The sequence below is a fragment of the Salvia miltiorrhiza genome, chromosome 7 (genome assembly GCF_028751815.1).
Source record: "Salvia miltiorrhiza cultivar Shanhuang (shh) chromosome 7, IMPLAD_Smil_shh, whole genome shotgun sequence".
Lineage (NCBI taxonomy): Eukaryota > Viridiplantae > Streptophyta > Magnoliopsida > Lamiales > Lamiaceae > Salvia > Salvia miltiorrhiza.
The window spans coordinates 8,618,490-8,758,012 of NC_080393.1; the positions used below are offsets into that span (position 1 = coordinate 8,618,490).

The 139,523-nt window shown below is 35.7% G+C and overlaps 20 protein-coding genes and 1 non-coding gene across 44 annotated transcripts; 7 read left to right on the forward strand and 14 right to left on the reverse strand.

Annotated features, from left to right (window-relative positions):
- Positions 1-1,979: 1,979 nt before the first annotated feature.
- On the forward strand, positions 1,980-5,810 carry LOC130992322 (uncharacterized). Of its 10 annotated transcripts, none has more exons than XR_009091269.1 (6): positions 2,003-2,049; positions 2,922-2,986; positions 4,460-4,567; positions 4,793-4,857; positions 4,982-5,118; positions 5,257-5,810. XR_009091269.1 is itself a non-coding variant. In XM_057916908.1 (6 exons), exons 1-5 carry the CDS (start codon positions 2,019-2,021, stop codon positions 5,098-5,100), a joined length of 417 nt encoding a protein of 138 aa, XP_057772891.1. In that variant the 5' UTR covers positions 2,003-2,018; the 3' UTR covers positions 5,101-5,118; positions 5,257-5,810. The 10 variants fall into 10 exon arrangements, 6 of the variants coding, with proteins under 6 accessions (XP_057772889.1, XP_057772891.1, XP_057772890.1 ...); XR_009091268.1 differs by having other exon boundaries at positions 5,366-5,810; XR_009091270.1 differs by having other exon boundaries at positions 5,439-5,810.
- Positions 5,811-7,565: 1,755 nt separating this feature from the next.
- Positions 7,566-12,874, forward strand: LOC130992324 (peptidyl serine alpha-galactosyltransferase). The gene is given in 9 exon segments (XM_057916912.1): positions 7,566-7,944; positions 7,946-8,070; positions 8,524-8,694; positions 9,588-9,831; positions 10,321-10,521; positions 10,602-11,080; positions 11,181-11,345; positions 11,459-11,702; positions 11,798-12,874. Coding segments are annotated over 9 exon segments (2,523 nt in total). The 5' UTR covers positions 7,566-7,773; the 3' UTR covers positions 12,521-12,874.
- A 1,986-nt stretch (positions 12,875-14,860) lies between these two features.
- On the reverse strand, positions 14,861-16,075 carry LOC130993781 (uncharacterized). The gene is made up of 2 exons (XM_057918818.1): positions 15,142-16,075; positions 14,861-15,063 (listed from the first exon to the last, which is right to left on the reverse strand). Exons 1-2 carry the CDS (start codon positions 16,073-16,075, stop codon positions 14,861-14,863), a joined length of 1,137 nt encoding a protein of 378 aa, XP_057774801.1.
- A 520-nt stretch (positions 16,076-16,595) lies between these two features.
- LOC130992325 (protein ABERRANT PANICLE ORGANIZATION 1-like) lies at positions 16,596-18,623 on the reverse strand. The gene has a single exon (XM_057916913.1). The coding sequence runs from the start codon at positions 17,987-17,989 to the stop codon at positions 16,919-16,921; it is 1,071 nt and encodes a 356-aa protein (XP_057772896.1). The 5' UTR covers positions 17,990-18,623; the 3' UTR covers positions 16,596-16,918.
- A 1,598-nt stretch (positions 18,624-20,221) lies between these two features.
- Positions 20,222-22,094, forward strand: LOC130992328 (uncharacterized). The gene is made up of 3 exons (XM_057916917.1): positions 20,222-20,526; positions 21,318-21,528; positions 21,609-22,094. Exons 1-3 carry the CDS (start codon positions 20,432-20,434, stop codon positions 21,894-21,896), a joined length of 594 nt encoding a protein of 197 aa, XP_057772900.1. The 5' UTR covers positions 20,222-20,431; the 3' UTR covers positions 21,897-22,094.
- Positions 22,095-22,690: 596 nt separating this feature from the next.
- Positions 22,691-25,182, forward strand: LOC130992326 (uncharacterized). The gene is made up of 3 exons (XM_057916914.1): positions 22,691-24,016; positions 24,091-24,368; positions 24,787-25,182. The coding sequence occupies exons 1-3, from the start codon at positions 23,357-23,359 to the stop codon at positions 24,866-24,868; spliced, it is 1,020 nt and encodes a 339-aa protein (XP_057772897.1). The 5' UTR covers positions 22,691-23,356; the 3' UTR covers positions 24,869-25,182.
- A 211-nt stretch (positions 25,183-25,393) lies between these two features.
- Positions 25,394-26,744, reverse strand: LOC130992327 (zinc finger CCCH domain-containing protein 39-like). Its single transcript, XM_057916916.1, has one exon. It carries the CDS (start codon positions 26,397-26,399, stop codon positions 25,788-25,790), a length of 612 nt encoding a protein of 203 aa, XP_057772899.1. The 5' UTR covers positions 26,400-26,744; the 3' UTR covers positions 25,394-25,787.
- A 3,230-nt stretch (positions 26,745-29,974) lies between these two features.
- On the reverse strand, positions 29,975-33,808 carry LOC130992330 (uncharacterized). 2 transcript variants are annotated; one of them, XM_057916923.1, is made up of 9 exons: positions 33,620-33,808; positions 33,095-33,283; positions 32,370-32,452; positions 31,674-31,733; positions 31,320-31,553; positions 31,176-31,238; positions 30,814-30,882; positions 30,517-30,562; positions 29,975-30,414 (listed from the first exon to the last, which is right to left on the reverse strand). In XM_057916923.1, exons 1-9 carry the CDS (start codon positions 33,627-33,629, stop codon positions 30,344-30,346), a joined length of 825 nt encoding a protein of 274 aa, XP_057772906.1. In that variant the 5' UTR covers positions 33,630-33,808; the 3' UTR covers positions 29,975-30,343. The 2 variants fall into 2 exon arrangements, with proteins under 2 accessions (XP_057772906.1, XP_057772907.1); XM_057916924.1 differs by having other exon boundaries at positions 32,370-32,449; positions 33,620-33,779.
- A 1,455-nt stretch (positions 33,809-35,263) lies between these two features.
- LOC130996466 (U6 spliceosomal RNA) lies at positions 35,264-35,366 on the forward strand. The gene has a single exon (XR_009092637.1). It is a non-coding gene; the product is annotated as a U6 spliceosomal RNA (small nuclear RNA).
- Positions 35,367-35,982: 616 nt separating this feature from the next.
- Positions 35,983-46,435, reverse strand: LOC130992329 (transcription factor IIIB 60 kDa subunit-like). Of its 5 annotated transcripts, none has more exons than XM_057916921.1 (19): positions 46,229-46,435; positions 46,080-46,149; positions 45,870-45,951; positions 45,170-45,242; positions 44,464-44,549; positions 44,307-44,383; positions 44,030-44,086; positions 42,518-42,630; positions 41,969-42,048; positions 41,802-41,888; positions 40,799-40,879; positions 40,072-40,260; positions 39,830-39,994; positions 38,687-38,770; positions 37,804-37,884; positions 37,421-37,558; positions 36,832-36,921; positions 36,357-36,407; positions 35,983-36,240 (listed from the first exon to the last, which is right to left on the reverse strand). In XM_057916921.1, exons 2-19 carry the CDS (start codon positions 46,139-46,141, stop codon positions 36,094-36,096), a joined length of 1,743 nt encoding a protein of 580 aa, XP_057772904.1. In that variant the 5' UTR covers positions 46,142-46,149; positions 46,229-46,435; the 3' UTR covers positions 35,983-36,093. The 5 variants fall into 5 exon arrangements, with proteins under 5 accessions (XP_057772904.1, XP_057772902.1, XP_057772905.1 ...); XM_057916919.1 differs by having other exon boundaries at positions 35,983-36,252; XM_057916922.1 differs by having other exon boundaries at positions 35,983-36,252; positions 38,687-38,758; positions 46,229-46,420.
- A 3,559-nt stretch (positions 46,436-49,994) lies between these two features.
- LOC130992332 (acetylajmalan esterase-like) lies at positions 49,995-51,630 on the reverse strand. Its single transcript, XM_057916925.1, has 4 exons — positions 51,227-51,630; positions 50,922-51,125; positions 50,661-50,812; positions 49,995-50,546 (listed from the first exon to the last, which is right to left on the reverse strand). Exons 1-4 carry the CDS (start codon positions 51,474-51,476, stop codon positions 50,079-50,081), a joined length of 1,074 nt encoding a protein of 357 aa, XP_057772908.1. The 5' UTR covers positions 51,477-51,630; the 3' UTR covers positions 49,995-50,078.
- A 575-nt stretch (positions 51,631-52,205) lies between these two features.
- Positions 52,206-54,362, reverse strand: LOC130992334 (putative Peroxidase 48). The gene is made up of 4 exons (XM_057916929.1): positions 54,023-54,362; positions 53,629-53,817; positions 53,369-53,534; positions 52,206-52,771 (listed from the first exon to the last, which is right to left on the reverse strand). Exons 1-4 carry the CDS (start codon positions 54,314-54,316, stop codon positions 52,308-52,310), a joined length of 1,113 nt encoding a protein of 370 aa, XP_057772912.1. The 5' UTR covers positions 54,317-54,362; the 3' UTR covers positions 52,206-52,307.
- Positions 54,363-55,505: 1,143 nt separating this feature from the next.
- Positions 55,506-56,441, forward strand: LOC130992333 (late embryogenesis abundant protein Dc3). 2 transcript variants are annotated; one of them, XM_057916927.1, is made up of 3 exons: positions 55,513-55,631; positions 55,835-55,999; positions 56,033-56,441. In XM_057916927.1, the coding sequence occupies exons 1-3, from the start codon at positions 55,578-55,580 to the stop codon at positions 56,270-56,272; spliced, it is 459 nt and encodes a 152-aa protein (XP_057772910.1). In that variant the 5' UTR covers positions 55,513-55,577; the 3' UTR covers positions 56,273-56,441. The 2 variants fall into 2 exon arrangements, with proteins under 2 accessions (XP_057772909.1, XP_057772910.1); XM_057916926.1 differs by having other exon boundaries at positions 55,506-55,631; positions 55,835-56,441.
- A 7,627-nt stretch (positions 56,442-64,068) lies between these two features.
- LOC130992335 (acetylajmalan esterase-like) lies at positions 64,069-65,731 on the forward strand. The gene is made up of 4 exons (XM_057916930.1): positions 64,069-64,498; positions 64,600-64,803; positions 64,921-65,072; positions 65,197-65,731. The coding sequence occupies exons 1-4, from the start codon at positions 64,093-64,095 to the stop codon at positions 65,662-65,664; spliced, it is 1,230 nt and encodes a 409-aa protein (XP_057772913.1). The 5' UTR covers positions 64,069-64,092; the 3' UTR covers positions 65,665-65,731.
- A 660-nt stretch (positions 65,732-66,391) lies between these two features.
- On the reverse strand, positions 66,392-71,239 carry LOC130992336 (periodic tryptophan protein 2). The gene is made up of 8 exons (XM_057916931.1): positions 69,884-71,239; positions 69,391-69,642; positions 69,212-69,304; positions 68,647-69,018; positions 67,985-68,329; positions 67,573-67,800; positions 67,258-67,461; positions 66,392-66,747 (listed from the first exon to the last, which is right to left on the reverse strand). The coding sequence occupies exons 1-7, from the start codon at positions 71,108-71,110 to the stop codon at positions 67,291-67,293; spliced, it is 2,688 nt and encodes an 895-aa protein (XP_057772914.1). The 5' UTR covers positions 71,111-71,239; the 3' UTR covers positions 66,392-66,747; positions 67,258-67,290.
- Positions 71,240-71,821: 582 nt separating this feature from the next.
- On the reverse strand, positions 71,822-76,961 carry LOC130992337 (uncharacterized). Its single transcript, XM_057916932.1, has 9 exons — positions 74,860-76,961; positions 74,508-74,622; positions 73,631-73,667; positions 73,443-73,512; positions 73,242-73,346; positions 72,800-72,950; positions 72,540-72,622; positions 72,301-72,394; positions 71,822-72,205 (listed from the first exon to the last, which is right to left on the reverse strand). The coding sequence occupies exons 1-9, from the start codon at positions 74,867-74,869 to the stop codon at positions 72,133-72,135; spliced, it is 738 nt and encodes a 245-aa protein (XP_057772915.1). The 5' UTR covers positions 74,870-76,961; the 3' UTR covers positions 71,822-72,132.
- A 12,371-nt stretch (positions 76,962-89,332) lies between these two features.
- On the reverse strand, positions 89,333-92,106 carry LOC130992338 (uncharacterized). Of its 3 annotated transcripts, none has more exons than XM_057916934.1 (8): positions 91,630-92,106; positions 91,399-91,537; positions 90,672-90,794; positions 90,492-90,536; positions 90,254-90,300; positions 90,015-90,104; positions 89,714-89,765; positions 89,333-89,602 (listed from the first exon to the last, which is right to left on the reverse strand). In XM_057916934.1, the coding sequence occupies exons 1-8, from the start codon at positions 91,714-91,716 to the stop codon at positions 89,586-89,588; spliced, it is 600 nt and encodes a 199-aa protein (XP_057772917.1). In that variant the 5' UTR covers positions 91,717-92,106; the 3' UTR covers positions 89,333-89,585. The 3 variants fall into 3 exon arrangements, with proteins under 3 accessions (XP_057772917.1, XP_057772918.1, XP_057772916.1); XM_057916935.1 differs by lacking the exon at positions 91,630-92,106 and adding an exon at positions 90,932-91,238 and having other exon boundaries at positions 91,399-91,515; XM_057916933.1 differs by having other exon boundaries at positions 89,333-89,765; positions 91,630-92,101.
- A 1,454-nt stretch (positions 92,107-93,560) lies between these two features.
- On the reverse strand, positions 93,561-98,897 carry LOC130992341 (putative cytochrome c oxidase subunit 5b-like). Of its 2 annotated transcripts, XM_057916943.1 has the most exons (6): positions 98,448-98,897; positions 98,224-98,303; positions 98,088-98,138; positions 95,588-95,654; positions 95,415-95,494; positions 93,561-94,048 (listed from the first exon to the last, which is right to left on the reverse strand). In XM_057916943.1, exons 1-6 carry the CDS (start codon positions 98,596-98,598, stop codon positions 93,977-93,979), a joined length of 501 nt encoding a protein of 166 aa, XP_057772926.1. In that variant the 5' UTR covers positions 98,599-98,897; the 3' UTR covers positions 93,561-93,976. The 2 variants fall into 2 exon arrangements, with proteins under 2 accessions (XP_057772926.1, XP_057772925.1); XM_057916942.1 differs by having other exon boundaries at positions 93,561-95,494; positions 98,448-98,817.
- A 1,624-nt stretch (positions 98,898-100,521) lies between these two features.
- On the reverse strand, positions 100,522-105,640 carry LOC130992340 (uncharacterized). Of its 6 annotated transcripts, none has more exons than XR_009091272.1 (8): positions 105,226-105,640; positions 105,024-105,103; positions 104,884-104,934; positions 102,949-103,065; positions 101,937-102,044; positions 101,640-101,704; positions 101,383-101,519; positions 100,522-101,203 (listed from the first exon to the last, which is right to left on the reverse strand). XR_009091272.1 is itself a non-coding variant. In XM_057916937.1 (8 exons), exons 1-7 carry the CDS (start codon positions 105,374-105,376, stop codon positions 101,401-101,403), a joined length of 720 nt encoding a protein of 239 aa, XP_057772920.1. In that variant the 5' UTR covers positions 105,377-105,640; the 3' UTR covers positions 100,522-101,203; positions 101,383-101,400. The 6 variants fall into 6 exon arrangements, 5 of the variants coding, with proteins under 5 accessions (XP_057772920.1, XP_057772921.1, XP_057772919.1 ...); XM_057916937.1 differs by having other exon boundaries at positions 101,383-101,548; XM_057916938.1 differs by lacking the exon at positions 100,522-101,203 and having other exon boundaries at positions 101,252-101,519.
- A 591-nt stretch (positions 105,641-106,231) lies between these two features.
- LOC130992342 ((6-4)DNA photolyase) lies at positions 106,232-111,550 on the reverse strand. Its single transcript, XM_057916944.1, has 14 exons — positions 110,703-111,550; positions 109,766-109,837; positions 109,514-109,594; positions 109,209-109,388; positions 109,067-109,138; positions 108,723-108,809; positions 108,546-108,644; positions 108,396-108,479; positions 107,783-107,869; positions 107,604-107,675; positions 107,408-107,521; positions 107,101-107,188; positions 106,928-107,023; positions 106,232-106,590 (listed from the first exon to the last, which is right to left on the reverse strand). The coding sequence occupies exons 1-14, from the start codon at positions 111,048-111,050 to the stop codon at positions 106,415-106,417; spliced, it is 1,656 nt and encodes a 551-aa protein (XP_057772927.1). The 5' UTR covers positions 111,051-111,550; the 3' UTR covers positions 106,232-106,414.
- A 21,488-nt stretch (positions 111,551-133,038) lies between these two features.
- LOC130992343 (cytochrome P450 734A1-like) lies at positions 133,039-136,068 on the reverse strand. Its single transcript, XM_057916945.1, is given in 6 exon segments — positions 133,039-133,925; positions 134,282-134,672; positions 134,748-134,905; positions 134,907-134,993; positions 135,056-135,279; positions 135,589-136,068. Coding segments are annotated over 6 exon segments (1,569 nt in total). The 5' UTR covers positions 135,872-136,068; the 3' UTR covers positions 133,039-133,499.
- Between the last annotated feature and the right edge of the window lie 3,455 nt (positions 136,069-139,523).

Consider the following 139,523-nt stretch of genomic DNA (forward strand, 5'->3'; position numbering starts at 1 on the left):
TTTTTTTTTTACTCCCCCTGCCCTGTCTACCCCCCAGACCCCCGACCCCACCCACCCCACCCACCCCCAAGCCAAAAAAATTTACTTTATTATTTTATTTTATGGCACTTATGGCACTAATAGTGCCATAAGTGCCAACGAAAATTTTTTTTTACTCCCCCTGCCCTGTCTACCCCCCAGACCCCCGACCCCACCCACCCCACCCACCCCCAAGCCAAAAAATTTTACTTTATTATTTTATTTTATGGCACTAATAGTGCCATAAGTGCCAACGAAAATCCAAAATAAAATAAAGTAAAATGGTCTTTTTAGCACTTATGTCACTATTAGTGCTATAAGTGCCAAACATGCAGAACAAATATAGAAACAACAGCATCATCTAAACCCAAAATGGAACATTTAAACCCTAAATGGATAATCTAAACCCTAAATGGAACATATAAACCCTAAATGGATAATCTAAACCCTAAATGGAATATCTAAACCCTAGGGGAAATGTTTAAAAAGTTCATTTTGGCTTGGGGGTGGGTGGGGGGTAGGGTCGGGGGTCAGGGGGTAGGCAGGGCAGTGGGAGTAAAAAAAAAAATTTATTGGCTTGGGGTGGGTGGTGGGGGGGTGGGGGGGTAGGGGAAGTAAAAAAAAAAAAAAATTGGCTTAGGGGTGGGTGGGGTTGGGGGTCTGGGGGGGTAGACAAGGCAGGGGAAGTAAAAAAAAAAAAAAAATTTGGCTTGGGGGTGGGTGGTGGGAGGGTGGGTGGGGTCGGGGGGTAGACAAGGCAGGGGAAGTAAAAAAAAAAAATTGGCTTGTGGGTGGGTGGTGGGGGGGGTGGTGGGGTCGGGGTCTGGGGTCTGGGGGGTAGACAAGGCAGGGGAAGTAAAAAAAAAAATTTTTTTTGGCTTGGGGGGGTGGGTGGGTGGGTGGGGTCGGGGGTCTGGGGGTAGACAAGCAGGGGAAGTAAAAAAAAAAATTTTTTTTTGGCTTGGGGTGGGTGGTGGGGGGGGGGGGTGGGGGTGGGTGGGTGGGTGGGGGATGGGTGGGGTCTGGGGGTAGACAAGCAGGGGAAGTAAATTTTTTTTTTTTTTTTTTTGGCTTGGCGGGTGTGGGGGTGGGTGGGTGGGGGGTGGGTGGGGTCGGGGGTCTAGAGGGTAGACAAGGCATGGGTTAATCCCTAAATCTGGATCCGGGTCAAAGGAAGTTGTTGGATCTATTGGGTTAAAGGGTAGATTAGGTAGAACACATAAAAAATGGCCAAATATTGATATTTTAAATTTGGGTAAATATCATGAAAACCCTTGAACTATACCCACTTTATCAAAAATACCCTAAAACTTTCGAAATATTCTCTAAATCCTCAAACTATCAGGTTTTTATCAAATATATCCTGCATTTATTTTTCGGTTACCAAAAACGTGATGTGGTTCGCCGGATGCCACAATGTAATTTATATTCTATTTTTTTTAAATGATATGGAAAAAACGACTTCGTTTCGTACCATATTCTACAGTGTTTATCCCTAATTCTAGGTTATTAGCGTGAATTTCAAACACAATAGGAGTGAATTTTAAATTTCATAGTGGATTTTTTTAAAATGATATGGTACGAAACAACGTCGTTTTTGCCATTGCATTTAAAAAAAATATAATATAAATTACATTGTGGCATCCGGCGAGCCACATCACGTTTTGTGTGACCGAAAAATAAATGTGGGATATATTTGATAAAAACCTGATAGTTTGAGGGTTTAGAGAACATTTTGAAAGTTTCAGGGTATTTTTGATAAAGCGGGTATACTTCAGGGGTTTTTATGATATTTACCCTTTAAATTTTGTGGACAAAATTTAAGTTTCAATCACCAATAGGGCCATCCGGCCCTATTGTTTCTTGTATTTTTATATATTAAAGTCATAATAAATTTTTAATAATAATAATAATAAATTTAACTTGATCCAATTCTCATATTGTTTTACAAATGAAAAGTATATAAGTACTGTTACGGTAGAGAGAGAGAGAGAGTTGGAATGATGGGGCGAACTCTCAAGAGCGCGATTCGTTGTTGTAAACACAAATTTTTGTATTTCAATTTGATAAAATACAAAACGCGTTACAAAGATAATTTGATAGATTTGAAGATAGATTTATGCGGGTTGCAATCTCTAGTTAATCCTCTGATTCTTCTCTTCCATTTGATTCTTGAACAAGCTCGAAGATTATTGAAATACTTGATTTGATGACGTCAATCCAAGGGACTTAAGTCATGATTTTGGATTGAACGTTGAACTTGATTTGATTTGAGAACATTCTTAGAATTTGTAAGAATGCCTTGAAGCTTTTGAACTTGATTTCTTTGGATACTTGAAGATCACTTCAAAGATTCGCAGGAATACTTGAACATTTGAAGAAATACTCGAAGATTTGAAGATACTTGAATACTTGAAGATTTTGAAGGATACTTGAAGATTTGAATGCTCAAATACTTGAAGATTCGAAGGATACTTGAAGATTTGAATACTCAAACGATTGAAGATTTGAAGGAGACTTGAACGTTAGATAGAATTCTTCAAGATACTTGAATACTTGAACTCTCCAATTCCTCGCCTCTTCTACTTGTGATACTAGAGAGAATTCTTATGCTCTTCAATCTTCCGTTCCTTCACGTTGTAATAATGAGCACCCCAACACCTCTATTTATAGATTTTAGAGATGGGCTTCGTGGGCTTTATGGGCTTTGGGCCTTCATGCATGGGCCTTAGGGCTTTAGGTGTCCATAAGCCCATTAATTCATTTATATTAAATATTAATTATATATCTATTTAATTTAGGAATAAAATCCCATTTAATAAAATAGAAAATATAATTGAATATTTAATTCATGAATTTACACGTGGCACGATTTAATTCGACGACAAATTTAATTGTCTACAGTTGTGTACAGACGGCGGCCGAGTGCCCTCGCCTCACCAAACTCTCACTTCACGCTCCTAAATCAGTAAGGATTTTTTTTTTGTTTATTATTTTATATTTCCTGCTAGTTCTTGTCGATACACATTTAATCACTTAAGTGTCTTGTTAATTTGTCGTTGATTGCCTGATTTTGCTTTGTTTTGTTATTCATTTATTTATTTTGAAACTTTATTGTGTGTAAATGGATGTGTGATGAGGAAGTTGAATCCTTATCCAGTAGTAGAATTGTTTCATCATTTTAGCCAGGGGCGGGGCTAACCTACGGAAGGCCCGGTGCGAAATTTAAAACCAGGCCCTTTTTATAGCTAAAAATGTATTAAAAATATATATAAAATATATATATTACCGAGCGATAGTTTTTTTTATTATTATTATTTTATCACACAATAAGCATGTAAAAACTAAAACATTTACTTGAGAAGTGTTGCTCTCCTTGTAAATTTTGAAACAAAATCACTAATAACACTTTGATCATCAATTTCACACGCCACTTAATGAAGGAAAAGAGCCACAAAACAATAAAAATATAAAATTATAACTAAACAAAATCACTAATAACACTTTCATCATCAATTTCACACACCACTTAATGAAGGAAAAGGGCCCAAAGCAATAAAAATGTAAAATTGTAACTCTCAAGAATCGAACCTACATCATATAACTTGAAGAGAGCATCTTTCCACTGAACTATTTAATAAAGTTATTCATTTATCAATTATTTAAGTATATATAAATATATAGACCTATATATAATCGGGGGCCCTCAATTTTTCGGGGCCCTGTGCGGTCGCCCACCCCGCACACCCTCAGAACCGCCACTGATTTTAGCATAATTGAAGTAGCTATAGGTGTTGCCTCAATGACTTTGAGCCAAATCGAAGGAGCAAGAAGCACAGATTTTGGACATTCTTGAAACTCATCCACGTTCTTTTACTCGATCTATGTTGAAAAGTGTTCTATACTCTATAGGATGGTTTGTTAACTAAGGAAATGAATCCCTACTTTTTACTTGCGATACCAGTTACATTTCTCGTGGTTGAAGTTACCGGTACTTTTTATCGTTCGCGGTTGCTTCGTTGAAGAAAAGCATGATGCGTGATTCCGATTCATGGTGGTAATAAATTAATAATGCATAGCACCACTAGCTAGAAGTAATAAGCATGTTAGGAGTTGGATACTTCAATTATCAGCTTGAGAAGATGTGTTCTGAGATTATCTTGCTTGCAGATTCTGCAGCTTGTGTGGATTCATTAAGCATATGCTACTTTTTTTGTAATATTGTAAGAACTTCTGGTGTACAAATCATATGATATTATGAACATCTCAAATACTGACAATTTTTTGTAGTTTTCATATATCAGTTTCATTAAATGAAATCATAAGTGAAGAATACAGCTCAAGTCATAGTTCTTGTGTAGACTATAATGGCTTCAATTTTTACTGTGTCATGTAAATATTCTTATCATATTTTTGCTTTGTTGTATGAACATTCTCCCAGGTGGAGGTGGAATTTGATAACGGCAGTGCATATAATCTGTCAGCTGAATACTTGCGAGTATATAGCCCTGCAGTTGACAGTAAGATCAGATCAGTTGGAGGAGAAAAGGTAACTAAAATTCATACAGCATTCTTCTCAGCATCCATTATAGCAAATGATACAACAATACGAAGACTCATATGATGGTTAAATGACTTGGGAGTGGAAGGGTCAAAAATTTGTTTGTATATTAACTTTGGATGTGGTGAAAAAATAATCATAGCTGCATGAAATTGGAACCTTTTGACCCTCTGCTTATTTTTCCCTTTCCATAGTAACTTGAGCATTGATCAGGTTATAGCTGGGAGGCGTGATGTTGGGATCATGTCTGCAGAACCTGTGGGAAACTATGGAGTGAGGTACTATAATTCAATTGATCTTAAGAGAAGCCATTTACAAGAAGTGTTCCTTATGATATACTCATGGCAGTGTTGTCTGTCTGTGATTGATGTAGATTACTTTTCGATGACTTGCATAAAACAGGGATCTTCACATGGGATTATTTTTATTATCTTGGTAGCAACAAGTTTTCGCTCATGAGAAACTACATCGGAACGCTAAAGAAACACGGTCTTAGTCGTGACCCAAGAACAAGGAAGTGAATTTTGTAGCCTTTCAAGGTATCAGTTTGAATGCTGATAAGGACACAAATCTTGCATGATTTTGTAAATCTACTTTGACATTGTATAGTTCACATGACGCATAAATGAACCACATGTTCTTTTAAAAAATTGATTGATTCATTCATTCATTTGCAGAACTACTTTATGCTGATTGGTTTTGTTTTGAGGAAGCCAGATGAATTGAAATATTGTCTTACTGAAAAAAGGAACTCATCCACTTCTTACTTGTTTTTCCTCAATCCAGTTCATTACATGCATCTTCATCACTAAGGATCTTGATTATTGCACTCTTTGAGTTGAATTTGGAGTATCTTTAGATTGTTATATGCTGGAAAATTTTGAAGGAGAAGATCGACTGAGGCCCTTCAAAGATATGATGTTCGTTCTTTTCTATTATCATGACGAATTGTCCAAATCAATATTCAAGATGCTGAGTTTCAGAGTTTTTGATCTGCTGGAGGTGAAGACTTTTTTTTTTTTTACATTTTAGATTTCATCAATGTGGACGGTCTCAATTAATTTATGGAAGTATCCTTTGAGGATCCAGGTAATCACTTCATATAAATGCGCCTTGTATAGTTTGATTTTAAATGTTGGGGAATCCAAATTCATTATTTTTGAATAACACGTCATATTAATGCCACAATTTTAAGGCAATGCAGCTAATGAGATTTTACAATTTATTTATTTGTTTCAATTTCGTATTAATTAATTACACAGATAATATCAATATTTATCAATATCAATATGGTCAATATCATATGTATATTTTTATAAGGTTAAGTTATGCAAAATAACTCAAACTATCGACTATTCGACTTACTCAAAAAATATCTTATACCATACTTTGTTAAGCATATCTTAAATGAAAACGATAATTATGTTGATCATGCAAAAGTCTCACTGTTGCTGTTCGACTTCTTTTTCATCTCTTATAAATGCCACATCAATGATTTTTGCACAATTAATAGAAATTAACGATTTTGTATTAATAAAAATAGATGAGTGTTAGACTAAGATAAAAATTTAAAAGTGCGAATTTTATTGAAATATTATTCAGAGTAATAATGAATATATTTTGAGATAAGTCTGATGCTCTGAATTGTTTTGAACAATTTAGATTTAGTTTCTTAAGAACTTATAAGTTGTAAAAGTGTTTTGATAATTGAGCTTATGAGCTAGAAAGAGAATTTTTAAGTTAAAGAGATAAAATTAGAATGATATATGATGAAAATAAAAAAGCATAGTTGAATTATTTTTATAAAATAAGTGTTGATTATAAGATAATGAGAAAATAAGTTGGGGTAGAAGAACTTATTTTTTTAGGGGGCTTATAAGCTATTAGATCTTATTTTCACACCTTATGATCTATTTGAGAGCTTATTTTATAAGCTTCTAAACAGCTTATAAGCAGTGGCGGAGCCAGGAATTAAGTTGGGAGGGGGCTGAATAGAGAATTTTTTTTGGGACATTTTGTATATTTAAGACATTATTTTATTAAACGACAAGCATAATAGTAATAATAAAGAACAACATTTTCATAGATTATATAATTTAAATATATAACAAATTAGTTTCAATACATTACAATTTTTTTGGAACATTCTGTATTTTTAAAGCATTTTTTATTAAAAGACGAGCATAATAGTAATTATAAAGAACAACATTTTCATATACTATATAATTTCAATATATTACAAATTAATTTCAATACATTACAAACTTTATTTTTTGTCATTTCGTACATTTTAGACATTTTTTTATTAATAGACAAGCATAATAACAATAATAACGAACAATATTTTCATAAATTATATGTTTTCAATAAGTTACAAGTTAGAATCAATAATAGTAAAAGACAAGCATAATAGTCATAATAATAAATAATATTTTATAGATTATATAATTTTAAATAACACAATTATCCTTAAATTAATTATAAATGGAAAAATATAACAAGCTAATCAACTTTTGTAAAATAAATTTCTTTTATAATATAAACATATATCTATATATAATTAAAAAAGAAAAACTTCAAAATTTGAGAGGGGCTTCAGCCCTCCCCCAGCCCCCTGGCTACGTCCCTGCTTGTAAGCTATTTTAAAGAGCTTATGCACCAAACACGCTCTTCGTCTTCTTAAAATAAAATACGAGAAGATCATGTTTAGTTTGAATTATTTACATGGTCACAAAAAACTGCGAAAATAAAATTAACTAGTTAGATGTAGGACTAATATCTATGAATTCATCAAATTTTGATAGTGCATGTAAACTTTAAAATTTGATGTGATCGGTTGGGATTCCGATCAAACTCGCGAGTCAAATAATTGCCGTGGTTTGATTTATTAAAAGAAAAAAAAAGAGTAACCTATTAAACAGAAACGACGTCGCTTTCATAAGTCAACGAGAATAATGCTCCCCTGTACATCACACTCTGTCAGCAAAGCTAGATCACCTCTGCGAGACTGCGACAAACTTATAACATTTCTTCAAATTAATTCTCACAAATTCAGCACTACAAATTTCATCGCAATTTAATTCCCCCAATTAATTATCCACAGAAAAATGATGAAAGAGAGAGCTGACTTTGGCAAAAAGTCACATTTCAGATCCTTTTAGAGAAAGGCCATTCCGGTTCTCGGCTAGGCGACAATGTCAGTGGTGAAATTTCTGTGTGTGTTGGTGGCGGCGGCGGCGGCAGCGGAGGCGGCGGCAGTGGCCGGGACTGCGCCGTACAGAATCCACACGCTTTTCTCGGTTGAGTGCCAGAATTACTTCGATTGGCAGACGGTGGGCCTCATGCACAGCTTCCGCAAAGCCAGGGCAGCCCGGCCCGATCACCAGGCTGCTGAGTTGCACTGAGAAAGAAAGGAAGAATTATAAAGGCATGGACTTGGCGCCCACGTTTGAGGTCCCTTCTATGAGTTTGCACCCCAAGACTGGTGATTGGTGAGTTTAATTTCAATTGTGTGTGTGGATATCAATTAGGGCTATTTGACTTTGAGTGTATGAAAATGTCATCTTGTCTAATGATCATGAACTTAATTTCTCCATCAGCTTGCATGCTATGTTTTGTTGTTCCTGATTTATATGCATTCATTGCTCAGGATTGGATTCTTGATATTGAAAAGTGGGATTTTGTTTCTTTTATCGCTCCCTGTTTGTAGATTTTAATACGGTAGTGGATTTAATTTTTATCTTGCTAGATTCAAGAAATCAGATTCTGTAAGTGAAGGAATAGCTTTGGCTAACTTGACATGACTATTTTACTTTCTGAAGCTACACATATCTAGCAGAGAGAGAGAGAGAGAGCATAATGTAGCCATTGTTAAAGATCACACCTTTTTTCTGCATAGAGATTTTCTCCGGCTGTTGACTTCTACTATTTGGTTCTTATGGCAGGTATCCGGCAATTAACAAACCAGCCGGTGTAGTCCACTGGCTTAAGCATAGCAAAGAAGCAGAAAATGTTGATTGGGTGGTTATATTAGATGCTGATATGATCGTCCGGGGTCCAATCTTGCCGTGGGAGCTTGGTGCTGAGAAAGGCAGACCAGTTGCTGCATATTATGGGTAATTGTCGTTGCACCTACTAATAACCGAGTTTCATGATTATTTCTTTTGATGGGAAGCATAGTAAGATTACCTAGGAACTTGTCAGTTTTTAGAGACTGGAGTATTAGTCATCTGTTATTTTGTTTTGAATTCTTGTTAGATAGGTGAAATAGTTAAACTTGCACGTTGGAGGTAATTTTTTCCCCTTCTTCTTTCCCATACTTGTTTTGTCAATCTTTTGTCCTCCTTGCTCATGAGACGTTCCCCATTAATATTGTTATGCGTCTCCTAGGGCAGCTATTTGCTGTCGGATACAACTCGTGTATCCCTATAATCTCACACCTGGACTTTTGCTGGTTGAGATATTGATGATGTGAGATCCCACTAATCAAAACTTCTATGGTGATGAGTTTCAGTTTCTTGCCATCACATGATGATACGTTTATCAAGCTTGGATGTCAAATCGAAAGCTATTAGTTTATCAGTTTGCTAGAGTAGTGAGAGAAATACTAGTTTTAGTAGTGATGCCTTTTCTGATTCTTTATCGTTGAAAAAGTTTTCAGGCTTAATCAAAATCTACAATCAACTTTAAATCTGTTGTTACCTTTTAGGTATACATATAATAATGGTTTATTCAAATTAATCAACTTACCATAGGTCGTGTTTCCCTAATTGCAACTTTGCTGTGGCGTGTTACCCATCACACATGGTGAAGATAGTAACTGCAGTCATTATTAGGTTTAGAGAGTTGAATTTTCAATTAGAAGAATCACACATCCCCGACAAAAGAAATGTCTCATTTTCTTTTGTTTATTTTCTACCTATAAACATTCTCTTCAGAAGGAATTTTTCTAGTTGTCATGTAACATTTACGGTGATAATATATCATAATAAAAACATTTCTTGAGCAGGTACTTGATTGGATGTGACAACATTCTTGCTAAATTACACACAAAGCATCCTGAACTTTGTGACAAAGTTGGTGGGCTTTTAGCATTTCATATTGATGATCTTCGAGTTTTTGCACCCATGTGGTTATCAAAAACTGAAGAAGTACGGGCAGATAAAGCTCACTGGGCTACCAATATCACTGGTGACATATATGGAACAGGGTGGATCAGTGAAATGTATGGATATTCATTTGGCGCTGCAGAGGTAACATTTAATCCTATATTCATCAATTATCAGAAGGTGTTTCCTTCATTTCATCCTCATAGTTTCTAATTTTCTCGAAAACCATTTGTGCAATGTTCAAAAGTACTGAAGGTCTAATAAACTGACCTATGAGAGAGATAGGAGAGGAAACATTAGATGGTTTTAAAGGAAAACAGAAAACTTATGTGTGTGTGTATTTTGCAAAATGTTCATTTATACTCTTGAATTTAAATGCTGTCTGACCACTCTGAATTGAAACCTTGGATTCATCCCTGTATTATGAGATGGTCATGTATATGTGAGAAGAAAAGAAGGTTCCAGAAAAGTTGGTGAGGTGTGATAGGGGAAGTGAAGTTTCCTATTAAGCGAAGCTATCTTTCTCTCGTGAGGCTTTGTCATCCTTCACGCATAAATTGTGCTATTTCTAATTTCATTATACCTTTATACATAAATTGGTATACCGATGACTTTGTGGATCGCTTGTATCAGGTGGGACTTCGTCACAAGATAAATGAGAACTTGATGATTTATCCAGGCTATGTTCCTAGAGAGGGTGTAGAACCCATCCTGATGCACTATGGCTTACCTTTTAGTGTAGGGAATTGGTCATTCAGTAAGTTAGAACATCATGAAGACAGTATTGTGTATGATTGTGGGCGCCTCTTTCCCGAACCTCCTTATCCTAGAGAGGTATGCTCGTATTCATTAACTGAACTTTGTATTTTGAGTTATGCTCTGTAAAGTCTTCACTTAAAATATTTCTCTTGCAGGTGAAAGAAATGGAAAGTGATCCAAACAAAAGAAGGGCGCTATTTCTTGATTTAGAATGTATAAATACCCTGAATGAAGGTTTATTGTTGAACCATGAAAAGCATGGCTGTCCGAAGCCAAAGTGGTCAAAATATTTGAGTTTCTTAAAGAGCAAAACGTTCGCAGAACTAACACAACCAAAACAACTGACTCCAAAAAGCCTCGAGATGATGGAGGAGGTTCACGAACAGAAGCAAGATGTTGGTGAGCCGGAAAAGCCTTACCCGAAAATACATACTATTTTCTCAACAGAATGCTCCCCTTACTTTGATTGGCAAACTTTGGGGCTTGTCCATAGTTTCAACAAGAGCGGCCAGCCAGGGGAAATCACAAGGCTTCTAAGTTGTACGGACGAGAACTTGAAGCAATACAAAGGACGTGATCTAGCTCCCACTCATTATGTCCCGTCCATGAGCCGGCATCCATTAACAGGAGATTGGTAATGCCTTCTTACCGAATAACTTTGCTATGATATATGTTGCAAACTATATATGAAAGAGAGAATCGACAAATATTTGATGCATAAAATACTCGTGCAGGTATCCAGCAATCAATAAACCAGCTGCAGTCGTGCATTGGATTAACCATGTAAAGACCGATGCAGAATACATTGTGATTCTGGATGCTGACATGATAATGAGAGGACCAATCACACCGTGGGAGTTCAAAGCAGCCAAGGGCAGACCCGTTTCGACTCCCTATGAGTAAGACTTTGTCCCTTACTGATTCGTCATGAAGTGCTAGTCCAACCTTTATAAAGTTTTTAGGATGAAGGATTACTTGATGTTTACTTGAAATTTGTTGGATGCTACAACAGCTACCTAATTGGCTGCGACAATGAGCTTGCAAAGATCCACACTCGTCACCCTCAACTTTGTGACAAGGTTGGAGGTGTGATCATAATGCACATAACGGATCTCAGAAAATTTGCGCTGCGTTGGTTGCACAAAACGGAGGAAGTCAGAGCCGATATGGCCCATTGGCCTAAAAAATTCACCGGCGATATTTATGAAGCTGGTTGGATCAGTGAGATGTATGGTTACTCCTTTGCTGCAGCAGAGGTAATTCAAGCACTTCTTTAATAGTTTAAAGCAGCTTCCTTTTTTAATAACGTTTTAAGCACATGTGGTAAAATGTGGTAAATTTCTCGATGCAGTTGAATCTACGGCATATCATAAGCACGGACATCCTGATATATCCCGGATATGTTCCTGTACCCGGTGTGAACTATAGAGTATTTCACTATGGCCTGGAGTTTAGGGTCGGTAACTGGAGCTTCGACAAAGCTAAATGGAGACATATGGAAGTCGCTGACAAATGTTGGTCTACGTTTCCTGACCCTCCAGATCCATCAACCCTCGACCGGTCTAACGAGGAGTCGTTACAGCGCGACTTGCTGAGCATAGAGTGCGCAAAATCCTTGAATGAGGCTCTACGTGGTTATTATAGAAAGAAATGCCCCGATCCCAATTCCTTGCTCCCTCCAGCACGAGAAACGCGCCATCCTCCTTCCTTGACGACTCCAACTCAGAAGTCCCCAGACCCTCCCGCCCTGCGCCTTCCAGAGCATGAGACGGTCAGTGAAATAACAACCGGGAGGAAGATCGGGAAACTCGAGAAAATTGATGTCTCGAGGCAGGAAACAGAGGTGAAGAACGAAACTAATGAGCTGTCTCCGCCAGCGGAGACGAACCAGGCCTTCACTTCGATGAGAGTCTGGATAATGGGCCTCTGGGCGTTCTCCATCGCCGGTTTTGTGGTAGTGATGTATGTGATGGTCTCAAATCGAAGAGGCCAGAGAAAGCGGGGGAAGACGTATAAACCCAAGAGACGAAGCTCGTATACAGGATCGTGGGAACGCAATGCTGAGATGTCGTAGCGTCTCTTGGTATATTGTGATGGACTCATTGGCTTGCTAATGCGCACTTGTTGCTTGCAGAGATGCCGAGTGGAGCAAAGCGCTCATCATCTGAAGCGTAGCGCCTTTCGTTGCAGAAAGGCGGACGTCCATGGCTGGCTTGTCTCTCCGGTTGGTAGACGTACACGGTCGTCGGAACAGGGTATGATTTTGCTTCCATTTTTGTAATCGGAGTTTTTAACGACGATCTAGAGACTACGGTATACTTGGGACTTTAATTCTCACGGAAAAGATATTTATACAGAATGAATAATGTCACTGTGAAAAACTTTCTTGCTTTCTTTCTACTAGAAATACAGAATGTGTTTCTTTTCTTTTGTGTTTCTTTTCTAGTCATTTTTCTTTACTTTTTTTTTTATATATAGAATTATGAGAGTATTTATTATAAAATCAAGCAATCCGCACGCAGGCGAAATCTCTATACCATATAAATGTAGAAAAATTATCCGCACGTAGATTGGATTGAACCCAAAATCTATTACGAAGGACAAAATTTAAGGGTGAAAAGCTATCTACTATCTAGTGTAGCATCATCTCATCTACCTGCGATTCACTATTTTAGCAATTACTATATTGATATTATATATATTTTTAAATATGTTTATTACACCAGGTATATTTGTCGCATGCACAAGTATGTGAATGATTGGATGCGGATTTAATCGAGTGTAGCGAATAGCAACAAACACTCTTCTTTTCTAGTGGTGAAGGTCCAATTTTTATTGCACACGATCAACTTGATTTACACCGCATTATGAGATCACGTGCCGAATTACTAGCCTTGTTTTACAGCACTAACAAAATTTTACTGGTCGCACGTAAATACTATATGAACCTAAATAATATTGGTATATACTCTCTATGTCCATAAAAGAATAATTATTTTTTTTATTATTTTGAGATATTCACAAAATTTAATAGTATATATATTTTTGAAAATCTTCTATCATATATTCTTTTCTCTACTCACAATACAATTAATTATCATTATTATCACTATTTTTTTAAAAGAACTTTTTCTTCATTCACACTACACTATTATTTTGTGGATGGAGGAAGTATAATAAATAAATTCTATTATTATTTTATAGATTTTTTATACAAGAGGGTTCTTCTCTTATATCAAATAGTACATACTATGTATCAAATAAAAAAGCATACTATATATATATATATATATATATATATATAGTGAGAACTACAATTTTTGTAAGAATATGAGAATCATTAAAATTACTGCACTCGTTGTAATAATTAATGCATCCCTTGCTAAATTTACTGCATTAAAAAAAAATCGCTCCTTTCAAAATTTGAACTCAGGTGTTGTATTCATCTACCAAAATGATGCATTCACCATAAATATTAATGATCGAAGTTGAAAATAATTCTCTATTTTTATTTTATTTAGTGAATTCTTACCTAAATATCTCCTTGGAGAGAGATAGGAGAAATAGTCCAATTCAAATAGAAAAAGAACTTGTAGCCACACTTCTGAAAATAGAAAAATGGTGGTCACTTTTAGTGTTTGATGACCTATTCATCCTTAATGTTATTATTTAAAAATTATGTGATATAGTTTCACTGTGGATTAAGATTAAAATTCAAAATCATATTTTAGTAACATATTAGATTTTTGAACTTCTTAAAAATCAATATAGATTAAACATTGAAAATAAGTTGAGCTTATTTCTTTTCAATGTTCAAATCTAACTTCGAGGGTGTTCGGCTGAGCTTATAAGCTCTTTAAAACAGTTTATAAGCTCCTTCAAAGTGTTTGGCAAAATAAGTTCCTAATGAGCATATAAGCTCTAAAAATAAGCTCTAAGAGTTTATAAGTTTCCCAAAAAATAAGTTCTTCTAGCCCAATTTATTTTCCCACTATCTTATAAGCAACACTCATTTATAAAAATAATTCAATTATAATTTTTTATTTTCATTATATATTATTCTAATTTCATTTTTCTTCGATTTTCTCTCTCTAACAAAAATTTTCTCTCACTAACTAAAAATTCTCTCTTTAGCTTATAAGAGCATCCACAATGCTTGCACCCATAGTGGGTGCAATAGAATGGGTCCCACTTCTATTGCACCCACTCCAACAATGGTATTGCACCCACCTGAGTGCAATAGATTTTAATTTCATTTTCTCTTTACTTTTATTCTTTTTTCAATTTAAATTAAACAACTTCAATTTTAACAACATAAAATTCATTCAACTAAAAATCCAAACATTACAAATAAAATTAAAAAAACAACAAATATTTAAAACATCCAATTTTTGAAAAATTTAAAGCCGTCGAACTACGGGTCAACCGGACCAAAGCGTGCCCATATATGCTCAACCAAATCGTCGCGGAGGCGAGCATGCAATCGTACATCCTTCAAGCTTGCATTCCGTGCCAAATAGGCGGCGAACTCCGGTGGTGCTCCGGAATTGAATTGTGTTTGAGGGGTAGAACTTGGTCCCTCGCCGTCGTCACCGTCAAAATTACTTGCATTTCCACCTTCTTCCTCAACGATCATGTTGTGCAATATGATGCATGCAAACATGATCGAACTCATTTGCTCCGCCTTCCACAAACGCGACAGTCCTTTAATTATACCCCACCGAGCCTGAAGAACACCGAAAGCTCGTTCCACATCCTTCCTTGCAGCTTCTTGCATCTCCTTGAACCTCCGCTTCTTCTCATCGTTCGGAAACTGGAAGCTCTTCACGAACACCGGCCAGTCCGGATAGATGCCGTCTGTTAAGTAGTATCCTCGAGTGTGGTGAGAATTGTTGGCGAGGAAGTGCACAGCCACTTCATGCCCCGCTAAAACATCGTTGAATAGCGTGGACTGGTGGAGCACGTTGATGTCGTTGTTGGACCCAGCGACTCCAAAGAATGCATGCCAGATCCACAAATCTTGTGAAGCAACGACCTCTAATATAATTGTTGGCTCGCCTTGATCCCCTCGAGTGTAGGCGCCGTGCCAAGCCACGGGGCAATTCTTCCATCCCCAATGCATGCAGTCTAGGCTCCCCAACATTTCCGGGAACCCATGGCGGGCTTCGTGCATTGCAGTGATGCGTTGCACATCGGCAGTTGTTGGCCGCCTCAAATACGTGCCGCCAAAGATACGAACGACGGCCTTGCAGAATTTCTTCAAGCATTCCAACGCCGTCGACTCTCCTATACGGAGATATTCGTCACAACAATCAGCAGAAGTTCCGTATGCCAATTGTCGAACAGCGGCAGTGCACTTCTGGATCGGGGAGAAGCTTAAGCGGCCAACAGCATCCGAACGTTGTTGGAAGTAAGGATCGACTTCTAGCGCATTGACAATGCGTAGAAACAACTCCCGGCTCATCCGAAATCGACGGCGAAAGAATTGTGGCCCATAAACAGGCTCGACGGCGAAATAATCGCGATGGAGGCGCTCGGCTCCACCTTCACGGTCACTACGAATCACTGCCCGCTTTTTTGTCGGGCGTGGTGGAGGTGGATCGAAACGATATGAACTTGCCACTGTCATAAAATTCACAGCACATCTCATAAAAAATAAATCGGGAGCTTGAGTAGGATCGGGAAGAGGAGGAAGTTGTGCGGGATCAACATGAACTTCTTCGTCGGATGAAGAATTTGAGGAAGAATTATTGTTGGAAGAATTGGTGGATGAAGACATTTTTTTTAAGAGTTGAAGAGAATTGGTGGATATAGTGTTTGTGATTGAGGGAAGGGGATATATATAGGTGAAAAAGGAAAAAAAAAGAAAAAAAAAATCGGCCGAAAGACCGTTGAAGGCAACGGTCAAATGACCGTTAATTTTTTATTTATTTATTTTTTAATTTAGGAAAGGGGCGCGTGTTTACACGCCCCCTCCTTCGCTCCCACAAGCCACGAGTGCGAAGCAACGCCCCCCTCCCCCCCCCCCCCTTCACACCCGGGAGCGGCAACGGCAGTGGGTGCGATAGGTCGGGTTCGATCCGGCCATCGCACCCACCGCTGCGGATGCTCTAAGCTAAATTATCAAAACACTTTAACAACTTATAAGCTACTAAAAAATTACATCTTATAAATTTTTGAAACATCTTATAAGCTCCAAGATCTAGGGCAGAAGTTGGATATACATTTATTTGGACTAATACATTTCCTAAAACATTCTTGATACAATAAGCTAAGCAAAGTCTGGAATCCGATGGTCTGATTTCCTAAGTTTGCTAAACTTTTGCTCAAAAAAATTGCTAGAACTTACAACAATGATTAATTATTTTGTGCATCAATCACTGCCAACAACTTTCTCATGCCATGTGCCCAAAGGCTCCAACAACTTCCCCATCTCATATGCCCAATCACAATGTGGATCTTCAAATTCTAATTAAAACGTGGTTCGAGCGAGATTAGGTTGAAGCAATATCCCTTTGATTGGGAAACTCATAATCTTGGTTCCATCAATGGAATAGCATCCATGAATCCAACTCCATTTCCCTTGACTCCAAATTATAATTCCGGATCCAATATCCTTATACAAACAAATTGTCCCATCAACCCCCACACACTTGACACACCCCCAATTCAATTTCTCCCCCAACAACCTAATTCCCAATTCCGCCGGAACTTCCCCCACCACCCCCCACCCATCACCGCCCCCTCCCAGCTCCCACACGCGCCCCCCGCCGCCGCACGTGCCCCCCACCACCGCCAGCCTCCCCTCCCTCCTCACCAGCGCCGCGAACTCCAGCCTGTCCGCCATCGGCACGCCCACCTCCCGCCACGTCTTCGACGACATGTCGAACCCCATCACGCTGTACGCCCGCGCCGACGTCATCCAGTACAGCACGCCGTCGCCCGACCACACGCTCTCGTTCGGCGTCCACACCGTCAGCCTCACCGCCAACTCCACCGGCATCGCCCCCACCACCCCCCACCCCCCGCCGGAGCACGACGAGTCGTACACCTCCACGCTCGCCTCGTACACCGCGCCGCCGCCCGCCGACTCCGACATCCCTCCCGCCACGTAGATTTTGAAGCCCCGGTCGCCGTCATCCTCCACCACCCCGACCGCCGGATTGGTCCGCGCCACGCGCAGGGCGGGGAGGGCTCTGAACTGGTTGGTGAAGGGGTTGCAGATTGCGAGCTGGAGCCGAGCCGCGGAGCCGAGCTTCAGCAGAATCAGGCCACCGATGGCCGCGATCGGCCTCATCGGGGTGGTGGTGCGATCAAGATCTAGGACGTGCCAACTGTCTTTGACTGGATTGTGTGCGTAGCAGGAAAGGCCCCAGCCGCGAGCCGGCAATGCCACGAACCACGGCGGGTGGCAGTTGCGGGAAACCGCCAGCTCCGAGGTGGCGCGCCAGCTCCGACAGGCGGCGCGGGCCCGTGCCAGGGAGTCCGGCGGGAGGTGGGAGAAGATGTTGAGTAGCAGATCAATTGGGAGATTGCTCCACATCTTAAACAACAATGATGGGATTCTGCAAACTGTATGAATGATGAGAAAGTTATTTTTGTGTAGGGATGTGTGCTCACATGAACTCAAAGGGGGGCCCACGTGGCAGTGTCAAGTTTCTTCGTATTCTGGCCTTTTTTGTTGGTTATAAATAGCGGTTGTTGATGGAGATGAAGGGCCATATCAAGATCGATAAGAAACAATTGTGGGGTTTCCTGGAAAGTGATGGTAGCTTTGTCTATAATAAGAAAGGGCAAGTTGCAGCAGCAGCACTCGACTATGAAGATGATGACATAGATTCTCGCTTTTGCCACTTGGACACCAAATCGGCTTTTTTTTGGCAATGAGGTGGTGAATTTTTTGTTACAGGAATTTACAGCAAGGTGAACTTAGTTTTACACACCAGTTCGACTCATGATATTCAATTTTCAAAACAAATTATTCACAATTACAGGTTTCATACATAATAATAATATATAAATATTTAAATTTTTAAATTGAAATACGTTTTATAGTGATTGGGGGTGTTTAAATAAAAAAATGTTACAAAAGCAAAAATGTCAAATAAAACATAAAAAGATATTAAAAAGTTAAAAACAAGTTATTTATACATACCAAACTAATTATTTTCTTAAATAAAAAATGCTACAAATTATGTATGGCTTCAATGAAAGGAAATGTTTAATTTTTTATAAAAAAAAAATGAAATGTTCATTTTTTTACATAGCAACGCATTATGTATCCTATATATGTTCAATGAAATCATTTAAGTGCATAGATTTAAGGAGATTAAACATTTAATTTTATGTTCATGAATTTAATTTATGGCCTAGAAAACTGAAAAGACATTCAATTTATATTCACAATATATTAAATTTAGCATTTTAAAATAACAAACTTTTATAAGGGGCATTTAAGGTAAAACACATTTTCAGTATTTTTTTTACTTTTTTGCCCCTACTGATCCGGATCCGGATCAATTTGATCCGTAAGGATTTATCCTTTCAAAATAATAAAATTTGTTGGCAGCTTAATTACCTTACGATAATATTCTTGACGTTAAAATCAAGAGAGAATAAATAAGTAGGTGATTGATTAGAAGACATAATTGATTGCAATAGTATCATTATCACCTAATGACTTTTTAGATAAGATATTGCTGCACCCGCTTCTTGCCTAAGTTTGAATGCAAATTCCATTGTAGATAAGATTAGTGCAACACGCAACTCTAACAAAAGAGAGATTACGGCAAACACGCTTCTTATATAAGAGCATCCACAATCGTCCTTTCTCAATCACAACTCATAATCACTTTTTCAGTTTAAATATTATCTCCAATAATATAGTTCCTCAAACTTAATTATGCGTCAATCCTACAATCAAATTTCTCCAACAATGATTCCTCATAATTAATTATGTGTGAATCCTACTATGTTTTTGTTTTGGTTGGTGGAGGCTGTGTTTTTAAAATTCCAATGAGCCGAATTTCATGCAATACGATGGAGGCTTTTGCACACTAATCACATAAATGTTGATGGTTTGATAATTTTATAAGACTAAAATAATAATTAGTGAGAACTTAAGCACCATTGATCTTAATGGTTTGGCTACTTGCAACCGCACAAGAAAGCCATATGAAATGATGTAAATACTCTTGTCCAATTTAAAATTCACCAATTTAATAGGTTCAAATCAAGTCGAAATCAATCTCCAATCTCCATTCAATCAATCTCAATTATTATGCTTAATTGGGCCGAAATTAATGAATTTTTCATTAATCGGTTATTAAGTGTTTTGTTTGGCCCATTTAATAAAAGTGCTATCACATAGCTTGATATTAGCCCAATTGGTTACAAGATTTGTGTAAAATTGGGCTTCAGACTGAATTGATTTTAATACTCCTAGACCTAGTCACAGTCCCTGTCCAATATATAGGTTGGGACTTTTAACACTTTTTTCGAAGGTCTCATACATATGGAGTAGTATTGTTTCGTAGTTATTAGTACTAATTAAATTACTTATGTCATATTTAGTGTACATTATAATCAAGTATATTTTCCATTTCATCAATTGGTGATAATAAATTTATTTCCTTATATAACTTTGAAATATTCAAACTACATGGAGTATTTAAATTAAACAATAAATCATCAAGCATCACAGTATCTTACCATAAAGATGGTTCTTTTCAATTCAGTACATTGAGAATTCCTAAAATGAGTTTTGGACAAAGAAATAATTAATTATGAAAGTTTTTAATAATTTCATTAGCAAGTAGATGCATTTTCGTATTTCCCCCGCAAAATTCTGAACTTTTTTTTTTTTTTTTTGATGAAAATTTTCTGAACTATATTGCTATTGGCTTTAGGATCCACATACAAATTTCCGAAAGGAATTAAAAAAGAAAATAAAATTAGGTTTTACACTTTCCAATTCTCCTGCAACATGGGGTTCTCATCAAAAAAATGGGCACAAATCATATCTAATTTCGCCTCCCTTTTGTATTTTTTCATAATCATTGTGCAAGTCCCACTATTCAGGTATGTCAGTTACCTATTCATATTATTCAATGGAAGTGTTTATTGAATGTTATGTTAGGAAATCTAAAGTGGATTTAATTATATTCCAAGATCAAAAATCAATATTTAAAGATTAGGGTTCTGAATTTGGCATTATGGCTCACTGATTATGATACTACTATCATTTTTGAACGTTGGAAAAATGATAGTAGTGTCATAACAAAGTAGTGACCTTAAAATAAAAATTATGGTTTTTGGCCCACAACCCTTCTGTTTCATTTTCTGTCATTTTTTATAATTTTTAAAATAATATTGACCTTAAAAATTGCTGATTTAGCTGCCATTTGGGAATTTATTCCGAATTGGTAGAATCTTGATTTTTATATGGACTATTTCTGTCGAATTAGGCAAAGAGATTCAAATAGTATCAATTGTTATAACGCACTCAATTTTGTGATTGGCATTTATCACCCTTGATGATGATGATGATGATGATGTAACATGATTTTTTTGTCTTGTACTACTGTTTAATATCTATTGACAAATTTTTGTGGTGTTAAACTGTTTAATTTAAATGATGCATTAAGAGGCTATATTAGTGGCAGTGCTGAACAATGCAGTCTTTATGGTTGTTTATTTGCACTATTGTGAAGCTTAATACACGATGTCTGAAATTTAAATGTATCTACATTCATGACAAAGTTGTGATGAAGTTGTTGAGCTTCTTGAGTTTGATTTTTAAGTTATCAGATTCAAAGTATTGTGATTGAAGCATGAGTTGATAGTTGTTAGTTGTTTTCATGGATGCTCAGAGTTCCATGTAGAATCGGCAGTTGCCAAACACCGGTGGAGGTGATGGCCTGCGCGAGTGAATTCCTCCCCGAGTTTGTGGTGAAGGCCCTTCTCTATCCGGGAGCAGTTAAGCGGGCTCTGATGGAGGGCGCAGCCGTGCCAAGCCCTGATCAACTGCTGCATCCTTACAAGTTTAAGAAGGGGAAAAAAACTGATCTCAGACAGTTGGAGGTTTAAGTTTGCATGATTGAGTTTAGGTAGGCTAGAATGAATGTGTTTTGTGATGTCTGGTTTAATCCATTTGAGCACAGGTTATTGTAGGCAGCTACCTGTGTGTCGCGGGGGCTTTTGTAGGGCTGCTAAGGCGCGGGAGAATGAGTTACCTCGGCTTAACCCTCATCCTATGGGGCATCGCAAGGGAAATGTTTTTTGGTGGGAAACATGCTACTAAAGCTCCTTGCTTATTTCCACAGATGATAATCACTATGGTTATCGCCTTCTTCTCCATGAGACGGGATGTCAGAAAGCTTCTCAAGTGTTGCATTCCCGACTGCGTTGCTGAACGCCTCAAGAATCGCTCCAAAGCCAAATACAGTTGAGTTTGTGTTTTGGTTCAAAACTGCTCATTTTGCTCTGTTTTTGGCAGAATATATGCATAGGATATTTTTCTGTGTATTTTCAGGGTAGAGAGTTGTGTGATATCAGCAATTTCTTGAAATTGTGAAATACAAAGATTAGGCATTCTTTTGTGTCATGTCCAAACAAAGAGCATGCCAAGATTTTGGGATCCCTAAAAATCTTGACAGATTTTCTTTGGATTCTTGTTTTCTAATCACAAGTTGGGCCAAGATTTTATGTAATATGCATTGTCTCCCAAATAAGCCAAGATGACTGAGACAACAGCAAGGGACAGTGGACAGTGACATTTGCCAACAAAGTCTGCCTATTATTACCTCTTAGTTTGCAATTATTTACAAGTGACTTACATATTGAAGAATAATTTGGTTAGGAATGGAATCATGGATAGATTTCACAATTATAATAACAAAAATGAGCAGCAACAAAATAATAAGCATGATAAGGGCATGTGATAATTGTAGAAAAAAGTTCAGAAGAGATTCCAATTATTATGACATGTCTGCTCTACTCAACATACCATACTTGCAATTTCAGCAGTAATTCTTGTGGTAAACTCTCTCTCTCTCTCTCTCTCTCATCAATACTTGGATTAACCTCTTGGAATAAAAGGTTCTTGCTTCAAATTAGTTAATATGGGCACGTTCTTGTCTAGATAAAATCTAGTAATAAATTCAGAAAGGGGGCCCACAGCTTTAATTTCAAGCGTTGGAATTCAACCTTTTTAAGGGCCTCCTCGCCAATCACCATGCAGTCAAGCATCATGTTAAAAGAAAACTTCACAAAAATAAACCAAGGAATTTGTTTTGTAGCCCTTGGTTCAAAATGAGTGGAATTATTTCAATTTTTTTTATTTTTATTTTCTTACTATTCGGAAATTAATTTCTTGATTGAAGACATACATGGTGAAGATCTTTTCCACATGATAAGTAGTGGTTTGTAAGGTTTTGTGATAGAACCCTCTAAACTTGGAGCTATTTTTCTCTAATCACTTTCTTCAACCCCACATGCCCTTTACTCTCTTGTTTGAATTTTCATTCATTTCAAGATTTTTTTATTTTGCTTTTTCTATTTTCTTTTCTTAAAGAGTTAATTTTTTTTGCTTGAGATATTAAGAGCACGTTGTTAGCAATTCTTGAGAAAAAAAGGATTTTCCTTTAAAAGCCAAGCTCATTAGAAACAAAAACTCTGATTTCTTACCTGGGATCAAATATGATTTCCCAGTTTTTCATTCTTAAGATTTACAAGTTGATAGGCTTGTGAATCAGTGTGCAAAACAACCTTAACTTCTCCAAGATTCTTTAAATTCCTGTGGGATTCTTGCTGAATATTCCATCAGATCAGACAGCAATGAATCAGTGAAACCAGCTAACCTCAAATTCAGCACAAGTGTTGGATTTAGTGTTGGCTCACAGTTTCAAGGATGTCATTGTGTTTCCAACCATTCCATTATGCATCAAACATAAAATGTTGTGTGAGCAAACACACAAGCCAGAGCCAAGGCAAGAAGAATCCATCACTAGTGAGAATTGCAAGTGCTGAGACCACCTCAACTTCCTTCTTCCACAAACCGTCGTCTGATGCACTCACCGGTCAAGGCAATGGCATCGGTATAATTGGAGGCGTGTCGATTGATTCCACCTTGAATTTCGCTAAAAAGTTGAAGGACTTACTGTTGGAGGAGGAAGGAAGTAGCCCTCCTTTCATACTATGTTCTGATCCATCTCTAAGCAAGGAGCTTTCATCCCTTGACAGAAGCTCCTCTCCCTTCTCCTCTGCCAAAACTGAACGCGCAGAGGCTGACTGCAGCGCCATTGTGGAGAATCTGAGGCGAAAACGAGCTTTTCTTGACAGGTCCGGAGTGTGCTGTGTGGTGATGCCCTGCCATATCTCACATGCTTGGCATGATGAGATTAAAGAGGGATGCTCTGTCCCTTTCCTTCACGTTGGTGAGTGCGTGGTCAACGAACTCAAGCAAGCTGAGTTAAAGCCATTCGAATCTGGAAGCCCTCTTCGTATTGGTCTTCTTGCAACAAACCAAAGTTTGCTACCCACAGTTTATCAAGAGAAACTTGAAAAGGAGGTTAGTAAAAGAAACATAATTTATATTCAAATGAAATTTGTCTGTTTCTTACAGTGATGAGCTGAATAAAGCAGGGTTTTGAGGTTGTCAAGCTGGATAAGGATACGGTGGAGCATACCGTGATTCCTGCAGTAGAAGCATTGAACAGAAAAGATTTCGAAGGGGCACAGAATTTGTTCAGAATTGCTCTGCAAGTTCTGCTGATGAAAGCTGTGAACAGAGTCATCCTTGCTTCAGATCATTTGGAGCAGCTCTTGCCACCGGAAGATCCGTTGTGGACTAAATGCATAGATCCAATGAATGCTTTAGCACGCTCGTCTCTCAAGTATGCTCGACCAGCAGAGACGGACGGGTAAATAGAGAAACCATTCTTCTTGCCTAAAGGCATACATATATATATATATATACACACACATCTACGCAAGCCACACTAGAATGTTAATCAATTCAGAATGATGCTTGATACCAACATTGGACTTGATTCATTTGATATATGAGTATGATATAGTTCTATTTGATGCTGGATTTTTGTTGCCTGCTGATTATTATCTAACCACAATTTGTAAATCACCAACATAAGTTTAGACTTTGTAAAATGTACGTATGCATCCCATTGCAAAATGTTTTCAAAATTATGAGAGCTACAGAACTGAAAGCAAAAGGCATCTCAAGACTTGACTGCAACAAACATTTTGCTTCAAGTATCTGGATGAACAAAATGGTGATTTCCTATCTCTGCCATGACGCACATTGACAAGGGATATGTGCAGGCCTGAAACTAGCTCCCAACTGCACTCAACGGGACATGGAAATCGTGCCCAACACCCACCCAATCAGCATAGATTTGACTGATCTTTGCAATGTCCCACTCCATGATATGGACTCCGCCTTCCTCTTTAGCAGTTTCGATTCCAATCTTACACGATCCTGTAAAGCTGGGTCTTGAACCAAGCATCAACCTGGAATCACGCCTGCTTTCCAGCTCTGCATAGTAACCAGGTTCTTGAAGTTCTGTCCATCAAAGTAATCTGTGTTAGCATGCATCCATCCATCTTCCTCTCATAAGAAGAGAACATAAATTAAAGTAAAAGAAATGGTTACATAAAGAGACAGCTTTTGCTTGAGGCACTCTCATATAATTCTATGATAATATCTAGTTCATTCAATGATGAGAATGAGATTACTCGGCTATAAACATTTGCAGCACTGCAGATGAAATGTTCCATAAGAGGTAGGTAGGAGAACAGAATAGGGGTATTTTACATTCATACTCAAGGATGCAAAAGCAGAATATCCAGCATGTTTTCCTTCTTCATCCTCGCACAAATATTTCGAAGTAAAACTATATGTTCGTGTATGCACTTTCTTCTTTCATTACTAGATGCCCCGAAACATACCACTAGCACCAAAGAATAATAAAGAGCTGCGGAAGGGGAGGAAACAAGATCTAGCAGCACCAATTAGCTACCATAATTAGAATGAGGTGCAGGCAACAAAACTTCAACTGCAACAGTATTCTGATTCAAACATATCCATTTAAACGAATTGCTACTCAAAAGATCTAAAACACATGAAAGGTAAGCAAATCTTGCCCGAAAATAACTGCCCGCCCCAAACTTTCATAACTTCACTACTCTTTGAACATGTCCCTGAAAATAATACATGTCTGAGAAAACCACTAGTCTTATTATTTTCACTAATCGAAAACGTTTACTCCTAAAATAACAAGACTAGCACATTATGTGTCTCCCATAGTCTGTGCAACTAAAGCCTAAGTTGTCACTCTTGATTCATTCACCACATACACATAAATGCAACAGAACAGAGAAACAACATCATATAACCGATAGCAATTTAATCTTGAACATAGCAACAAAGAAATGGTTAGCACTGATAAACCACCTTCTATGCCATGAGCATAGGTACATTTCTCCCCATAAGGGCAGCTACCAGACCTCTCCACCCACTTGGCACAAAGCCTCGTCTTATAATGGCGGCTGCCGCCGCTTCTCAAATTCCTGCACTCAATCCAATCTCCGTCGCCTCTACCACTCATTCTGTTCAATCCAGCCTCATCTCTCCCAACATTCAGATCACATCTATGAGGATTATGGCGTCTGATTTCATTCGGATTATGAGCATAGTGGCAGTTTTCACCGTAATAACATTTGCGCCTTTGGAATAGAAGGCACAATTCTGATTTGTAAGGAATGGAGAGCTTTGACCTGTTTACTGATAGGGGAATTCTTGGCCTTGGTCTCTTGAAGCCAAGATCTGGAAAGGATTGTTGGTTAGGGTTTCTTGGCTGCGGACGGTCATCATATGCAATTTTGCCGCCAAAATTAACTGGCGCAGAAATTTGACTATCGTCAAAATGATTCATGTTCACGTCAAACAAAGCACACCCAAATGGATCTTGAGCATGAAAACTCAAGTTTGATTTAGAATTGGCAGTTTTTCAGAAATGAGAAAATGGAAACATTTTAGCAGGAGGCAACTACTCGATCAAATAGAATGTTTTGACGATGATGATGAGAATATTTGTGAGAAAAGGGATTTCTTCTGTTTTGAGAGAGAGAGAGAACTGTGAAGAGAGAGAGTGAAACCCTTAATTGGAAGGTGGTATAATGTACGATCATGCAAAGCGACGCAGCTCCTTCAATAAAGCTTCACTCATTTGTCTCTCCCTTAACTGTAAGCACATTTTGCATTTTACAGGACGATGAATAGGGCTTTTTGGGGTTAATTAGTTCAAAATACATGCATTTTGTTTTAATTTTTATTTTGATTTTGCAAGCTACTTTTATTTTTATTTTTTTTAGAAAAAGCTACTTTTAAATTTTATTTTCAAATACTCCCTCTGTCCTATTATTTATGGCACATACCTTTTCGACACCGAGATTAAGAAAAGTAAGATTGTAATATAAAAGTATGTAAAGGTATTTGGACTCATGTGATTTATAGTGTAAAAGTGTGTAAAGTTATATAGATCCATATAATTTATAGTATAAATTATGACCAAAAATAGAAATAAATCATTTAATTCAGAACACTCCAAAATAAAATACATGTCATTAATTACGACGGAGGGAATATACTACAAATTTTACAATTATTTGTAACTTTCTCTTGATTTTGCTTTTCTACAAAATCGAGGCTTAACTTACTTTTGTTTTGTACAATTAACGATGCCATTTTATGTTTTTAAGTCATTTTCAAAGTCTATTCTTATTTCGCTAGATTGAAAGGTGAAATTAGGAGAAAAAACCCTTCGTCGACGAAAAATTGTCTAAGAGGAGGGTGATATTAATTTTAAGAAAACTTGTGTTGTTTATTTAGTGAGTGAAAAAAAAAACTCACAAATTAAAAAAAAATAAAAAATAAATAAATTAGTGAGTAGAGAAAGTGATCTAAAAAAAAGTTAATTAAGTTGGTGAGTAGGAAATGGATCCACAAGTTATTAAGTGGAAAAATAAACCCATAAATTATTATTCCCTCCGTCCACGATAAGTGTGATCTTTTTGTCATTTTCACTCATCCACCATAAGTATGATCTTTCCATTTTAGTACATAATTCAATTGTAGTTGATCCCGTTTCAAGGTCCATATCTGACTTAGGGCCTGTTTGATATGAGTTTATAGGTAGGATAAATTAAATTAATACAGGTTAGTGTGATGTTTGGTATCATGTTCTATTAATGTGGTCAACTCCTACTTAATCCTACTTCTACATGCTATTTTGTGGGAATAACCCATACTAATAATCCGGCCCTCCCCCATTGGATAACTTTAATACTGCGAAGTTGGATAAAAATTCTGCTACCCTTTCTCATGCATATCGATGCAAATGCCCAAGTAATGGTGGACACACATGATATTTTTAAAATTATATGAGGATAGTTTTGGTATTAGATAATATAATCCAACATAATCCTATGGATATCAAACACAATATAGGATTAAGTAGCCATGATATCAAACACCTATGAAATAATATAAATCCACACTAATCCACACTAATTTCTCAAGATAATTTTAATCCTAATCAATCATAAACTGCAAATCAAAAGGCCCCTTAATAGCCTAACCATATCGAAGGCTACCCAACTACAACAACAAAGAACAAAGCTTTTCCTATTCCTACATCACCACAGATTGAGGATATCAATACTCCTACGGAAACAACTACATCAACATCAGGACCCTCTACTATAGAAAGAAAACCAGCTCCAACACCTAGGGCTGTAAACGAGCCAAGCTACTCGTGAGCTATTCGACGTTCGACTCGATAAAAGCTCGTTCGATAATTTAATGAACAACTCGTTTAGCTAAACAAGCCAAGCTTGAGCATGACGATGCTCGGCTCGTTAGCTCGTGAACAAGCTCGTGAAGTGATTTATCTTAAAAACATAAGATTATTCATTAAATGTCTTACTATATTTTATAGTATATGTAGTAATATTTGGATTAAGTATCTAATTAACATCATTTATTTACAAGAAAATAGTAAATATATTATATTTTTGTGAATAAAATTACTTATATATTTGAAAATTAACTTATGTATTAGGAAAATAACTAAAATTTTAAATAAAAATTTAAATTTAAAAAGCTCGATTAGGCTCGGCACTATATTCGACTCGATTAAAGCTCGATCGATAATTAATCAAACAGCTCGATTAGCTAAACGAGCCAAGTTTGAACAAGACACTATTCGGTTCGGCTCGGCTCGATTACACCCCTACCAACACCACGGTAGCTACAGGATTGAAAGTATCGGCATATCGAAGCAGCCCTATATATATCGAGGCGGGTTAACCGCTTTCTGAGTCCAATCCTTATATTTTACTCTCATTTACACATAATATTTACAAAAACTCATTTCACAAACCATTTATTAATACCTAAAAGATCAATTTTAGTGAGTCCCTTTATCCACTTTATACATATCTCCCAATATTTTCTTAGAATTTGTGCCATCTCCTCCAGGCCACACTTTATCATGGACTAATGGAGTACTAAAAATAAATTAGAACATTTTTTTGTAATTTGACCAAAATTACAAATTAAGATATTTTTTTTGTGGACGAATGGAGTAATATAAATTTGTGTGTTTGAAAACGAGATTTGAAAGTTACGCATAGAATTAAAAGTGAAATTCGTGTATTTTAAACCAATTAATCTCCTATGAATTTGCAATTTTATACGACAGGCGATAATGAAAGTGATATTAGGGGTCTAATATTAGTGAAGTTTTAAATATAATTTAAATATTTTTCTAATAGACCGATTTAATTCCAGAATAAAATAAAGCGCGATCATGGCACATTCTGATGCATCCAGTGCATCATCCACCCTGATTAGAGTTTAATTGTGCTTAACAAATCATAATTAAGAATTAAACTCTAATTGGATATATTATTGGATCCTAATCAGCATCTAATTAACCAATAGTAATTAATTTACTAATAATAAAGCGTATTAAACGCCCGGCCCGAGAATGTTAAATTGCTATTCAGATAGGCTTTTCCATGAAACTCGCGAAAAAGTACATAATAAGATTAATAAATGAAAACATCTTCGAGTTTCAATAAAAAATCACTTTACGTTGTAAATATTAATTTTCAAAGAAATATTAGAAGAAAAATAAAATTATACTATTACAAATTCGATTAAAATTAATTTTACTACTTGTTCACATCTCAAACAATTAAACCCGTATACTAAAATTGTTATAATAACTAATTATGATTATGTATCACAATAAAAACATTCAATAATAAATAATATAAATAACAAAAAATACAGTTGATCATGTTTATTAATGTTCAGACCAATTTAGAATTTATATATATTTATGCATGTCTAAAATAAAAATAAAATGTGAACAAATACTCTACCACGGTACCACGGTAAAGAAGTCAAAATCAACCTTAACAATGACGAAAGTAAATCAAATTTGTACAACAAAAGCACTTAATTCATAATTATGAAATTCTGAGACCGAAAGCATAAATTTAAAGTTTACAAAGGGTGGCTGAGATTAAGAGAAAGAACAAGCGTTGGAGTAAGAAAACCAATGCTGAAACAAAGTTAAGAAAATGAAGAATACGCAGAAACTAAACATTTCTTTTTCAAGTTCAAATAAATTTGAATATCCATTACTAGCAATACTCATTCTATCAAAATGATTTCTCAACAACATCGTACTCGCATTCTCGCACTTTTGCAGACACCAACATCACAGAATAATATGCACGCATAGAACCGAGAGAGAGAGAATGGAAATAAGGAAGAAGAGAGCTACTGCAAGGAACATACGGCGACCTATTGAAGCTTTTTTATTCCGGGGAAGGAAGGAAGGACCGCAATAAGGGCATCACCATACCCAACAGGATCTGTGAATGTCAAGAGTTACATTGTGATTATGAATTTATGATACGTAAAGTAATAAATCCAACTTTTTCATCAACTAAAGTAAAGGGAGGAAAGATACATACCACCATCTTCTCTAAGTATTTTCACCACCTCTCCAGATACGTCCGACTGAGCAAACATAAAGAGAGAATCAAAAGAGTTCAGCTCCCAACATTTTAGCATAAGTGCATGAATCATAACCAATGGTTGAAGTAAGAAAATGAACATAGCGAATTCAGACAAAAGCCATCTCTAGAATCTAGCATGCTGCATCGTACGATCATTACTAGTCGTCAAACTAGGGGAAATGATGTGGAAGACCAAAATCATATAGTGTTTGAACTCAACCATGTGAGTAGAGATTAAAGGTGGACACAAACCTCAACGGGGATCTCTCCGCCTAGCTGTTCAATGTAGCAGAGCACCTGCCCCTCCTTTACCGTGTCTTTCTGTTATGCAACAATAGTAACAGATCAAGTTAATAGGGAATGGATATAGGGGGCACAAAAGCTTAACCCGAAAAGAGGGGGCCGGGGCTCAATATGAAGTAAAAGAAAACCAACAACAAATGTAAGATAAGGATGATCGCAAATGTGGAAATATTTACAGAAAAAAGCAATAAATTGCACATTTTGTAAAATGAAAGTCACAAAATCATTATAAAAATCAGCATTCCTTAATGGAACACATGAGATTATCTAACCAACCCATAAAGGGGACACACTCACACACACGGAACTACCTCTTTGCAAGATGGAGGAGCCTTCTTCCCTTTAATGGTCCTGGATCTTTTAAAATACCCAACCTGCATCCAATATAAAGTTAGTGACACAAACACCCGGAAAAGTCCATCGTTCTTCAAAGAGAAGAATCATTGGATATTTACCCTTGGAGATTGAAGTATCACCAAGCCCTCATCTGCTGCCTTATCAAGCAGAGACTGAACTCCACCTGGGGAAGAAACTGGTCTGGAGAGTGCCAATGATGGTGATGAGACTGAGCCATTTAAAGCAGGTGTCTCGACAACTGCATGGGCCATAACAGGAGCAGGAGCAGGAGGCTGCGGAGGTGCACTTTGTTCAGCCAAGTCTCTTGAGACATATAACCGGAATCCCCCAAGCTGATCATTAAAGTAAAAGATAAATCAGAACTATAAGGGTAAATTAGAAGGCTGAAGAATTGCCAAGCCAACCATGGATAAATAGAAAATAGAATATGGGGAATAGGACAAACAGCTTACTTTAAGCTCAAACTCCGCGATTGATGTTGTGTCACATAGTACCATCAAAAGAGATTCAACCTGCAAAATGAGATTTGAATAAGATGGCTGCAACCACTTATGGAAAATCGTAAAAGACCTGGCATTTATGCACAATGGTAATTTCATCTGCTACAGACTCTTGGAATAACTAATGGGCTAGTTGACACCTTCAAAGAGCCTTAACAATATCATATGAAATTGAGAAAATACAAATCCACCAACCAATTGGTGCTAACATAATAACCTAGTAAAATATAAGATGCAGAATATAATAAAAAGTTGATACAATTCACCTAGTTTTCTTAGCTGATTCCTCACCCAGAAGAAACATTTTCTTAGCTGATTGGCTTAGTACCAATTAGAAATGGAAAGAATCGTGATATGACTTAGAAGCTGGTTTTGCCATTTCACACTTCTCTTACTCCTAGGAGGAGTTCTTCCATCTATAAATTGTTTGAGAAAATACAGAATTTCTGAATTCTTACATATATCTTCAGAAGACTAATATATGTGAATGGCTGATTGTATTGCATCGGATGGCACAAACAAATTATCAAAATCTTTCTTCCCATGATATTCGGTCTTATTAAATAATAAGGCCACAGCACAAAATATACATCAATATTCAGGAAAAGGCAAATTAAAGCTGATGTATACAAATCTTGAGCAACTAACCTCAAATGCGTTGGGAATAAGTGGGCTGACTGCATCAGTTGCTACAGTTTCTATGGAATTGTCTTCCACACTGGCTTTTGCAGCTGTCATTGAAAGAGAATTAACATTAGAAAGAGAAAGCGAAGGGTGCCACAGATATAATGCCTTGGAAAGAATATTTGATTAGACCAGTAGATGTTATATGAAGAACATAAGGGTTTCCCTTTCTTGCTTCCATACATTACTTCTGTATATGCTTGCAAGCAGCTGAACTTAAATCTGAGTTCTATAACTTCGAATATGGTACACTTGATAGGCTAACTCTAAGATAAATTAAAGCCCTCAAATATCAAGTTGGTAGAAGTTTCATTGATGCAAGATATAATTAGCCACTGCACACGAAGAAAAGAACACAATCTCCAGCCAACGTGCAGATAATATGCAAGATTATGTAATTCCGTAACACCTTATGCTAAAAACAAATCCAAGAAACAGTTATCAGATATGAGATGATAGCCTGAATTTATCCCTTAATCATCTTAATGACAAGCCACAAAGTGACAAAACCTTATTCGACTTTCACAAAAATAACCAAACATTTAGACTGATGCTTTATTATGAGTTTATTACATTAAATTAAGTAAACTTTCCCACTAATTGTCATCATTAGACCAAACAGAACACAGTTGCATCAACAATAACAAATCGAATCGGAGCTTGAAAAAACCCACAGAAAATCTACTCACAATCATCCCCAAAAGCTGAGCCTCGAAATGCAACAATCGACTTCTTTGGTCTACGCAACAACACTAAACCATCAAATTGAACAATCCTGGGCGTCCTCAAACCATGCAAGGGTTGCAGCGTTCTTAATTTTGGACTTACAGAACCCAAATCCAAGCTCTTTATCTTAATGCCTGAAGGTCCAATACCACCTACAACAATTAACAACCATCGAAAATCAGCAAAGGAATATTATTTTGTTTTACCCCAATGCAAGTTTCAGGAGAACAGAAACGCAGAATACACACACATACAGAACACCAACTGCCGCAAAATTCAAAATTCATAGAAGTGATTAAAATACACAGGAGTCCATGAAATCATGAAAAGAGAAAATCGAATTGCACAAACTCCACAATAACACGATCCGTAAACGAAGAAATAACATAGCTGGCGATAAATCAGCACGTATGCTATTTTCCATGACATGTAAACAGCATTACACATTAACAGCATATCGTGCGAGTTGCGAGAGCGAGAAAGCTTACACGCAGCCATTCGGAAATGGAGAAGAGAGAGAATCGTGGTGGCGGAGAAACACTGTATGAGCAGCGGACGATGTTCACGAAGAAGAGAGCCATAGCTGAGATATATAGTGGGCCCAATTCTTGAGTTGCTTATCTGTTTTAGGCCTTTTGCCTTTCGTTTTTATTGACTTCTTTCCCTTCTTGGCGCATATAAAAGAGGGTCATTTTTTTCTTTTCTTCTTTTCTTTTATTATAATCATTACGACAGTCTAGACTTCACAGAATAATTTTAATTAAGAATACATTATTGTAACTTTACATATTAAGTTCCTTAAAAAAAGACTACATATTAAGTTCTTTTTGGGCCTATTATTCAGCAAGGAGTAGATGGATTAGTCACTTGGCAAAATAGAAATTGATTATGATCAATTTAGGAAGGTATTTGTTTATGAGATTTTATCAAAATCAAGATCTTAACAAAATCCAACCAACCTCCCAATGAATAGGATTCATAAGAAATAAATAGATGCCCTCTTATTACCTAAAAATGTATCTCATTAGTCATTAGATGAGTCACAATCTTTGAAAATAATTTTGTACAATATTTTGTGGATGATTAGTTTTGATTGATAAAAATAATAAGACTAGTCCCTTATTTATTTTGATGTTTTGAAACTTTAGGATATTCATGTCTTTGATTATTATTTGAGCTAATTTTGCTTGATTGATATTCCATTGAAAGAGTGAGATTAGAGAAATTTTACTGTTAAAGGATAAAAATACCCAATCATGCAAAATAAAAGCCCTTTAGTATATATGCTATTGAAAGAGGTCTCGGGTTCAAACTCGACTGCTCCCCCTCCCCAACTCCTTCAAGTAAAAAAAAAGGAAAGTATATATGATGGGTGTGTTCAATTTGTTGAATTAGATATGACTTAATCTTATAATATGATGTTAACTAATTTCAAGATAATGGTATATATTAACTTATGAATTTTGATCTACTTCTAAGACAAAATTATTATGAAGTATTAGCTTTTAAATCAATTTATTGTCGAGTGACTTAATACCTGCTGGAGATACGTGACAGTCTCTTACAATTTTATATTTGACGAATTGTTCTTAATTTGGTGGGTATTTAAAATCCACCAACAATCACATCTATGAGAGGATCTAAATTTGGGTAGCTGCGTCCCACAAAAAGACTGATGCCTACTGACAAGATGGATAGTCGAATCTTATTAAATCACAGTAGTTCATTTTGTATTAATTTTTCATATTATATTTCTTATTTACAAATTATGCTTATATTTACGATTTCATTCACTACAATATTATTGTATCTAATACATGTACTAATGATGACGAAACACTTGATGTATAACAAAAGAAAAATGTATGAAAATCCTCGAAGTCTCATGTAAGATTAATTGTTAGTCCTATGCTGAACTATATATACGAGTAGAAAAGGTCCAAAAAGAAAATGAAGGAATCACTTTGTGGGTTTTGGCCGATATTAATTTTCACAGATGCGCAGAAGCCTCAACTGAATTCTACCGGGCCTAGCCCAGCCCAATTCCATCCTATTTCGTTCGGTTCCATCCCACACCGAAAATACAAACAACACATTTAAGCTTTATAGCGAACGAGATAGCAGTAAGCATTGTCCCTTCGGGGACATCCGATAAAATTGGAACGATACAGAGAAGATTAGCATGGCCCCTGCGCAAGGATGACACGCATAAATCGAGAAATGGTCCAAATTTTTTTATTTACAATAAACTTTCTACTGTCTGCTGTTATTTATATTTCTGGTCCCATTTTTTTTTTTTTTTAACATTACACTTTCTACTGTCTGCTGTTATTTATATTTACGCTTTCTGCTGTATGGATTATTGCTTTAATGACACATAAATTGAGAAATGATAGTATTTTTTTTTACACTTTCTGTTTCTGCTGTATGGATGTTTGTTCGTTTTAAAGTCATAATTAAGCTTTCTGTTTCTGCTGTATGGATGTTTGTTCGTTTTAAAGTCATAATTAAGGACAATATTGCAAGTATAGTACAATATTAATTTGACCAAAATCGAATTATTTAATAATTAACACTAGTTTAACCACATTTAAATTATAATAATTGGACAAATTTAATCTATCTATACTTAACAATTTAATCATTGTCTTTCTGCTGTAGTAGCTTTTATTTTGTATCGCTATTCTTCTCCAACTCCAAGACATGGGAGGTGTCAGTTGCCACAAAGAATTGTACAGAGAAACAAAGAGAAGTTAGTTACGAGAATAAAAGTAGGAGTATAATAAACCCTCCCTATTATTATTGCCACCTTCTAAAAAAGAAGTATTAACTGATAATAATACCGAGCGGAAGACATTAATAGTACTTTAATAACCTAAATATACACTGTAATATACAACAGCATGGTGCATAATAATAATAATAATAATAATAATACAGGATATACTATACGTGATAAATACTAGAAATCATTCATATCGTTATAATCTTGGTCATGGTCATATTCAGGATCTTCTTCGTTATTGTTGAAATAGTCGTCACGCTCCGACTCAGCCTCCACCTCCACCTCTGCCTCTGCCTCCGCCTCCGTTTTGCTTCTTTTAGGGTTCTGCTCATCCAGCTCAAGTTGCAAGAAACAAGTTATGGATTTGAAAGGGCGTCAATGATTCGCATATATACACAGAGAAAGGAATAACCTTGAGCGAATGGAGAAACAACACTTACCAAATCAAAAAGGTCCTCCAGTGACTCGTATTGAATTCTGTCACTCAACCCCTGCAATGCATCATCATATATTATCATTCACGGGGAAAATATAGAATCTCATGTTATTCCAAACTAAAATTTCCAGTTTTCACCTTCCTAGTTCGAGTTTCATTGGATAAATCATAAATATGCCTGAAATATGTCGTAACATTTAGCTGATGAACTCATTTGGCTAAGATTTTTGGCATGTTCTACTTATTCTTCATTATAAAAAAAAACAAAAAACCAACTTCCTAGTTATAATATTGATAATAATGATACGTCAAAAAAATCATAGTTCTAACTAGCTTTAGATGACACCAGTCCACCTTAACCCACAGCAGCAGCTAGAGGGTGAAGTAAAATATACATCTTCTACCTGATTGTCTAACTAGTAAAGCAAAGTTATTCAAAGCTGAGAACCAGAATTGAGAATTCTATTCAAGAATTATACCTTTGTATCTAGCATATTTTTTAATGCCTCATCAGCAGTTTGAGGAGGGCCACGGTTTTTTAACTCAGCAGCTCGCTTCTGTCGTTTTTCCTGCAATTGTAGTCACCCAAAAGAAAATTTTCACATTCATATTTTGTCCAGTAAATTCATAATTCAGAATATGAATACAAAAAAGAATTAGCATTTAGTCATTTGACTCATTTCAGTATGTATATTTTGAAACTAAATTTAACACCACCTCAAATTATTAAACATTCTCTTGAGCAAGCGCTGCACAAATAGGATGAAAATAAACTGCTAAAAATCACGTCTAATATATAATAGAGTTGTTGTTTTTTTCAGGGAAATCGTGATTAATACCTGTTTTAGCTCCATCCATGTTATCACCCAACTTGTGAAGGATGATTCGAGAAACATCAGACATCTTTTTTAGATAACTTACTCTTTTATATATAAGGTGATCATTCACTTAACAAACAATAACAGATAAAGCCAATTCAAGTAATTTATCAAGCATAAAGTATTCAAGGTAATAATATCAAAGATGAAACAATCGGAGAATTAACGAATGCAATTATCAGGGTTGTACCTTCCTATTCTGTGCAGCTGCTGCAGCAGCTGCCGCAGCAAGCTGTCTTGCACCTTCAACGTCCTCTGAGCAGTTAGAAAAACTGGCTTCAAAGGCTTTCTTTGCAGCTGATGCAGAAGCTTCTTTTGCTGCCTGCTCCTGTGATAGTAAAATGAAAGATGCAATTTCACTTCAATCATCAATTCATCATACGAATTAATAAAATTCAAAAATGCAATCCTTTGCTGCTATAAACTCCACAGCAATAAGAAATCTAGTATCACATATTTTTTTTAATGTCTCCTTCAACACAGCTCTGCTTATCCCCTGTGGAGTGTGGAATATGGAAATAGATGATTATTTACTACATATATACTGAAGGACATTGAAACCCATTTTAGTACCTCAAGATATTCTCTGTTAATCTCCTCCCAGACAGTCGTTTTCAAATTCTTCTCCTCCTCGGTGTTAATATATACATCCACCTGCCAGTAATGTTTTAGTTCAATAGTCAAAGAATCAGAATTACATCCCATAGCCTACTAACAATATCGAGTGACTATACATAGATCCAAGTGACAACTCAATTAACTTATCATACATTATCATATTTACGAGCAGAAAGCACTTATGTGATGCATTACATTGTGAAATGGTGAGAACCACATAAACTAGTTTACAATTCAAAGGGCATCCAAAGAGAATAAAAACTAATAACAAGCCTTGTAGCATAGTAGTATTCCTCCCCTTTGTAAGGATCAAAGACCAGGGTATGAATCCAAATTTTTCCCATCCCCCAACTCAAAATAGATAAATACTCGTATATAAATAGGAAAGAAAATGTCAAGCAATTTCAATTGGTGATAGATGACCTAAGACAAGTCTGCCATTCAACTGGGAAGTCTGTCCCATAAACAAAATATTTAAAATTGTAAGTATATCAGTGAGCAGTTATGCAGTTCAGGGCTCATATAAATGCCGTAGTCAACAATTTGTTGGACTTTTGCAGTCACCTAGTCAATAGCTTGTGCTCAAGTATAGTATACACTCCACAGAACCTAATTTAAGTTTGTGAAAGTAACAAAACTCAATCTAAAAATCAACTCCCACTGCAATGCAACCAACTAATCATTTTGACCTATGATCAAGCTCTATTTCACCAGTTCAAGCCATTTGACCAGGGTGGATATTTAGATGCCAAATTAACCAGATTAGCCGATATATTTATCAAATAATAAAAAAGAGGCACTTGTTTTAATATGAAACAAGCTCAGAAAATTTACAAACCTCAATGTCATCAATGTCCGATAAACTCTCTGACTCTTCCGAAGTAAAATCACAAGCATCCATTCTGTCATTTATAGTGTTTGACTGCAAGGTAGCTCCTGGTATCATTAATTAAATTTGGATATTCTCAACTAATATAAAGCATATGCTGGAAACGCATTCTATTGATTCTCCTTTGTTCATCAGACTACATAATATGTTGTGGTATGAATAGGAGAAAAAGAACTTATTAACTGGAAAAAAAAAAAAGTAGAAATACATAATAATAGTTCAAAGATGAAAGAAAACTTTATTACACACCAAGAGATTCAGGATTTTTAACCCACAAAATACAAAGAAAAAGGTCAAAACAATCAAGAGAAATGCGGGCAAAAAGAAGATTTTTACATTACTCACTTAGAAATGCCAACATAAAGAATATTCTTAAATCCGTTCTCATACCTAAATATAGCCATGTAATTATTAGAACATTGTTTTGTAACATTGCAGATAGCAAATTACTGCTCAAGATGAGAATCGCCAGTTTCAAATTGATGTTTGATTTCACTTGGACATTAACTAATACATTTTAGAACATTTCGACTTGGAGCCTTGCTATTCCAAGAAATTCCTGAACAAGATTTGCATTTCTCAGAATGATATTCAGAATTCAAACTTGTTAATATTTATGGATAATTAGAAGAATTTTACTAGAACAACAGCACAACAGTTCTTTAACTAAAGCTTTGAGTGTAAATCAATTTGAAGCTGACTCTATGGTTTTCAAAATTACCATTGAAATTAAAATCTATTATGATAGGTTGAATTTATATGATCGTATCATTCTACAGGCTGATCTAATCTATCAGTTAATAAAAATAAAAAACATCATTCTCTCAGCATGTAATTTAACATAGAATGTGAGACAAGTAGTCATGTATTTCCTCTTGTTGAGAAGGAACTGCGGATGTAAACATGATGCAAGCATTAACATAGAATTTTAATAGTTTCATGAACTGCAATAACAAGTGTAAACATGATGCAAGAACAAGAGGCACAATATGCTCTAGACAAATGTAATAGAATTTTAAAAGCTCTAAAGATGAAGAAACATGAACCACAGGAAGAGGGGGGTGGGGGGATTGTTTGAGCGTCAGACACTACATTTAAGAGTTTGCTGTTGGTCTCGGTTGGACTGGGAAACATTGATGAATCCAGGTTCTCAGAACGTTCAGCAGCAGCTTCCTTAGCCATTATTCTTTTCCTCTCAGCGAGCTGGAAAGCTGGAGGCTCTGATCCACCATTCAGGCCTCCAGATAGTTTCATGAACTGCAATGACAACTTCAAGCACTGTAAAGAGAGTTGATAATAAAGTCAAAATGACACATTATAGGTTGAGAAATTACATCTTTGTAGCATTCAGAACAAAGACCATAAGCAAAGTGAGGTTTCCCAGCACCCTTATGCTTACAGAGAAGTTCATCACTCCTAGATGCTTCTTTCCCTGTATTGAATAACTTCATTGACGACTCGTCTTCACCAATTTTTTTTTCCACAATGTCAACCTCCTTTGACTTCTCCTCAAACTCCTCAATCTGGTCAGAAGTTAAGGAAAAAATGCCTTATCGATCCCATGAAAGTGAATAATACCTTCACCATTATATGAATAGCACCCAATAGTTTAAGTGAAGAAGCAAAGCCGCAATATCACATATGCAACCACTTTTTAAGAGAACCATTTGAGGTAGACTTATCTCACTAGTACTAGCGACAAGAACAATATAAATAAAAGTAAATACTCTTTCTGCATTTACAATTGTCATGCAACAATATTTCAAATCCATGTTCACGTAGTACAAATAAATACTTCCAAAGCAAATCATTGAACATGTGTAAATGTGTCTATGGCCATGTCTGTGAGTGTGTAAATGTGGTTGGGTATATAAAAACAAAACAATCACACCACAGAGCATATAAATGTAACAACATACTAAAAACTTTACACCCTCAGAAACATTAAATATTCAAAGATAAGTTTTAGTAGCTGCTTCAGTACAGATCTTTTTCTTACCAACTACAGATGTTTTGAAAACTTAAGCATAATAAAGCAATTCAAATAAGGTTAACACATACCGTTAAACCCCCTGACTCGGTATTTTCAAATTCAATCAACCGCTTTGTCAGTGTGGCTTCACAGATGTGGACTGCCTTAATCTGACAACAATTCAGAAACCTTGATTACATAAAGCTCCATCAACTGAAACATGTTAAAATTCTACAATCTCAGCAACGTAAGGAAGCTAAAGCAAGAAACAATAGAGAGCTACTGCAGGTCACCTGAGCCAACCTGCATGCCTATTATCGGATATTTGTCACGGCAAAGGTATAGTACTTGGCTTACATTTGCATATTAACATAGGCAAAAGTGAAATTTAAGGAATGACAAACAAATGAAATTCTGAGTAGTACTCTATATTTGAAAAGGAAAAATAGGTTTCAGCATCTCAATCAACTAACTTGAGTTGCATTAGCCCAACAATGCCTTTCTTATTACATAGTTATTCATTATCGCACCAAAACCTGAAATAGTAATATCTCCATTGCCAGCACAAAATATTAAGCTCAAAGAGGTCTTCCTTTGTCCATTTCTGACCATACACTCATGTTCCATTAAACCTTCATTTTCCATTAATGTCCAATACATGAACTCAAATAAATATAAAATGTTCCGATGATCGTAATGTTTTGAGGTCCAAACAATACTTCCAAGGAATTACGCTCCAGTAACATAGTGAAGCAGTATGCTGAAGATGCACATGAAAACCAAATATGAAAAATTGTCTTCAAAACCAAAGGACTACTATAAATAAAGTTGAGGAAGCTAAAGATGTGAATGGCGGATAATAAAAGCTAGAATGACATTTGACACAATTACATGGTTACCTGAATTCTAATGAAAAACAAATAACTCTCATGCTTAGTAGAATGAATCAATTTCATCCCTGATTGACTAAGTCCAGCACATAGACATCATGGCATGCACTACTTATCAGGAAAGACTCAGAAGGGCATACATTTCCCAATAAAATAACAGTAGAGACTATCGACATGTGATATTATGTGGAACAGCACTCACAATCTCTGACTTTGAACAAACAAGACCATGTGCAAGAGCAGATATATAAAGCGCAGCTCCGCACAACCCACTTGGTTTCCTCCCAGTCTGCAAAATTTTCATTATGTGATACTGACATAAATATATCCTAAGAAATAAAAAATGAGAATTTGTCCTTCCCTCCTCACCTGCATCCAATCACGCTTCATACTAGCAACAATAAGAAGCGCAGTTTTGGAAACATTTTGATCTCTTCTTTTGAACAGACCTACAAATAACTGAATAAGAGTTCGAATGTTGCTCATAAACCAGAAAAATTAACAAGAGAACCTATAGAACCCCAACCCCCCTCCCAAAGAAAACGAGGAGGGAGGGAGAGATAAGAATAAGTTAAACAGTTCAAAACCAAGGTTGACAGAAAGATGACTATCCATTAAGTTTTACTGTTTTAGCTTGGGAACCAAATTCGTTCTGCTGCAGACCTAATATGTTAAGCACTGGTGCTGAGGAATTAAAGTCCAGCAAATACCAAAAATTCCAGAAACTTAGGTAAAGGATCACTTAACTGTCTCCAGATCAGCAACCTTTCTATTTAAGTACAGATCAACTTTGATGATAAAATGTATGAGCATATCATACTTTCAGAAATTTCATTTTCATATCGCTAAAAGGTATATACGGAAAATCATAGCATCCAAGTACAATTGTACAAAGAACTGGAGATTCAAGGCACGTACGGTCAGCAAATCGGTGAATGAAAAGGCTAGGATCCACAAGATTTTGAATAAGTGGATTTTCTTCAAGTCTAAGAACTTTGCAAAGCTGCAAAAAGACCGCCCCTAGCACATAACTGTGATATGTCACAAAGAGAATAAATAAAAAGAGATTCAATATATAAACAAACAATTGATTATCATTTTACAAGCTTGTTGTCAGTTAGTGATCACTCTATACTATGCACTAAATGGAACAAGACCTGGCTGACCAGCAAATCAAGAGGATAACAAAACAGATAACTTTAGGTTAGCTATCAGTTTTGCCAATGGCATAGTAGAAAGGGTAACAGATGGTCACCCTTAATGCCATCCCATGGAACCAAACGTGGCATTTCAACTCCATACTCAATTCTTTTAAATTCAATAGATCATTTTCAGCATCCAAGAATACACTAAAGGTCGACATCAGCATACAGATCCTTAATTGGTTCTTTTAAATTCATTAGACTCTTCTCAGGATTCAAAATATCATCTTCTGCTGTCCCTAAAAGTAAGACACTGAAGACACGGGTTAAGTCACAATACAAATGGTAGTGGGGATGGCAGCCAATGGCATAACATCAGTCGCAAGGCTAAAAAGTGTGAACCCTTTGACAAACAAGAAGTAGGAGAAAGACCAAAGCACCCCAACCTCCTCTTTAAAAGAGAAACCAGGTACAAACCCTTCTGACCTTCTGAGTAGGTTACATGTGCTACACATGATGAAGTAGTTCAATCATATAATTAGTATTCTTCTCATCATACATATATATCGAATCTTCAGGCTCTTGTTCTACCCTTTTTGCATATTTTCCATACAGAATTGCCACTATAAGTACCAAGCCCTCCCACAATCTGCAGTAGAATCTCCCAAACCATCTGATACATGTTATCTTGCTCAACATCAAAAAAAGACTTCCTATCAAATGCCAAAACCAAATGCAAGGCCTCTCAAATGCACTAAACATGCAAGTGGTATCTCTTGTGTGCAATCGTATACAAATGATGGAGGATGGAGCTGGAAAGTTCAACATGTATGCACAAATGGTAATAGGTGCCCGTAACGGTAATGCAGCCAAGAAAATAACCAAACCTAGTTCGTATCTGACAAATACAAGCACTCACCCTGAAATGCTAGCAAACCGCTTACTAGCATTAACAACATTTTATGCTTGATGCCTATCTTTATTTGTCAATACTCCTTATACCTACAACGCAGGAGATGTGTTGGATGACATGACATGTTTTCTGGCATAAAGCTGGCCTTATTCCATTAAGAGCCTCTCCTATACAGACTATATCACCTTAACAAAGTCTCAACACCTTAATAGATACATAAAGGATAATATATTGACCACCATGATTAGAATACATAAAGTACGCACCAACAAATACAAATATGTCATCCCCCTCCCACACACACACACAAATCACTAGAGATCTTTTTGTAAAGGAAGAAGGAGAAGAAGAAGAAGGAAATAAAATTCCACGTACACATTTATCCTTAGATGTTCTGAGAAATCAATAAGAAGATATGGCTTTTTTTGCATCCTGCAAAACCAAAAGAAAGACAATCAAAGTTTAATTTGTAGAAGATATCTGTCCATTTTATTAGCAGCACTTATCTCCAATCTATATTCTCACAACTTCAATAGCATGTCATCTTATTGGGAAAAGATCTGCACTAGTTGCATTGCAATACTACATGTCCGCCCTCCTTTTGCTAAGGATAAAAACAGTGAAATATGTGTGTTTGAATTAGATTCATTACCTACACATGATGTAAAGACAAGCAGCTTGCACTTGTTCTTTCCTGCGCCCCCTTGTGAAGTTTCTTATAAGTGCCACCTGCAAGTCATATAATAATTACTGATATTGATTGCTCATCAACAAAATGTCTAATCTTGGATGTAATGAAAGAGCTATACCTTATATAAATTAAGAGCTATATTAGCTTTGTGTTCACCACCATCAATATCCAAGGCAGACATCATACTGTTTATTCCATAATACGCTACAAAACCAGGTACGCATAATAAATATAAAGAGGTTGAATAAGCAAAATTTCACAAGATTATAAGCTGCATATATCATGCTCGTTATGAGCAACTCATAGAACCTTATTAGTGATAGTCAGTCATCTAAGCGTACTTTACTACTTCAAGCATGCATTAGAACCACGGCCAAGGAATTAGCTTCATGTTTACGTTACAAGGTTTATATAGTATACAATTTTACTTTTCATCTTTTTTCTTGCTTAACCAGTTTAGAAGTCACAGGTTGTAGAAATGGTAGAAACTACAGTATTACAGGAACTTCAGGAGCATAAACATCTTTAGTCTATCAGCAACTCTATGGTGTCGGGCTAGATGCATAAATATCTTAACATCACTTGATAACAAACAAGCCATTTCAATAGACATACAATGAATGGGAACTTCAAAAGAAAGTACATTATTTTAACAAGTTGAAATTTTAAATCTTCACCCAGGAAATGTCGTCAATTGCCTCCAACATCCAAAATTTAAACTTGCAAACTACAGTTCTCAGCATAACACGCAGATTTTCCCTTTCAATAGAATAATTAGGCCTCATGAATAAAGAGTTAGGAAGGAAGTAGCAAATAAAGCCTACCTTCGTCCAGTGTCCTCTGGGTAGATTCAGAAGTATCTTGCATGGACCTCACAAGACAACCTGCCCTTCGCGCCTGTGGATAAATTCAAATTCTCAATATAATATCATGGACAGCTTAAGGAATCTGAAAATTCAACAATTAGTAAAGCATGGATTTCCTATTCACCAAACGAGAGTGTATTTCTAATTCACATAGACAACTAAGAAATCAATCCAAAACAAGAGTAATGACTTTCAATTCCTTCTCCAAATACAATCTGAACAACCACCAGAGGATAACAAACCCATCACCAGATCACCAATGAAAAAATGACATAGCCCTTCTTTTTTTCCTTTCTTTGACAAAGAAATCCCTATCTCATCCCTTAAGTTTCAGGAACTAAGAAAAGCTCAAAACATCGTAACATTAGAACTAGAAAAAATAAACCACAGAGAGGAAAAGGTAGCAAAATAGATACTTGTTAACGCATATTATTTCCATTATCAAGGATTGCTTATCTCTCATTATTTTGTCAGGTCAGCAAATCCTTTGGAATTGTTGGACCAAACTAATACAAATTTGAATCTTCATATTAAGCACTCACAGCATTTTGATTTACCCAAGCTAGTTTATTTATGTGTCAGAGGATCAAATGAACAAGTCAAACCTACAGCAAGATAGATGATGCTTAAGCTTCAAACTACTCTTAACAACACAAACCTGTCCATCAGCTGTTTTCACAAATGTAGCATCCTCCGAAAAGAAATCCTCACTAAGAACCCTCCCGCAAAGCTTACAGCATCTGCACATTATTATGTTACACAACTCAATTGTTTAACCTAACTACATACCATAAAAATAAGATTTTTTTAAACTGAAAAATAAAGAAAAATCAAAAGGAACACAAGGGACAGCGCTATGAGGCCTTACGTTCTGCCGTCAAGGTTATCAGTCCCAACATATTTCGCACAGGAAGCACACCACAGTGGCATCGCAGCCCCTGGACAAAATCGAATTATGCATTTAATGAAATCATCAAACGAAAAAACCACAAGTTACCGAAAGCAAAGGCTATGCACCTCACTTGAAGGGGGCGGATTATCACAAGAATTCAGCGGATGCTAATAATTTCACTCCCGAGGCGGCGCAATTGGAAGGGGAATCCAATAACGGCGAGGAGCTGGTGGCGGTTTGAAAAGATCTGTTATGAACAAATATTTTGGCGATGGGTTTTTGAGTGTTGGAGTTGCTCTACGTTTTTTACTAGAGAATTTCAACTTTTAATGATAAATAGAAACAATATTTATAATTACTATTTATAGAAATATACAAACTCCCGATTAACATATATCCACAACCTATTAGAATACAGTATTATTAACACATAATAAGTTGATAAATCTGAAGTTAGAGTGTATAATTTTTTAAAATAAAAATTTGTACAATTGTAATATTATAATAAATTTTATTTTATAAAAAATATTATTAAAACAATATCTCAAGCTTAAAGGAATGAATGATATCCGTACATTTTATTTGTATAGGGAAGAAAAATATATTTTTCAAAACTTTATTTGTTTCAGTTTCGTCAATAATAATAATAATAACAACAACAATAATAATAATAATAATAATAATAATAATAATAATAATAATAATAATAATAATAATAATAATAATAATAATAATAATAATAGATAAATTATGAAATTAGTTATGCATAAATAAAGAATTTAGATAAAGAACCATAGAGGATATGATGTTAAAATACATTATTAAATCTTTAATAATAATAATAATAATAATACATAATTTATAGATAAATTGTGAAATTAGTAATGCATAAATAAAGAATTTAGATAAAGAACCATAGAGGATATGATGTTAAAATACATCAGAAATCTTTAATTATGTATTAAATTTATAATAATCTCAATCGAGTGAAGAATTCATATAAATCACCTTATTTCATATTGATTCTTTTTTTTATAAGATTTCACTAAATAAAACTTAATTATACAAGAAGAAGCTCTTGCTCTCCAAATTAAAAATCTATATTTAATTGACAGAATGATTGAGACTAATACAATTTGAATTGCTCCATGCGAGATGATTTTTGGAACACAATTAAATGATGATACTCACAAGTTAAATTTGTTCTTTCAAACTCCAAACGAGATGATTATTGGAACCCATTTATAATATTTGAAGCTAATAATACATAAAAGTTTGTCAAGATTTTTCAAGTTTCATACAAAATGATGTTTACAAGTTAGTTATGATATTAGAAGTTCCAAATCATACAATCTCACAAGTCAAGTTTGATTTTTAAACCTCCAGATAATGATGTTAAAAAAATTGACGCATAAAAGTTCATTTTTTGTATTTTAAGGTCTAGACGGGATGATGCTCAAAAGTCTGGTGTTCAAACTTTAGATGTCGTCTTCCGAGCTTTAGATGATTATATGATCCTACAGGGTGGTTCACACGAGATGATGCTCAGATGAAATAAAATCTTTAATATTAACATTTTTTCAAAATATTATTAAATAAAAATTTATATAAAAAGAATATTTATTATTCTAACAAAAGGTTAACATTTAATTGAGGAATATGATTCAGATTAATATAATTTCAACTATATTACCTTAAATTAAATAAATTTAAATATAATTTATATATAAATAATTATTTATACAAAAATAATACTTTCCCGTCCCCCAAAATTATATATGGAAGTTTGTAGTAATCATAGTGGAGAAAAGGGTCCCACAATGAAGGTATTGTTAAATAAATTAGAATAAATAGTGTAAGTTAAAAGGGTAAAATTATAAGAATTATATGTGGGGTAATATCTAAAAATAGGGTATGTATAATTTTGGAGGTCGTACTAAAAAAGAAAGATAGTATGCATAATTTTGGAGGATGAAGAGAGTATCATATAATTTAAATAATAATTTAAAGTAATTTTCCATCGAATTTTGACGAATTATGGACTAGTGAATATTGAATAGAAAGAAAGAGAAAGAAGATAAATGAATGATGAATATAATTCTTCACAACATGTGCTCATATGTGCCTTCTTTTATCGAATTCCATTGGGGTCTGGAACCTTATTTTTTTCACTATAGTGGTTTTATGATTTGTTTTGGGGCGAATATATGGCATCTATTTTTTATTTTTTATTTTGAATTGAAAACTATAAATCATATTCAAGAAATATCATTAAATACAATATCTCTAAGCTATCTAGAAAAATCTGTTGTCCAACACCTCGACTGAAGGATATTTCTAAGAAATCTGGCTACACTATGAACAGCTGTATTAGCAGTTCTATACAAACATGTTGATAACCTCTGTGACGTCTTATGAAGAAATAGGTGTTCCTCCTCCGGGTTAGCCATCACTTGTGCAGCAGCAAGGGAATCGGTGAAAATCTCCTCCGGAAGCAGTTGATGCTCCACACAAGCCATAATACCATGAACAATAGCCATTACTTCACCCAACATAGCATTTGTAGCAGGAGACGTCCTCTTGGAGATAGCAAGCATAAGTTTTCCTTCACCATTCTGAATTCGTTCTCAGCTTGGCAAAACAGGACATCCACATCAACCCTATAACATCCTCTCCTCGGTCGCTGCCAAGTTTCACCCCAAGCACGTCCGGTGGTAGGAAAGTAGGACATGCCGCCTGAAACTCCTCCCAATAAATTATGCAAAATTTGGCACTTAAACACCCAGATTTGCCATAGCATCATACTCCAGAGCTCATATTCATCACTCTCAAATTCATTTTTGCCAAACCCTCAGTCTTGCTGAGAGCTCTTCAGAAACGTGATTCCTTCTAGCTGTGTCTGATCATTGGGAAGTAAATAAGGCAGTGTTCAGTTGAGTCCCACCTATCCTTGTAATGACCACATACATATGCCATCAATCGGAACATGATGTGTCTTCAAATTTAATATTAGAGAAACACTTTAGCCTTAGGTGGAATGGAAAGGTCCATACCATTTGACTCCAAAGCACTTCTTTGCGGGTCAGCGTCGAAATATCCAATCTCAAGTAAATAAGTCGTTTTGACGAAGAATAGGCCACGGGGGTCCAGATTTCATCGCAATCGCCATGCTCGTCAATAGGGGTTCGTCATACCGCCTCTGCCTCTTGCGGCCACAACAGTTGTTCAACTACAGCCTATTTATTGAATCATATTATTTGAAATTTATGCTCTCACCGTCATTCATGATCCCACCTTAATTAATATGAGATTTTTATTCTTACTCTCTCCTTGATATATGATCTTGTGTGGGTTAATAAGAGAATTTTATTATATTTTCTTATACAATCTTACTTTTATTTCTTTTAATAATATACAAATAATTTTATTTTATTGTTTTGTAAATTATAATCCTCTCTCAACTTGAAAACTCAAACTCAAATATAAAAAATTTTCATATATATTTTTGGGAAAATGAACAGATCCACCCACCCTTCAAGTAGTAGCCCTTATAGCGTATAACCCCCTTACTAACTGTGTGTGCAACTAAATTCCCGAACTCAACAAACGGCTCAATTAAGCCCCTCTGACCAAATGGCGTTTTGCTACCGTTAGTCAACCATTTTTTTTTACTTTTAATTAATTCGTCATAGTTTTTAATTATTTTTTCTTTAATATTTAATTTTATTATGTTTTAATATAATGTTAATTTAAGATAATTAACTGCAATTACCGTATGTATCTAATCAATTAAAATCTAAAGAAATAACAAAATGAATCTTGCTAGCTGCAAACTGCAACCCGTATATAATATATATATAATCTAAAGAAAAATTAATAATGTATTAAAATGTAAAGAAATAACAAAATGAAATTAAGAAGAAGCATGGCCTGACCCTAATACGTGTAAACTAAGAGCAGTTGCATATATATAGTTCAATAAGGATAAGGGCATTGAAGGCCGACGAAGATATGATGCAGCAAATACTTTGTCATTATTCTATAGGCTTCTTGTGTTAAATTCTCCCCATCCCAACTAATGTGTTTGTTGGGCTCTGCACAAGCAGAAACGCCGTCTGCTCCGCACATTCTTGTCAAGTCGAGGTTGTAGCTGCCGCCTCCACTCCCACAGCAAACCATGAGGTCCATTCGACCAACAGCGTAGGTCTCTAATCTTTCATAAGCTGTGAAATAATCCCCATAGATGACCATGGCATCAGGGCTTTCTTCTTGGTTGAATTTGTCGATGGCTCGTTGCAGTAGAGCATTATGGTAGATTGCAAGGTCATCGCTCACTTCAAACATGTCGTTGTTGCCTGGGAAAGCCGTGCGATAAATGGGAAGTCGGAAGATAGTGTATAGTCCGGGCACCACCACCTTTCTTGCCCCTAAACTAATCACCCTCTGTCAAAATTAAACAAATAGTGCTTAGTATTTAATAAATATTAATTGGTCTCTTAATATATATATATACACACGCATGTATATATGTATGATTAGCCAAATTAAATCACTTACACCAACAGCAGCCATGATCGCATCCACAACTTTTGGTACCAATGTGACTTCTATTTCGTGAATGGTCTTTCCTTGGAATAAAGCGTAGTGATAATCGCTTCCACCAAAAGGTCCCAACATAAAAAGTGAGTTTTCGAGTTTCCCGCTAGAATCTGATAAAATTCAACAAATTAAATTTTGCTCATGTATGCATATAATATCTAGTAACTAGTTCATTCAAAAATACTCCTAAGGATTAATTAATTGGTTTTGGATGTTTACCTTTTTGGATGGAACAAAAATAAGCAGACAAGGAATCCAACTGCACCGACAGAGAAGTGTTGGTCACCGGAGAGGAGATGTTGAGAGCAGCCAATGCATCCCACGGCAACGCCGTTGCGCCCACCACGGCGAAGTTGACGCCGTGACTGAAATCAGCGTCATACTTTTTGAAGGGTGGGAGTAAAGGAAGACCAGCATCCATTGCTGCACATGCATAATACGTACATAATTCATTATAAATACATGCAATGCAACAAATTAAAATTAAGGCATTATCGAGAATTAATGAAAAAGATGATAGGTACCAAAATAGTCGATCATAAGGTTTCCGTTGGAGGCGCGGCCGGTAGGACCCATCGGGAAATCACCACCGTAAGGCAGGCGGGCGAGAGGGGTGGCCGCTCCCACCGGCATCTCACGGATTAAATTGCCCACATCGGAAATTGAATCTCCAAACTGATAAATTTCGTTAATTTTGCACATTTTAAAGAGGCCGACGTTGCAATTTTCAAATGTCGTCAAAAGTGTGCTCTCCACCGGGTTTATATAAATCATCAAAATTGCAGAGCTTGGGGAGCTCAGTGGCAACGGCGTAAGACGGCGGCTGAGCGTAGGATGGTGGCGGAGCGTATGAAGCGTGAGAAAGGAACAGAAAGTTAAGTATAACAAGTGCGATGATCGATTTGATGGGAGTTGAAGAGGAAGCCATCGTTTCAATTAATATTAGAAGAAGATAGGATTAATGAATTGTGACTTGTGAGAAGCATTGGATTGGTATATATTTATAGTTACAGAATGTATAAAACAGAATGCAATTAGGAGTAGGACTAGGTTTAAGATTAGGATTTGCATATCCCGCCACCTAATTCCATCGGGAAACGATTAAGATACATCATAAATAATTACGCGTGTAGGTTTCTTTAGATATAGAGTGTTTCACGCTTTCCACAATTAACTAACTGTATTTAGTAAAACAAGAGTAATAAATTAATTTTGGGCAAATATTTGATAAGCCGCCTATTTCGTGTAAAGAAAAGAAAATTACTCTCTTAATATTGTAGTAATGTTGATATGAATAATAAATTTTTTAAATACTTATTTATGTAAGACTCGGGTTAAAACAATCTGATTTTTAATTTGACCCATCCTCACCCTGAGAATAAAGAAAAAGTATTAAATATTGTCTCATCGTTAGTAATTAATTAAAAAAAAAAAAACTAGCAAGGTATCCAAATAAGGATATATTTAAGATATCGACAAACATATTACATAGATATGCCGTGAAATAAAAAGAAAAAACAAAATTGGAGGTGCCAAGGTATCAGAGTTTGAATTATTAATATTAAAGGAAGGCAAGTCTAGTTCCTATTCCCTAGAGATGTACCTTCAGTTAACTTTGCGGCAATTGAGACGAACCTCACCCTCGGGTGCACTAGGAACTTGGAGATGGGAAAGCTTGAACATAGCAAGCCCAAAGTCCCTGCGGAAGCGTAGAAGGTCTGAAGCATATGTTTCCACCCAAGTCTTGGTGTTTGGACTAGATGTCAGCTGCTGGTCCACAAACAGTAATCCTCTTCCTTGCAAAAGACTACGGTAGTATACTTCACCGAAACCTTTTCCTGCTCCTTCGTAGTCCATCCTCATCGCTCCATCCTCTAACGATGAGCCATTTTCCGATGATGACGGAGAAGGTGACATAGATGGTGCTGATGCAGAATTATTGCTGCATTGTGATCTCAAAACCTCCACAAATTCAGCATTCATGGAAGGGTCCGGTTCATTAGTTTTATTGAAGTTAAATAGCCGGTTACGGATGAAATTGCAGTGAACCATTCCAGTGCTGTGGGCGCCTATGTTACAAGAAGAGCAAATGAAAAATTACAACGAATAACTCTTCTATTAACTCAGGGAAAACTCAAAGAATCACAGAACATATGCATTTATGACCTGTTACTGCTAACAACTAATGTAGGAAATGCATCATCCCACCTATGCTGTAGTGTAACTAGGAGCTCAGAGAATCATAGAAAATATCATCAAGGGAAGACATGGATATAAGAATACAGCATTAGTTTAGTTTAAAAGGCTAATTCACATATATAGAAATAATATAATTAAACAGGGAATTCTTTGCATATATTATAGGTTTAAGGGGTAAAGAAAATTGAAAAACAGAAATTCTGTGAATAACTTTCGGTCTTAGATGTATTTCCCCAATTCCAACAGTTAACATTCACGTTCATTTCCGCTACGGCAGAAGAATACAAAGCAACAACCTACTGACAAGCATAACGATTCTACACGACAACATCATCCATCAGGTCAGATTTCTAAGCAATGTGTACTCTAAATAATAAATTGAGTAAGAAATAAGCTCATAGTGTTATAAGATAATGACATCCCTAATCTCGAGATGAAACTCATTTCCTTGCAGATCAAGAGATTACCTAGCAGAGCAACTGTTTCTCTAGCATCGAATCCTTTTGCTGCAAATGAATGGAGTGCATCCAAGAGGCTTGAGTTAGGACTAGGAAGATCAGTAGCTGCATTTAGTGGAAAAGCCGTTCTTCTGTCGCTTCGACCGGTTAAAACAGGATAGAACTGGCCTCCAGCCTGAAACACCAAATATCATCATAATTCATTCACAGAAAAGTTTTGAACACTCTACATATAATATATTTATATATACATAGACACAGAGAGATACCAGGAGGACACCCTCTCTTGCTGATAAAACTACAATATCAGCGCAAGAAACTACTCCAGGGCACTCCTGCTCGAGTCTCGACTTGATAATGTCAATCTGTTCAAATCCTTTTATAGATTGATTGGGAGCAGCCTCTTTCTCACTCTTCATTTCACCATCAGAATCCAATAGAATCGAAGCGTCACATCCCTATATAGGTTAATATTTCACGATACTCAGTCAAAAAATTCCTCTGAAATATTCATAAACAAACAGCAATTTCAAGGTAAAACCGCCAACTCCGCGACAACTAGACTTCGAGAAACAAAGTCGCAGCGTCGACCAACATAAACATTCCAATCTCAAACTATAAAAAATTTAGAGAACTATAAACAACACGAAAAACGAAAATCACCATGACGAAGCAGTCATGGAAAGCAAGCCTCAACAGAGCAGGACCAACATTCTTCATCTGGTGCAATTCTCTGACCGTTGATCGTATTATCTTCTCAGCTGATGGACACGATTCGCTGTAGTAGTCATATCTAAGCCGCTCCTGAGCTCCAGCATCAGAGTGAGACTCATCTTCTCCGAGATTACGCCGATCTTCGAGAACCGAACGCGAATCAGTTGCAGCTTTCTGATTCTTCAACGAGATCAGAACGCACAACAAAAAAACCAAAATGCTCAGTTTCTTCGTGAGATCCATGAAGAAAATCTCCTCTCTCAGTGTGAGTTGTGCGTGTGAGAGAGTGTGTGTGTTTTGAGTTGCAGAAGCTGGTGGAAAAGGCTGTGAAAGAAGGTAGTTTTATAGTGCGCCAGAGGGACTGAATGAGCGCGGGAGAGGATTGCGGAATGACGAGAGTGCCCCTCTAGCTGGACGTTACGAGTGTTGTATGGTAATGGGTAGAATAGGAAATTTAGAATCCGACTACCAAAGTTTGTTATGTGCAGTGTGCGCACATTTTATAAGGGAAATTATCTGCTTTAGGCCATGAACCCTTATGTATGTTTCTTTTTTTAAAACATTTTTTGGAAATTAATATATTGAATTCTTGCACTTTTTTTTCCAATCATACTTGAGATGTAAAAAAGTTTCTTCTAGCCATGTTTTCCATTTATACTTTGTAGACAGGATTCAAATTAAATGAATGATGGATAATAACTATTTGCAACATTCACATTTTGCCTTCTTCTATCGAATTTCTTTGGGATTTATGTTTTAGTTTTTCACTCTACTGAATATACAACACGAGCTAGTGTTATAACCAAATACTATTTATTAGATTCGATAGAGAAAAATATATAATTAGCTAGCCTCATTAAGCAAGGTATTTTAAAATATTAGAGCATCTCCAATGAGAGGTGTTTAAGGGGATGCTTAAATACAAGTCCCCATATTAGCACCTTGTCTCTTCAGTGATTGTGAATATATTGATAAGATAAATGGACACACAGTAAATTATGAATGAATCTTTCAAGATGAGGGAAAGCGTTTGATTTCACTAGCAACATTTGACTTTACTTTTTAGTTTTCTTTTTTTAGCAAGAAATTGCACAAAACAAGAATCCGTTAAAACGCATAGCTTGATTTTAGTTTGGCCAAATATTTATGTATAAATTTGTTTTCGAGAGTAATTAGTTTGGGCTGCCGGAATGAACCGTTGGAATTATAAATTATTTTAAACAGTGGTGATACATGATAGAGTATGCCTGAATTGGTAGGGTGTGGGCATTTGCATTGGATAAGATGATATGTATAAAATGAAATGAGAGAGAGCTGAGTGCTGAATCACACGTACACGCGTCACATAGTTAGAGACGTGGCATCCATTCGTATCCCTACAAACTCTATATATATCCCTCTTACAACTCCCACTCTCCAATCACTTAATTCAACTCTTCTGCATTCCAACAACCAACATTTCACTCACTACTTCAAAACTCAAATTTCCATTCATTATCCAAAAATGTCGGCTCGCGAGCAAGGCTACAGAGCTGGTGAAGCCAAGGGTCACGCTCAGGCAACTCTCTCTCTCTCTCCTATTTTTATACGTACTCTCCATTATATTCAATTAATGAAAAAAATACAATTAGTTTTTAGTAAGTTTGAGGAAAAATAGAGGCTCGAAGTTGATCCACAATACAAACACTAATGACGATAGTATCTCTCTTTTACTTGTTTTGGCAATGTGATCTATAAATATAGTGTGATTGCAATCTGCAGGAGAAAACCGGGCGCGCGGTGGAGACGGTGAAGGACAAAGCTCAGGGGGCGAGGGACAAGGCCTCGGAGGCAGCGGAAGCAACGAGGGAGCGCGGCCGCGAGACCAAGGAGCAGACGGGGAGCTACGGGCAGGCCGCCAAGGACAAGGCCGCCGGCGCGGCGGAGGCCACCAAGGACAAGGCCGCCGGCGCGGCGCAGGCCACCAAGGACAAGGCCGCCGGCGCGGCGCAGGCCACCAAGGAGAAGGCGTCAGAGATGGCGGAAGCGGGAAGGGAGACGGCGGCGGCAGGGAGGGAGAAGAGCGGCGGGTTCCTGCAGAAGACTGGGGAGCAGGTGAAGGGGATGGCGCAGGGCGCGGCGGAGGCGGTGAAGCACACTTTTGGGATGGCGGAGGAGGATGAAGAGGATGCGCTTAATAAGAAAAGGGATAATTATTAGGGTGTGGAATTTGTGCTGTGGTTTTGTTGTTTTTTGTTTATGGGGTATTCTTCTTGCCTTTTTTCGTAAGAAGCCCACTCCCAACTCTCTCCCCCTCTCATCTTAACGGCAGTTGGGAGCTTTGTTTTATGTGTATTTCAAATAAAACTTATAGTATATCTTTCTCCTACTCCATGTTTCTTACTTCCATTGAGTATATCAAATGGCATGTCACTTGAAGAAATACGCGTGACTTTTGTTGGTAGAAAAAAGATCTTAAAATAGAAGGTATGTTTTTATACAACCAATCTCATCTTCGTCAATTATTAGTTATTACGATATATGCATACCTCTATTTCATTTTTTTTTTTTAGTTGGGGGAGTTGGGGAGGGGGAGCACTGGGGTTTGAACTCGAAACCTCACTGTTCACACACAGGAGGTCGCACCTCTAATTCATTTAAAAACCTTTTAAACTCCTATGTCACACAGGAGGTCGCACCTCTAATTCATTTAAAAACCTTTTAAACTGCTATGTCCGAAGATTTGGATATCAGGATGTCTTACTTAGATGGACCTTAGAGCATCTGCATCGCTTACACGATAGCGGCTTACTCGTGTAAGGCTGCTATCGTGTAAGCCGATGCAGTCGGCGCCTACACGTGGGCTACACGTTCTAACGTGTAGCCCATTTGTCCATTTATAAAAAGCGCGTGTGAAACACGCGCCATTAGCATAACAAATATCATGTAAGTTATCATGTAACCTTAATGCAGTATTTTTACATCATGTGGTCTCCCTCATAAAGTAAGCTATCATGTAAACTATCATGTAACACCAATATAGATGCTCTTAGACTATGTTTATTTACAACCCTCTCTGTAGGTTATGCGAATATGATTAAAAAAATTAAAAATTAAAAATAACCCTCGGAATAGGTAATTAAAATAAATAAATAACTTGAGAATATGATTAAAAAATAAATAAATAAATAAATAATAATAATAATGATAATAATAATAATAATAATAATAATAATAATAATAATAATAATAATAATAATAATAATAATAATAATAATAATAATAATAATAATAACTCGACCAACCTTTCACTTAATCTTTTCAATCAAATAAGAAAATGCCATTTGGTATTTTATAATGAAAAGATATGATACTCCAATTCACGATAAAGGTAGTGTAATCGTGAATGCAGTGTAATGAGAGGACACAGGTTTGAAGAAAAATCTTAGGAGATGTATATAAAATGAAGAAAAATTATTATATGAATTTTATGTGAATGAGATGATAAAGTGTAAGAGCATCTATAGCCGGGCGTTTGAAGCACCGGGTCGATGCAGTGATTGGGGCACACCGCGCTCTGGAGACTCGCGGTGGTGCGTCCCCAATGGTAAGCGAAGCCTCGGGTCGATAGGGGGGAGAGGGTGATTGCGTGCGGGAGACGCGCGAAAATATAAAAAATAAAAAAAAATGAAAAATTCGTGCGCTGCCGTGGAGAAAACGAAAATTCGTCTGAAACCTTCTTTTGGTTTTGGTTCGGGGCGGTGGGGGTGGTGGGGGTGGGGTTTGGGTTGGGGGCCTTGGGGCGGGCTGGGGGTATTGGTGGGGTTTGGGTATTGTTTTAATTTTTTATATTTTTTTTAATCTTAAGTTTTGATTTGTTTTAAAATTCTAAATTTTTATTATAGTTTTAATTTTAATTATGTAACCTTTTGTAATTATTTATGTTATGTAATTTTTATTGTAATGTTTGAATTTTATTTTTAATGAAAATTTGAAATTTTAAAATAGAAGTATAGAATTTGGGATTTTGTGGAAATGAGGATTTATACACCAACTTAAGGACCAATGCATTGGAGAGTGGGGTGCTTAGGTGAGGACCACCATTTAAACACCAATTTAAGCACCTTGGGCTGTGGATGCTCTAAGAATCTATATTCAAAAATGGAAAAATCATATTTATTATGGACGGATCATCAAAATTAAAAAAAGGACCATATTTACATGCATGAATTGAATAATAAATAATAGGAAAAAAAATATTTAAACTGAAGGGGCAATTAATAAAGTATAAAAATGATAAATTTTTTAATTAAGTTATAAGTTGCATCCATAAAAAAAAGAGAAATAATCTTTTTAATAAAAAAATTAGATTTGTAAGAGTTCATTCACTACAAAAAAACACGTGAACAATGGCAGAATTTTACGACGGGAGAGTTCCCATCGAGAAGAATGGCGGCGTTCTCGACGGATTTTTGACGGAATTTAAGTCCCGTCGTATTGGAGTTCATTACTTATTCGACATAATCTTGATGTTATGCACATTGAAAAAAATGTGTTTGACAATATCTTTAATACTATAATGAATGTTAAGGGCAAAACAAAAGACACAACCAAGTCTCGTGAAGAGTTGAATATGTTTTGTCGTAGGCCCGAATTGGGAACGATTGATGCCTTGGGGCGGTATCCAAAGGCTTCTTACATGCTTGATAATGATGATATGATAATCTTTTTGAAGTGGATAAAAGACCTCAAATTTTCTGATGGCTATGCATCGAATATGGCTAGGTGTGTTAACTTGAGCACTCTTCAAATGTTTGGGATGAAAGCCATGATTGTCATGTTATGATGCAACGGATCTTGCCTGTTGCATTTAAGGAACTTCTTCCAAACAATGTGTGGAAGGTAATAACTGATCTTTATCTTTTCTTTAAAGAATTGACATCTCCGGCAAATGCAGCAAAACATTCCAGTAATTCTATGTAAACTGGAACAAATTTTTCCACCAAGTTTTTTCGACTCCATGGAACACCTTTCAATACATTTGGCAAATGAAGCAATGATAGCAGAGCCCGTTCAATATAGATGGATGTATCTATTTGAAAGGTATCTGAGAAAGTTGAAAAAAACTGTGAAAAATAAAGCCAAGGTAGATGGATCAATTACAAATGCCTACCTTGTTGAAGAAGCCATTGCATTTTGTTCTTATTACTTCGAAGAACATGTAAGAACAAAGCAACGAAACGTTCCTCGTAACTTTGCTGGTAGTTCATCATCAGGTGGTATGGAAGAACACCCTGATACGTTGTTTGTTTTCAAGTATGCCGGGAGAGGGTTTGGAAAAAAGTCAAACAGATTTTTAAGCAAGGATGAGTATGATGTTGCACATTTGTATGTCTTAAACAATTGTTCAGAGATAACAAAAATTTACACACGGTACATAACTTCTTCATTATATACCTCATTACTATAATCATAACAATTATGAATTTCTAACTTCTTAATTATATAGATTGTTTGTTGATGAAATCAATGCAAGTACCCAAACATTTCACCGAATCAACTTCAAATCAAGCTCAACAAGGAGTTTCCCGATTGGTTCAAGTTATATGTAAGCATATGAATACCTTTAAGTTTCTCACCAAGTTATGATATTAACTCTACATTTCATTATGTTAGGTTGCAGATCCAAATAATCGAGTGGAGAACTCTGACTTGAAGAGTTTGTCTTTAAAACCATTTCAAAGAGTCACTACTTTCTAAAGATTTTATGTGAATGGTTTTAAATTTCACACGATCGAATACGGATCAAAGAAATCAACCTACAATAGTGGATTGTGTGTAAAAGATTTGGAGTTGGACGGAGTTCAGTTAGATTATTATGGATGTTTAGTTGAAGTAGTGGTGCTTGAGTATTCTGGTGTACCAACTAAAATGACCACACTTTTCAAATGTGAGTGGTTTTACCCCAGACCATCAGGGACGTTGGTTGATCGTGACTTCAAATTGATTTCAGTTAACCAGCGTTGTCGATATGACAACTATGAACCATTCATCCTAGCAACTCAAGCTTCTCAAGTATTTTACTGCATATATCCAAGTAAAAATCAAAGTAGGAGAGATTGGTTGGCAACTTGTAAGGTGAAGGCAAGATCACTTGTAGAAGTACCAACTATTCAAAATATTCCTATGGATCCTACTCATTTTCAAGAAGAGCTTGTTGATAGAACCCCTCACACGACAACTGATGATGATATAATGTCAATTCATCCAGATGGTGCTTTGGTATATCTAGTAGATGAGGATGCTGAAGAAGATGTTGACAACAATGAATATATCTTAGAAACATCTGACTCTACAAATAATGATTCAGATGATTGCGAATAAAACACGTGCTTGTGTTTATTTTGGGCATGATGTTTTTTCTACCTTTGATCTTTGATCTTTGAAATTCAGGTAAATAATGATTCAGATGATTGCTTAGATCTTTGAAATGACTATCATCCTTGTTTTTTCTACCTTATGCAATGATATGATATTATGATATCAAAATTCTAAAAATCATTCATGTTGTTATATAATCGGCATATATCTTATTTATACAACTCTTATTTTGTAATATAGATGAGCACCCAGCCACTTGGTAGCACCTCTACTTCTAGTGATGTGGTCCAGCAGCAGCAGCCTACATCGTCACATATCTCTTGGTCAGGCGAGAATATCACTGTTATTCCTAATGGGAAGATTTTATGCACTTTAACTAATGGGTATTTAATTTATAATGTTTTAATATAATTTATAATGTTTTAAAATACTTATAAAACCTCTAATTTGTCATTTACGACCCAGCAATAAAATTCGGCGTCATACATCACGTACATTTCAATCATACATAGAGATCACTGGCACCTCATGGAAGGCGCTTACTGAAGACACGATTGAAGTTTACTTCAATCGGTTTGTAGTAAGTGATATTGTTTAATTATTTTCCTAACACTATTATAATATTAATATTATATAAGAAATTGATATCATCTAAAATATACAGAATGCATTTGAGTTGGACCCTTCTATGTATTCAAGAAGTTATCCGCACTGCATGGATCAGGATGGCTAGAGTTGCTTACAAGGTCTTTTTGAGCGCGACAAAGAAGCTCGTCTTAATTGAAAAGAAGACGCCACTATATCTGAGGGAAAATGTTGAAACGGCTTGGAAAGCCTATTGAGATCTACCTGAAGTGAAGCGCATATCCGAGCAGGCGAGCAAGAATCGACGCTCTGAACCTGGTGGTCCCGGTACAGGAATCGTCATACATCATGGCGGCTCACGTAGTGCCATTGACCACGCCGAGCATATGGTGAGTTAAATAATTTATTTCATTGTAATAAATTAAATCATATATATATATATATATATATATATATAGAGAGAGAGAGAAGCTAAATATTCGAGAGAAGCAGAGAAGCTGAATAAGTCAATAATTTTACTGAATACGCCAACAATTTTACTTAACGGAATAAATGTGTGTGTTATTAACTGAATATCTGTTCATGCGGTCTTTTGATTTATTCAGTAAAATTATTGACTTATTCAGGTTCTCTACTTCTCTCGAATATTTAGCTTCTCTATTGATCCTTTCCCGATATATATATATATATATATATATATATATATTATTAACATCTTATGTTTTTATTATAGGCTCGGGAAAAGAATATCCCAGTTGACTGTGCTGCGTATGATACATTTCTATGCATACACCGGAAGGAAGGGTTATACTGGCCCACGTTTCGAGGCACACGCGGTAAGTGTATTACTAATGTGTATGATTTCTTTAATTTGTGTTAAAGTTTCATTATTCCATTTTTACTTGAATATTTAGTTAAAAAGCTAATTTTATATTCTTGGTAGATTTATAATGATGAGTAGTTAACATTTGAAAATTTTCTTTTCTTGTCATTTTTCTTTTCTTATTGGAAAAGCCATTTCATATTTCTTGTCATTTTTTGTATGAAATTTGTATTGAATTAGTTTTAATTCAATTCAACTAATTGTAGGTGAAGATTCAAAGTCGCATTCAAGATATTCAAGCCACTGAGGATAGGGTTCCAACACCAAAAGAGGTACACAACATCTTTAAGGAGGTGGTGAAGAAGGACCCGAAAGGCCGTGCGCTCGAGATGGGAATGATGACACAAATGGTGTCTAGTGGATCTACTACTCAGTCCACTAGCACGTCTCAGACTGCCCCTGATGTTTCTGTTGAGGAGGTCGAGACGGTAAGAGCTGAAGTGAATGCTAGGTTGCTAGAGGGAACAACCTCAAGGCACGTATGATGGAGCAAGATGGCACCATTAATGATCTCAAGAGTATGTTGGCGGAGTTTATGGCAAATATGAAGAGGGGTCATAATCCTTGATACTATTTATGAAGTTTGAATTTATGTTGTGTTGAGTTTGGATTTATGTAGTAACTATGGAGTTAGGATTTTTGATACTTGATATTTAGCTTAATTTAGGTATGTTGAATTTGGATGTTTATTAAGTATGTTTAAATTTGGATATTTATTATAAGTATATTTGAATTTGAATATTTTATATTGATTTTTACAGGATATTCAATATTAAAAGAAATATATATATATATACATACAGAATAATTGTTGACGGATTGCCGACGGAAAGTAAAACTTGTCAAATTCTCGACGGATTATCGACGGAATTCTCCCATCGTTAATTCTCGACGGGAGTTTCCGTAGACAATCCACCATAAATCAGTGAGATACAACATAATTTTCCCACGCTTTAACGACGGCCGTAAATATTTTCTCAACGGAATTTCCCGTCATTAGTTAATTTCCCCACGATTAAATTAGTGACTCCCGATTTGTGTCAACAATCTATAGAGAAATAGAATAACGACGGCATTTTCAATTTTGCCGACGGTATTTTCCGTCGAGAAATGCGATTTTTTTTTTTTGTAGTGATATATGATATCAGTACTTCATTTTCCATATTAATCTTACTTCTGTCAATTTACAAAACTTCCATTGGTGTAAACTAAATCTCTTCAAATTTATGTCAAAACTATATCGTTGATGAAATCATTTAATCATATCATTGGACGTATCAAAAGACCTAATATGAAATATCAACATAACAAAGACGAGATTTTGCAAATAAATTAATATAAAAAATTTCCAGTAATAACTAAACTCCTATTACAACTGGGTGGGTTAAATTAAAAATCAGATTGCTGTTAGAATTTTAACCTGACTCATACATAAATAAGTATTTATAAAATTTCAAATCAACATTATTAAATATTAAGGGAGTAATTTTCTTTTCTTTACACGAAATAGGCGGCTTATCAAATACTAGCATTAATATATATATATATATATATATATATATATATATATAGGGTGTGGTTCTAGAGATAACTACATTATTTGTGAGAACGGGAGAACCATCAAATCTAATGCATCCACTGTAAAAATTAATGCATTCGCTGTTAAAATTAATGCACTAAAAAAATTTAAAAAAAAATGCTCCTTTCAGGATTCGAACCCAGGATCTGGGTTCATCCAACAAGATGATGCATCCACCGTAGATCTTGATGATCGAATGGCTGAAAATGGTTCTCCGGTCTTCTTTTATTTATGGTTCTTTCTTGAACCTCTCCCTATATATATATATATATATATATATATATATATATATATATAATCAAATACTAGTATTTGCCAAATATTAATTTATTACTCCTATTTTACTAAATACAGTTAGTTAATTGTGCAAAGCGTGAAACACTATATCTGAAGAAACCTACACGCGTAATTATTTATAATGTAAAATCTATAAAAATGTATCTTAATTAATCGTTTCCCAATGGAATTAGGTGGCGGGATATGCAATTCCTAATCCTAATTGCCTTCTGTTTTACACATTCTGTAACTATAAATATATACCAATCCAATGCTTCTCAGTTCTCACAAGTCACAATTCATTAATCCTATCTTCTTCTAATATTAATTGAAACGATGGCTTCCTCTTCAACTCCCATCAAATCGATCATCGCACTTGTTATACTTAACTTTCTGTTCCTTTCTCACGCTTCATACGCTCCGCCACCATCCTACGCTCAGCCGCCGTCTTACGCCGCCGCCGCTGAGCTCCCCAAGCTCTGCAATTTTGATGATTTATATAAACCCGGTGGAGAGCACATTTTTGACGATATTGAAAATTGCAACGTCGGCCTCTTTAAAATGTGCAAAATTAACGAAATTTATCAGTTTGGAGATTCAATTTCCGATGTGGGCAATTTAATCCGTGAGATGCCGGCGGTGGGAGCGGCCACCCCTCTCGCCCGCCTGCCTTACGGTGGTGATTTCCCGATGGGTCCTACCGGCCGCGCCTCCAACGGAAACCTTATGATCGACTATTTTGGTACCTATCATCTTTTTCATTAATTCTCGATAATGCCTTAATTTTAATTTGTTGCATTGCATGTATTTATAATGAATTATGTACGTATTATGCATGTGCAGCAATGGATGCTGGTCTTCCTTTACTCCCACCCTTCAAAAAGTATGACGCTGATTTCAGTCACGGCGTCAACTTCGCCGTGGTGGGCTCAACGGCGTTGCCGTGGGATGCATTGGCTGCTCTCAACATCTCCTCTCCGGTGACCAACACTTCTCAGTCGGTGCAGTTGGATTCGTTGTCTGCTTATTTCTATTCCATCCACAAAGGTAAACATCCAAAACCAATTAATTAATCCTTAATTATGAGTATTTTTGAATGAACTAGTTACTAGATATTATATATATGCATACATGAGCAAAATTTAATTTGTTGAATTTTATCAGATTCTAGCGGGAAACTCGAAAACTCACTTTTTATGTTGGGATCTTTTGGTGGAAGCGATTATCACTACGCTTTATTCCAAGAAAAGACCATTCACGAAATAGAAACCACATTGGTACCAAAAGTTGTGGATGCGATCATGGCTGCTGTTGGTGTAAGTGATTTAATCTAGCTAATCATACATATATACGTGTGTGTGTGTGTATACATATATATATTAAGAGACCAATTAATATTTATTAAATACTAACTAAGTAGTATTTGTTTAATTTTGACAGAGGTTGATTAGTTTAGGGGCAAGAAAGGTGGTGGTGCCCGGGCTGTACACTATCTTCCGACTTCCCATTTATCGCACGGCTTTCCCAGGCAACAACGACATGTTTGAAGTGAGCGATGACCTTGCAATCTACCATAATGCTCTACTGCAACGAGCCATCGACAAATTCAACCAAGAAGAAAGCCCTGATGCCATGGTCATCTATGGGGATTGTTTCACAGCTTATGAAAGATTAGAGACCTACGCTGTTGGTCGAATGAACCTCATGGTTTGCTGTGGGAGCGGAGGCGGCAGCTACAACCTCGACTTGACAAGAATGTGTGGAGCAGACGGCGTTTCTGCTTGTGCAGAGCCCAACAAACACATTAGTTGGGACGGGGAGAATTTAACACAAGAAGCCTATAGAATAATGACAAAGTATTTGCTGCATCATATCTTCGTCGGCTTTCAATGCCCTTATCCTTATTGAACTATATATATGCAGCTGCTCTTAGTTTGCACGTATTAGGGTCAGCTCATGCTTCTTCTTAATTTCATTTTGTTATTTCTTTACATTTTAATACATTATTAATTTTTCTTTACATTATATATATATATATATATATATTATACGGTCTGCAGTTTGCAGCTAGCAAGATTCATTTTGTTATTTCTTTCGATTTTAATTGATTAGATACATACGGTAATTGCAGTTAATTATATTAAAACATAATAAAATTAAATATTAAAGAAAAAATAATTAAAAACTATGACGAATTAATTAAAAGTGAAACTTAGTGAAATATATACAATAAGTTGTGGGAGAGAGAACCCCATCAGCTTAAACTGTATTTTTAGATGCTTGTGTAATAATGTTTTTTCTCAAAAAAGAAGATAAACAAGATGTTTGTCCAATATAATGTGATGGAGAAAGTCTTGAGTCGAATATTGCCGGTATAACGTACGCTTTAATTTCCCGATCTTGAGAGATTTAATATCACATTTTATTTGGGTGGTTTTATCTAACCGATGTCCACAATTGCCTCTATTAATTAATTATAAATGTTGTGTTTTTTTGGGGGGGGGGGGGGGGGTCAATTTTTGAGTTTTTTTTTTAATATAAATATATCAACAAAGACGAGGTTTTGCAAATAAATCAATATCAAAATTTTCCAGTAATAATTAAACTCCTATTATAAGTATAAAAAAGAAGCAAATGATTCCAAATAAGGAACTGTCATTCATTTGGGTCAAAAATATTCCAAAAGCAACCGTTTGAAAAAAAAATCAATTAATTCATAAGTTGACAACAACACATTGAACTCCTTGGAACAAATATACACTCGTCTACATTAATATCTGCGCAGTTTTCTCTTTCATCCGGTCAAAAATGCTGCAACTTTCTGCTACAGCCACAGAAGATTTAGGAGCTTGCAGGCCTCAACCAAAATTTATAAATATCAAACTTGAAATTCCTTTTTTAGTAGTCAGCTTTGTCAACAACAAGCTAATACTACTCCAGCAATCAAAACAATCTCAGATAACGCTCGTCTTTCTATCAAGGCTAGACTCCCTGTGAAAAGAGAGAGAAAACATGAAATCGAGTATGATTTAATCCCAAAGAAGAAGACAATATGACCAATAGGAGTCTCTGGGAATTCTATGCCGAAGAAAATTAGACACAGCTGAACCTGTCTGCAACAGATCAAGCCTAGATGTCATAGGATGTTAGTTACAACTACTTAACAATCAAGGTTTTGCATTGATTAATAGATTCCAAACTAAGTCTTGCACGGTTGCACCCCATCATTTAAACAACTTTCCAGGGCATGGAAAAGTTTAGTAACACTACCAGATTTCTAGTGATTTTTCAGTCTTTATGGTATTTTCTAAATGATCGATAACCCTTGTCCTATGTTTCTTACTTTCCAGTATGAGGAGCTGAACAGAATAAAGTAAACCCCATTGCAGTTAATGAAGTGCAAGCAACATATTGAACTGAACAGATAGAGACCACACAGGGGAAAACCAAGTATTATATATTGAATGATGACACTTGTAAACAAACTTCCAAATTTCTTACCGAAGAGTGCATTTGAGATAATTATAATGGGTACTATCTGGTGTTGCTTGTAGAACACAAATATCGAAGCATGTACTCATTAGAAGAACATGTATCTGCCAAATCTTGATGTAACCTAGTAACTGCCTTTTGCAAGGATTTCAGGGCAGGAAGCAGATTTCTGGAATTCTGCTGAATAGAACTTCCATGGGCTTTGCAAAGTTCCTGTCAAATAAAAGACCATCCAAAATTCAAACAAAATCAGATCAGCAAGGCTAAACGGAGATGCAAATAATATAGGGATCGTCTGCAAGAATTGTTTCAGCTTTGTATAACCTGGCACCACCGGAGGATGAACTCCAAATGTGGAGACTGCTCCAGAAGATCCCCAAGTGCTTGCACTAATCTCAGCAAATATCTGAAGGGGACTGCTGAAGCAACAGCTGGTATATCTACAGGACTAACAGCGACAATACACTTCTTTATTAAGGTATCTTCATTCAGACGTAGACTGAGTATCAGAGCTCTTTTTGGTTCATCCTCTTTTAGAGCTGCATCAACTGCCTATTTAGAAGGTAAATTAACAATAGATCAGACAAACTGAGAGTTACACTTGCACATCAATAAAGACATAATTCGTTGAATGAATTATGGAGTTATTTGTTTACAATTCGTGCAAAATATATGTGAGTGGACAATGGCCAAAACATCTAAAGGAACTTTTTCACCAAATATTAGTAATGCTCACCTCTGGTGTAACATCAATGTCCAGATCAGTGGGATCAAATATAAAGGACTCGTCCATGGAATATATCAATACCCCTTCTGTAGTTGCAGCAGCCCAGCTTCGGCCAGTCGGAGCAATTCTCAAGCACTTTGTACGAATAATAGGCCTACCATGGTTGGGCATTGATCCGGGAAGATCATATGCCAGTCTTTTTTGTGATTGCTTATCCACTCCTTCCTCTGTGTCACTGTCATCATCATCTATCAATTCCAATGGTCCAGTTTCAGTCATATTCTTTGAGTTTAAGAAATCAAGAACCCCATCCAATGATAGATTATGAGTTATCTGGAATCTTCGCAACAGTACCTGATAAGTATTACAGAAGATTTTCAGTACATCATGCAGATTAATATGGTATATAGAAAGGGAAAATCATTAAGAAGTATATAACTTCTTCCCACCACAAAAATTTCCACCCACCAAGCACACATGTATACAAGAGTTTTGTATTATAACATGAAATGACAACACAACAGTATAGACGCATAAAACTTAGTCTTCTTGTGCGGGCAGGCATTATATGCATACATAAAGTAATAAAACAAACACCTCAAACAAGAATCATCGACAAATAAGAAATAGAATCAGACTAACAGAGAGAACAAATTTAGGTTGGGACAAACCTGATCAGCAACATCGTACATACAAATGTATTTGCTACTTCCCCCAGCTAATATGTAGCTACCATCAGCAGAATAACTCAAAGTTGTGAAGCACTTTCCAGCAGAGGAGTTCGCAGCTGATCTCCGATCAGTCATGAGTCGCCCACCAGCAATGTCTCTGCGGCCTTCAATTGTGAACATTTCTAAGCCTTCTAGTGGATCCCAAAAATGAATTTGCCCATCTAGTGTGCTACAAGCCAGCTGTTTCCCATCCGGTCTGTAAGCAAGTGTAAGAACATCGTGTGTGTGATCAAATTTTTCAACACCACCTTTGCCTGCAAATATGTCCCACAAGCGCACAGTTTTGTCCCAAGAAGAGGAAGCCAGGATGGCCTTCAGAATGAGAAGGAACAGGAACATTGTTAGATTAAGTAGCCTAGCAAAAATTACAAGCTTGCAGGAGTGTAATACAAGAAGATGACATTGTTATCAAAAAACACAGGGTTGTTGAACAATTATCTCAACAAAATATATAACACACTGAGGTCTTAGAGATGTATATGTAATGTAACCCAGAGAAACTTACACTATTGGGAGAAAACATTAATCCATGAACAGGACCCTCATGACCACTGAGAACATCCAATAGCCGGCCCGTTTTCATTGACCAAACAAATACCTATGGGCATTCGTACAAGTATTTTCTCATCAGTAAATCGTAGAGAAATCACAGAAAGTTAATCTATCTATAGCAAATATCTACACCTCGAATGAATCAAGAGTTCCAGCACAAATCACTTCGCCGCTCTGATCTGCTGCCAGGGAAACAAATTGCTTAGGCGTAGGGGTAACGAAGGTTCTAAAGTTTCGATAACGGAACAAATCCCAAGCTCGAACAGTCCCATCCAGGGAGGCACTAAGAAGACAATGGTTACTAGCCATGAAATGCAGTGCAGTGACAGCATTTGTATGCTCAGAGAATGTCACGAAGCAGAAGCCTGAAGAGGCAGTCCAAACCTGTAAAAGCAGTAACCTTCCAATCTTTAGCAAATGACCTTTGAAAGAAATTTGAACCTTAAAGGGCATATAATTGCACAACTATCACTATTACGTTGCATATTTGGCCATCCACTTAGGCCGGAAAAATAACAGTTACTAATTCATTACTAACTTGAATGGATGTATTATCATTGATCACCACTAACAAGGACACCAAACACCACATGGAATACTTAATAATAGCTGGGAAAGCGCTTACCTTGATCTTGTTATCATCTGCTCCTGTAGCCAACAGCTGTGAATCTGGTGAATACGCAATGCAATTCACATCAAAATAATGCCCCTGCTGCTTCAATATATAACTCTCCGATTTCCACTCCCACACAAGCAACTGCCCTAGCTTTGCACAACCAAATGTCAACCAATTCCCCAGATCATTAAACACAGCTGTAGTGATTTTCTCTCGTGAAATTGATAGCAAGTGAAGGCAAACAAAATCAGGCATCTGATACAATGCAAATACCCCATTAGAGAATCCCACCACCACCATATCAAGCCCTCTGTGATAATCGCATGCTGTTAACTTTGCCTGTGCTTGCATAAAAAAGTCCTTTTTCAACAGGCTCCACTTCTTTTTGTGTAATAAAAGCCCATCATCTTCATCAGGCTCGTCATCATTAGCACCAGAATCCTTCCTTTTCTTCAAATTAACACCATCACTCTCTTCCCCATTCTGCCTCTGTTCCGGCGTCCCTGGGGAATCTGGCTCTGAAGAATCTTCCTCCATGTGATTAGGTTCAGGATCATTGCTACTACATCCCCACGTAAAAATTGCACCATCACGCGATAAAGTATAAACATTTGTAACATCATTCGTCTTCTTATCAACCCCAAAGAAAGTTCCCACAATGGTGTCTCTATGACCCAGAAATAAGAACGGCTTAGTATAGCTATTTTTCTTCTTCTTACCTTTGCTCAAATAAAAAAGCCTCCCAGTCAAATCCTTAGACCCGACAACTAAGTAATCCGAGCTAGGGCTCCAATCCAGCGACGTAATCCGATCATTACAATCAGAAAACGTCTTAATCAACTCGAACGGGAAGAATTCCTTTCTAAATCCCGGAGAGCGCCATACCTGCAGAAGCTTACCGGCGGCGACGGCGATTAAACGACCGTCGGGACTGAATTTCACGTCGGCGACGGGATGCTTAAAGGAGAGACGATGCAGAACGGCGCGGCGAGGGAGGTTTATGAACAAACAGCGGTTGTTCTCGTCGACGGTGAGGAGGAACACGCCGTCTGGTGAGGCGGCGATGCGGCGGAGATTGGTGGAGGCCTGGCAGGGAAGGGTTATGGTCTCGGACTTGATAAGGTCGGTGACGGAGACGCGGTTGCCGACAGGCGAGACTAACAGAGTGTTGTTGACGACGGCGGCGTTCCCGCCGCGATACGGCGCGCCTAATAAATTCTGGAACCTGTAATTCATGACGAAAGTGTGTTTAGGGTTTTGGCGGTGAAGGGGTTGGTTTATGGATACTTAAACCCTAAAACCCCGTGCTGAAGAAGCCCGGAAACCCGAGTTGAAGTCTTAAAAGAAAGTTGTCAAAACGAAAATACTCTAGATTTTTAGAAGAGGGTGAAAATGGTAATTTTTGGAAAAAATAAATAAAATTTAGTTAAATTTTGAGAAGTTCGCGACTCTTAACATTTCTCACTTCCACCCCTATCCGTGAATATTCTTATTTGAACGAAAGTGATTAAAAAAAATAATTATTATTATATTCTTCCCACTAGTATTTTTTCAATAAAATAAATATTTTTTATTTTTAAATATTGTAATATATGGGTTTGACTGTGTTAATTTATTCTTCAAACGATTGCATACTTTTCGAAGTTCCTACATTTCTAACGTTGTTGATAATTCTTAATTGCTCAATGGAAAACAAATTAGGAGTAAGTAATGACATTTCTTCTATAAATTATATAAACTTTGTTTTTCCAAATTCAGAATACTACATATTTTAAATGCTATACAAGTTCGTATTTATATTTGTGTAATTATATACTATTATAATATAAAAATGTGGAGAATTGTGCTGTTTAAATCATGTAATATTTGGGCCGAACAGCACCAAATTATACTACTATGTTTTCGATGATCTCTCTTTTGCTGCTCGTTTTGTAATTGCGTATGAAATGAGAAGAAAGAATTAGATATCTTCATATACATCTCAGAGAGAAAGCCACTGCCTTATACATTGATCAAAACAAACTACTATCACCAACACCAAAATACCCCACTGGAAATATTACATAACAAAATCACTGCTGCAGAATATATAGAAAATAATATTACTTCAAAACTTTTATTTTACTATGAAGTATGGACCAAGTAGCCAAAACTGAATAAACTCTTCAACCCCACTGCTTGTAACTACAACTCTACGCGCTCGCCTTCCTCTTATTGCTCCACCAGTCGTCCTTCACTTGAATCCGTGATCACGAGCCCTAGAGCCCCAGCCTCGAGTTTAGCCAGTTGCAGACCTCGTCCATCTCCTTAGGCACGGTGTAGTGCCCAATCCTGAAGAAGAAATAGCCAAAACCGGGTAGATTAGTCGAAAGCTTATGACATGGTGTTTATTTCGGACTGAAAATGTAATTTCTTAGAGGATATACCCTTCGTAGGTTTTGAATGATAGATTTCGAAAACCAGCAAGGTTCAAGGCATGATAGGATTTCTCTCCATGTTTGTGAGGAACCACTTCATCACCTGTTAAGGGAAGTAAATTGAAACTCAGCACCCTATTTCTATGAACAATTTGGATATTGTTTCAAAGATGAAAAAATTCCTGTGGTGGACCTAAGAAAAAGTTTACGAAAAAAATTTAACATTATAAAAAAGGTATGAAGCGTACAGAGTCCGTGAGAGAGCAAAATTGGAAGTGACGCAGCACGTCTTGCAGCGTCGTGTGTTCCTTCAATCTTGTTTCTCAGACTCCTGCAATGATGAAGGAGGTCAGGATTTGATCAAGAGAAGCATGCATAAATGCACCAATTTCTTAAAACATATTAATGTTACATTTATTTCAATAAGTGAAGTGATATGTTAGCATGGTAGATTTGAATTATTTGGTGGCAAAATGATTGACTTGAGAAGCAATAAACAAGAAATCACCTTGCACCAGGAAGCCAACCACTTAGGCCAACAATGGCCCTCAGATTTACAGTATACGGGTAGCCGTTTCCATAGTTTCCATGCGCAAAGCAAGTTGCAGAATAGAGGGCAGTTGCAGCTCCCATGCTGAAGCCTCCGATACCAAGTTTAACTGCAACGGAGCAATTACAGTAAGCATATTTCAACTATTCGATTCATATCAGTTTTGCACAGAAGGACTTTGTCGTAGGAAAAGAGCCTTTTGGAATAGTAGATAAAATAATGCGATGTAGCACACCGAAAGAAAGCTACATTACGACTGGTGCTAAGAAATACAATTAAGGTTAGGACAACTTTAAGCAAAAAAAAGGAACTTTATTCTTCAAAGTATGTCAGCTTTTGAAAATGATAAATTCATACATAATAATGAAAAATAAGTGATTTTATCCGTAAAGAATCTTACTGTCAGCAGGCTCCGTGGACAGTAAATTAGCAATGTGTGCTGCTGAGGCATCTAAACCTTCAAAATCATCCGGACAATCTTCAGAAAGCTCGCCAACATCAAACCCTGTTATAAAGTCCGCAGAATGAGTATGAGTTGCTTAAAATTTAGTTGTCCATGTTACGGGGAATTAAATATGTCGTCTAGTACTTCAAAACTTACAAGCAGTGCAGGGAAATCCACCGAGTATAGCCACAGGGCGCGTTGGAGCGGTGGGGCATATCCATTTTATCTGCGTGACAAATTCATTGAGATGTTAAAGACATAAGATTGAGAACTTCTTCTTTCCCTAAAGGTGATGCTATTCTTAAATGTAACAGATAGAATATATCTAAGAGGATAGTGCTTACATTCGGAAGGGGAAGACTTTCCAAAAGTTGCGACCAACTGCAGAAAGAAATATCGAAGAAAATGAGCAGACATTTCTATTTCATTCGTGTCTTTATGTAAAAAGAATAATGCTATCTATTTGATTCAACTTTCAAGAGATAAAGAAAACACGACATGGAAGGTGAAGTTAAACTTTACCATTATCTTGCAAAAAGAGAACCTCCCTTTTACTTGTTTAACATATTGCAGAATTATAAGGCGATTAGTGACCGCATAGGACCATACGCATTTAAGTGATTAATGCTTTCTTATCAGACTAAGAATGAGATAAGGCTAATAAATACAAAAGCATAATTACCACAATTAGTGAAATACTATTCTGGGAGCTGTTATCTTTGCTTAACTAAGATAGAAAAGAGAGGAAAAAAGGTGAACAAATTTTTTCAAGTTTTGGGGAGCCACCACTTTCTCCCCTCAACTCCATTACTGTAGGAATATTCTCAACTAAAGTGTTACTCGTAGGATGAGTAAAATTTGACATTCTGTTTAGATTGATGAACTTTTTCTCGCCCTTTAGTGATATAAAGTCCACTCATACACAACCACTTTCGCGTAACTATTTACCAAGAAAATATCAACCAGATTTTGTTGCTGTAGATCATGCTAGACAGCATAAAGTTCCACAGGATCATATACTAATTCAAAGTTGGATAATCCCATTTCTAACCAAAGAATGATGAACATGACATTCAACTTCAAAACTCTATTGCATTCTTGGCTGTTTCATCAAGTTAAACCCAAACCCTGTGTTAATTTTTCAATCTGAGACATCCCAATCCTTATAATGTTGAACATCAAAATTCTTGAAAAATTAGAGAAAAAAAAGAGAGATCAAACCTTGAGCCATTGTCACCAAGGCCATGCAGCCAGACTATGGTAGCCTGGTGTTTCCCTTTAGGCTTAACCACATAAGTCCTCCCAAACTCAACGTTCCTTCTAGCTGTTCTACTCCCTGATAATCACAACAAACACCTCAAATTCGACTCGAAATCACTTGGAGACTGGTATCAAGAAGCAAAACAGAGGATTGCAGCAGTCATACTTCTTCTTCCACGCCAAATAGAGTTACATTCATTAAAAGCCAAGTTGGAAGATTTTCATAGTAAGCAGACGGGACAGGCATTTAATCAAACACAATGCAGACAAGAAGAAGAAAAAGGTAAAAAGAGGAAGGATTCAAGAAACTAACCAGAGCCCATTGAATGAATTCGAATAGCTCATTTTGGCCAACAGAAGATGAAAACTGGGCCTCTGAATTGTTCAAAATCCCTTAAACAGTTCCAAGTAAGTAATAATAGGAGCTTATGAAACCTTAATATGTAATGAAGAGAGCTGAAACTGGGGCTCCCCTATTTATACTAGGTTGGAATTGGAATAAAAACATTATATGTGAACCAGCTGCGCATTGCCTAGAAACTCAAAAAGAGTGAGAGAGAGAGAGGGCATCCATGAAAAGGACAAAAAGCAGGCAATCTTTTCATCAGCAAAGAGAAAGAAGAGAATCAAAACCAAGCATCAAAATTAGGGCAGCAGAAATAAAAACGGAAAAAGGAGAAGAGATTTTCAATTTTCCACACATTCATTCGATAATTTTCGTGAACCGTTGAGGCTGGAGGGGTCTAGATGAGCATAGCATAGCATAGCATAGAGGGAGAGAATCTATGCTGGTTGGCAGTGACTATAAATAAAAGCAAGGCCTCCAACTACAAGTTCAGGAATATTTTCTGAAAACAACTGGGGGAATAATGCAAAATTGGGCAAAAAAAGAAAAGTTGGGGGGGAAAAAATATCTCTCTCTCAATCATTTGTTTATGCATTTTCTGATGATTGATGGATGCCCATTATCTTGAATGTGAAGTTCAACTGTCTAATTTATCATGATTGTGTTGCGGCACAGCATAATTCAATCTTCTGACACTACTAGTACTGGGATTTGCGAGGTTTGTTTAGTATATCTCCTTAGCTGCTTACATAGGAAATAGGAATATTAGCATTTTGTGCTTGCAATGGAAACTATCTCAATTTCCATCTCTACTTGTTCGCCACTACCATTTTCGCATCTCCATCTCCGTACCGCTCCTTTTCACGTCCCTCTCCAAAATCCTAATCTTACCATACTCTGCTTTTGTTTGGATTCCTCCTACCACACTTCCCATCAAACTCTTCAACAAGTTTATGTTTTTGGACGTCAACTAAAAATTTTGTATCAAAATATACTAATTTTCAATTGCTCTCATTTTTCACGCAATTGTCCCAAATTAATGTTGAGGACCTTGAGGTGGATGCTTGAGGTTTGCATGCCTTAAACGACAATTGGATGTCTCATGATGTCACTAATTTACCACTTCACTCACCACGATAACATTAATTCGATGAAAATTAATAATCATGTGAAAAAAATTAAACAGTAAAAAATTTGTAAATGTTGAGGTGGAATTTTGATTCATATGCAAAATTAAAATATGTGTATTTGGACACGATTATCCATTTTAACTATGGCCCCTTATGTTATAGCGTTCGTTCACTAATAGATATTCTTCTTTTTCTTTCTTTTTTTGATAAATTACACGAGTAAATTAAAAAAAAAATTAAAGACCGCACGAAGGTGGACTCGAACCCACCCAAGACCTCAAGCTTGGACATTAATCATCTATCACTAATAGGTATTCTATTTCGAAAAAGTCTTGTTCCTAAATAAAGAAAGTTTCAAATGATAAGAGCGCTAAATTAAAAATGTAATAAAATATTATGTACCTTTTTCTCTCCCTAAAATTGTTTAGAAAATCTTTTGTCGCGGGTTAATGAAAAGTTATTGAATATATGGTGAATAAAATCTCATATTGACATGATTATAGGTAAATAAGTGTAAATTATTAAGATAAATTATTCAATTATGTATGGATAATGTTTAAAAATAGAAAATAAGAGAAGAAGTATAAGATAATGAACAATAGAAGGTTGGGAGTGATGCGAGCACCCAGGTGGATCAACCTTGCCTACATTAATAACTAGCGGTAAGAAGAGTGAATTTCTAACTAATTTTTTCTGATATATGCTTTTTGATGGTTGATGACACTTATTTTGGAAACAGATGAAGTATATCTATGAATTATATATATATTTTTAGTCCAACTCAAAAGAATAATGTAGATATATAGTTTGAAGTTTAATTTGTTTGTAGTGATAAAAGTCCAAAACGGGAGCTTTTCTTGCATGGCATCCTGTGACTGCAACAGGGCATTATCGTACTGTTTATGTCACTTTGCCTGTACAATTAGCTGGTTTTATTTGTCACTGCATTTTCTTTTTTTACTATTTATCATGACAAAAAAAGGTTAAAGAATTTATCTCTATGTGAGAACTGGATTCGACAACGGTCTTTAGAAATCGCTGGATTTTAATTCCCTGAATATTTTTTGTATAGAGCGCCAGATAAGGCCAAAGAAAGAAAGAGAATTAAACGTGTTTAAAGTCTTCCTTCTCTGAAAAAAAAGGTTCGAATCAATAATCATCTCAATCTTTATTATCTGATACTTTATTGTAATCTGCTACACTGAATTACATTAACGATATTCTTATAATTAGATGAGAACATGATAATTATTGTAAAATTATGAATACATATATCATATTCTCTTCGTACTACAAGTGTTTTGAACACACATATTAAAAAAGTGTTTTGAGTCATTACTAATAAGACACATATAGTGATGTTTAGGCTATTATTAGTGGGAGGGACAAATTATAACTTTGGTATGACGAAAATTTCGAATTTTCTAGGAAATTAGCTTAGTCTTATATTTATTAATTTCTTATTTTAATAGAACTAGATTTATCCTTCATACAATGCACATTAATAATTATTGATTTAAATTAGTAACAAAAAAATAAAATTAAATTTACATACTACAGTTCTATAAATAAAATAATAAAGTAGTCTAATTTTTCAGAAGTTAAAATAAAATGTATAATCATATTTTAAAAAAGAAAAAAGAAGAAGATTGTTTTTAATAAAATGAATACAATATTGCAACCGTGTCAATATATTTATATATTTTTAAAAAGTAAGTAGAAGAGTTGGGAATTTTGAAAAAATAATTAAAATATTTTTATTTAATTCAATATGTATACATTTTTATTTAGTTATTAAACTAATATATATATATATATATATAGTAGAATAGTAATAATTAATTATATTAATTTTTAAAAATAAAAAAGTTATTTTTGACGAGAAAACATATAGTATAAGTTATTATATTTGACAATGCTTCCCTTTATATATACAAATTATTGCAATCTAATCTATTTTAAAAGAAAGGCAAATAGTCTGAAATATTTTGAACGCAAAACAATTTGAAATAAATTTGTAATACTTCTGAGGCGTTTATATTTATAACCATTGCTTTACTCTCTACATTCCACGTTCAATTAATTAAAGCTTATTGCACCTGCCACCTACACCACACAAATCTCCTTCTCCAAATAAAAAAGAGTACAAGTTTTTCAAAAATGAAAACAAAATTTAAAGTAGTTTTCCCTTAGTAGGGATTTGAATATTGTCGAATTTATTCCAGTATTTATTTCTTTTCATAAGTCTACGAATTTTATACGGTGGAGCTGATTTCCAAGAAAGGAGCTGAGAATATATCTGCGAAGAATTGAGTTTGAGAATATATCTGTGAAGAATTGAGTTCACAAATAATTTATAGAATTCGAACCAACAATTTCTAATCACCGACTCATCTACTTTAAAGATCATATTATTTCAAAAGAAGAAAATGCAAGTTGTTGAGAGTGAGGATTTGGAAGGAGGAGATATTGTGATCTAATATATAGTTGAGTGGGTATTTTTAACGTTAAAGATTTTAAGTTTAAAAATCAATAAAAAAAATCTATAGATTTGAATTAACCACGCCAAAATTTTTAATTGTGATTTACTTTTTATGTGTGGTTTGCGAGCTATTGCACATGAGCGTACTTTCAAAGTATAATTTATAGGTCGTGAGTGATTTATAGACTATTACATATGAACGTTATTTACTGAGTGCACTCTATAAGAGCATCCACAATAGAGAGCCAATGTGGGCTCTTAAATGTGGTCCACGTCATTTAAAAGTTCACTCTCCATAATGGGAGAGCCCACCCTTTGGCTCTCTAATTTCTTTTTTTATTTTCTATTTAATTTTATTGTTGTTTTTAATTTAAATTAACAACTTAAAATTCATTAAATTAAAATATGAACATTACATTAAAAAATGATAAATATTAAAATATTACATTAATTTCGATAAAATATTGAGCTCGATCGGTGCACAAAGGGAGAGTCGTTGTATCTGATTACTCTTCTTTCGATTATTTTGTATATATCTCAGCTTTTACATTTCTGTGCGTGCTGTTGTGATTTTTTAATTACTCTGAGATCGAAATTTTGATTTTTTTTAATTATCTACCAAATTTTAAATTCAGCGGTGACAATATGGGCGGGCTTTGAGCTCGGAGCGGAGGGGCGCGGCGGGTGCGCGAGCCAGCGGTGCGGCAACGACAGCGGGCGCGGAGCGGGGGGGGGGCTCAATGCGATTTCCGAGCCCCCATTGTTGATGCTCTAAGCAGCAGTTGCAGGTTTTGATGAACACAAAAAAGGTTGGAGGTTGTGATTAGTAAAAGCATTAATTTTAATAAAATATTACTCTATAATAAAAGAATTTTTTTATTATTAGCAGCAGAGAGATTTAGCAATAAGTGGGCCGTATAGAATGGATTTTGTGGCCCACTAAGACGGATCTACCTCGTCAGCAAATGGACCCATCTTTTACGAAATAATGATGCCATCATGGACTTCAATTCAATTCACTAGTGACCTGTTGGGTTGTTATAATAAGAACAAAAGTTAACAAGAAAAAAAAAAAACATTATGATTATGATTATTAAAACAAGTAATGATGACGGATTATCTCAGACGATCTCATTAAGGATTAGATTAGTGAGATAATGATATTGGACCAATATTTTCAAACCTTAAATAATTTGCGCCAAGTTTCATTTACTATGATAAGCTTGCGTAGGTGCAAGGTAATGATTATTTGGACTAAAATTGAAACTTTTCAATTTTGGGTCTCTTTGCTATATTTGTGGGATAGGATTTCATAAATTTGATTGGATTCTATTTCCAATATTTGAGGCTATAATATATTTATGATTTAAAATAAAAGTCTTTTATAAGATCATGGTCGATGATGTAAGGATACCAAAATTTTAAGAGTTGGTCTCGTGTGAGATCAAGTGTATAAAAAAGACTAGTCAGATCGGGGCTAAGGTGGGTTGTGGGCTACTTTTATAGGCGGGCCATACAAGTAATTATTCATATAAAAAAAATAATTATTGATATAAAGAGATGTAATGTTTATAAAATAGTACTTCCTTCGTCCCCAAATAATTTCTTCTATTTCTTTCTTGGTACGTCCTCAACTAATTTTCTGTCTATTTTGGGACATTAGTCTACCACTAATAATATTTTATTTATTCTTAATTTTCAATACTAATTATAACACATTTTCTCATTACTTCTCTTTATATCAATAATTATTTTTTTATAATAATAATTACTTTTATGGTATGCTCATAAGAGCATTAACTAGCACCTAGTTGAGATGTCCACATGCAGAATCTAAGATTCCCTGCCTTATGTTGAATAATCATAATAATCCAAGAAATTTATACTACTTTCTCAATATTATTGATTAATTTTATTTTCCATATTACATCAATGAATTCAAACATGAAAATAAAAAATAAATAATTAAATTAATTTTTCCAAGACAGACCAATTGTCAGTGTCGGACGTGGTGCAACGGGTCCCCCAAAAAATTGGTACTGTATTAATAATTAATATAAAAATTATTGTATACTAATTATTTGTATTCGTAAAAAAAAATCATTTGTACTTTCAATTCAAAACTTTAACTCAACCTAAAAAAAGCTTATACAAAATACTTAAGCTCAATATAAAAAAAGCCCATCATATTATCACAAAAATAAGAACTACAAAAATATAGACAAAAAAACAAAAAACAAAAAAAGGAGTACATAAACTGTTTTGCTAGCGCGCCAATGCCTTCTTCAGTTGTTTTGTCAGCCGCCTCACCAGCGCAAAGTTTTTGCTTATTTTAAATATTGTAATTGAACAATGTTTCAAGATACACTACCTTGAATATTAGATTATTGATCGCAATTTAAAATACAAAATCATAATTCAGCGTAAACCAAATTCAAAGAACCCAAATAATCTACCTAGATGAATGAACCCTTGTTAATTATCTTTATATTATATAAAAACATAATAAATTAAAATTAAATAAAAAATAATTAAAAATTATAACATAATAAGAGTGATACACGTGATACACACTATATTTTGGATTTGGGACAGAGGATCCCGTTTGAGCGTAAACTATCAATAAGTCAGTTTCACCAACTTGCGACAATTTAAGAAGAAGAAACATCTTGGTGGGGGAAACGGAATGCAGTTGCAACGCGTGCATCCTTAACCTGGAGACAACAAATCACAGCTTTCTTCACTGCCCAAAGACGGAAAAAGTTTGGGATGGTATTTTCCAGTGGATGGGGATTAGTTTCATTCGCCCTCATTGCGTCGTCTCACATTTCACTCAGTTCGTCCAGCTTGGAAAGGGGAAGAGGTCGGAAAAGCTGTTAGAAGCCTTGTGGAGTTGCACGTGCTAGTTGATTTGGAAGTGGAGAAACGAGAGCAGGTGGGAAGGAAAAAATTGGGATATCAAGGATGCGATCATGGAGGTTAAGGCGAGGATTTGGAGTTGGAACAAGATCTTCAATTATTTTGAGAGTGATTTGAATTTTTCCTCTTGGATGTCATGTAATCTTTCGGTTTGGTTGATGTAACTGAACCTTGGTACCTCTGGTACCGTCTTCTTTTTTTAGTTTATGAAATCTTTTCTTACCAAAAAAAAGCAACTGATCGTTGCATAATTGCGTTGTCCTCCGTTGAAATAAATAATATCGGACGTATATTAATTAATTGATGTGTGAAACTCGAATTGAAAATATGGTCACATCAATCTTTAAATGAGAATATTATTCTCTTTTTGCTTTTGGTAATTGAGGAATGAGAAAGGAGAACTTTTTGTGCTACACTTTACAAAATTGTCAGAGGAGTAATAAGAACAACGTCAGATTAGATCAATGTAGCAGTCATTAAATATTAAATAGATCGATAAACAATTCACTTCTGTTATATTCAATAGTCTCGAAAATTTAGTGTGGGTGTTGAAATTATATAAATTTTATATCAATAGATATAAAAATAAAAAAATTATAAAATTGAAAACTTCACAAGAAATCTATCAGAATGCAAATTAAAAGACCTAAGAACAGACATATTTTTCTTTTAAAATTTCATATACTCCCTCCGTCCCATGAAGCGTGACTCATTTCTTTTCGGCACGGGAATTAAGAAATTGGTATTTTGTGTGTTAAGTGTGGTAGGTGAAAAGGTAAAAAGGTGAATAAAGGATAAATTTTTTGCTATTTTTAGAAACAGGTCAAGCTTCGTGGGACAACCCAAAAAGGAAAATGAGTCATGCTTCGTGGGACGGAGGGAATATAATTATATAAGCAAAATGGGTGTGAGTCTCTCTCTCTCTTTCATAACTATTTTGGAATTAGATTCACTGACAACTAAACATATTATAAATTCAAATGTAACTTATTTAATTTAGCAGACAACTAGTGCCAGCAGCATATTTGTTAGTCTTAGTTTAAATAAATGAAAAATTGACACTATAATTGTGGAAAGAAAGTGAATTTCTACTTATGATGGATTCGACTTTTGTTGAGTATTAAGGGTGTAGTGGTAGTGGAGTTGACATTCAATAAAGATTTGTCTTAAACTACTCTCCAAAAAGAAAGGACACTGAGACTTTTGCATATAACTCTGCTTAATTAAACTCAGATTCTCCTTTGCACAATTCATTTACGGAGTATTATTTTTACTTCCTAAACCATAATGATTTTACATTTGAGCAACAGGTGAGATGGTTAACCAATGACTTTTAAATATTTCAGATAATTATCTTAGGAGAATGCATATTTGGTAACAGAATGCATATTTTATTTTCACTCAACTTCTCAAACGATCACCTATCATGGAATTGACTCAAGTCAAGCACACTTAACTTTAGAGTTTCTTTCACGTGGCTACAAAAAAAAAGCATCTTATTGATACGAGTATCATCTATCAAATCATTTAAGATGTCATCGAATATACAGTTATATACCTACATATTCTTGGAATCCCTCTAATTCTGATGTGTTTTGGTTTATTCATGAACCTCTAGCCTCTGCTTCGAAGCCTTAACATTAGTCTCTTTTAGTCCGTGCTTTGTGCACCGACGATCACTCTTTCTGCTCCAAATATAATTAATTATTTAATTATATAGATAGTTATCGTAAAAGTTATATTTTATTGTGGGAACTAAAAATACTGCAGTGGTAATAAAATGCCCCCCAAAAAAAGAAAATTTAAAAAACTAAGAGAGTATTATATTATGAGACAAAATTTAGCATCCTACTTTCAGAAGAATTGATAGAGTATTAGGCAAGGTATTGAGAGGAACAGTGGGGAAAGTTATTCCCCTAAAAGGTTATAGGGTTTAAGTGGCATAGTTAATTTTCTCCATGTAATTGTCTCTCTTCATTATATTCCAAAAGTATGAAAGCACATTTTGTTCTTTTCCCATTATTGGTAATATTAAGAAAAATATATGAGGCCAAATTTGAATCAATTCCAAATTGATTCGTCTTCATTACGATTCTTCTTATTACTATTATATATTCTAGCTAGAGAGTTATAGCTATTTGAAAGTATCCCAACTACTATTGAATGAAAAAAAAAACAATTGAAGAAAAAGAGTCAATTAAGTATGCTTGTATCTTTGGGTTCATATATTTTGTCCGTCCTAATTAAAATATGTGAGGATTTAAGTGCATAATTATATTCCTCAAGTTAACCAGTGCATCTCACAAATTGCATATTAGATATAAATCATTGTCGGTGAAAATCAATGCTTATGATCACGACTTGAGACTGTGTGAATGAATTAAGGTACATGTAAATTGTAATTCTAGAAAAAAATTGTTTACTTAAATTCAACAGCCACCTTGGAAACGCAAGTCCAATATTCGAAAAGATGGTAAAATTTAAGTTTATAGATCATAGCTATAATATGTATAGTGCTATCTCTCTTAATCTTCACAAGATATCTGGATTTATTAAAATATTATGAGATTTTTAACTATGATCTTCAGATTTAATCTGCAAATATATCGAAATTGACATGGTAGCCATATGAAAAATTAAAATTGTGGTTAAGATTCAGGGTTTACGATAATATAAAGTAAATAAAGTTTAGTATATTTTGGGACGAATTCAGTTACCCCTTTGATATTCTATTTTATAACTATAACACCATAGATTTTAAGGATATAATAGCATAGAAAACAAAAACATAAGACATTTGAAACTTGAAAGATATATATGATATTCTCGAGCATTGATGATAAAGTTTGTTGGTAAAATACACACCATAGTGTGTGCGCGCGTATTATTTGGTAATAATAATTTTTGTAAAAAAATAAAATTGAGTAACTAAAATCACATTGGAGGGAGAAAGTGGTTCACACTTTAGAAAATCCTTATTAAAATGATGATTCCTAATACTAAAAGCATACAGATAATAGATTTTGAAACAAATGCATACACATTTTTTTATGCCGTATGAATTTAAAATGAAATCATGAGGCCTTTTATATGGAGGAAGCATGAAAAGTATTTATTTATAATGCATATTAAAAGAATATTATTAGTCAGCAATGAACACTGATACACGCTAATTACGAATCTAAAGATGCTCAGCCATTCCCCAATGCATAATATTCAGACAAGGTTATATGAGGACTTATAACTATGTTTTGCTTTGAGATTAAATTAGTAAGTCTCAGGTGCGTATATTTTAAATTAAATATTTTATTAATTAATACAAATATTTTTAAATTTATTACTTTTATTAAATAATAACGAAATATGAAAATTTTAAAAATATACATACATTGCACATATAATTTTTAAAACTTTATATTTAATTTTTACAAATTTTTCTATCAATGATTTATACGGTTGGGTCACACCCGTGTTGGGCCCGACCCGCCCGGCCCTCCTCCTCCTCTCCCGTCTTTTTGCCGTTTTCGCCCTGGTCAGATAAAGTATTAGTAGTATTTTTTTTAGTTATAAAAAGTGTCATTTATATGCATTAAAATTGTCATTGAATAATATTGGTTTTTAAATTTATGGAAATATACTTGTAAGTTGTAAATGATAATATTAACCTTCTAATTAATTTATTTGCATACTTTTCTTTTTTATATACCATAAAATTCAGAAGAAGAAGAAGAAGAAAAAAAAAAAAAAAAAAAACAACAACAACAACAATAATAATAATAATAATAATAATAATAAGTGCTAAGCCTATTTGTGTTTGGACCAATTAGATTCTAGCTAGAGTCCACGTCAGATAAAATACATGAATTGAATAAGATGAATCGATTTTGCCAAAAGTACAGAAAAAAAACGATGAATTGGTCGATCAGGTTAGCCAGATTCATGTATATATATTAGTATAAATTCATAGTTAATATAATAATACCTAAGATTTTTCCAAAATAAAAGTATTACTAAAAAATATGAGTCACACTTCATAATATGAGGTTAACTATTTTTTAAAATAAACTTGTTAAATTAATTTTAATTATAATGGATTATGAAATTTGGGTGTTGTTCGTTTGATAAGAATTGATTAGTGGTTGGACAGATCAATTTATATAATTAATATTAATTTTATATTGATTCATATTTTAGATATTAATTTTGAAATTATGAGAATTTCATATATTTCATTACACATATATATCAAACACACTATTTTTATGTGTCGTCGTTATAATTTTTTTTTCTTAAATTAGATTATAACATACAACTATTTTGTTTATAATTAATAGTGACATTATGTCCTGTTAATAAGTATTTACCCACAATGGGAATGATCACATATAGTCTTTTTTGTTAAAAACATAAGTTTTATAGCCCTAATTTATAATAGATTATAACACCCTTTGACTCTTTTATATTTTTATTTAACATTTTACATTACATTTTTATTTAATATTTTACATTTTATTTAACATTTTCTTCTCTACACATTCTCTCTCTACATTAAAACTACCTCCAACGGGTCGTCGCCGCCGCGCCGTTCCAGTCGCCGCCGCCGTACTCGATGGTGTACTCAATGACACCATCAAGTAATGAAAAGAAATGAAGATTTTCTATAACACCATCGAGTAATCGAAGTACTCAATGGTGTACACGATGGCACCATCGAGTACATCATTGACTAAATAAAAATACAAAAAAAATAAAAGGTATTATAGTCTTTTAAATTTAAAATGACTACATAACTTATCTATTATAAACTAGGGCTATAAGTTTATGTTTTTATGAAATATAATAAGATTTCCCTCCACAGAATATGACATAATTTGAAGAAAAAAAAATTATATCAGAAGTTAGAAAAAAAAATAGTAAACGAAAAAAAACTTTAAAAACACGCATATATAAAATAAATGTGATACATAATTTGAAAGAAAAAAAGAACTTATCAGAAGTGGAAAAAAAAGAAAAAGAAAAAAGAAAAGAGAAATACTAGTAAACAAAAAAAAGCCCTTAACAAATAGTTGAGCACACAGGAAAAATGAAGTAATGTTGAAAGTATAGAGAAAAGTAGAAGATAAGAGAATAGCGTAGTGAGCATAAAGAGAATAAATCTGCAGGAGCGTATTATTGTGAGGACTAAATGCCTCTATTTATAGGATATACAAAACTAGGGTTAGCGTTAGGGTTAGGGTTAGGGTACGGTATAGGGTTAGGTCATTAAATAGAGAAATATATTATATATATATATATATATATATATATATATATATATTTACAACATTCTCCCTTAAATGACTAACCCTAAAAATATGTTGCCTCATTAAAACTTTGCCAGGAAAAATCGAATGGGACAAAAACCTAGTCGAAGGAAAAATAGTACAACTGCTCCCCCTGAAAATGATCATTGTATATCTTTGAGTCGATGCACGCCGATATGATCTTGTGTACTAACTTTATAAAAGTCGATGTTGGTAACGCCTTTGTGAATAAGTCCGATATATTATCGTTTGATCGAATCTTCATATATCCTTTGAGTTGCATGCAATTTGACTCCAAAAAAACTCCTCATTTGATGTTAGAGTCTAGATGTTCATGCCTTGTAGAGGAAAAAAGTACAAGACATATATTTACTCATATATTACACTAGCTACCTCGTTAAAAACCTTAAATAAGAAAGCTTTTCCTAAGAAAAAACTTAGTAATTAAGGGAAAAAGAATACAACCATTTGGCCTTCAGGTCCATCGACATTCAAAGTCTAATTTTTGAAACTATTTAAAAGATCATGCTGCCTTTTAAGATAACAATCTTGAATGTGTTCAATATAATTTTCAAAATTAAATAAATTATCAACATCATCCACCAATTTTGAATTTCGATTTCTTTTATAACATAGACCAATTGTAATTTGCTTTGAATATAACCAATAACATGGTTAATATCATTTAAAATTCTCCTTCTTGGAGAAACATTAAATCTTGCTAGCAAGTCAACTTTGAATTGTATATCATGCATGATAAAAGTAGTGCTTCAATAACACACAAGTAAGGAATTTCGGGTCCTAAGTAATTTCGTTATTTTCTTTTGCTCTAGGTGAATGAATGTGATATAATCATATTCATCAAAGCCTTTTTCGGGTAGGTCGATTAATTCATATAAAATACAGATCGATTATTTTGAAATACTGTATCGAAAAGATGCTCGATCTACAAGTCAAGACAATACTTAGTTATAACTAAGTTTTTCAAAACTCATCTTTAGACATGAGTTAATTTCCTCAAGTTTTGAGTATTTATAAATGTTCTTTCTTCGGAAAGACTTCATTAGTTTGTTAAGAACTTTCACATAGATATTCACATTTAATGGCATATATAATAATACAACCATAACGTCCATAAATTTGATATCTATATCAATGATTACTGCCATAAAATATTATATAAATAACGAAACATAATGTCATCTGTAACATGAGAATATATTTGATTGATTTTGGATTTCTCAAACCCTTGAGCTACTAATCTCGCTTAATTATTTTCATTTAGCGAGTTCGGTTATGCCTCATTGCATATGTCAATGTTTTCCAGTGCTTCTGGCACACTAATATTATTTGTTTTTTATCCAAATAATCTTCAAGTTGAACTAGCAATTTGTTGAGGCAAAAGTGTTGTCGACAACTATGATTTTTCTATCACGATTCTCACGTATTCACAAAGTTCATGGCAACTTTAGTTTAAACCAAATTTTCACCATTTCCCACAATATTTGGTCTAGTTGTTTCGTAATCCCAATATTACTATAATTTAGTGCACGTGCAAAATATATTGGGATTATCGTGTTCGGGACGATCCTCTTCATGAGGTTTTTGGAATGATTTGATTTATTTATTTAATTTTGTAATCTGCGGATGTTTTATCTTGGGCACCAATAGGTCGTTTACTCTTCTGGCGTCAATTAACATTAAATCAAATTCGTCCTTCGTGGACTTCAATTATGTGGTGCAATATGACATATATATAAGATTTCACTCATTAAGGACTAAAATAAGTACACTTCTTAAGATATAAAATAAGAATCATTTTTAGCCCTTAAATCATCCAGATTTACGGTTGATTCATCATCCTGTTGGATGAATTCATGGTTCTGAGTTCGAATATCAAAGGTAGCAAAAAATTATTTTTCGCAATTCATACCTTTATACAGCGAATTCATACGTGTTCTACATAAAATTCATACATTTTTTCTAATTCTTATTTTTTATGTTAAGAGGTGCTATCACAGTAACCCTTCTCTATATATATATGATTAGTATATCTTGCAATAAAAGCTCATCCAATCTAACCACATCAAATGATGAAATGAGTAAACCAAAGACCAAAAACAAATTGATTCATCGTGCAACTTAACACGTCATATAAATTATTACGGTAGACGTTACATTACGAGTTCTCCGTCGCACGATCTTTAATTTTTATTTATTTATTTATATAATTAAAAAAAAACAATACATAGACGTTGAATACATTTTGACGACGTCATTTCAACTTCAATATTCATATGACAATATTATGTAAGTGATATGTGACGAATACACATTACCAAGATGCCAAAAATCGTGCCATGTCAATATTTCGGTAGTCGGAAAAATTTTGAGCATTTCTAATTTGCTACTAATTAGCAGTGTATTATTTTTTTCGGAATCATTAGCAGTGTATTATTATTATTACAATACAATTTATAAAACGTATTGAAAACCAAACTACCAAACTCAGACGAAAGTTCGTCGATTTTTTAACAATTAACCCTATATTTTAGTACAGAAAAAAGAATTGTAAACAATTTACGATTTGAAGACCACTAAAGAAATGGGTAACAAACTCCATCATTCCATGTTCAAAGTAAACAAGGTCTAAATCATGATCCCCAGAACTGTACACCAACCCCGTGAAAAAGGCGTTAAAAGACTACTATTTCTACCTCATGTCTAAACTATGTCTACCTCATATAGCCAAGTTGAATATTTTCACCAGTCTCAAAATCATTAACATGGAATTTTGATGAATATGCGAACGGGGCACCAATTGGATCGAGTTTCGTCATGCAATCCGGGAATGGTAACTCAATATATTGGCTCATCTGCAAACATCGCAAGTTCATAAGCGGAGAGATCAAAGGAAACATAAATATGGATGAAGGACTCCGAAGAGGTTAAAAAGGAGAAGAAGGCACGAGCAAGATCAAGCATACCATCTTCTTCAACCATGTTAAAATCATCTTCATCGTCATCACAATATTCACCCTAGAAATTGTAGAGAGGTATTAGCTACATATCATTTAATTCCCACCCAGGAATTATTTCACACATAAAATGGAAACTGGAATGCCTTGAGTTTATCAAGTTAGATTGTCAGATGTCGAAATAATAGATTTTAGAAAACAATAGCAGAATTAAAAAAAAAAAAGTTTACAGGGAAAATATCATAACAAGGTATAAAAATGATGTAAGGTGAGTTAGAAAAGCAAGGTCGTCTATATACATATAGTATACCTGCTCATAATCACCGTTATCGCTGAGTTCTCCTTCTTCTACATTTTCTTCCTCTTCTGGTTCCTCCTCTTCATCTTCTCCTTCCTTTCCCTAAAAACACAAAATTTCCCAAGACAAGAAAAAGGAAAAGAAAAAAAAATGGCATAGTTATCACAAAAAAATAAGACATTGCTCTGAGTAAAATAGATGAAGTAAATGCTAAAAAGAGTTTCAATCGAGACATGTAAAATATGGAGTACCTTAGAATTCGCTTCAAGCTTCTCAAAGTGATCAAGTTTGTTCAAGTCTGTTATGATCATTCCAAATTTTCATTTAGTCAGAAGCTTCTCAAAATAAAATTACAAAGAAAAAGTTTTCACAAATAGGACATTATTTAAGTAACATACGTGACTACAATGATCACCAACAACACATAAAGAATATCTATCTTCTCTTCCCCTCGCCACAAATAAAGACTTTTAATTCTTGCCAACTTACCTATATCATTGTCCCACTGAACTCTCCTGACAATACGTTTTTCACCTGTAACGTGAAAGAATATGACATATATGAGAACAAGAAATGTTATGGATAATCTGAAGATTGATGCTACAAACAAAGACAGCTCTTTAATATACAAACATCAACTAATATCCACCAAAAGGTATGAACATCAACCTCTGGCTAGTTCTGCAGGCATATGATCTTTGTCCATCATTATGAGGTGCCAGAGTGGTTGCTTAACAATTGTTGCTTGCGATTTCTTATCTGAGTACCTTTCTATGTCCAGTTTTTGCACTTCTGCAGCAATAATATAAAGAGATATATCAGATTAACGGAATGAAAAGGAACTCGAAAGATACAATTATCAGTAGCAATTCAACTGCACGATAAGTTCATAACACTGAAGCAGGACTATATATTCATATGAGATATACCTTTCCTCTTTATCATTTTCGACTTTTGTAGCATTTGTTTCTACATCAAGCCTACAAGTATATCTGCAACATGTCCAAACTGCAGGAAAGGAAACTCACAACTGGAGAATTCTCTTCAAGTTTTATTTCATATGCGCACATTTATGGTTTATAATTTATGAGGCGCAGATGAAATTCTTTATGCTATTTTCTCATGACACTGTAATTTACTTCCAAGCACACGGTTAAGCTAAACTCTTCATCTCCACTGCATGATTATATCCTTAGCGAAAGTTTAAATGAGAGATACTCACATCACGTCTCCTTCCTGATACAGAATTGATAAGCATTAACATACAAATTATCATTACAAACTCGCCCCAAATCTAAAATCGGATCATGGCAGAATTTTCCGTCAGCAGATGGATTTAGATAGCAAAGTGACAAAAAACAAAGAATGGATGGAAGTGGATAAGGGGGAAACTTACTCTGAAGGGAGCTTTGATCTTCGTAATAGTAAGGAGATGTCTCGAAAAAGGTCTGCAGATTCTGTGACCAATTCACAAACTGAGAATACTTTCTTACTTCTTCCTTAGTGTAATTCACAGCTCCTAAACACTCGATTTCCTATCAATCAATCAATCAATTAAATTCATCTCCGAATCAAAACTACACCAGATAATCAAACTGCGTTAAAAGAGTACGATATTTCTGGTTACCGGAAAATAATCGAAAGGTACTTCCTTCGCCCTAGGCGGCCCACGGCCTCGGCCACGGCCGCCGCGGCCCCCTCCTCTGAATGCCATGTATTATATGGTCCCCTCACCTTTTGTTGGGAACTTGGGCGTTGGAAACGGCTGCTGCTGCGGAGTTGCAGGACGGAGGCACAGAGGCCGAAGGAGGCAGGACGCGGAATGGCTAGGTGAGGGTGGCGCAGTCGCGCACTTTGCTGTCGATCGAAGGAGACGGAGCAGGGCGAGCCGGCGAGAGTTGGCGGCGCACTGGGGCTGTGCTGGCTGCTTGGCGCTTGCAGGTCGCAGCGCTTGGACGGAGAGGTACGAGGCGGCGAGGCCGCAGCCACGGGCCACCGGAGGATGCTGGGGCGGCGGCAACCAGCGCAATGCAGAGAGAGAGTGAAAACGCCAGAGAGAAAGCGGCAGATAGACGGCAATTTCTAATTTCTTTTCTTTGTTTTTTAAGTACTAATTTAAATTATATTTTCTATATTTTGTTAGGCTATACACTCATTTTAAAATCAAATTTACAAATCATGAAAATGTGATAAATTCTAAAAATAAAAGTAATTATAAAAAAATAAGTATTTGTAGAGTAGACAAAATAAACAAACAAATAAAAAAGTAATTATTTATAAAAATAATATGATGACTTTGAGAGAAAATATAACTTAGTAATTCTCCTTTTATATATGTAGATTATCAATTCCTCCTCTCCACTTTGCCCATCTAAAACGGAACGAGATCCAATTTCCCATAATTTTATGTATGTCACTATGTCTCATACTTATATCTATTATTTTAAAAATATTTTTTATAAAATAAAATTTATTATAATATTATGAATTATATTTAATTTTTATTTCATAAAATTAATTTTTTTTAAAAGTATATACCATGACTTTGAATTTATGAACCTATTATTTGCTAATAAAAGAGAAATTAAATGATAAAAAATAATTATATACCCTAAATTGATGAAATAAACCCTTGTTAATAATCACAAAATTAAATTAAAGCATTTAAAATTAAAATTGAACAAAAATAATAAACAAAATTGAAAGTGAGACATAAAATATGATACACTGACCCTCGTTCCAACTAAAACATAGCTGTTGAAAATTATATAAATATACGAATCAAGAAAATGAAACTAATGACGAATAGTTCCCATATTGAGTAATAGTCTGCAAATTACATATGACGAATAAATTATATACAGGACGAATTTGAGAGATAATTAGTCAAGGCTAGCAGGAATAAAGTGGATTGGTTATCTACAGGAAATGGATTTTTTTTATCCGATTACTATATCATATATAGACAGTTATTAGAAAGTTTCAACAAAATAACTAAAACTCCTTCAATGAAACTTGAAGAATTTATTTTTTAAAACCATATAATGAACGAAATTAATTGAGTTTTAACTTTTTCATTTAACGAAATAAATTGAGTTGGCAAGCGAGTAAAAAGACTTCCAAATTTAACTTTCTTGAATTACAATTTATACGCAACATGGCAAACCAAAGATTTAAACCGTAAAACGTTAAAATAAATTAGGGGTAATGTTTCTAATATCGAATCAAAATAATGAATTTAGGTTTATATCAATTTCGAATCCAATACCACAGTTCACAAACACATATTCTGATGGAAAGCAAGAAAGACATTGGAAACGGTGCTACAAAAGATCTCTATAACAGCACTATTACAAATTCAGTAATAAGAGAAAAATAACAACTAAGAATTAATGACATCTCATATTCTCTAACATATAACCATGACTACAAACAGGGGGGGAACGAAAGAAAGAATATTAACAATTAATTAATCAATTATTCTCAAATAAGAGTTTCACCACTTCACTATAGGATCATGCATAACTCAAATCAATGATCACTAAAAGCCACTGCAGCTCAAGCAATAAAATGAATGCTATTTAGTCGTCGCAATTAGCAATATTATTCGGTTGAAAAATAATACAAAAGTTGGATACTTCAAAAAACAAATAGAAAATGCACAAACAGAGTAATGGTTGCTCAAACAGACAGAGACGATGCAGATCTTCACGTTTGAAGACAATATGGTGCCATCAATTATTTTGAGCTCCTTGAGAAAGAGTAAGCGTATTTGGGCCATCATGCTTTAGAGCCCCGAAACCAATAGAAACAGCTTCAATTGTTGCCAAAGCAACAGCAAGACTAACATATACTTTAGAAAAACCAAGCAAAATTAATAATCTCTTTGATCCTGAAGAATATTACAAGATCCATCGTTCTCTCACCCGAATAAGTCTTTCTTCTAGCAGCAAAATCTCCAACTGTATTGAGTTTCAGTGGATCAGACCATCATCTTCGTCATCCCCGTGTCCATCAGGAGGTCCACCGGGGCCCACCACTTCCAACTGTCAACCAAAAAAAGGGCCATGAACATTTTGAAGGCAAGAACCGTGTGGAATTCCAAAAGCATACAAAACAAATGTTGTCCTAATAATAGTTTGACTATAGAAAACATACATTCTCAGGGTCCTTTCTAAATAAGATAAGCTAATTGAATGCTACATCTTCAGGGTGGGGTTTTTATAGCTGGAAGAAGCAAGTTTTTCCCTATGCTTTTGAAAAAATATTGAATCGCCCAAAATACAACAATTAGGATAAAATGGCTTATTTTTTAACCTATCAATATCTCATTTCCATTTCAATAGGCTCCTAAAAGTCTAGGCAAATAATTAGCAAAAGCACTCCTAAAAGAATGATATTAACAAAAGGTTGCCTTATTGAATTCACATGGTATAATGAGACAAGCTATTTACAATCAAATAATATTACAGAAAGAAAGGCAGGGTAAGAAACTCTTTCTTGGTTCCCGCAAATTTGGTCAGGCACTTAAGCAAGTGAAAACTCAAAGGGCTCAGCGGTGAGGACTAATCAGGACTGAAAAGAACAAGAGAAAATTGACAGCTTACAAGCACACAAAGAAATTGCACTTAGTTTTTACTAACTTACTTAACAATGGTAAAACAAATTGTTTCTATGAAATCATAGTTACACTAATTAGACAAAAAGAAATATACCAAAACTGTAGAGAAGCATTAAGAAAAATCAAATAACTCGTGCACAAAAGGGCATTTAAACTCCCCATTACAGATATCACTTCTAAATTTTAAAACAACTAATCCACTCAAGTATCATTTCAGAGAGCCTTTAAGATGAATTGACAAGTATGCAGTTCCAACTGAATTTGAACCTTAGGTAATTTCAGCAAACAATCAATGCATCTACCATTTCTGCACATTTCAGCTTTCCGTAAATATACCGCTTCTTGAAAAAACATATGGAAGGTGTAGTTTCATTCCCGGTGTTTCCACAGAAGTGTTGTTAGACAAAAGGTTATCTCAAGAAAGGAATAATATGTAAATTTGGTTTTATTTGAGAATGACTAGAAGAGTAATTACTGTTTCCACTTTCCAGCAAAATTATTTTAATTAATGTGTAATAATGTTTGGTTTTATATGGGAAAATTGAAATGAGAAGTGCGAATGAAAATAAACATGCAAAAGTTATCCCTTCCTTCAGGTTCTCTTAATGTGTACACGAGTACATTTAAAATCTTAAAAAGAAAACAGTAAGCTAATAACAACGAATCACACGGACTGGAACCTATTAATCAATTGGTGATTTCACATGCAACGACTAAGGACGAATATGATTCTCAAAGCACATAAATTGTAATATATCTATGCTAGTAAATTTAGTGTACCATGGACTTACCACAAAGTACTGTGAGCACACTGGGCATTCATGTGGCTTACCCTTCTCCAGCCAAAACCAAACAACATCATGCTCATCCTCTGTAGCATTACAGATGCAGATCATATGGTCAGAGACTGAGAGACATATAGCTTATAAAAAAAGATACAGAAGATAAACATATATTGGCTTACCGCCTTCACCGCCTGGACATCCCACAATTCTTTTGTCGTAATAAGACTGGATCACAGCAGGTTCTTCCTGACAGCAAACACATGTTGAGATGAGCATAAAATTACACACACACATACACATACACAGACTTTCATCTATAAATTATCATGTAGGATTTATGGTCCATCCAATCAAAATAAAGAAAAGGCACTCTGGGTTATTCTTTGCTCCAATACTGTAAATTGGTTTATGCATCGGGATGGATTATCCAATGCAAACTACCCAAGTAGATGCTAAACATGAAATTCCAGCTTCCTACCCCTCACCCACCCAGAGATCACCACTGCACTCGACTCGGTAACTAGTTCCACATGAGCAAACCACCAACAGTAAGGGAGAAGCAGGACTTAAATAGAAGCACATAAATTAAAACAGGTTGGGTTGAAGGTTGGCTTAACAGGATAGGGAACTGACTCATAGATTTTTAATGAACTTAGTACATCACCAGCTCGACCAAAGGCAAGACCTGCTTTGCTTTTTATGAATATAAAAGATGTATTTAATTGGAATAAATTTCTTAATAAGAGAAAATGGAGTTACTGAAAGGATCATTACTTATTAAAAATCCCTATACTTACAATGAATAACAGTTCAGAATTTACAAACTATGTAAAATCTTTTGAAAACGAAAAAATCCACATACATCTTTTTCTTATACATAAACATATACTCCCTCCGTCCACGAAACATCTTCCTAAGGGGAGTGGACACGAGTTTTAAGAAAAGCAAGTTGTGTATTTGGTGAGTGGAGAAGGGGTCCCACAAATTAGAAAAAGTGATGATAGTTAATAGGTTTATTTCCAAAAATGGTGTGCCCATTAGTGGCAATGTGTGTAAATATGAGGGAATTGTAAGGGTGATAGTTAGTGGGGTTATTTCCAAAAATGGACTAGGAAGGTTTTCGTGGACAGAGGGAGTATCATTTAGTTAAAAATATCATTTCGTGCTTATATGTGAGAGAGCATATGAAGTGCACATTATTATGATCAGATATACATCATGCGAATACATGTAAAGAACAGAATTTTATGAACATATATATAGATCATACCACATATATAATGATATTTCAATGGGTTGAGCAAGATTCCAACTAAGTTAAGAATTATCCCCAAAACTGTTACGGTCCCAACAATAATAAGGCAGCTCCATGTTTTTACGTGCTATTTGGATTGGTATAGGCAGTACGTTTTTTGCCTCTTTAATAAAAAACAAACAAGAATATGGGAGTAAATGCAGCCATGCCAAAAGTAGGGATCAATATTGCGTGAAACAGTTAAGTCTATCGAACCAGCATAACTAGTGGTAAATTTGAGGGGATGGAAACATATTTGTTTTTACCATCCTGATATGGAACCTTCAAGTTAATATTTAAGTAGCATAATTCATTGCTTATCTATTCTGGTATGATGGGCACCTCAATTAGGAAACATGTATCTATTAACAACCATAAGACAAGGTCTAGAAACATCTTCTATACATCAGCTAAATATGTCAAACAGTCACTTGCATGGAAAAATACTAGTTTAATAAAAAGCTGCAAATATGCCACAATACATAGAAAAATAAGAAGGCACTATAAATGCACTACAGAGTGATAAATCCTCTCTTCATATACACACAAACACGCACACAGAGTTTTCATGATCATTTACTAGAGTATTCTATGAGATATTCATTAATGTAAAAAAGCCACAGAGCGCCTCATGATGGTCCTTCACATTTTTCCTGCTTAGGCACACAACCTTTACAGATAAGGCTCCTAGTTAAACAATAATTTATATAAACCCAATAGCTATAAGCATAGCCATTATTATAGTGGCTCCTGGGATATGACCCTATTTTCGAAATTTAATCTTACAACACTGGTGTCCTATACAAGTCAGCATTTTGTCCGAGATAATAAGAGATCCCTTCCCATTTATTCCAAAAATGATCTGCCATGTCACACTTTAGATTATTCTTTTTCTACAAATTAAGCACACGTTTGGTTGGGTGTTTTTTGAGGTTGGAAAGGGAATCAATTAATTAAATCCATTACTTGTTGTTTGGTTTGAATAATGAGTTAGCCATTACCCTTACTTGAGGGTAACCCAATCACCCAATTTGTTACACCTCAAAATAGAGGGGAAACAAAAGAAAGGGAATCTCTTACTAATGATTCATTTCCATTGTTTAACCAAACACTCAATAAAAGTAATGGTTATTGTTACCATTATACTCATTTATTTGATTCCATTCCTCTACTTGAACCAAACGAGCACTAAAATACAACAAAACTTCTCATTACCTATGGACTATTAAGAGTCTAAAACGATCCCAAAGCATACTTGAACCAAACGAGCACTAAAATACAATAAAACTTCTCATTACCTATGGACTATTAAGAGTCTAAAACGATCTCAAAGCACATAAAACATCGACAGAATTGTACCTATAACAAAAGGATTTAGCACTGACCTTTGTTCCAAATGGACCAGACGGATGGTTAATTTCCAGAATGTCCCTTCCCTAAACCAAATAAGCAACAGCAGTCAAAAATGTCCGACAATAAGAGGAACATAAGCAACACTCAAAAACGGTAATAACGACGCACTTCAAGCTCGGCCTCAAGCTCTTCGCGCTCATGACCAGTAGCAATCGGCACTATATCCTCCACCTTTTTAGGCACATTCCCTATCCAACAAAAAAAAATACATTCCCTTAAAACCCACAAACAGCCAAAAAGAACACGCGCAAACCCTTCAAATAACATGCATACGAACCAAAATCGAATGGAAACGATCCTGAAAAGTCAAAAATTAGGGTTTAGAAGCACACCGGATTCAGAAGAGAAGTGGCGAGAAAAAACGGGGAGCGAACGGACAACATTCTCCGAAGGTTTGGAAGATCCGACGGAGAATTGGGCGGTCTTGGAAGCGGATCGGGGCGGGGCGAGAGTGCGGAGCCGGACAGCAAGCCTTCTGAACATGATTCGGATCCGATTGTGTTGTGGGATGTGATCTAAGGTCTCCCCCTTTGATCGAGGACAGCCTGTTTCTCTCTCTAGAAAGAATAGTGGTAGAAAGGGGGAATGCAAGAGGAGCAGGAGCAGGAGAAGGAGAAGAAGAAGAGTGAGAGAGGAGGCGTTGGGCAGGGCAAAGTGAGGAGTAGGGTGGCTCAATTTGCAAATCGCGCGGTTGACTCACACGAGTGGAGACTGTCGCACGTGTGTTGCCCTTACATTAACCTCGGATCTAACGTTTTTAGTCGTTTGACTACGAAACACAAAATAAATAAATCAAAACATGCTAGTATACGTGACACGTCATATCACATTCAAGCATAATCATCAAATAAGATTTATTAGTCACAATCACAATCCTAATACTAACATTTAATTACGATTTCATTAATCTTCAATTACATTTATGAATTCTGCAGTCACCCGCACACTGCTTTCAAGCTGAGAAATGGTACTTTTGAACTAACAACCAATACCTAAATTCTCTAAGAAAAATGAAATATTATTCCATCCAAATAAAAGTAATAATATACGTTTGAAAAATCTCAGATGAAGACAAGAAAATTAACGTAACGCTTCACTTAACATCTCAGGTGTTTTTCATCACAGTATTTATAATAACTACATTTCAAATTTCGTTTCACAATTTCATGCAAATTGAATAATGTGATGATCTTGTATAGTTTGTATATATAAGCTTCGAAGATATTATGCCAAAAGCTGGTCTGCAGATAGCTCAATAATAGAAACTGAGAAAATAAACAATATAAATGGCTTCTGCAAAAGCATTTTCTTTCCCGCAAAGAGTAAATAGATATCACTATGGGCATGTTTGTTTCGCACGGATTCTGGCCTGGGAAAGTAATCTGATTCCAAAATATTAAATTCCTGTGTTTGGTTAAATTTTTATGAGTCAAGGAAAGTAATAAGAATCCTGAAAACAAGGAAAGTAGTGCAACTTTCCAGGATTCTTATTCTCTAGCTTTTCTTAGGTATTCTTTTTCCTCATTCTCAGGATTCTTATTTATTTGTATTATTTTATAATAAAATGTAAATTATAATTTTTATTTAGTTGGAATTTAATGTTTCTATTATTATTATTATTATTATTATTATTATTATTATTATTATTATTATTATTATTATGTAAGAAAATTTGAATTTAATTTTAGAATTATAAATCATATAATTAACCTTAATAATGTACTTTGTTGTTACTAAAAAAATTATAGAGAAATTTATTATAAAGATTAAATTACAATTTAATTCTTATATATATTGATTAATTATATTTATTTAATGATACAAATCCAAAATACTAATAAATATTTTTGGTATTTCCAAACACTGGAAAATGAATCTATTAGGATTCATTTTCCACGGAATCATTTTCCTGGGAATAACAATCTCAATTCACATTACTTTCCTGGCAAACAAACATGCCCTATATGGAATAACAAATACTATATGATCTCTTCTACTTGAAGAATACATAGGTACAAAATACTTACAAGTTTCATGCAAACTACATCATACAGCTTCCAGCAATGCAGAAATAAATATTTAAAGGCAGCTGCAAATCTCAATGCTAGAATTTAGAAAGTAAAAACTAGATAATGATTGTTGTGGAATATGAGTATTAGTCGATGGTTGTCTGTTTTAGCCTTTTGGGTAGCGGCCTCTTGTCTTCCTCATATTTTCTCCTCAGATTCTTCAGATCTTCTTCACTCAAGTTTCCCTTGAGCCTTTTGTTTAACTCATATGCTTCATACAATATCTGTTTGCATTCTTTACTAGCAAGATTATGGTCACCACTGGACAGAAATAAATCAAGTGAGTATTTACGGTTGGTGGGAAACTAGGTAAACAAACTAACATGGAGATTCATAAAGAGAAATTTGTGCCTTAAAGCCTGAAAAATAATAAATAATTATCACATCATCATGAAAGAAAAAGAAAATCTAATTGAATTAAAATTTAGAGAACTAAAGAAGCCATCAATTTTCCAAAGAAAAACATCATACTGTCAAAACCAAGCTGCAGGGATCGTAATACAACACAATCTTCCATATATTATCTAAGGTGAATCTCTGGAAAACATCCTGCAAATCCAAATCCTTTCCTTTTGCGCAGAAATGATCCAGATCCGGGAATAGGCCGGCTTCCACCTTGTTCGTCTATGTCCTTCTTCCATCGAAAATGCTTGACCCACAAGACGAATTCAAACTCATCTTGCTTCTCAATTGCGTTAAATTGTGGCATTAATATGACGTGTAATCACAATTCAAAAATAATGAATTTGGACAGAGACCGTCCACATTTAAAAAAAAAAAAAAAAAAAAAAAAAAATCTTCACCTCCAGCAGATTAAAAACTCTGAAACTCAGCATCTTGAAGATTGATTTGGACAATTCATCATGATAATCGAAAAGAACGAACATCATATCTTTGAAGGGCCTCGGTCGATCTTCTCCTTCAAAATTGTCCAGTATATAACAATCTAAAGATACTCCAAATTCAACTCAAAGAGTTCAATAATCAAGATCCTTAGTGATGAAGATGCATGTAATGAACTGGATTGAGGAAAAACAAAACCAATCAGCATAAAGTAGTTCTGCAAATGAATGAATTAATCAATCAATTATTTAAAAGAACATGTGGTTCATTTATGCGTCATATGAACTATACAATGTCAAAGTAGATTTACAAAATCATGCAAGATTTGTGTCCTTATCAGCATTCAAACTGATACCTTGAAAGGCTACAAAATTCACTTCCTTATTCTTGGGTCACGACTAAGACCGTGTTTTTTTAGAGTTCCGATGTAATTTCTCATGAGCGAAAGCTTGTTGCTACCAAGATAATAAAAGTAATCCCATGTGAAGATCCCTGTTTTATGCAAGTCATCGAAAAGTAATCTACATCAATCACAGACAACACTGCCATGAGTATATAATAAGGAACACTTCTTGTAAATGGCTTCTCTTAAGATCAATGGAATTATAGTACCTCACTCCATAGTTTCCCACAGGTTCTGCAGACATGATCCCAACATCACGCCTCCCGGCTATAACCTGATCAATGCTCAAGTTACTTTCTATGGAAGGGAAAAATAAGCAGAGGGTGGGTCAAAAGGTTCCAATTTCATGCACCTATGATTATTTTTTCACCACATCCAATGTTAATATACAAACAAATTTTTGACCCTTCCACTCCCAAGTCATTTAACCATCATATGAGTCTTCGTATTGTTGTATCATTTGCTATAATGGATGCTGAGAAGAATGCTGTATGAATTTTAGTTACCTTTTCTCCTCCAACTGATCTGATCTTACTGTCAACTGCAGGGCTATATACTCGCAAGTATTCAGCTGACAGATTATATGCACTGCCGTTATCAAATTCCACCTCCACCTGGGAGAATGTTCATACAACAAAGCAAAAATATGATAAAGAATATTTACACGACACAGTAAAAATTGAAGCCATTATAGTCTACACAAGAACTATGACTTGAATTCAATTTTGAGCTCTATTCTTCACTTATGATTTCATTTAATGAAACTGATAGTATATGAATACTACAAAAAATTATCAGTATTTGAGATGTTCATAATATCATATGATTTGTACACCAGAATTTCTTACAATATTACAAAAAAAGTAGCATATGCTTTATGAATCCACACAAGCTGCAGAATCTGCAAGCAAGATAAATCTCAGAACACGGCTTCTCAAGCTGATAATTGATGTATCTATCTCCTAACATCCTTATTACTTCTAGCTAGTGCTGCTATGCATTATTAGCACCATGAATCGGAATCATGAATCATGCTTTTCTTCAACAAAACAACCGCGAACGATAAAAAGTATTGGCAACTTCAACCACGAGAAATGTAACTGGTATCACAAGTACAAAAGTAGGGATTCATTTCCTTAGTTAACAAACCACCCTATAGAGTATAGAACACTTTTCAACATAGATCGAGTACGAGAACATGGATGAGTTTCAAGAATGTCCAAAATCTGTGCTTCTTGCTCCTTCGATTTGGCTCAAAGTCATTGAGGTAACACCTATAGCTACTTCAATTATGCTAAAATGATGAAACAATTCTACTACTGTAAAAGGATTCAACTTCCTCATCACACATCCATTTACACACAATAAAATTTCAAAATAAATAAATGAATAACAAAACAAAGCAAAATCAGGCAATGAACGACAAATTAACAAGACACTTAAGTGATTAAATGTGTAAAGACAAGAACTAGCCGGAAATATAAAATAATAAACAGAAAAAAAAAAAAAAATCCTTACTGATTTAGGAGCGTGAAGAGAGAGTTTGGTGAGGTGAGGGCACTCGGCCACCGTCTGTACACAACGAATCGCGCTGTTGAGAGTTCGCCCCATCATTCCAACTCTCTCTCTCTCTCTCTAATTGATGGCTGTGAAACAGTGAGAGTGACTGTATTTGATCTAACCAGTCCGTAACAGTATTTTATAATTATACTTTTCATTTGTAAAACAATATGAGAATTGGATCAAGTTAATAAATCAATTATTATTATTATTATTATTATGACTTTAATATATAAAAATACAATTCGTACTCTCTAAAAACACAAAATCTCCTATACACCCAGGTATACCGTACACCCAGCTTGACCCGTACCCAAATCCTGACCTTCATGTAGAGATGGCAATCGGGTACGACGGGTACGGATAGTGGCTATCCATATCCATACCCGCGAACTAAATGGATAGTGGATTTTAACCAAAATATGAAGTACACATTATTATGATCATAGATATACATCATGCGAATACATATAAAGAACAGAATTTTATGAACATATATATAGATCACACCAATACATATATAATGATATTTCAATGGGTTGAGCAAGATTCCAACTAAGTTAAGAATTATCCCCAAAACTGTTACGGTCCCAACAATAATAATTAATAAGGCAGCTCCATGTTTTTACGTGCCTATTTGGATTACTGCTCTTTGCTAAGGTAGACTTAGCCAACTAAAAAACAAAGGATTGGTATAGGCAGTACGTTTTTTGCCTCTTTAATAAAAAACAAACAAGAATATGGGAGTAAATGCAGCCGTGCCAAAAGTAGGGATCAATATTGCGTGAAACGGTTAAGTCTATCGAACCAGCATAACTAGTGGCAAATTTGAGGGGATGGAAACATATTTGTTTTTACCATCCTGATATGGAACCTTCAAGTTAATATTTAAGTAGCATAATTCATTGCTTATCTATTCTGGTATGATCGGCACCTCAATTAGGAAACATGTATCTATTAACAACCATAAGACAAGGTCTAGAAACATCTTCTATACACCAGCTAAATATGTCGAACAGTCACTTGCATGGAAAAATACTAGTTTAATAAAAAGCAGCAAATATGCCACAATACATAGAAAAATATGAAGGCACTATAAATGCACTACAGAGTGATAAATCCTCTCTTCACATACACACAAACACGCACACAGAGTTTTCATGATCATTTACTAGAGTATTCTATGAGATATTCATTAATGTAAAAAAGCCACAGAGCGCCTCATGATGGTCCTTCGCATTTTTTCCTGCTTAGGCACAAAACCTTTACAAATAAGGCTCCTAGTTAAACAATAATTTATATAGACCCAATAGCTATAAGCATAGCCATTATTATAGTGGCTCCTAGGATATGACCCTATTTTCGAAATTTAATCTTACAACACTGGTGTCCTATACAAGTCAGATAATAAGAGATCCCTTCCCATTTATTCCAAAAATGATCTGCCATGTCACACTTTAGATTATTCTTTTTCTACAAATTAAGGCCACGTTTGGTTGGGTGTTTTTAGAGGTTGGAAAGGGGTTCAATTAATTAAATCCATTACTTGTTGTTTGGTTTGAATAATGAGTTAGCCATTACCCTTAATTGAGGGTAACCCAATCACTCAATCTGTTACCCCTCAAAATAGAGGGGAAACAAAAGAAAGGGAATTCCTTACTAATGATTCATTTCCATTGTTTAACCAAACACTCAATAAAAGTAATGGTTATTGTTACCATTCCACTCCTTTATTTGATTTTATTCTATTTTCATTCCTCTACTTGAACCAAACGAGCACTAAAATACAACAAAACATCTCATTACCTATGGACTATTAAGAGTCTAAAACGATCTCAAAGCACATAAAACATCGACAGAATTGTACCTATAACAAAAGGATTTAGCACTGACCTTTGTTCCAAATGGACCAGACGGATGGTTAATTTCCAGAATGTCCCTTCCCTAAACCAAATAAGCAACAGCAGTCAAAAATGTCAATCCGACAATAAGAGGAACATAAGCAACACTCAAAAACGGTAAAAACGACGCACTTCAAGCTCGGCCTCAAGCTCTTCGCGCTCATGACCAGTAGCAATCGGCACTATATCCTCCACCTTTTTAGGCACATTCCCTATCCAACAAAAAAAACACATTCCCTTAAAACCCACAAACAGCCAAAAAGAAAACGCGCAAACACTTCAAATAACATGGAAACGATCCTGAAAAGCCAAAAATTAGGGTTTAGAAGCACACCGGATTCAGAAGAGAAGTGGCGAGAAAAAACGGGGAGCGAACGGACAACATTCTCCGAAGGTGTGGAAGATCCGACGGAGAATTGGGCGATCTTGGAAGCGGATCGGGGCGGGGCGAGAGTGCGGAGCCGGACAGCAAGCCTTCTGAACATGATTCGGATCCGATTGTGTTGTGGGATGTGATCTAAGGTCTCCCCCTTTGATCGAGGACAGCCTGTTTCTCTCTCTAGAAAGAATAGTCGTAGAAAGGGGGAATGCAAGAGGAGCAGGAGAAGCAGAAGAAGAAGAGTGAGAGAGGAGGCGTTGGGCAGGGCAAAGTGAGGAGTAGGGTGGCTCAATTTGCAAATCGCGCGGTTGACTCACACGCGTGGAGACTGTCGCACGTGTGTTGCCCTTACATTAACCTCGGATCTAACGTTTTTAGTCGTTTGACTAAATTTGTTTTACGAACACAATGCTAGTATACGTGACACGTCATATCACATTCAAGCATAATCATCAAATAAGATTATTAGTCACAATCACAATCCTAATACTAACATTTAATTACGATTCATTAATCTTCAATTACATTTATAAATTCTCAATCAACTTTTCTTTAAATGTGCAGTCACCTGCACACTGCTTTTGAGCTGAGAAATGGTACTTTTGAACTAACAATCAATACCTAAATTCTCTAAGAAAAATAAAATATTATTCCATCCAAATAAAAGTAACAATATAAGTTTGAAAAATCTCGGATGAAGACAAGAAAATTAACGTAACGCTTCATTTAACATCTAAGATGTTTTTCATCACAATATTTATAATAACTACATTTCAAATTTCGTTTCACAATTTCATGCAAATTGAATAATGTGATGATCTTGTATAGTTTGTATATATAAGCTTCGAAGATATTATGCCAAAAGCTGGTCTGTAGATGGCTCAATAATAGAAACTGAGAAAATAAGCAATATAAATGACTTATGCAAAAGCATTTTCTTTCCCGCAAAGAGTAAATAGATATAAATACTATATGATCTTTTCTACTTCAAGAATACATAGGTACAAAATACTTATAAGTTTCATGCAAACTACATCATACAGCTTCCAGCAATGCAAAAATAAATATTTAAAGACAGCTGCAAATCTCAATGCTAGAATTTAGAAAGTAAAAACTGGATAATGATTGTTGTGGAATATGAGTATTAGTCGATGGTGGTCTGTTTTAGCCTTTTGGGTAGCGGCCTCTTGTCTTCCTCATGTTTTCTCCTCAGATTCTTCAGATCTTCTTCACTCAAGTTTCCCTTGAGCCTTTTGTTTAACTCATATGCTTCATACAATATCTGTTTGCATTCTTTACTAGCAAGCTTATGGTCTACCACTGGACAAAAATAAATCAAGTGAGTATTTACTGTTGGTGGGAAACCTAGGTAAACAAACTAAAATGGAGATTCATAAAGAGAAATCTGTGCCTTAAAGCCTGAAAAATAATAAATAATTATCACATCATCATGCAAGAAAAAGAAAATCTAACTGAATTAAAATTTAGAGAACTAAAGAAGCCATCAATTTTTTAAAGAAAAACATCATACTGTCAAAACCCTATGATATATCAGGGTGCATACCATGGCAATATTAAACCTGCATTTACTAAGTGAAGAACGATTATGGATGCCAACAGAGTGTTACTTAAAAGCAAGACATGTAAGGCAATAAACCTGGCTTTGGATAATCTTTTCCAATTATGCATTTTGCTTTAACTTGTACGCTCACAGGAGCGGTCCATGGTTCATAGATATACTCCTTAGGCATGTCTGCAACACCAACGTCACCTTCAAACCAACACGCATGAAAAGTTGACGAATCATAAAGCAGCAATAAATGAGCGTACCTTTTAGTATTGGGAGAAAATGCCTAATATAGTTTCCATTAGGGTCGTATTTTTTCCCGAATGAAATTGGAGAATAGATGCGGTTATACTGGAAAAAGAAACAAGAAAGATGATCAGAATTTATCTGTTTATGACCTAAGCTACCATAGCCCATAGGTTCATCTGATTGGAAATTAGAAATCCTAAAAGTGTCAACACATGGTATAGTAACAACCCCTCAAATGTACCATCATTAACTAAAACCCAGCTGACTAGTTCATGAATATCACCATGAGTATGAAGAGAATAGGCTAAGTTTTTTGTAGACCTGGTAAAAGAATGATGAGCATGATAGCCACAACCAGTTTCCGTTATTGATAGCCCAATCCGAATCAATAAGAAGTCTCTCAAAAACATCACGTCCTTTTTCCCAGTGCACAAACTGTGAAGAAAGCCACCACACTATCAACCAAAGAGAGTAACAGATGTATCTGGATGTAACATATGCTTCTGAACTCATTTACCAGATCTCCACGAGTTAGGAAACAAGCAACACAGTGTCGAGCAAGATGGTGCATCCAGCCCCACTTCCGAAGCTGTTAGACCAAAATTAAGCGTAGATGTAAAGGTTGTCCAAAGTAACCATGACAGAACTAGCAGACATGTCACAAGATTGAGGATTTGGCCAAATTTCAAATCTGACCTGCATCATTATGGCATCAATCCAAGGAAATCCTGTCCTGGCATCTATCCATGCACCAAGCAGTTCGTCATCATTTTTCCATGGTATCTATACAAAAGAATTGAATTAAAATACCAGGATATGTAGAACATGGCCTACCCTGAGATTTCTCTATGTGGTAGATTACTTTCGACCATTACCACTCAAAAGTTGTAGTAATACAATCTGAGGTACAAAAATCACGATTTCCCTATATGTAAGTTAATGGGATGGGCCTAGAAAGTTCATATTTCATTGTAACATCAAAATTTCTCTGAGTGTCATTTCCATTGCCAAACTAAGGATAAACATAAATTACTTAGAAAATCATACAAGATTAATTGAGCTTGTCATTTAATGTCTGACTATTTAAGTAAAGCTGTAGACAAAGTATGCAATGTTATTTCCTGAATGAGAACATGAAATTAATGGAAAGAAAAGAAAAAAGAATACAACAGAGAAAGACAAACGACCTATGGATCATTCTTTTATAGCAGTCGTGTTACTGAATCTTACTGGATAAATCATGTTTTGTAATTCAAGTGTGAAAACATAGGCATATTCTGGAAACATAAAATGCAGTCGTTATTAGTACCTGTTTGCAAATATTATTGTCCTTCATTTGATCAAAATTAGGAGTACCAAAAGCCACTGTGTAGAAAAAATCTCGCCATAACAACTACAGCATTTCAGAGTGTCAGTTCAATGAATTCATGACATTGATTGTTAAACAAGTTAAATTAACCTGTCCAAGAAGGGAAACTGGGGGTGATGTGTGTGTTTTGCAATTTCTCTGAACTTCTTGAATACATTGGTAGAAGTACCTGGAAGAAACACAGCCGAACTTCCAACAATTTGGAGATAGACAAGATTAGGAGGCATCAAGAAAATAAACAGATTGAAAACACTATGCATAACCTACTTTTAAGTAAGGTGATAAAACAGTTGTTGCTGGTTTTATAAATGAAGATGGATCACCCTTGGGTTTCTCAAAATTAGCCACCCACTCCTGCAAAATGAGAGGTATATCACATACGATATGTGCAGATGCTAGCAGAACCATGTACCAAAAATCAATCAAAGTCACGAACTAGACCCTTTACAATGTACAGGCCAATAGAACAGAGTCATATCTGAAGTGAAGAGGTCCGTTCATTAAAGATTATTGCAGAACATAATATAACAGTAAGATAGACAGATAAATGCACCATAGGAAATATCAATTAGCTGAAGTTTCGGGAGAATGGAGAATGTCTTCATGAATACCTTGTTTTCCACAGAAGCTTTCAACCTTCTTAATCCTTCTGATTCACCACCTTTGAATGGGGTCTTCTCATCCTGTTAATCGGGTGTTTGTTACAGAGAGTTTGAATTCGGCAAACTATTTAATGAAGAAGTCATTCCATACCTCTGGTGTGTCCTCATAGCCAAGCTCCTTGATTGATGGGACTTCAGTGATTGGGCATTTCCCAACATTTCCAACAACTGGGAGCCAGTTGAGATCAGTTACAAGGGGAGATGAGGCCCAAGAGGGCTCCCCAGCAAGTTTGACAAAAGATTGATAAGTCGAAGGTGGTTTTCCGCCGTTCTAGGATCAAATAATGAAATGGAGTCAACGAAAAGAAGATATTGAAGAAGAATATAACTTTTAGTAACTAACTTGGCTTCTCCAAGTAGTAGGGAAACCAATAATCTTTCAACAACCATACTAACCTTCTCTATGATATCTGCAGGATTGAAGAGTGTATGACTCACAGGAGAGTAAATCTCTATACCGGCAGCAGTAGCATATTTCTGTAGGAGCCAGTATTAAACCCTCTGCTTAGAGTATATAGATGAAAAGTCGAAAACTGCTAAATCCTTGTCCAATCAAAGAATTAAATTATGGCTATATCCTCGGTTACATTGTGACTAGCAGAGACATAAAAAATTTATAAATGCATTATGATTCCGAAAAATACTTACTTTGACTTTGTCATCCAAAGCTTGATAATACGGCTCGGTGTCAAACTCAAAACATAGCTTCTTTATGCTCCACTGGTGTTTCAGTATGAAATAGATGATATTATGATACAAACTTAGAACTTACAAAGTAATAAACACACTGTAGACCAATCATGACTACTATCAGATTAGATCTTGGAACTTAACATTTACCACATGAATGTACTCATTCAGTTTGTCCTAAATCTCAATTTGAATATCACATATAACCGCTTTGTGCTGGATTTGTAAGAGTTGCGTAAAATATTCAAAAATGTCATGTTTCATCCAACAGAAATGCATGCATCACCAATCAACAGGATTTATGATCATAATGAAGGAGACTTCGAGAATAACACACAGCAGTTACATATTCATCCAGGTAGGCAGTTGCATGGAGACTTCCAAGGTGATGTAACTGAACACAAAAAAATTACTTAATCTCAACACAAACGATAGCGAAACACTTGCCTTTCCTTGAACCAACAGCTAAAGTCTGTGCATTTTTACAGTAATCAATTAATTCCAGTAACTAATTTCCAAAGGATGGAGATCATCTCTGAGAGACACAGAAATCTAAACTATCACAACTAAATTCCAAATGCACAAGTACAAGTCTAAAATCCCCACATTAGGGGTGAAAGCAGATTTACACTATAGCTTAGATGAAACTTTTGGTCAAGCTACTACTTAATAATAAGGAGTTTGATCATTCTAAGAAGCCAAATGAAACTGCATTGTACGCCGCCTTGTAAATGCTATACACACCAAATGTAGCATCGACTATGTTACTGAAACACAAGAGCTCAAACTAAGATAAAGTGATAAACAAACCAATACACGAAGCTTAAACGAGCTTCCAGCAATCGGTTTCAACTCAAAAGTCGGATCCAAATTCTCAAACGACTAAATTAATTACCTCATTCAAGCAGCGAAACAACACCTCGCTGGGCTCACCCTTGAGCACCAGCAAGCGCGATCCTAGTCTCTTGAGATTAAGGTCGAGATCCGCCAGACTCTCGAGCAGGAACCTGATCCGGTTCAACCCGGCCCGGATAGACCCGGGGGAGAAAGCGCTTGGTTCGGGCTCCATGTAGTGCGGGTCGATCACGAAAACCGGGTACAAAACACTCGACCCACTGACCGCGTACTCCAGCGCCGGGTTGTCGTGAATCCGGAGCCCTTTCCTGAACCAAATCAGGGAGTTCGACCCGGATGCCATTGTCGGGTACGGGGGCGAGCGGAGCGGGATAGTGGGGAGGCGCATTTAGTTACGGTTGGAGTTCGGAAAGGGAGTGGTTTTAAAACGCTCGACTTGTTTCCCGCCACAAAGTGGAAGAAGAGGGCTGTACTATTGTGCGCCAGGGGTTGATGGGTGTGAAGTGGTCTGATAATAGCCGTTCAACAAGGTGCTATCGTGTGCGCTGCGCATTCCGCGTAGGATAGTGGAACTAGGGAAGTAAATGGTTGGATCGGCTGAGAAATTGCCACGTCGCATCTGCGCAAAACACTAGCTCTTTATTAATGCATCTTAGAAGTAGATTTCAAAAAAAAAAAAAAAAAAGCAAAAAAGGATGAAGGAGTATGGTTAATAAAATAGGGTAAAATTTAAACATGTTCCATTATTTCTGTACAAACGTGAAAATTTCACTCAGTTCAAGAAAAGTCTTTTTTTCCCGAATACAAAGCAAACTATACAATTTTCCCGAATACTTATTCCATAATCCAAGATGAATTGTGTATTAGACCATTTGATTTTTATTTTTCGTCAATTATATTATCTTATTGGATGTTATAACCGGGTACACGATCGAGATATTACAAAATATTTATTTTGAGAAATTACGATTCAAAATAATTGAAAATATTACAAAGTAAATAATTTGAGAAATTACAACTCAAATAATTTGATACAACTGAAATACACTGTATAAATAAATTATACGTATAAACAAAGTCGAGTCGAGATGAATCTCTTCCCGCAAGAAGATTATCGCCCCGGTAGTGCTCTTCGGTTTGGCGTATCTTCCCCAAAAATAAAACGACTACGTCTCGTCAGATGTAGCACCACAATCCGGCGAGCTCCGGCGAACTAAATAGGATCAAGAACTGAGCACAAGTGTTGTGCAGAGAGTGTGTGTGTAGAAATGGCAGAATGCAGTATTTCTTTTTGTGTGTCTTCTGCAAGCTTTCCAGAGGTCTATTTATAGACATGTGGTAAGTATGAATTCAAAACCTTGAATTCTACTCCGACGGCTGGAAGCCGTAAATGTTGAAGATGATGGCCGGTGGGCGCAGTCATTGAAGAAACTTAGCTGCAAAATTGAAGTTGCCATGCAGAAGTTGTAGCTGGCGTGCTTCTGCTACTGCCTCTTCTGCTGCAGCTGTCAACTGTTGCTGTGGGCTGGGCTTGGGTAAAACAATCAGTTGGGCCAAAATAATAAATCATGTTGGGCTAAAATAAAAGCCCAATGGAGTTGGTCCAAAAAATAGTTTGGGCCCCAAACACCACCCCAAAGCACCAATTGCCAAGATCCAAGTCCTTGGCCGCGGCCCGTACCCGACCCGCCCGTCCGGCGGCGGCGACGTCGTCGTCCGTCCGTCCGATCGATCGATCGTCGTCGGCGGCGGCGCGCGTGTGTGTGTGCGCGCGAGGCTAGTACTTAGATCAAGCCCACTAGCAAGCCCACAAGTCAATTTATCAACTCCATGTGCTTTGCTATTCTTATACATGAAAAACATCTCTATGTTTTCCAATGTGGGATAACATAACAAATGTTATTTTTCCTCTTCAACATCCAAACTTTGACATACAATATCTCACTCATCGGAAATCGGTTTTGAGACTTCAAGTATATCACGTTGATCTACTCGAGATGTAGATTAACATCCAATAATTATTTTAATTAAATAATAAATATTTAATTAAATAATAATTTTCAGATATGGCTTAAAACCATATTTCCAACAATCCCCCACATGAGTGAGAAATCAGTATGCGAAAGTATGCAAACACTTAGCTCAGTCCTCTTAAGAGACAACATTGCATTTGGAAAGGTAGCTTGTGGCTTTGAACCTGCCATAGTCAATATTATCGAGTATACCGGCAGCCTAGTGGATTGTGTTCCTTGAACTAGTCCTCATCGGTGTATACTTAGTCAACAATATTGACACAATATTGCTTCAATCCTTATTCGTTCTCACGTTTGTGTCCATTACTGGCCTTGGAACACCTCTTTGGATTCATAAGTGTTTCAATCGAAGCGGCCCCACTTCACACTTACATAGGTGACTCTTAACTCAAGTATCCTGCTATACTTGTCCTCTTCGAGGAGTTCTAGAGTCATTAAAAGTCAAAGACTTAACCTCACCACGTGCAGGTTTCCGAACACTCACTGTTCTACAAGGAATAGGCAATTCGAGTGTTCAACACACGGATTTTCATAGCTTAGTTGTCCCATTGAACCAAGTTCTTGGGATCCTCCAGTCATCATGGTTGGGTTGCCACTATGATTATCCTTAATTTGTGGACTTCAAACCCATTCCCCCTAACAGTTTATACATCTGATCTCGATGGATACTTTTTGTCAAAGGATCCGCTATGTTATCAATTGATCTTATATAATCAATTGAGATAACTCCACTAGTGATCAAATGTCTCACGGTATTATGACGTCGACGAATATGTCTCGACTTACCGTTATACAAATGGTTTTGTGCTCGTCCGATAGCAGCTTGACTATCACAATGAATTATTACGGACGACACAGGTTTCGACCAACATGGAATATCCTCGAGGAAATTTTTAAGCCACTCGGCTTCTTCACCAGCTTTATCCAAAGCTATGAATTCTGATTCCATGGTCGATCTAGCAATACATGTTTGCTTCTTGGATTTCCAAGACACAGCACCACCCCCCACAGTGAATACATAACCGCTCGTTGAAAACGAGTCTTTGGCATCAGATATCCAATTTGCATCACAGTACCCTTCAAGTACAGAGGGTTCCCTAGTATAATGAATCGCATAGTTTTGAGTATATTTCAAATATCTCAAAACCCTTTCAAGAGCTTTCCAATGTTCATTACTAGGGTTAGCTGTAAAGCTGCCCAACTTGTTGACCGAGCATGCTATATCGGGACGAGTGCAATTTGTTAGATACAACAAGCTCCCAATAATCTTCGCATATTCTATCGCATCAACAGGTTCTCCCTTGTGTACACTCAAATGCACACTAGGTTCCCATGGTGTCTTAGCTATTAGCTTGTCAAAAGCGTTGAATTTCTTTAACACTTTCTCAACGTAGTGAGATTGTGTTATAGTAATACCATCAGGTCTTCTTAGAATTTTAATTCCAAGGATAACATCAGCTAAGCCCATATCTTTCATGCTAAAATTTGTACTTAGCATGCCTTTGGTTTCTTGAATCACTCGGGAATTACTTCCCATGATGAGCATGTCATCTACATAAAGACAAACAATAACATATTCGTTATTAGAATTCTTAATGTAGACACATTTATCGCACTCATTGATTCTGAATCCATTTGACAACATTACACTGTCAAATTTTAAATGCCATTGAAGCGGTGCTTGCTTCAACCCATATAAAGACCTTTGAAGTTTGCATACTTTGTGCTCTTGCCCAGGTACTACAAACCCTTCAGGTTGCTTCATATATATTTCATCTTCCAACTCGCCATACAAGAACGCAGTTTTCACATCCATTTGGTGAATCTCGAGATTGTGCAAGGCAGCAATAGCGAGAAGCATCCGAATAGATGTTAGTCTGGTCACAGGTGAATAGGTATCGAAGAAATCGTACCCTTCTTTCTGCCTGAAACCTTGAACGACAAGTCGGGCTTTGTACTTATCTATAGTACCATCAGATTTGTACTTCTTCTTTAGGATCCATTTGCATCCTAAAGCTTTACTTCCAGGTGGTAGATCCACTAACACCCAAGTATGATTCTGCATAATGGAATCAATCTCAATATCGATGGCTTCTTTCCAGAGAGCTGCATCTGAGCCAGACATAGCTTCTTTAATCGTCACCGGTTCGCCATCTAGCATCAAGACAACATAATCCGGTCCATAGACATTAGCTTTTCTAACTCGTTCCCCACGTCTCGGTTCTACATCCATAGGTTTAGACCTTGGTCTTTTCCTATTAGGTGGTACATGATTAGAACCCGTGGCATCATCTACTTGAGTAGAATTACTAGCTACTTCCATAGGTTTAGAACCTGTAGCATCACCATCAACTCCATCATTAGAGTTCGATGTACCTTTATCCTTGTTAGGATAGATATTTTCAAAGAATATAGCATTCCTTGATTCTATCGTTGTCCCAACATGTATATCAGGTATCTCCGATCTGTGCACTATAAAACGATAGGCACTGCTATTAAGTGCATGACCAATGAAGATACAATCCACCGTTTTAGGTCCTATTGTAACTTGCTTTGGTAAAGGCACTTCTACCTTGGCTAAACACCCCCACACTTTGAGGTATTTATACGAAGGTTTCCTTCCTTTCCATAGCTCATAGGGAGTTACATCTTTCCCTTTGAGTGGAATCTTGTTCAAGATATAGTTGGCCGTTAAGACAGCTTCCCCCCACATGTTCTGGGGTAATCCTGAACTAATCAACAAGGCATTCATCATCTCCTTAAGAGTTCGATTCTTGCGTTCAGCAACGCCGTTAGATTGTGGTGAATAAGGAGCCGTCGTTTGATGGATTATACCACTTTCGTTGCATAATTCAGCAAACGGAGCTACATATTCTCCACCTCTATCACTTCGAACCATCTTAATTCGACATCCAAGTTGATTCTCGGCTTCATTTTTGAAGTTTCTAAAAGCTTCAATAGCCTCATCTTTACTTTTCAATAAGTAAAGGTAACAATACTTTGTGCAATCGTCTATAAAGGTGATAAAGTACTTCTTGCCACCTCTAGTTTGCACGAACTTTAAATCACAAACATCGGTGTGAATAAGTTCCAATGGTTGAGTGCTCCTTTCTACCGATTTAAACGGTAACTTAGCCATTTTGGCTTCAACACAAACTTCACATTTTACTTGTGAGTTGTATTCATCAACTTTTAGTAAATTCATTTTTACTAATCTCTTTATAGCATTTAGATTAACATGTCCAAGTCTACAATGCCATAAATCAGAACACTCAATCAAGTAAGCAGAAGAGGTTGATGCATCTTTATTGATTTTAGCCTTGGCAGGCTTACAAGCTCTTACACCAAGTTTGAAAAGTCCTTCGGAGGCATAGCCTTTCCCTAGGAACTTTCCCCACTTGCGTATTACAACATAGTCAGATTTGAACAACAATTCAAAATCCTTATTCGTAAGCCTAAAGCCCGAAATTAAATTCTTTCGGACAGTTGGAACGTGTAATACGTCTTTCAATGTGATCTCCACGCCCGACGTGAGTTGAAGAATCACATCTCCCATGCCAAGGACTTGGGATGTCCGCTCGCTAGCCTCCATTATCGTTTTGTTTTCCACTTCCTTGTAGTTGTGGAACAACTCACGATTTATGCATATATGGACGGTAGCGCCGGTATCCACGAACCAAGCGTTCGGGTTGTCCACATGATTCACCTCGGAGATCATGGCAGCAAAGTCATCGTGGTTCCAATCGTCGAAGTCCTTCTCGACGTTGTTCACGTTGCCATTTGCTTTCTTCCGCTTTGGCTTGCGGCAATCCTTAGCCATGTGACCTTTTTTGTCACAATTATAACATACACCATCAAACTTTGATGGTTGACTACCGCTTTGCTTCCCTTTACCCTTATTATTAGGGTTAGGGCGACCACGTTTGTTGGAGGGACCGCCTTTCTCGGCGAGATTGGCATTTGCCTCCATCGGAGCTTTTCCCTTTTGATCACGACTTCTCACGTGATCCTCCATTTGAAGCTTGGATAACAATATCGGCACGGACATCTCCGAGCGCTCATGCTTCAAAAGGTTTTGAAATTTCCTCCAACTAGGAGGTAATTTCTCTATGATGATTGCAACGAGCAATGCATCCGCCAAGGGCATCCCTTCGGCTTGAACCTCATGTGAAAGATTTTGGAACTCTTCCACTTGGTCCATCAATGGTCGGGAGTCAACCATTTTATATTCCAACCATTTGGCAACGACATACTTGGTAGTATTCGCCTTGTCCACTTGATACTTTAGATCAAGGGCCTCCCATAATTGTTTCGCGGTTTCATGAACCTTGAAAACACGGTAGAGCCGTTCGTCCAGAGACATGAGAACGGTGTTACGGCACAAGTAGTCGCCGCGACACCAATTCAAATATCCGGCACGAATTTCTTGGCTTGTCTCCCCTTCATCTTCACTCGGGGTTGGAGGTTTATCCTCCATTAAGAATCCGGCAAACCCCACGGTTGTGAGGTAGAATAGCATCTTCTCTTGCCAATATTTGAAGTTCTTGCCTGAGAACGTTGATGGTTTCTCGGCAAGACCAATAGTTCTAGATGTTGACGAAGAAGCCCCCGTTGATGCAAACGAGGAAAATATTGACGACGTGGTTGAACCGATGGTTGCAGAGGTGGTGGAGCCATCCATATTGACGTCGGTGTGAGCCATTTTTCGAACGTGTATCAACGGCAGAGAAATAATCTTCTTGCGATTGTTATAACCGGGTACACGATCGAGATATTACAAAATATTTATTTTGAGAAATTACGACTCAAAATAATTGAAAATATTACAAAGTAAATAATTTGAGAAATTACAACTCAAATAATTTGATACAACTGAAATACACTTTATAAATAAATTATACGTATAAACAAAGTCGAGTCGAGATGAATCTCTTCCCGCAAGAAGATTATCGCCCCGGTAGTGCTCTTCGGTTTGGCGTATCTTCCCCAAAGGTAAAACGACTACGTCTCGTCGGATATAGCACCACAATCCGGCGAGCTCCGGCGAACTAAATAGGATCAAGAACTGAGCACAAGTGTTGTGCAGAGAGTGTGTGTGTAGAAATGGCAGAATGCAGTATTTCTTTTTGTGTGTCTTCTGCAAGCTTTCCAGGGGTCTATTTATAGACATGTGGTAAGTATGAATTCAAAACCTTGAATTCTACTCCGACGGTTGGAAGCCGTAAATGTTGAAGATGATGGCCGGTGGGCGCAGTCATTGAAGAAACTTAGCTGCAAAATTGAAGTTGCCATGCAGAAGTCGTAGCTGGCGTGTTTCTGCTACTGCCTCTTCTGCTGTTGCTGTGGGTTGGGCCCCAAACACCACCCCAAAGCACCAATTGCCAATTGCCAAGATCCAAGATCCAAGTCCTTGGCCGCGGCCCGTACCCGACCCGCCCGCCCGCCCGTCCGGCGGCGACGTCGTCGTCGTCCGTCCGTCCGATCGATCGATCGATCGTCGTCGGCGGCGGCGCGCGAGGCTAGTACTTAGATCAAGCCCACTAGCAAGCCCACAAGTCAATTTATCAACTCCATGTGCTTTGCTATTCTTATACATGAAAAACATCTCTATGTTTTCCAATGTGGGATAACATAACAAATGTTATTTTCTCTCTTCAACATCCAAACTTTGACATATAATATCTCACTCATCGGAAATCGGTTTTGAGACTTCAAGTATATCACGTTGATCTACTCGAGATGTAGATTAACATCCAATAATTATTTTAATTAAATAATAAATATTTAATTAAATAATAATTTTCAGATATGGCTTAAAACCATATTTCCAACATTGGATACCATAGAAAATGATTAATTGTGTCAGATATTCATAGACACGTAGAACTAGCTGGAGATTAATGGTCGGAATATTTTGTAATTAAGAAAATAGCACTGTATATAGTGTTGAAGGGGAATAATTAAATATTCATAAAACAAAGCATATAACATGCTTCCTTATTTTCCTTTGCAAGGCAAGATCAAAACTCAAATGATACAATTTTAGGGTATATGTGTTGGTCTAACATTTGAGTGATTATGATTAAAAATTTTGTAATCGCGCCCATCATATTATGATCTTCAAAACCTCATTTAATAGTATTTATTCCAGGATATAATAACTATACAGTTGAAATAAATTAAGAGTAGTGCTATTTATACATATTACTAGTATTTGCACTCGTGCAATGCACGAAAAATATTTTTATATTTTATTATACATAAAGTTGATTATCATTTGATTATTATATAAAAAATTTAAATATAATTGCACGAAATGAGTACCCATTTGTGGACGGCACGGGTTTTAAGAAATGTATGGAGTGTAGTGTGAATAGTTTAAGGGTCCCACTTTTTGAGTGTATTAATTAAAGAGATGTGTGGGGTATACTTGCCAAAAAGGGAAATGGGTACTCATTTCGTGGACGGACGAAAAAGGAAATATGAGTACTCATTTCGTGGACGGATGGAGTATATTAAATGAGATGCTTTGACAATGGAGTTGATTTCGGTTTGATATAATAAAAAGTTGCTGCATATTAAATGAGATGCTTTGACAATGGAGTATAATTTAAGATAAATATATTTTAGTTTAGTATAAAAATAATAAAGAATAATTCATATTAATAAAAAAATGATATTGTGAAAAAAGAAAACAATATAAGTTAAAAGATAATTGAAAAAAATAGATTTATTCAAAAAAAAGGAGAGAAGAGAGAAAATTTTCTTAAGTTTTAATCTTTAAATAAACATAATTTTTATATTTTAAATCCAATATTTACATAACATATATCAAATTAAAGTTCTTGTCATGATATTTATATGCATATCAAATATTTTATAATTAGTCTAATTTCACAATTTTAAAAAAGAAATAAAATAGAAAAATAAGAAGATAAAGAAAAAGAAAAAAAAAATGTATAACTTATAAATAAACCTTCAAATTTATTCTAACTACAAAATTGCAACTTAATTTTGAAATTGATTTAAAATCAATTTGAAATTGAAAACTCCCTTTTTTAATATAGTATAGATGTATACACATAATAGAATATTACGGTAATTTTACTTAATTAATGATTAATACTTAATTAATGCTAATTAATTGAAATAGTGTTTTACCTATGTAACCTTAACCGATAATTTAGGTAAATTAGCAAATGTCAAGTTTCATCTTTCCAAAATAATTTAAAGTTTTTTGCCATAAATATTTGTTACTATTTTAATTTACTAATGACTATTTTAATATTACACATATAATATATTTCTGTCTTCCTAGTACTGTGCGTTGCTTCCTTCTTTTTTTTTTTTTTTTTTTTGAAGAAAATATAATTTGCTAAAATTTATTTAAGACTTAATTAATTAGCAAAAGTTGGAAAAAATAATAATAGAAGAACTACATGACTCACTAATTAATTTTGGCTATATTTTACTTAATTGGATTGTTTTAATTTTTATTACTTATTACTTAGTTACTTTTATTGATATTAAAATTTTAGAAAAACCAATAATAATAATAATAATAATAATAATTATTATTATTATTATTATGGACAACGATTAAAAGTAAAGGGGAAAAAACAATAAAATGATCGCAATTGGCTTTAAAGGGATTTGAACTTAGAAATAATAACTATTAAAATTAATTAATCTGATTAATTAAATAAATACATGTATTAGGGGGAAAAAAAAAGGTTGTCCTATCTAGAACCATGAGTTATTTTGAACTAGTTCAATTGTGTATGATTAATACATTTTCTTTTATTTTTCATGAACTTCTGTATTGGTTTTGGTCCTGAAGTTGAAATGATTTATGTGTATCAGTGTGCGTATATATATAATATATAAATTATAAATAATTTCATTATTGATGTTCCCAAAAATATAATCATCGGTCTTGATTTGTTTCTTTGTTCTTGAATTGTTTCTTTATTTCCACCTTCAAATAATAGTTTATTCATATAAACTATATGATACAAAAAACATTATGTTTGAATTAATAAATACAAAAAACAAATTCTTAATTTCATAATGATCTTATACTCCATTTAACTAATCTTAATTTAAGGATTTTAATATTATATAAAATATTTAAACGTTTATAAACTAAAATTGTTATTGCATAAATTTATTAGTTTGTCAATTAAAAACTGTAATAATGTAAATTACATTATTCTAATCATAGAGATACAAAATACAAAACTATAATTGTTTAAAAGTATTTTAAACAATATAATTCAAATGTTCAATTTCGAGTTTTCTATTATTCGATTCAATTCACAATTTTGAAAGAGAAAGTTCTAAATAATATTTTAAATAATACTACTATTTATAAATTTAAATAGTATTAAAAAATATATACGGCAATTGAATTCTACAATTAATATTGAACGAGTCAAATTGCGGACAAAAACATTTCTTAAAAATTAAACACAAGGGATACTAATCTATTCACTATTTAAATATCAATCTATATTTGAATGATAAAAAACAAGATATGATATGCATAGTAGAACTAATTTTCTCCACACGTCTGATGTAGTGTAGAACTAAGTGATGTAAATTAGTTGTTGGTAGTTTAGAATTTGATTATGGAAATACTTATTTAGGATTTGATTTGGTTGAAAAAATTTACTTACCATAAATATTGAATAAGGGTAGAAAAGGAATACTTTCAAATATTAATTTTTAGGGGTATTATATATATACATATTATGTATAGATAGATTAATTGATAAATTAATTAGAGTCAACTACCCATGTCTTTCCCCTTAAAATGAGTATTGAATTATTAGGGATGAATTCTTTGTGCCAAATTATTGATCAATTATTGCTTAATTAATGCCCCGATATTTATTTATGTAAGCACCAATTATAAATTGTACTAACTATATATGCTGTCAAATATTTCGTACTTTACAAAAATGTATTCTTTAGACAGGCTGGCTGTGTATCTATTTTTACGGTAAATAAGACAATCATTGCATATCATAAATTGCAAAAAATTCGGCACATACACATACTATATATATGTATGTATGTATACAGATATTCTTAATCATTTTGGAAGGATAAAATCTTTATAAAATATTACTTTGTGTGACGAGATTCTTCTGTACACGAAACAATGTAAAAATGAATAAAACAAAAAACTGAGCTCTGAAGTAATTTTTTTATTTATTGACCCTTTGGTTTGTGTTATTGCATGCTGGTATCATGCCATAGGAAATGACAACATTACATCTAATCCGATCACCAAAAGTCAATGCGTGTTGTAGACACACTATTGCAAAAATACCTAATTTGGTTGGATTTTCAATTTTTATTATATTTCGACAGGGGTTGTGTGTGTTTCATTATTATAAGGTGCATGTGCATTCATTCTTCTCATATTACCATCATATTTTATTCCACTAATATTATCATATACTCATAAATAAAGAACACGCATTAATTCATCAAATGTGAATTATTCACACAAATTAAACTACTAAACAAAATAAATAAACACAAAATAATACGAGATTTGATCAATTAAATCCATATATCCCTCATTTTTCAATGTATGTGTATCTTCAAAAGGTATCTCTCATTTTCACGAAATCAGTAACTAATATTCAATAAATTTATTTTATTTACAATTTTAGGATTAATTAAAATAAAAATCATGTTTTCAAGCAAATTAATTGATTTGTTTTAGGTTTAAGAACAAAGTCAATTTATTAGCTACATGATATCTACTATCGATAATGGGAGGTTCGATAAATTGCACATACTTTAGATTATGAAATTATATTTACCCAAAATTTACGAATAACTACTCATACCAAAAGTGGCATTTTTTTGTAAAAAAAAAAGAATAAATTTGACCAAAATGGCTTCCCATGATGCAATTTATCGATCTCATAGCCAAATGATTTTTATTTTTATTTTAAACGGCCAAATGAATTTTCTTTCTCTGTCTTTTAAAGCCGTAAATTATTTCGAAAAACATGTTATTGCTCCGACAATCAAGCCTAAAGTAATTTACATCATGAAATTTTAAGCAAACACCTGAAAAAAGAGATGTAATTTAAATCAAACCACAATGGAAGCAAAGATAATTAAATTAGTACGAAAAGGGACACTTCGGCAGCGATTCATAAATATATAACTGTGATTCTAAGTTATATATAAAGGCATTTTAGCTGTATTCATATTCTTTATTCATGCTATATATACTGTACAAGATAGGCAGATCCAAGAATATGATTTCTAGACTTCAAGAAATAGTCTTGACAGCCAGGACACTTCATAGAGGTAAAGATACACAGAGACCAGTCACATTTATCAACTACTCCCTCTGTCCCTAAAATAACTTCCTCTTTTTCCATTTTGGGACGTCCCCCAAATAACTTCCTCTTTCTTTCTTTCCATTTTTGGAAACATACCCCACCACTAATAATACTTTATTTATTCTTACTTTTCACTTTTCACCACTCCCAATACTAATTATAACACTTTCACAACTTCCAATAATAATTATATCACTTTTTCTCCACTATCAATACACTTTACAACTTTTTATTAAAACCCGTGCCGTCCCCAAAGAGGAAGCCATTTCAGGGACGGATGGAGTATTTTTTTTTTTCCTTTCTTGTTTTTATCAATAACTTCAAATGATGAGCAAAAAAAGAAATATGTGTATAAGTGTTAATGTCTAATGCTAAAGGTCTTGGATTCAATAACTATGTGGCGCGGCCTCTAAATTTCTTTATTTAATATTGTTAATTTATATATATAAAAAATATGGTGAGTGATATGCCACGCACTATTTGTGAGCATTTCAAACATGTAATTTATCTTAGTATTTTTCTTTTTTCTCTTATTAAAATTTCATAAAATGTGATTAAAATCATCAAGGTTTCAAACTATATCAAAATCAAAGATCATTTTGTTCTTTTCCTTTTTAACCTAGGAAAGAGGGATAAAATTGATAATTATGCTATGAGTTTTATATAATTGGTAATTTTGACAATCCTCGCGTGCATTTTCATGTTAAGTGCTCACAAATGGTGCATAGCATATTATCAGCTTCGGCCCTAGTTAAAAAAAAAAAAAATCGAGAGTATAAATCGTGTTAGATTTAATAATTAAAACAAAATCATATTCTTTTATCATGGTTTAGCGTTATTCTTTGTTTGATTGAGTTGTTAAGTTATAGTAGTAACATGACTGGGTATGTCAATGAAACTATATTTAGCTGATGGATGATACTTGGGAATGAAATTAAATGAGAATTGAATGGATTTGGGAATTTATATGGCTGACAGCTAGTATGAATAAATAAATAAAAAATGAATAATAATAATAATAATTAATTTACTATTATTATTATTTATTTTATTTTATTATTTATTATACCAATTATATTATTATTATTATTATTATTATTATTATTACATTTGTCAAAATAAAAAATAATAAAGATAATTTCATTAAAAAGAAATAAAATGTTATTTTGAGTAATCTCATATTCGTGAAAATACACATTATCATGGTGGAGAGAGTAATGACTAATAATCACATATTCATTGGTGTAGACATTCCATCGAGATTGATGATTCTCGTTACAAAGACTGTAGTAGTCATAGAATCCGAAATAGATGAAAAAATCACCATATTTAATTATCATTCTATTTTTGCATACTTTTTTTTTTGGTAAGAAAATTATATAAAAAAATGAAAAGAGCGGCACCAGAAGTACCACAAGATTACAGAGTCAGTGGGGATTCATCACTCGACATCCATCTATGCATCCCAACCCCATCATTGACAAAACCAAAAATTTTACCCCAACTCCACACTCTAGCTTTAATCTCTCCAAACAAACTAGCAATCTCCCACCTTTTGTTGTCAAACCTGCTCTCATTACGCATTTTCCAAATAAGCCAAGTAGTACAACACCAAAGAGCCATCAAAACCTTCATGTTACTCTTCCTGCTACTCAAACCTGTAAAGAACCGAAAATGCGAAGGGACATCATGTGGCTGCACCACACAAACTCCAAGCCATTGATAAATTGCTTCCCAGATCTTTGAGGTCTTTGGGCAATGGAGCAGCACGTGCTTCATGGATTCTTGACGATAAAAGCAGGCGTTGCATCCCACTTCGACTTCACTCAATTCTCCACAATCAAATGGTGTTGCAGAACGAAAGAATAGAACATTGAAAGAAATGATGAATGCTATGTTGATAAGCTCAGGCCTATCACATAACATGTGGGGGGAAGCTATTCTTTCGGCTAATAAAATTTTGAATAAATTACCCCAAAAGAAACAAGAAAAAACCCCATATGAATTATGGAAAGGAAGGAAGCCGTCCTATAAATATACAAAAGTGTGGGGGTGCTTAGCAAAAGTTGAAGTACCTAAACCCAAACAAATAAAAATAGGACCAAAAACTATTGATTGCATCTTCATTGGATATGCAAACAATAGTAGTGCGTACCGATTCTTGGTACACAAATCGGAAGTACCCGATATGAATGAGGGAATGATTATAGAATCAAGAAATGCCATATTTTTTGAAAAAATATTCCCCAAGAAAGAGAAGAATGATATAAGTTCGAAAAAGAGAACTTATGATGAAATTTCGCTTAAGGATAACGGACCAACACGTGAACTAACACCGCAACCAAGACGCGGAAAGCGAACAAAAACTGCGAAAACCTTTGGTCCAGACTTCGTAGTTTATACTTTAGAAGACGAACCAAAGACAATCAAGGAAGCATTGTCTGGTCCTGATGCCGATCTATGGCGTGAAGCTATCAATAGTGAAATCGAGTCAATCTTATCCAATCACACTTGGCTTATTGTTGATCTTCCTCCGGGAAACAAACCTTTGGGTTGCAAGTGGATTCTTAAGAAGAAATATAAAGCCGATGGATCTATTGATAAGTATAAAGCACGTTTGGTAGTTAAAGGCTACAAACAAAAGGAAGGGTATGATTACTTTGATACATACTCTCCAGTCACTAGAATTACATCCATTAGAATGCTACTTGCTATAGCAGCATTATATAATCTTGAGATTCACCAAATGGATGTAAAAACAGCATTTCTAAATGGAGATTTAGAAGATGAGATATATATGGAACAACCCGAAGGGTTTGTAATTCCCGGCCAAGAAAATAAAGTTTGTAAACTTGTCAAGTCTTTATATGGACTTAAACAAGCTCCCAAATAATGGCATGAGAAATTTGACCAAGCAATGATGTCAAATGGATTCAAAATCAATGAATGTGATAAATGTGTGTACATCAAAGAAACATCCGACAACTTTGTCATTGTCTGTCTCTACGTTGATGATATGCTAATTATGGGTAGCAATAATAAAATCATCGTAGAAACTAAGGAAATGTTAAAGAAGAACTTTGACATGAAAGATATGGGATTAGCGGATGTGATTCTAGGAATTAAGATCCTTAGAACACCCGAAGAAATAGTCTTATCACAATCTCACTATGTTGAGAATGTGTTTAAGAAATTCAAAGCTTTCGATCTACCTTCGGCTAAAACACCTGTTGACTTAAGTATACACTTAGCCAAAAATCGAGGAGAACCCATATCACAATCGGACTATGCTAGAATTATTGGAAGCCTAATGTACTTATCAAATTGTACAAGGCCAGACATAGCATATTCCATTAGCAAATTGAGTCGATTTACAAGTAATCCCGGAAAGGATCATTGGACCGCATTGATAAGAGTGTTGAGATACTTAAAACACACAATATCTCATAGTATACACTATTCGAGATATCCCGCTGTTTTGGAAGGGTATTGTGATGCCAATTGGATATCTGACATTAAAGACTCTAACCATTGGTGGAGGAGCAATATCATGGAAATCTTCTAAGCAAACATGTATAGCCCGATCTACAATGGAATCGGCATTTACAAAGCCGGCGAAGAAGCCGAATGGTTAAGAAATTTCTTAGAAGATATTCCCTGTTGGGAAAAACCTTTGCCTCCGGTTATGATACATTGCGATAGCATGGCTGCCATAGGGAGAGTAAAGAATAGTTTGTATAACGGTAAATCTCGACATATTCGTCGAAGACATAATACCGTTAGACAATTGATCACTACAGGAATAATGTGCGTTGACTATGTAAAGTCAAAAGACAATATTGCGGATCCGTTTACTAAAGGTATTAATCGTGATCAATTGTATAACGCAGTAAGGGGAATGAGATTAAAATCCACACGTTAAGAACTTTCATAGTGGTAACTCAACCATGATGACTGGAGATCCCAAGAACATGGTTCAATGAGACAACTAAATTATGGAAGTTCAAGTTGAGCACTTGAAACTTTCAAAATCCATTCTCATAGCTGCTCAAGTGCAAAACCTGCAGCTTGTGGTAAAGGGTAAGCCGTCAAAAGCTTTTAATGATTCCTATAGCCTCAATAGGTGGAGTATGGCAGGATACTCTTTTTAGGAGATCACCTATATAAGTGAAGAAGTGGGGCCGCTTCAATTATCGATAACACTTATGAATCCAAGAAATGGTCCAAGGCCAGAAATGGACACAACGTAAGAACGAAAGATATTAGATCTATTATTGTGTGTATGTTGTTGACTTGGTTTACATAAAAGTTGACCGGTTCAAGACATCGCGTTCACCGAGCAACGAGTAAATCCGATGGCATTACACTAAGGAAGGTTCAAAGCTAACAACTACCTATCCTGATGCAATAATGGGTCGTCGGGACTTAGTTTTCTGCATTTGCATTAATCATCATTCATGTGGGGGATTGTTGGAATAAATAGTTTATTTAATGCCATAATTACTTTGGTAATTAATGGAATTAAATGATATTTTTGGAATCTACATGTTGAGTAGATTAATTTGATATATTTACTTGTTCAAATCTGTAAAGAATTGAATGAGTAATTAATGCCCAAAGATATCCATGGTTCGGACCACCTGTTTGCCCAAACAGTGCACGTGGCGACGGTTAAGGACCGAAGAGACACGACGGTTCGGACCACCTGTTTGCCCAAACCGACGTGGCAGCGGTTGAGGACCGAAGAGACACGATGGTTCGGATCTGTTTGTCCAAACAGGGCACGTGGCGACGATTTAAGACCGAAGAGACACGCCAGTTCGGACCTCCTGTTTGGCCAAACAGTCACGTTAGTTCAAGGAAACCCCTGGACTACTATAAATAGGGCCCTCCAGAATGAGATTAAATACACCAACGAATTCAGATAATTAATTTGTCATATTAGTTTAGTTTACATACTCAGTCCCGAGTATCAAGCCGTTCGACCGGATAGCGGACTCCTAGTGCTAAGGACTCGTCTATCATCCTGAAACCGTTGTATCTTGGGGGCAATTACTGTAGATCCGCGAGCACAGAGCGGAAGTAATTTTGCCTTACGGAGAGAGAATTTATTCTCGCCTCGGTTCTGCATCCTTACATTTATCGTCATTTCTCAAGAGATTATCGCACGTCGGAATTCTGTTCTTCAATATTCTCCACACTGTAAGCTTGACTTTGTTTGGGATTGGTATCTTCCACACCTTGGCGCTAATATCTGTTTCCTCCACCACCTCTGTTGTCTCCTTTGCTCGCTCTTTAAGAACTTCATACACGGACTTAGCTGTAAAACCTTTCCCGGATTCGCCTCTCCATGTCCATCCGTCTTTGGTACCTGCACAAAGATTCATCCCAGAAACAAGACGGACAAGCTCCGAAACTCCTTCCCTCTCTCTGTCAAACAATTCTCTATTCCATCTGAACTGCCAGCGCCACTCTTCTTCGTTCCATATCCCCATATCGCAGATCAGAGCTTCTTTGTTGACACTCAACTGAAAGAGTCTAGGGAAAGAGAATTTCAAAGGCTTTTGCCCGATCCACCAATGACTCCAAAATTTAAAGGACTTCCCATCCCCCACCCTTGGCTTCAGATTTTGAACAAACCATGGATCTCTCAAACCCCCGGCCGCTGCAACAATCTTCGGCTACCATCCTTCTCGAAATCTACCTCTCCCCACACCACCCAGACCAGATTGTCCCCACTCGAGCTTGCCATAAATGGATCTAACGACTCTAGCCCAAAGGAAATCCTTTTCAGTAAGGTATCGCTAAAGCCATTTAACAAATAAAGCCTGGATAAACCACTCAATATTCTTAATCCCCAAGCCTCCTTCATCTTTTGCATCAAACAGTACCTTCCACTTCACCCAAGCAATTGCACTCTTCCTAGCACCCCCTCCCCAAAGAAAATTACAGAGTAAAGAATTTAAAGAACTCACAGTTGATTTTGGTAAACAAGCAAAGGACAGCTGGTAGATCGGTATGGATTGCGGCACAGCCTTCACCAAAGTCATACGACCCGCAAGAGAGAACTTCCCATTTTTCCACGAATCAATTTTCTTTCTCACCTTCTCGACCAAATAGTTCCAGTCAGCAACCTTTTTACCCTTAATGCCCACTTTAATACCGAGATAGTTGAAAGGAAAAGAGCCCACTCCACAGCCCAGGACTGTCGCCATCCTCTCAATCTTACCGGCCTTGACCCCGACTCCATAGATACAACATTTTTTAAAATTCACAGCTAGCCCTGACATGAGTTGGAACACTCTCAGAATCCTTTTGATTGCCATTGCATTTCTTTCTTCATCCTCGACCAAGAAGACCGTGTCATCGGCGTATTGGAGATGTGATACTGAAATGTCATCACTTCCCACCTTAGCCGGCTGAATCAAGTCCTTCTCCACAGCTCTCATAACCAAAGAATGAAGCCCCTCCGCTGCAACAAGGAAGAGAAACGGGGAGAGAGGATCCCCCTGTCGTAATCCTCTTTCTATTTTTGCATACTAATCGTGCTCTTAGAGTTTTTATATACTCCCTCCGTCCAATTAAAGTTGGTCACATTTCTATTTTGGGTGTCCCACTAAAGTTGGTCACTTTCTAAAAATAGCAAAAGTTTACTTTAATTAAACATAATTAATTAATCTAATTAAAACTAACTAAACTTAAACCTTAATTAAATAAGGAATCCTCAATTAGAAAAATACATAAAACACACACTCAGCCTCCTCCCACCCCACCCCTGCCGCCCACCCCCTGACCACTGACCCCCGCCGCCCTAGAGCCCACCCCCTGACCCCCCTTCCCCCCCTCCCGCCGCCCACCCCCATGCTCTCTCTCTCTCTCAGCCTCCTCCTCCCTCGCAATCACCCCCAAAACTCCACCGCTGCCTCCCTCCCCTGCCGGAGTCACGGCCGCCGCACCCGTCACCCCCTCACCCTCTCTCTCGCCCCAACGGAGGGGGGTCTCCCTTCTCTCTGTCTTCCTCCGAATCTCGTCGCCTACTCTGGACAGGACGGCGGCGACCACCGACACAACACGTCTGCCCCCTGCCGCCACCACCTCCCTCATCTCTCTCCTCTCTCTCTTCCTCTGAATCTCTTCGCCTGCTCCGGACGGGACGACGGAAGAGCCGCTGCTACCGCCATGCCCTAGATCCCCAATTCACAACTCACGAAAGTAAGCTTACCCAGATCTGTGATTTGGGACGACGGCGCACTCGAATTCACAACTCCCTCTCTCCTCTCTTCCTCTGAATCTCTTCCTTGAATTGTTTCTGTGATTTTGATTGTTTTTGTGATTTGGATTGTTTTCTTGAATTGTTTCTTGAATTGGGAGGGAGACAAGGAAGACGAGGGGGACATAGGGAGACAAGGGTGGCGGCGACTTCGCCGGAGGAGGGGGTGGCTGATGCCAGCGACTTCGCCGGAGGTGGGTGGCAGTGGATTGAAGAAAGTGAAAGGAGGAAGAAATTATTTTAATTAACTCAATAATTTTGATGGGCCCCATTCAATTAAAACAGTGCACTCAATTTCTTAATCTCCGTGCCGAAACGAATGTAGCCAACTTTAGCGGGACGGAGGGAGTAATATATATGTCAAGTACGAGTAATATGACTTTCACTTGCGCACGCTTCAAGTTTATATTATCTACATTCTACACGATGAGAAATTCAAAGCTATATTCACAATCTTCATTTCATCTCAGTTTAGACAATTGAAAATTAAGACGCACATTAAATGTTGTATTATTTGTTAGATAAATGGAAAATTATATGAAAGTGTTTCCTAGGTGGACGTTTTACTTTTATCAGTTAATGGACTTATGACTTATCCTTGTCCAATGTCGAAGGTTGTGTTACTTTGATAGAAAATAAGAAAAAATATATATTTTTACAATCTTTTCATTATTTTTAAATATTTACTTTAATATAAAATTTTCTTCGAGCTGGGTGAAATATATATTTTATCTGACAACTCTTTTTCACTCATTTTTTCTTCAATATTATGAGTAGTGGTGTGAAAATATTTTCTAACATTTTCTCATCTTTTTATTTCTATTAAATATATGATAAAAAGGAGAAAAAATATAGCAATATTTTATCATCTTTTTTATATCTATAATTTTTCAACGAAAATTTTAAACTAAAGTAAATACACCCGATGAATAAAAGGAAAATATTAAGAGGTGATCGTGTTTAACATTTTCTTATAACATTATAATGTAATTAAATGATACAATGATTTAAAATTTAGGGTTAATTACATTAAAACTCATAAACTTTGTACCGATTTTTGATTTTTTCATGAATTTTAATTTTTTCTGAAATTCCATTAGTTTAATAGGTGGTTCAATTTTGCCACAACTTTTATCTCCGACGAACCCCGAGCTGACATCATGCCTATATGGCATTCAATTAAACGTCGTCATTTTATTCATCTAATTGAAACTACGTTATTTTATTCTCAAATGACATGAAACAACATTGTTTTCATTCTATTAAGAATAAAATCAATTACCCCAACCCTAACTGAGCATTTGTGTGCGTGCGTTGGTTAAGCGTTAAAGAATTAATGTCTAAGGTTAAAGGTTTTTTTTTTAAAAAAAAACCCTAACTGAGCATTTATGTTCGGCTGGAAATAAGAGGTGGTTGGTGGTGGCATCACAGCATACGTCTAACTTAGTAATAGGGAAATGAAGGGGGCAACAATTGTTGTCGGAACGGCGATGGCCAAGCGGTTGTAGGTCGTCTGACTGCGAAAATTAGAAGGTGACGTTTGAGACGACAACAACCTGGCTGTTGGACGTCCGACCGGATAAGAGAGAAGAGAGGTATGGGGAGAGTTATCGGTGTTGACGGCAGCGGCCGGGGCAATTGTTGCAGCTACTTCCGCCAATTGAAGAGGAGGGAGACAACAATAGATTCCAAAAGGGGAAAAGGCTAGGGTCTATTGGTGTGGGTTTAGAGTCGTTGGTGTCAATGGTGGTGTTTGGAGACGGTGCGGTGACGGCGATCGAGGCAATTGCTACGACTATTGTCGTTGATTGAAGAGTTGTTGGTGTCTATGTGGTATGGGTTTTAAACGACGTCATATTACACCAATTAAGCAACCTCGTTTTATTAATTTTCCGACAATTTAATATCATATTTTCGACAATTTAAAAACCGTCATGTCAGCTTCTAATTTGGAGATTTAGAAAAATTGTGGCAAAATTGAACGACTTATTACATTTATAAAAATCCAGACAAAATTAAAGTATAAATTCATGAAAATTCATAAATTTTAATGTAATTATCCTTAAAATTTATCTTTATTTTATTTTAAATTTTAAAAATCATCCTATGAGGTGTTTGGTTTGAGTGATAAAGCATTTGATAAGATAATCCACCTTAATCAAATGTTTGGTTTGCATGATTGAGCCCGTGATTGATAACTCGGCCCGCATATAATCACCTAAATGAGTGATTAATGTTTATCACTCCAAAGTTGGGTTGATTATTTAATCACTCCCCAAATCCTATTAATCTTATTTATCTCATCCAGCAAAACAAACGGCTCCTGAATGTATAAAAGTATAAATAATCGGACCATCAAGTAAAAAGTAATTTGCCGTACCCATCAAGCACCACAAACCAAATTTCTGGTGACGCCTGGTGTAGTCTGTTGATAAGATATTTTTTCTCTAATTAATAGGTTGAAAGTTGAGTGGTTTAGAAAACTAGTGTGTAACTTTTCTTTTTTATTTTTTAATAATAACAATTAACAAAAAAAAAAAAGACCGAACTTGTGGCGCCGGAGAGAAATCACAATAGGTGTGGGCATCGATATTCAGCGAAGGAAGCGATATTTCGCAAGGAAGATTGTAAAGCAATTTAATGTTGCAATTACCCCAAAAAAGCCAATATAGTGTTGAGGCTACACCAAAGAAATCCAAATTGATGGAGAAGGGCAGACATCTGAAATGCCAATATAGTAATTACTAAAAGCCAAGATGTGTACAACCATAGACCAAGAATTTACATATTCGAAATACAAAGGATAGAAGATACACATTTTTTTTCTTGATCACTTCATCAATACTTGATAAAATGACCTAACACCAACTTAAGTAGCCATCACCCTAGTAAATTTGAGGGCGGAGCTGCTGCAAAATGCAAACTCGAAGAAACATTTCAACTAAAACAACCTAACACATGAAAAAAGGGTTAGATGGAATCCTACCAAACACTCACCATCCTAAGTTAGAAGAAGCAGAGGCGCCCAAAAAAAAAAGATTTTTTTGAAAAATTCTAAACACCCACCCCCTAATTAGTGGAAAATTTTGATGTGACTCCAAACAGCTTCACCCTAGATATTCCTTTTATAAAATTTTGATAATAATAATTTATGGGTATTTCTATAATTTAGTGAAGACGATGGGAGCGCCGTGCTGCGGGTGCAGCAGCATGAGCACGGAGGGCGCGTGCTGGTAAGTGGGGGCGAGCTGGAAGGAGAAGCGTTGGAGGATCATGGCGATGGCGAGCTTGGCTTGGAAGATGGCGAGGTTCTGGCCGACGCAGCGGCGCGCGCCCAAGCCGAATGGCATGTAGGCCATGGGGTGCTTGGCGGCGTGGGCGACGCCCTTGGCGAAGCGGGCCGGGTTGAACTCGTGCGGGTCGTGGCACCAGAGGGCCGGGTCGTGATGGACGGCTAGGATGGGGATCAGGAGCTCCGTGGCCCGGGGGATGTGGAGCCCACCCAGCTGCATATCCCTCTTGGCCCGTCTGATTATTGCCACTGCTGGCGGGTACAGCCTCAGTGATTCGTTCAGGATCATTCCCAGCTGGACCATAACCACCAGATTACAACAATTAATTTAATCCTGCTTAAATTGGCTCGCTTTATAGGTAGGCGTGCGTGGTTGGCTGGGAATTTTTGTGTTGTTTAGGACTAGTAAACAAATGGAAAGTTTAATTCAAGATTTGGCATTGATGCATCCATACTTAATACTCCATAACTCCCCTTTTTTTGTGCATCCAACACATGCCATCATTTTCTTTTCTCAAAAATTGTACTACTATTAATCAAGGCAGATATTTCACACAAACTAATTAAGTTTTATTTTAATTTTAAAAAGAAGAAGGTTTTAATAGAGAGAGAGGGGACCATGAAAAATAGAGGAGGAAATGGAATTAATACCGTTTTGAGCTTAGGGAGATCGTCTTTAGTAGGGGAATCACGTGCTCCACACACCCTCAGGACCTCCTCACGTGCCTGTTCCTGCCACTGGGGATGCATGGCCAACAGCACGGTCGTCCACGTCAGCAGGTTGGCGGTGGTGTGCTTCCCGGCGAAGAAGATGGTCTTGCACTCCTCGACGACGTCGTTTGGCGTGATCGCGACCGCCGATTCGTCGCCGCTCATGTCCCTCACGCTCGCCTTTATCATCACTTCCAATAAATCGTTAGGACATTCGTCTGACACCCCCTGACACCCCTCCTCCCGCCTTCCATCGATGAGCTTCAGCAACGATTTCCGAATTTCCTTTTCCAGTCTCCAAGATATTCTATTCTTTTTAGTCGGCAGGAACCTGCATTTAATTATTTCAATTTCCAATTAATCATCACCATTCAATTCAATCACGCCCCTCCTCTAATTAAATTACCTGTAGCCAGGGATGAAGACCTTCTGATAGGCCTCAGTGGCATGGACCATCTGCTGAGATTGCAGCTCGAAAATGGCTTTCCCTTCCTCATAGCTTCTGCCAAAAGTGGCTCTTGTGATGACATCCTCCACCAGATTCTGGAACCAATCTGATACCTCCTACTTCCACTTTCCCAGCATTGCACATTTCCTCACTCCATCCCATCACTGCTGCTTCCATGCTCTTGGCCATCATTGGCATCATTAACTGCAATTCATTCATTAATTAGCATTACATCCATCAGATCACTGTTTGATTTTGAGTATTACCTTGAGATTCTCTGTGTGGAAAGTTGGTTGGATGATCTTCCTGTGGTGAGACCACTTCTCTCCCTTGAGGCTGAGCAAGCCATCGCCTTCGATTTTCCTAACCAGTGGGGGTGACTCATTCTTCTCAAACAGCTCTGATTTCAAGATGAAGATCTCTCTGATGAGGGCTGGATCAGAAACTGTGAGCCTAGCTGTTGGCCCGAACCACACTAGGAACATGGAACCTGCACCCACACTTTAAATTATTATTTTTATAAATTGCATGGCTTCGTAATCTCTAATTCCTTTTCTTAGAGATTAAACATGATGCTTACCAAAAGAGGAAGCACAGAAATAAAATAGTGGGAATTTAAATCACATTATTCCAAGCCAATGGATAGTGTAGACCCTACACAATGATCCTCACAGCTCACACCAACTTTCTTGGCTCAGCAAATGTGTATGTATTTTGGAAAAAGAAAAAGCTGTATGTATATGTACATGTACATGTACATGTATATATAAAGCTGAATCAGAAAAGATTAGAGGCATACCATAAATCTTCTTCCAATGATGGTAGAAAGAGAGGACTCTAGGAAGTATGTTGTGAGAGAGAGGGGGCATGGATTGGGCAGAAGCCATCAAATTCAAGCTGGCTAATTCCTTCAAATTCCCCAAGAAGAGCTGGTATTTGGGCCCTTTGATCCCTTGTTTCATGAAGAAATTCTCAACTCTTCTTGGTGCCCACCACAGATGAACCACAGCTTTCAGCACAAAAACAAACAGAATATATGAGAGGAGAAGAAGCCATAACAAATGGAAGTGGTAATCTTCCATTGTTTTTCTTTTCTTTGGGAGGGGGAGGGGGAGGGGGGTGGGTGGGGTGGGAATATTGTTCTTGGTGGCTGGCTGGATTGTGTTTGTTTTTATACAGAGAAGAGAAAGTAGAGGTTTCTTGTCTGTTGTGTAGGACAACAGGATGAAGATGGGCTTAAACAGGCAGAGGGGAGAAGCAACCTAAAAGAATTTAAGGTCAACTAGTTGAGAGAGCAAAAGAAATTAATGAAAGTGAGGTGTCCTTATACTATATTTTTCGGGACAAGATTGCCCCTCCCTTCGCGGGGGCTCGCCAATTAGAAACTACCAGGAAAGACCAGATTGCCCTTTCCTTCTAATTACCAGATAATATAAATAATTTCTTTGGGAATTGTGGAGAAAAACACTCATCATAAATGAGAATTTCATTTATGAGACACACATTAATATAGGTTGTGGCCATTGTTGCTCTGATCATGTCATGTGTCCAGAAACAACACTTTGGCCAACCTGAAAAGCCTTTAATTTTCCCACCAAATAGATACCCTGCCTTGCTATGAATGTATATGTTATACTAAAACTAGTTGGAAAATGAAATTTCATTCTTAATTTTGAGCAGAAATTGTAACAACTTCTCTGTCAACTGTTCCCATCAATGGCCTTGGAAATTACTAGTATTATCTTTTTTTTGAAACCTGGCCTTGGAAATTATTAATCACCACCCCTGTTTTCTTCACTGCCTATTTCTTCTGGTATGATCTCTTCTTTATTTTTTAAAATTTATTACATATATCTTGTGACATATTGTGGGGAGGAAATAATACAAGAGGCACATGCATGTTTGACCCTAGTTTATATTAGGGGGTCTCCACGACGTTTGAGATAATATAATGACACAATTTTTTTGAATTACAACTACAAATCCCAATTTATCCATTTTATAAGAGAGGAAATTCCCTTTCAATTGATTTGATATATTCCCAGTCCTTTTCCACTAATGTCTTTCACAAAATTATGATTTCAAACCTAATTCTTTTTTTCCCCCTCCCTCCACTACCTCCCCCTACTTTTATACATGCCACACTAATCACACAAATCTGCCCCCAATTCTTGAATCTTGTCCCGTGAAAAATAATGTTTCACGCGTGAAAAACGTACAAATACAAATAATAATAATACTCCCTCAATACCATCTACTTTAATATGTATTCCTTTTCGGATTGTCTTATATGACTTGGCGTGTTAATTTCTTTTATTGCTAATCACTTTACGCTGCGTTAAATATGAGATTCATTCATTTTACGCTACAATCTTACCTTCATAAATAACCGTGCACAAAAGAAATAGGTCAAGTGAAGTGAGACAGAGAGAGTAATATACTAAAGTAGGAGCGATAATTAGACATTTTGAGGAAAAATAAAAAAATTCTACGGTGTGTATAGTGTTGGGATTAAAAAAATGGATTTGACAGGCGTGATTGATTTTTTAGATTTTTGAAATTTAACGACGAGGACGAGGAGGAAGAGGAGGGAGGTGGGGAGAGTGTGTTTGGAGGAGAGTGGGTTATTTGGTGAAATAAGGAGGCAGCGGAGGAGTTGTGTTTTGGAAGGATGCTCTTAAATTGATGCACATGGGAACAAGGGTGTCTATTTTATTGCTCCTTTTTGCTGTGTTAGCGGGGGGATGTGCCTTGGTTGTCCCAAACCATGCCTAGCCCACTTCTCTTAATCTTGTCTTAATACTCCCAAAACATCATGGGGCCATTTGCCCCTCCCCCTCTCTCTCTCCTCCATTTCACAACTCCTTAAGCTTTCCACATTCCATCTTGCTCATCCATGTCTCCTCTTCCGTGCTTTATTTTGCTCCGATACTGCGTTATGATCTGTATCTGGTGTGTATTTGATGAGTGAAACACGGTCGATATCCTGTATGAACTCGGGGCGGCCCCACGGTGCCCACAGCTTTTTTACACACCTATTTCTTGTTACTATTTGTATTTTTATATAAGGATGCATTTTCTACAAGTACTCTTTTGTTTTCACTTTGGACATAGTATTTCCTTATTCTTTATTTTTGAAAGAACTGGCAATGTGCTATATGTTATGCATGCCACCCTTATCTAAACTTTTGTTTCTAAAGCTATATTTTAGTAGTATAGATGTTTGGATTTTATTTTTATAAATTAAAAACCAACCAATTGATGGAATAAGACATGAGATCAAATTACATCAAAACCCCTCTCATCTAGTAATTATTTTTCTCCACAAGATGGGGTTATGGCTGGTTTTCCAGAGTAGTGGTGTCTGCTTTCCAAGAAAATAGAGAGGCAGTGTTAGAAAACTGGTTAGCAGATGTTTTGCCCTTTTTCCTATATATATTAATCTGTCTGTTCTCTCTGCTACATGTATTTAAAAAGTTAATATTAAGTAGGTAAACCCACTCTTTTAATCACACACAAAATCCTTTTGCTACCTTTTTCGATCTGCTATTTGTCATTTTATACATCCTAACTTTGTGTGCTATTTCCCTCTCCAATTTATTCACATTTTTAAGTAGAAAGGTTTTGTGTGCTATTTACCGGTCACCATCACTAAAATCACTTTTCATGATCCCATATCCCATTTTTCCAAGATCTAATTAATTAAATTAAAACAATACTTCGTTCCTGCTCCAATTTCATACTCTTTTTATCACTTTAATATGTCCTCAATTTCATATTTCCTCCATCCTACTATAAGAGTCTGCATGATTATTAGTGACACGAATTTTAATACTCCATCCGTCCATCAAAAATGCTAATAGTAGCACGAATTTTAATAAATATTAAATGAGTGTGTATTAATAAAAGAAGAGAGTCGCTTTTTTTGGTAGAAAAAGATGTCCAAAAGAGAAAAATGCACAATCTTAGGAGACATCCTAAAATGACAAAAATGCACACTCTTATTGGATGGATGTAACATGGTCATGAATATCATGATTTTCATTACACAGGGTGTAGTGTATGTGCTTAGCATCGTTGGCAGATTTTAAGAGATATTAGAAACAAGAGATTATGTTAGAGCATGTTCCCACATAAGAGGACATTGCTAATCCTTTTGACCAATTGTTATGCATTGTGAATCATAACAAACACTTTGAGTGTTTGGGAATTGGATATCTTCGAGACTGGCTTTAGTCAGTGGGAGTAAAAGTAATATGTCTAGAAATAATCTGTGTTGAGACTTATTACTTGATCACATTTATGACATTTGACGTCACTAATGGCATTATGCATTTATTTGATTGATTACTTTGATTATTTGTTTTCATTCAATTAAATGTTCCCATGAGTTAATACTGTTGCTAATTTAGTGGGAGGTTAGCAATAGAGTATAGCTCTTAAAGCGCCCCAACTAAGGATCATCAAGATTGGGATATTGATGATATGTTATAAGTTGGCATGCGATCTGTATCACATTCTTAGAGAATATAGTTGTTCCCACGACTATGAGATATTAGATACTCGTGATAGATGCATGGATATTTTAGAGAGTATTGGCATACCCAACCAATATATCATTTGTTTTGGTGTCTATGATTATTGGTGTGTGGAGATTGTGACAGTCCTTTGACTTGAGGGCAATGCTTATCTTACTTATTGAATGGTATACTTTGACCAAGAACAATGCTTGCA

Bases quoted from the DNA above. Each gene is read 5' to 3' on its own strand.
- LOC130992335 (XM_057916930.1), top strand. From the start codon at position 64,093: ATGGCTTCCTCTTCAACTCCCATCAAATCGATCATCGCACTTGTTATA. The intron at 64,499-64,599 runs GTACCTATCATC...ATGCATGTGCAG, and splicing joins CCTTATGATCGACTATTTTG to CAATGGATGCTGGTCTTCCT. The intron at 64,804-64,920 runs GTAAACATCCAA...GAATTTTATCAG, and splicing joins TTTCTATTCCATCCACAAAG to ATTCTAGCGGGAAACTCGAA.
- LOC130992332 (XM_057916925.1), bottom strand. From the start codon at position 51,476: ATGATTTATATAAACCCGGTGGAGAGCACACTTTTGACGACATTTGAA. The intron at 50,813-50,921 runs GTAAACATCCAA...GAATTTTATCAG, and splicing joins TTTTTGTTCCATCCAAAAAG to ATTCTAGCGGGAAACTCGAA. The intron at 50,547-50,660 runs GTAAGTGATTTA...TAATTTTGACAG, and splicing joins CGATCATGGCTGCTGTTGGT to AGGGTGATTAGTTTAGGGGC.
- LOC130992342 (XM_057916944.1), bottom strand. From the start codon at position 111,050: ATGCGCCTCCCCACTATCCCGCTCCGCTCGCCCCCGTACCCGACAATG. The intron at 109,595-109,765 runs GTAAGTATTTTT...TGGCTCCTACAG, and splicing joins CTTTGGATGACAAAGTCAAA to AAATATGCTACTGCTGCCGG. The intron at 107,189-107,407 runs GTCTACAAAAAA...TTCTTTTTCCAG, and splicing joins GCTCATCATTCTTTTACCAG to TATAACCGCATCTATTCTCC.
- LOC130993781 (XM_057918818.1), bottom strand. From the start codon at position 16,075: ATGACAGTGGCAAGTTCATATCGTTTCGATCCACCTCCACCACGCCCG. The intron at 15,064-15,141 runs GTTTGTGGAAGG...TTGAGGAAGAAG, and splicing joins TATAATTAAAGGACTGTCGC to GTGGAAATGCAAGTAATTTT.
- LOC130992328 (XM_057916917.1), top strand. From the start codon at position 20,432: ATGGGGTTCTCATCAAAAAAATGGGCACAAATCATATCTAATTTCGCC. The intron at 20,527-21,317 runs GTATGTCAGTTA...ATGGATGCTCAG, and splicing joins GTGCAAGTCCCACTATTCAG to AGTTCCATGTAGAATCGGCA. The intron at 21,529-21,608 runs GTTTAAGTTTGC...ATTTGAGCACAG, and splicing joins CTGATCTCAGACAGTTGGAG to GTTATTGTAGGCAGCTACCT.
- LOC130992341 (XM_057916942.1), bottom strand. From the start codon at position 98,598: ATGTTCAGAAGGCTTGCTGTCCGGCTCCGCACTCTCGCCCCGCCCCGA. The intron at 98,304-98,447 runs GTGTGCTTCTAA...TTTGTTGGATAG, and splicing joins CCACTTCTCTTCTGAATCCG to GGAATGTGCCTAAAAAGGTG. The intron at 95,655-98,087 runs GTCAGTGCTAAA...GTTTGCTGTCAG, and splicing joins CTGGTCCATTTGGAACAAAG to GAAGAACCTGCTGTGATCCA.
- LOC130992327 (XM_057916916.1), bottom strand. From the start codon at position 26,399: ATGAATCATTTTGACGATAGTCAAATTTCTGCGCCAGTTAATTTTGGC.
- LOC130992333 (XM_057916926.1), top strand. From the start codon at position 55,578: ATGTCGGCTCGCGAGCAAGGCTACAGAGCTGGTGAAGCCAAGGGTCAC. The intron at 55,632-55,834 runs GCAACTCTCTCT...TGCAATCTGCAG, and splicing joins AAGCCAAGGGTCACGCTCAG to GAGAAAACCGGGCGCGCGGT.
- LOC130992325 (XM_057916913.1), bottom strand. From the start codon at position 17,989: ATGTGGAGCAATCTCCCAATTGATCTGCTACTCAACATCTTCTCCCAC.
- LOC130992326 (XM_057916914.1), top strand. From the start codon at position 23,357: ATGTCATTGTGTTTCCAACCATTCCATTATGCATCAAACATAAAATGT. The intron at 24,017-24,090 runs GTTAGTAAAAGA...TGAATAAAGCAG, and splicing joins AAGAGAAACTTGAAAAGGAG to GGTTTTGAGGTTGTCAAGCT. The intron at 24,369-24,786 runs GTAAATAGAGAA...GGATATGTGCAG, and splicing joins CGACCAGCAGAGACGGACGG to GCCTGAAACTAGCTCCCAAC.
- LOC130992340 (XM_057916937.1), bottom strand. From the start codon at position 105,376: ATGTTCAGAAGGCTTGCTGTCCGGCTCCGCACTCTCGCCCCGCCCCGA. The intron at 101,705-101,936 runs GTAACTAAAATT...AGCATTGATCAG, and splicing joins GATCAGTTGGAGGAGAAAAG to GTTATAGCCGGGAGGCGTGA. The intron at 101,549-101,639 runs GTACTATAATTC...TGATTGATGTAG, and splicing joins GTGGGAAACTATGGAGTGAG to ATTACTTTTCGATGACTTGC.
- LOC130992330 (XM_057916923.1), bottom strand. The intron at 31,734-32,369 runs GTTAGTTGCTCA...CTCATTTTGCAG, and splicing joins TTATTCCCAACGCATTTGAG to GTTGAATCTCTTTTGATGGT. The intron at 31,554-31,673 runs GTAAGCTGTTTG...TTTAATGATCAG, and splicing joins TCGCGGAGTTTGAGCTTAAA to CTTGGGGGATTCCGGTTATA.
- LOC130992329 (XM_057916919.1), bottom strand. From the start codon at position 46,141: ATGCCACTGTGGTGTGCTTCCTGTGCGAAATATGTTGGGACTGATAAC. The intron at 42,631-44,029 runs GTACGTGGAATT...GACATATCACAG, and splicing joins GAACATCTAAGGATAAATGT to TTATGTGCTAGGGGCGGTCT. The intron at 36,253-36,356 runs GTAAGTGTTGTT...TTGCAACTTGAG, and splicing joins TGGAGGACCTTTTTGATTTG to CTGGATGAGCAGAACCCTAA.
- LOC130992334 (XM_057916929.1), bottom strand. From the start codon at position 54,316: ATGGATCTCACGAAGAAACTGAGCATTTTGGTTTTTTTGTTGTGCGTT. The intron at 53,535-53,628 runs GTATCTCTCTGT...TTGGTGTTTCAG, and splicing joins CAAGAGAGGGTGTCCTCCTG to GCTGGAGGCCAGTTCTATCC. The intron at 52,772-53,368 runs GTAATCTCTTGA...CTTGTAACATAG, and splicing joins AGAAACAGTTGCTCTGCTAG to GCGCCCACAGCACTGGAATG.
- LOC130992338 (XM_057916933.1), bottom strand. From the start codon at position 91,716: ATGGCATTCAGAGGAGGGGGCCGCGGCGGCCGTGGCCGAGGCCGTGGG. The intron at 91,538-91,629 runs GTAACCAGAAAT...ATTGATTGATAG, and splicing joins TACCTTTCGATTATTTTCCG to GAAATCGAGTGTTTAGGAGC. The intron at 90,301-90,491 runs GTAAGTTGGCAA...TGATCATAACAG, and splicing joins TCAGTGGGACAATGATATAG to ACTTGAACAAACTTGATCAC.
- LOC130992336 (XM_057916931.1), bottom strand. From the start codon at position 71,110: ATGAATTACAGGTTCCAGAATTTATTAGGCGCGCCGTATCGCGGCGGG. The intron at 69,643-69,883 runs GTAAGCGCTTTC...CTGCTTTTACAG, and splicing joins CAGATGATAACAAGATCAAG to GTTTGGACTGCCTCTTCAGG. The intron at 69,305-69,390 runs GTGTAGATATTT...GAATGCCCATAG, and splicing joins GAACTCTTGATTCATTCGAG to GTATTTGTTTGGTCAATGAA.
- LOC130992337 (XM_057916932.1), bottom strand. The intron at 73,668-74,507 runs GTTTGATCTCTC...TTCTTTCTGCAG, and splicing joins CTTGGTGACAATGGCTCAAG to TTGGTCGCAACTTTTGGAAA. The intron at 72,951-73,241 runs GTAAGATTCTTT...GCTCCGTTGCAG, and splicing joins GTCCACGGAGCCTGCTGACA to TTAAACTTGGTATCGGAGGC.
- LOC130992322 (XM_057916906.1), top strand. From the start codon at position 2,019: ATGATGGGGCGAACTCTCAAGAGCGCGATTC. The intron at 2,987-4,459 runs GTAAGGATTTTT...ACATTCTCCCAG, and splicing joins CACTTCACGCTCCTAAATCA to GTGGAGGTGGAATTTGATAA. The intron at 4,568-4,792 runs GTAACTAAAATT...AGCATTGATCAG, and splicing joins GATCAGTTGGAGGAGAAAAG to GTTATAGCTGGGAGGCGTGA.